This window comes from Mytilus californianus, unplaced genomic scaffold, assembly GCF_021869535.1.
Source record: "Mytilus californianus isolate M0D057914Y unplaced genomic scaffold, xbMytCali1.0.p SCAF_2, whole genome shotgun sequence".
NCBI classification, from domain to species: Eukaryota; Metazoa; Mollusca; class Bivalvia; order Mytilida; family Mytilidae; genus Mytilus; species Mytilus californianus.
Window position 1 is genome coordinate 7,984,200 of NW_026262668.1, and position 121,896 is coordinate 8,106,095.

Sequence of the window (121,896 nt, forward strand, 5' to 3'; positions counted from 1 at the left end):
AATCATACTGACCCAGGAACAAAGTGTGAGGTTCATACTGTAAATTCTGAAATTGAATGTCAAGGTCAGTATGATGTTTCTGCGTACAAAGTTTTGTCAATTAAAGGGCTACAGTTCAAAACGTATGCACCAAACACAAACCAGACACTGTTTAACTATCATAGGGGTCAAATGAGAAAGGTCAGTGGTATATGATACACCCCAAGCCCAAAATGCAATAGCATTTTAAGGTACAAAAGATATGACCAGACACGAATTGTACAAGGTTTTACTATCATAGGTATCCAAGAACAAAGTCAAGGTCAAATTGATCCGACTTTGGGATAAGACATGTCAAAAGACCATGATGCAAATGCCTAGTGATTTTGATAACCCAAAGTTTAAAGCACAAACTTTATGAAACGGGCGCAAATTGGATAAAGTCAACTATCATGACTATCATAATCATTTCAGATTCTATGACTTAACCTTTTCTTTGATTACTTATAATTAAATCAGAGAAAATTTAAGTATAGTGTTTTATTCATGCATCCATCTGTTTTATTAGTATGCAATGTCATAAGCAGAGATATACATGTATATAAAAAAATATTTGCTATACATATTTATAACGTAATAAGTAAAGAAACTAACAATAAACAAAATTGTGTATGGTTTTTAAGAAAGTAATTTTGCTGGATAACTTAACTCATTGTTTTAAACACTTTAAAATATATTAGGTAATAGTATAATAGTCCCAGGTAAAGCACTGTCTATATTACATGGACACATGTTATTTAATAATTTCTACAGCACTTGTCTTGGCACACTGGGTTATTCAAAGAAGTAGAAGCTGACTTGGCTGCTTTTAATACACTTGACTGTACTAAATTAAAGTTATCCCTATCCTTGTAACAATTTGTGTAGTTGTTAATCCTAACACTTATAATTAGGAGTCTGTGAACTGTCGTTTAGGCAATGTTTTTCTTCTGTAATTTGGATCCACTTAGTCCTTCTATCTGCATTGAAATGTTAAATAGCTAGTATTTCTTTGCTGAATTGAAAGTTTATAAATGTTTTTGGCATCAAAACCTTCTGATATATGTTTTGACAATTTTCTATCAAAACCGGTATTTACCTTTACTCATCCTTGGCGTGTGACTATAGACAGAAGCAATATGAATATCGAGTATTTAATTATCCTGTCACCTGTTTATTGTTCAATCAAACTATTATCACTTGTTAATTTATAGCCTTCGGCCTGGTCAAAATATAAACAGTAATGTCAATTACGTTGCTGGATAACTCTGACTAAATCAAAATCGGCCTATCACAAACTCGGACTAGAACCAACTCGGCCTACCATTAATTATATGCAGAATTATTATTGAAGAAACTCAGAGTACAATTTTTTTTTGGGAAAAATTCCCTTATAGATGGATGTCCCCAACCGGTTTATTCCTAATATTTCATTTTTTTTGTAGTCTTACCTACAAATCCTTGGTCTTAAATATTAAAGTTAATTCTCTGGCACTTCTTTTGGATCCGGAAAGGGGGGGGGGGGGGGGGTCTTCATTTCTGTATTCTTTATTTTTTATGCCATTTTTCTCCATTCTTTATATTTTAACACCTCATTTTTCTCAATTTTTTATTTTTTGGTCAATATTTCTCTTAACAAATATTCTTCATCTTTTTTGTCCATTATTCTCTATTCTATAAACGACCTCATAAACCCCTGTCAACACCCTCCTTCACTTTCCGTAATTTTGTTTGAAATATAAATAAAAATGCCTATATAGCTTTTTTCAACTCGAAACTTCTCCGGTTATTCGTGTAGGCATTTTCAACTTTTCAATGTTTTACCTGGGATAAGCCCCCTGTTATCATTTCAGCATCGAATAAAATCGAATCCTTGATTGTTTGTTTACATTGAGTGGTATTTATAGATTGTGTTTGTTGCAAGCACATGGTCGAGCCTCGTTCTCGATTTCGTTAGTAATTAGTTATATCGCGATGACGACTGGTTCCCTTTGATTAGAGAAGGGGAAAAACGTAAATAATAAAATAGGGATATCAGTAAACGGACGAAAACAAGGTCGGCGACAAATTTGTAAATTGTTCTCATAGATGCAATAAAATACCAGCTACAATTTCGCAAACGATTTCAGATGCTTCTGCACAAGTCCGATTAGGTTTAAACTAGACAGGGATTTCGGGCTACCGCTTAACGTCGAAGACTGTTTCCAATGAATTAAACGTAGAAACTGCTGTCTGGTGTAGATGTCTATTGATTTTATCTTCCGCGCAGGGCAGATCCGCAAGTAGTGTTTGTGATACCCATTTTCAAAATGAAGTTGAATTCATTTGAATTGTCGGTGAACATTCAGTCCATTTTTATTCAAGCTGTAAGCTTATCAAAATAGAAGTAACTCAAAATTTCAAAAGCATCTTCCTAGAATTAGTATTCAAACACTAGTACTACATTATCTAGGAGTCGAACACACATCCTTTAGTAAGATAGTCTGTCCAACTTCCGGTTTGAGGCCGATGCCATAAGAAAGTATATTGCTATAGCAAACTTTCCAAAAACTGCAATTTTTATACGCGTGTGCATGCAGAACAAATTTCTTGGTAGAGGGGTCTAAATACAGCACAAACAGCATTTTCCAAAAGACAAAAAAAGTGAAAAAATATATTTTAACAAAACGCATTTATAAATATATATTTATATATCCACAAACGAGTCCCTGTGGTCCCAACCTGTATAGTACGTACGCACTAATTTGGCTAAGTTGCTAATTAAACCACAATCACCAAGAAATAGGTAAAAAATATAAATGTAAATAGTAAAGGGTACTATATACGTTGTTATTATTTTTTTTAATCTATTTTCACAAAATAGTCATGTAGGATTATCTAGTTTATATTATTTTATCTATTTTCAATCATTTATTACTAGACATTCAGTTGACAAATAAGAAAAAAAAAACACTGTAGGTCTTCAACACTGAGCATATTTGATCTTTAATGCACTGATTTCTGGAATATTCACACAACAATTTATTGTCAATACAGACTTACCTCCCCTGTTCCTTCAACTGGTAGTAAAAATGGAATGTTACATCTGCTTGCAATGATTAGAGGATATTTAACAACTGTTTTTCCTTCACCAATAAATAAAGCTTTTCCGTTTGCAACATTGTCAATCAAATGATGGTTTGGTTGTCCTCTTTTTAATGTCCCATAAACAAATACACGGATCATGATTGTATCGGCAGGTTCAATATTTATTCTATGACAAAGATACGATACTACACGGTGTGTGTCAAAAGAGCTAGTGTTTATCTGTCAACGTATATTTGTTCATCCTTACAGAAGTTCACCTGGGAACTTTGTTATTATCTGTTCCTGTCTGTAGATCTTTATACAAATGTAGATAGCTTTCGATAGACACAATTTGAGCAAGAGTTACTCCTCCTTTGTCATCATGTTTTAAAGAGGTATTAATATGTGCATATAGTCCTTCATAATCAACCAACTTCAACTTGTTATACTGACCTCTACACTTAAGAAAAAAAATGTTTCAGAACAATTTTAATTTCTTTTAGCCTTCCACGATCTAGTAAGGATCTCTTGTCAGACTTGGTTATACCGCACAAGAATTCCAGTGGAAATAATATTTTGGAACTTATATTATAAAAGGAACTTCTATTCATTGGCACACCAAAATAATGTTTTCATTTCGAATAATCAATAAAATATTTCAATAAATCATATAATCGATACAGTTAATTTACATCATACAGTATTGACGTTATTATCTTTTAAATTAATTATTGACTATTTCGATACACCAGTAAGGGATGTAAATATCAAATGATGATCAATGATCGACACCTAAACTTTTTCGTCCTCAGAAAAATCTTTAACTTATTACAGATGCCGATAAAAAATCAATTAACTATGTTTACGCAGTGGCGTAAATTGACCCTTATTTCGAGTGAGACAAACGATTGGAAGCTTGTGACTTAAGGCCTTATTGCAGAATCAACTCGATGCGGCTTGGAGTTGATGGTTAAAACAAATGAAAATAACACTTTATGCATTTTGTGCTTTCGAAGCGCTCTTCTGGATTGGATTTACCGTCATCAAGAACGCTATAAAAAATTGAAGGCCAGGTGTGTTTAAATACTTGACGTGCTATATGACCAACAGACAACTAAAAAGAATAGCCGAAATCATCTAAGGTCAAATGGAAACATTCCAGGGATGGACTCGTATGTGTATACCACAGTCAACCCTTGGGATTTATTCATCAACAAAAAGTAGGTTAGACAAAATCAGTCCATGAATAAAGACAAAAACAGCGTATATTGGTTTGAGACAGAAATATTGCCCAGCACAAGGCTTCAGAATTGGTCCAATCAGATCGGAACCTCAGTTTTACTGCTATACACCAGTCCACAATTTTAGTCATATTTAAGCACGATAAAAATAGACCAACTAAACATTCATAATAATGAAAGATATCATTTTATCAGACATTTACATAAATTTCAAATATTTATTTTTGTTAACAGAATTTTCATTAAAAACACCCCCCATTCATATATTGAATTATTGTGAAATCCCTACCTATACATATATTTCACAGCGAAATCATAACTCATTCATATATTTATCAGCTCAAATGGTACCTATATGCATATGCAAATAGATCGATGTGTTACACAATAAGTGCCGAACCATCGAGCAGCAGCAGCAATACTAAAACCTCGAGTAGCAGCATCAGCATCATCAATACAGAACCCTCAAGCAGCAACAAAACCCTTCAAAAGAATTTTTGAATGCTCTCCCCATTGCACACGTATTCCTCATTATTAACTTAATAAAGTATCAGTAGTAGTCTTACTTTATTTGATAAAACAACCAACGTAAGTACAAATATCTTGTTTTAAAGGGACGAACAAACTTATACTTTGTAAAAAAGCATTGGTTCAAATAAAATGTTAGAACTGTCTTTGTATCGTAAATGTGACATAATGCTTGAATTTTTTCAATGACAACAAATTTGTAACGTTTAGTGGACGTGTTTTTTTTCAACAGAAAGTCGGTGTCCCTGTGAGAACCAACTGTGCTCCACTTCTCATTAACATGTCTCTTTATTCCTATGAGGCAGACTTCATAAATAATTCTTTCAGTTATAATATACCCATGCATCTTGCCAAAACCCTTAATCATATTAAGCTAAAAGACATAGCTGATCTTAAACTTTGATATCACCGAACATGTACAAACACATTTTTAGAGGTGATAATTATTCTGTCAGTTATTTTTTAATTAATTATGCCTTGTCTTAATTACATGACAGAATTTAAAATTTTAACCATCATATTTACATGCAGATGTTTGATTTAATGCATTGGAAAATATCAATATTTCATTATGAAATTTCCACAAATTCGGATTTTTCAGGCTATATTGAATACAGTCCCAAAAAAAAACCTGCAACTCACATGGCTTAAAAAAGAGAGAAAAACACAGCACTTGCAATTTAAAGATGAATCCCAGCTGCACAACTGTACCCAAAATCCCATGTTGAGGACCCCCCCCCCTCGTGGAATAGTGGGAAGTGGGGTTGGGAAGCGATAGGGAGTTGATAGTAAGGGTTGTGATGGTGTTTTAGGCAATATTCAACATGGAATTGACTAACAACGAAGTCGTATTCTTACGATTCTTACTTTCAAATGCTTTTTTTTTTGTAAAACAATTAATATGGTCTCAGTTGTCTGCATCTTCATCATCAGATACTGGCTTGAATCCTTTCAGCACTTCATTTAGTAAAAACATTCGTTTTTCAATGGCATATTTCCATGGTTCCATGGGCTCGTATTCTTCCTCGTCTCTTAGACGTCTTGCAGTAGCTTTGATCCTTTTGTGAACTGAATCTCTGGCCCTCTTCTTTGTTCCGAAATAATATTTAAATATCTGTTTCCAAGCTCTTGTCTGTAAGTTGTTTTTATTTTATAAGAAGCCAAATCCTTTGCGTTAAGTTTGTCATAACCGTCCAAAACTAGGTCGTCAACAATTTCTTCGTATTCCTTTTGATGAAGTTTGAATGTTTTCTGTATCAATAGTTCCCATGGGTCAGTAGTTTCTGATCTATTGTCAGTTTCTTCTGTTCCTGACTGCTATGCTGAATCTATCATGGACGCGTCTGATGCCAATTCACTAATAATTTCGGTCTCAATATATTACCTGCCATGCATCTTTACTTTATGTCGATGAAGATTGAATTGACCTTGAGTTTTATATCCACATATATCGCATGTGTACATTTTGTGTCCTATTCTATTGACATCTGAATTTACAGTGAACCAACATTTCAATGAAAGTCAAGTATATGTGAATACCGCTTAGTTTGTCTTGTTTCCATCTTTCCATTCTATTTTTTGACAAAAAACTCTTTCCTGAGCTGATTTGTATCCTCATGCTCTTACTTGATACGGTTTTTATTGTATCTCTACTACTTTATAAAGGTAGATGTTCCGACACGTTTTACACTGTCTCTCAGTTTTACAGAATTGATCTGGTATTTTTTACGATATGCCTTGCATTTTGAACAGGTTTTGCATATTGTTTTGTGATATGCCTTCTAACACTCATTTTTTTGTTCCTTGATAATGACGTCATTTCCGGTTGATGACGTCCCAATATAATGACGTCGCGAACCCCCCACAGAATCCCCACAAATACTAACTGAACTGTCCTCATTTACTAATTACGTATCTCTCTTTCTTTACCTTTCTATATTCTTTTTTTGGGGTAAACAATTTGTGAGGCAGTTTCCTTCTGCCTTAAAGGAAGCCAGCCACTGTCAGCTATAATAAGTTACCGTCTTTCTTTATTCTTTTGAAAATAAGATGTTAAACATAATATCTCCACGATTAGATAGCCTTAAAGAGATACGAAAGGGATATCCAAATTCATAAGTTGAAAACAAACTGACGATGCCATGTTAAAAAAACGAAAACGACAAAAAACAGTTCACAAAACACAACATAGAAAACTTAAGACTGAGTAACACGAAGTTAAGTAAATGTTTGAAATGTGCATATTTGAGTAAATGACTATTAATAACATAGCATACAGATTTTAGAATGTATGACACTACTTGAACTTGCAATGAAATTGAGCTCTTTGACAATAATAACGTATGTCAAAAATGAGCGTCATAAAATCTGAGAAGAAACTAAATATCTATGAACCCAATTTTACCTCTCGCAATGGCACAAAGAAAATAGTAAAAAGGCTGTACAACTGAAGTATAATTGAAATAAATGAATTTAAAAAGTTAATTATATGAGCTCAAATGTTTTGGTAAAAGCCTCCGAGGTAAACTTTACCTTGGTTTTTAATAATTCCCAATCTATATACCCTTCCGGAGCACTTGAGCACCTTTTCGTTGACAAACCCCTAATGTTATTCCACTGGTAAATTTTAAGGGGATATTCGTCGGATTGATGCACATTAAGGTTTAATGAATTCCAGCCCAATTAGTCAAAATGAAGTATGTGCAAACAATATATAGTTGAATATGAAATGGTATCGAAATTATGTTTAAACTGGACAATTTACTGAAAATTTTCATCCTAGACGACTGTTACCTATAGTGACGCTTTTTTAAAGTATATAAATGGAAACAAAAACTGAAAAAATCCTATGAACATGTATTATCATTTCTTTTCTTAGTAGGGTACTTGTCAATTTCGAATAAATCAAATTCAAAGCAAATAAATTGAAAAACTTTCTGGAAGATTTATGGCAATTTTAAATCTAAATAATGCAGTTATGTCATGTTTGGATTAAACTATTACATTTATTTACAATCCGAATAAATGCAAGCCGGCTTTTTACGCGTTTAACTTGTAAAAATTATCAATAACATGCATGGGTCTGTCGTATCCGTTGGATATTGGAAGGGTGAGTCACGCACAAATTCTTATCAGCTAGGGAGGTAATGGCTAACATAAATATATACATAAAGAAAGAAGTATAAAACATAAAGGGTAAGAAAGCCATATTTTTATGTTTAGTAGCATAAGTTCATTCCTGGTGGACGGTTGGTTCCCGAGAGTATCACTAGCCCAGTAGTTAAAACTTCGGCACTGACTTCAAGATATGGATATTGTTTTGTTGAAATTTTCTGTGTAATAATATTTTGGAAACCATTTTAAATTAGGAAATGTATATCCTTCATGCATTGCTCTGATTCCAATTCTGCTATAATTTTGACTTTTTTGGTTTTATCTGCTTTTCAACGTTTCAATTAGGGTTTACATTTTTAAGTATTTTGGCCTCCAGCATCACTGCAGAGACATACAATGTGGAAATGTGCATCTGGCGGAGTTAAATTATTACATTTAATGTTATAAACTGTAAATATTCAAATCATGTTTATTTCATTGAATAAAAAGATGTCGTTTTTCCATTAACCCTGCCTAAATATGGTAATAATTGACTGCTTGAAAACAAATATGAACATTTAGAGGTAATTTGTTTTAATATTATTCATACTTTAATTACCAAGTATTTAAATACATTCCATTACGTCACATTTTTATTTCTTCATTACTATACTGTAGTATATTGAGATGATTTTGCCTAAATTACACACAATCAATATGGAATGGAGGTGTGAGCTTCTTCAAGCAAAAGATAAACGACAATGAAACAGTCTTTCCTGTGCAATATTTTTTTCAAGTCGCTTCTTATACTGTTTCCTTTGTATACCATATTTTCATTCCTGCTGACTTGGGAAATGACATACACAACGGTAAGGAAAAGACGACTTATCAATAAAATGGTTATAATTAAACTAGTATATAGTTTTGTCAATAGAGTCATCACATACTTCAATATAATGTAGGAGATAACGCTATAGATTCAAACTTAAATTACCGGAAATTCACCTTTCGTTCCTTTGAAATATTCCCCAAATTTCAAATGAATTTGATGTCGGCTTCATCTACAAGTGCCTACAAGTGCAAACACACTACTTGGTGTATGAATAAATGGTGACATGAAAGCGGAATACTTTGCATCAGCTGTCTTTGTCGTTGATGAATGATGATGATATAAATCATGCATATATATAAATCATGCATGCATACGGTTAAATCAATATGTTTATATACGTCTTAATATTAGACAAAACACTCAACTGAAATTCCAGTCAGATAACATAGAATTAAACAGGGCTAGCATCACAAATTACATATACCACTTCAATTGTGGCTACTGAAAATTTACGTATAAAATGTTTGTCCTTTCATCATCGGTATTTGAGCTTATGTTTATGTGGCATGGTGGAATATATAGGTTACAATCAACCATTAGATTTTATGGGCGCAGACATTTTATGAGGAGAACATGGTATTCAGAATTAAGAGTATAGCTAATCCTGATTGGTTGATATGTGCGCCCGTTATATTTTGTTATTAGAGACTTCGTGCATTCTGCATTATACCAAAGGCCAAATAAATTCTTTTCCTTAGCCATAACGGAACTGAGATGTCTTTTAAAAGCTAGGATGAGACACGTATTTTAAGTGCAAAATTGATAGGCATGGGAGATAAGTACAAATTACGCTACGAAAAGCAACGCGAACCTATACTTTTTGGACCAAAAAATACTGTCCTAATAACTTTTCTTTAATTCTAGCAAGGTTTCGTTAAACAAATCAAATTTCTAAAGTCTGTATCTCGAAAAAGGCTATCATTGTCGCCTATGGGGAAATTAATTGTTTATTTCAATCTTTACATGAACTGTGTTTAGCGCACACGCCCACTCTGTGAACTTTGCTTTTAGATATAACTTTCGATAGCGGCGAATACGATACTTTTCCTCAACGGCTGCATCTATAGTCGTAACAAAGTTTATGTTTATATAAAGATCGAATACCTTGCATATCACTAGTTTTTTAATCGAGATGAAAAGATGATTTTAATTTTCATAATGTCAATATGATTTTATATAAGCCTGAATATTTAACAACTCTTCAACTTCCTATCAAATAAATTACGGTTAAATATAGCTAACACCAAGAATTACGTATATTTCTTCCGAAATTTGGTTCAACAATATAAAATCTATACATTGCGGCAGCTAATTTTTGTAATTCCCTTAGCGGGATTTGAACCTTTTTGTGATATTGTAAAAAAACTTCCATAGTCCACTTGGTCAGCAACGTTTTAGAATAAAGTTTTCATTCGTGGCTAATATCAAGGGTTGTAAAAGAAGTTGAAAGTTGGCACCAAAAATATTAATTGGGTTATGGAAACTATTTGAAAAAAAAAGTTTTTTGGGGGAAATTATTACGTGGAAGTATTTCGTTAGAAACGTTTAATAGATATGTTTTTAACATTGTTTTAGATGTCAAAGAATATAATCAACGGCCAATTTAAGGAAAAGTATCAGACATAAATATGGTTTTTATATTAGTAATATTAGTAAGTAAATATTAGTTTTCTTTTTATTTTATGTAGAATGTAAAAAATACAGATGTGTTGTCTTTAATTGTATTACATCTATAAATACTCAAAGTTTGCCATCTTTAAGTATCTATAATTTATGTACATGTTGAAAAATACGACATAGCATTGTGAGAACATCCCACATTTCACAAAGACTTTTTCAAGATGATCCTTGAAGGCAATAAAATCAAGATGTATAGTTTTGGTTCTAGCTTGAACGACAGCACAATATATATTTATTATCTTTTCCGTCCAAAAAAAAATTTGAAAGACTATTCCTAAAGTTTGATTTACGAATATTATTACACTTCAAAGATATTGCATGTCGCTATTGACATAAGCGTTGTCATAAAATCTGTTCAGAAGTACCTAACAGTTTAAGAACACGTTATCAGAAAAATAGAGATATTAATCGTTGAAAATTTACCGTACGAAAGTTAACCTTAAATGGATTTTGCTATTATTTTAACGTCTTTTTTGGTCATATAGCTTCGACTCTTTCGGTTCTTATACATCATTGGCTTTTAAATATCCGTCTTTGAGCGTTCCTGATTAAGGTAAATCCAGAAAAGTGCTTCGGAAGCATGAAATTTATAAAGTGTTGCTTTCATTTTTTAAAGTAAGATTTATTGTCTATTACGGTAAATTCAAATACTAGTTCGTACCTTGTACTGATCAAAACAGCACCCAGATCAGTCATTAATAAAAAGTGTTCATTTTAAGTTTTAAGTTTCAAATCAATGTTGAAACTTTGTTGAAATAAATTAACTCACTACTTATTACATAACAAAATAAAATTATTATTAGCTTTCTACAAATATAGTTGGTTAATATAAACAATGGCATCTGTTTGCTTGACCGATTTACACCATTTGGAACTAGTTACGGAGCCGAAATGATATACGGAAGATCAGAAATCGGTTGTATGAAAATAACAGTATGGGTATATTCGAGAACTGATAGATGAACATATTGCTATATGGCGTCGAATATACATTCTTAGTTTAAAGATCACAGTCAAAATGGATAAATCTATCATTGAGAATTTCATATGCTTTACCTTCATTATATAAACATTATTAAATCATCGTGTTTGTTTGTATTTTTGTACTGCACAAAGATAAATATCTATTGCAATATTTATGTAATTTCTCAAACTTTTTTTTATCGTTTATTATTAATACGGTATTCTATATATAACTAGGTCGTGCATTTATAACTTTCTGGATAAAAACTACACACACAGCATGTAACGTCAACAATTTAGGAATTTTCTTTCGCATGTCAGTTTAATAGATATGTTCTTGGTTTTATCTAGTTTAGATTATATCTTGCTTGTACAGATCAGTAGTTTGTGACCGAAACTAAGTATATTCTCACCTACCTTCTGAAACAAATGTTTAAGAATTGTACAACCATACAATTTCTTAAAAGAAATCCCATACAACAGATCAATAGTCGAAGCCTTATACGAACAAAAAGGTAATGATAAAAAGATTAGTTATTTCTTTAAAAAAACTGAAAAATGGTTGAATCGAAATGGGAAAAAGAAGGAATTTACTAAAGCATAGTGAAAGAAACTAATTAAAAAATATGTGTCATCGCATCTCGACTCACAAATTATTTCATCTGTTTCAAGTATTAAACCTTTTTGTCATTTCCTTCTTCACTAAAATTGAAAGGAAAAGAAAATATAGTACTCTTTTGACCAGTAACGATTAGTGAGTAATTAGTTCTTTCAATACGAAATTAAGAAATATAATTTTTCAATTTAAAGTCAAAAACTCTCTTACGCAATTTAAGAGACTTGAACATCGATAAATTCTGTCGCCTTAATTAAATACTTACTCTTTATGTTGATATTCCATGTCGATGAAATCTGTATATTCAGATTCATGTTTATGCGTGTTTGGCCTATCCATTGAAATGTCCAGAGCCAGCGCAGTGGTCGACAAGAGCAAGAGCCCTATGTCCAGATTCATCAAAATATTACTGTTTACAAAACGAAATTATCGACGGATTTACTGAAAGTTGTTTACGGATGAATGATGCTCAACCTGGTGAGTACAGTTTTTTAATTCTTATGTAAACTGGAACAGAAGGAGAAAAATTCTCAAATAAAACATGGATTTTTATTTTATTTGACCCATAATACTCCACTTGATTTTTTACTTAAATAGTAGGAACTATGAGATATGATATAATTAATAAACGAAAATGCAACTTGTAAATTTGACTTTTATATCTACGTATGATTTTACCATTTTGATTCTTTTTTCATTATTTGGAAAGGTGGTATTGTAAATATTTACAATATGAGTTACATTAGTTTAGTTATTGTATATGCAAATGAAGAATCACTCTGCTGTAATTAAAGAGGCCGAGTAGGACTTGTCATAATGATTTTGAAATTAAAGTTCTGAGTACTCGTTTTTATTTGTAAAAATCTAATGGAAATGGTTAAACCAGCATACCATTTTTAATTAATTGTTTATTATTATTCTATGATTTGTAATGGTAGTTTTATGTATATCTTAATCAATTGTATATTAGACAAACGAAAACTTTCACTATACACTTTTAAATGTATATACCATTCAAACTTCGTTGTCATAACATAACAACAATTTCATGAAAAAAAATTAAAAAATGAATATTCGCTCCCTATCATCATATTTTTCCTCAGAGATATCTTTTTTGTTAAAATTGATAAAAATCTCGTGTGTCTATAACTTTTACTTTTAACAACTGTCTCTAGAAAACAACATGTAAGTCCTCAACCATTTCATTTTTTTAATTTCTGGAAGGAATTTTTGAGAGAAAATACAGCATGGTAAAAATGTTGTCATGGATTTGTATAGTTTTAAATCTACATTCAAAATATACAATAAAATTTTATAACATAATGATGTATAAAATTAAAACAAAATTAGAAAGGCGGTTATTATGTGTGTTTAAAATGATCGATAAAAAACTTTTGCAGATTTGGAAAGGAGTATTTGTTTCTTTGGAAAAATAGATGTTATGAAGATAGTTGGAATTTTATCAAACTGAATAAAATAAAAGAATTAATCAGATTCTCAGTATTTGTATATATGGATAATGTCCATTAATTCAACTTTCGTCAATGAACCGGGCCTTTTCTTTTTTTGTTCAGCTTGTTTGTTTTAATTGCTTATGTTTGTGTCTGTTTTATTTATTTAAGAGACGGTACACTATGTATCTGATGTATGGGTCGATATATTGTAAGCTTGTATCTTAATGATGATGCCAACCCTTTTAAGTTTTGTAAAATGCCTCTGTCTAGCTAAATATATGTTTTAATTTTAGGTAGTAAAATTATTCTCCGTGGAGATATGGATGTTGGACCTTGCTCTGTCGATCGATATCAGCCATGGCCAATCATATACAAAACAAATGTGAGCAGTGGTTGTATATTTATGAAGACAAATTGTACAGATGAGGGCCAACTTGAATACCACTCCGGTGACACCAATACTGATACGACATGTCGCTGTGATTACACAAAGGGATATGATTTTCTTTTTAAACCCAAAAATCCCTGTTTTTGTGTTCCACGAATTGAGGATTGCTCGTGTTATCTCAAGACGTGTCCTCATTCGAAACCTGTTTATTCGCCAGGTATGCATATATATAATGAAATTGTTATACGTTTTAAAACAATTGCGTTTCGTCCAATTGACAAAAAATGTAAGGGAAAATAATTTGCGGGTTTTGTTCAGCCTTTTTGTTTACCTGTACAAGGGTTTTCTTTTGTTTAAGTTTTTTTTTTTGCATTTGCAGTTTTATTCCCTTTGAATAATAAATCTCAATTAAAACATTTACTCGACTTGGGATTTGTTATTTTGTCTTAAGAGTAAAAACCAATTCATTCCTTGTTCATAATCTAAAATTGTATTGTGTTATTTTCTTAACAGGAGCTCTAAATATCTTTTATTTTGTCTATATGAGTTGCAGTTTTACATGTCGAACACACATATCCGATCGATGCACTATGATGAATCTGAGTTTTTAATTCCAAACTTTTCTACTTTTTCAATAGATTATAAATGTTTAATGACAGAAAGTTTTGTATCGGGAAGCATCTGTTCCCTGATTAAAACTGGAAGGTAAGTCAATAAATGTTTGAAGCAGCTAGGGCTATATAAAACTGAGCATCACTTAATAATTAATACTATTCCATAATATTTTCACAGCATATACATACGTACATACATCTCATATCATTTCTTTCGTGTTTTTATTTTAACTCTCTGCATGATGTAATGAATATATCACCTTTATCAAATGTATGTTCCTTATTCTTTGCAAGTCATGAAATATTTTTTCTGAAACCATATAGCCCAAGTTTTTTGTGAAATTAATTTTGTAGTTTTTCTATATTTGATATGTTTCCTATCATTTCATCGAGATGTTATCTCATTTTCATCCATCACACATTCTTTTTTTTTCAAATTGTCACAAATACAAATTTATCATTTATCTAGCAAACTAATGGCAATATTGTATAACTGGTAAACCTTATATTTAATGACAGGCTATCAGGTACATGATATTTCATTTGCCGTATTACAACTAGGAGAAATCCGTAAAATTTCATATAAAATATTCAATTTCATTATTTGTGTCTTATCTTTATATAACATGTATAATAGATTCAAACATCATTTGTGACATTGAAACAATAATTGTAGACATATTTTTATCTCTTAATCATTATCAAGTGTTGGAAGATTAATCACGTGTAAATAAATGTTTATTCTTTTTATATTTGAGGACTTTATCAAGGATTTGGCGTTAACATTACTTTTTTTTCTTAACAAGTAACCAACACCAATCCTGCTGATTTGATAAACGTATTCATTTCAATGAATGTTTAATTTGTTATCTTGATATAGTAAAATTTTGTCATTTACATGAAATGTTTAATCATTTTGTTTTAAAAGCAATTTTGATAATCTTTTGTTAAAAATCTATCTTTCAGCAAGAACATTTCAAACCAACATAAAATGAACGGCGGATTTCAGCAAAAAGAGCCCAATGAATTACCAGGTATTTAAAACGTGGTAAACGTAGCGACATATTTAAACCTTATTGCATTTGATTGAAAAATTTAAAACAATGCCGAACTTCATACTAATATACACAATATATTCTAGTCTTCAACTTGTGCTTACACTGTATTTTAGTTTATGATTTATGGGATTGTATTAGATAAAAACTAACACTTTTGAATTATTAATTGAATAGGAAAGGCAATAATTTGCAAATGCCTATTATTATATTCAAACTGGACCAAACCGTATCATTTATAGAGCGATCTTGGTAGCTTGTTTAGTTGTATATATCATCACGGCGGCCTTATAGTAGATTAAAACTCAAACAACCATGAACATACCAATACTTTGACCGCACCTTTTTTTCTTAATGTGATTAAACTAGAAAACATAATCTGAAATCTGGACACTTTTTTAATATAAAGATCAGTTCCTCCTTCCTGATAAAATGTTAGAATGGTTCAGTATTTCACCGATACATGTTGAAAGATAAAGTATCGCAACACCATTGAGTGCTGCAATAATCTCCAGTACTCATATTCAACCATTCAGTCCTTGGGTAGAACATATAACCTTCCTTAGTACAAGATAAATCTTTTTATCTTACCTCCTATATATTCGCTCTCACCCCATATGTAATTTACTTACTCCATATATATATCGTATTAGGTCATTATCACACTATGTAACTAATAAAAGTAGGTACAGAAAAACAGCCTTAAGATCTACGTATATCAGCTCTAACAAAAGACATAGAGTTCACAACCAATTTTCTGTGTGTTTCAGTTTAATATTTTGCGCAGTAATTCTTTTTACAGTTATTTGTTTGTACTCTTTTCCTTTAAAGCCATGATCTTATTTTTCGATTTTCGATTTATCATTTTTGATTTCATGTCATCTTTGGCCGGGCCCTGGTAATAAATAAGATCTAAGATCTAAGAGATTGCAAAAAGTGTATAAATTAATATCTTTTACAATTTAAATGTTATTATGACAGTTATTCATTTTTTATTACAGTTTTAACATTTTCAAAGGATGCAGCAACATCAGTGACAGTACTAATGCTTCCTTTGCTTGGTGAGAAACTTATAAATACTATATCCTTTCAAGTCCCCATTGTACAGTGAGGAATGCAGGGAAAATTCTATCTTTTTACAACCACTAACGGAACAAGTTGAATAAGCCTCTTATAAAAGGCTTATCGTGTTTATAGATACATGTATACATTAGTAAATTGGCACACTAAAATAATCCAACAACTGTTCAGGTTATTACGATTCAATTCAATTCAATTCAATTCAATTCAAAGCTTTATTTATAGTCGGCATGTCACATAACAAATAAACATAAGCTCTTTGAGCTTTTATAATCGACAAATACATACATTTACACAACAATCATACACAATACTAATATTAAAACATAAAAGACATAGAACATACATTTCATGCACATTTAGGCTGAACTAATTTAAATACTATATATTTTATACATGCATGAGACCTAAGCTAAAAGCAACATAAAAACTAAAGACTACGATATTGAAAGGAAGTGCAAACAATGAATGACGTGGATATAATAACTTTATCAGCGTTTAGTCCTTACACAAGTGGTGTTCACTCAAAACATAGTAATACTGTAACACTAGATTTTATTTAAATACAAAAGATTGTACAAGGCAATAGCAACACAACAAAAACAGCACTTATTTTTCTTAGTAACTGGTTTTTTTTTATCTCCTAGATAAAATAATTAGTTTATAATTTACAAAATGAACTAATCTTTGTAAGAATATTTTGTTTGTATATTACAGGTTTATATATTGCATATTTTTTCTTCAATGACAGAATAATTATCCCTTGCCAAAAAGGTTAGTTATTGTTTTAACCAAATAGACGGCGACAATCACAATTTTTCTTAATATATCGGTGGATTGTGAATTCATTTTTCATAATAATGTGTTCTTTATATAAAACCCATTATGCACTTCTTACAATCAAGAACATAAGCGGGGGCATTTCTTTGTTATTTAATCTTCTAATTATATTTACTCCTTAACGTATCCAATGCTTTGTATATATCACACGTTTTTCTCTCTCCTTCTATACTTAATGCAGACATTTGAGTTAAAATAGTTTTATTTCTTCAAGTTTCAATTATGCTAGACAATGGGCTTAACATGAATATATGCCTTTTCCAAATGGACAAAGGAGGGAGTGTCATTAATGCAAATTTCAATACAACACCTTATTGGCCTTTGAAACGCAGACTATATATATCTTCAAAGAACAATATATTTGCTAAAGACCTTCCTTAACTTCAGGATAAATATGGTATTCTCCATGCACACATAGCCACAATCAAAATCTTTGTTTGTTTGTTTGATACCGACACATCACATGGTAACTTAACTTATACTCCAATGACACATTCGAAAGAGGTCATTCTAGTAAGTGTATGACTTTTTACATTCTTCGGAAATTTCAACTGTTAACTGCTTCTAATTTCTGCATTTTAAAGTTACTAAGTTTACTCTTTAGTTGACGTTCTTATGCATAGATACATGGCATTAGTTTCATCCTACCCATTATTATTTAGATATCTACGGTATGGAAAGACATGGAAACACCTAGAATATAGCATGAATAAAATAAGTTTGTCAGGGTTGAGTACTTGAACAGGCGGTTATATAATCGAAATGATTGTAATTTACTATAACAACGTATTATGTTTCATGTAATTACACTTTAAATAACATATAAATAATATAATAAAACATAACTCAATGCATCTTATTTCAATTGAAAACAGTTTTGACCTATCAACACATGATTATTTAATAAAAAAAAATATTCCATTGATAAGATTGTCATTTCCTATAAAAACCAATTCTTACAGTTACTTTACGTGAACAAATTTTTTTTTTTTTAATTTCAGGATTATTTTCTATATATTTTTACTGCAATGATAGAATAAGTCTTCCCTGTCAAAAAGGTAAGTCTACCACTCCTGAAACGTAAGACTCTTCGTTGAATAAACTCATCATAGATACCAGCATTAAAATTTTGTACGCCAGACGCGCTTTTCGTCTACAAAGGACTCATCAGTGACTCGAGAATCTAAAAAGTTAAAAAGGCCAAATAAATTACGAAGTTGAAGAGCATTGAGGTTTTGCCAAATAAAGTAAGGTAATCTATTCCTGGGTTAAAAAATCCTAAGTTTTGTAAACAGTTAATTTATATAATTATGACCGTATCAATGACAATTCATGTCAACACTGAAGTGCTGACTATTGGGCTGAACAAAAAATGAAAACAACACTTATAAATTTCATGGGTCAAAAGCACTTTACCGGATTTACCTTCATCAGGAACACTCAAAGCCGAATTCTAGAAAGCCAAGGATGTATGAGTATCGAAACAGTTGAAACGCTATATGACAAAAAGGACATAAAAATAGCCAAATCAATTAGTAGCTAGATATAAAACCAGATTTAACCCACCATTTCTTTCGGAAAATGCCTGTAACATGTCAGGAATATGGCAGTTGTTTTTCACTTGTTCCGTCGATCGATAGCGTTTGATTTTGTCAGTTTTTATGAATTTTGAATTTGCCTTGAAGTTCGGTATTTTTGTTATACTTTTTTTTCTTAGAAAGCATTTTATAAAGATTCACTAAGTTAAAACGCTTTAACCACCATCTACTCTATCACATAGATAATAAATCAAATTCATCAAAAAAATACTCTAATAAAAAAAAACAATTGTATAAAGTAAAATAACAAAAATACCGAACTCCAAGGAAAATTCAAAACGGAAAGTCTCTTATCAAATGGCAAAGTCAAAAGCTCAAACACCAACGAATGGAAAACAACTGTCATATTCCTGACTTGGTACAGGCATTTCCTTGTGTAGAAAATAGTGGATTAAACCTGGTTTTATAGCTAGCTTAACCTCTCACTTGTGTGACAGTCCCATAAAATTCCATTGTAATGACAACAATGTGTGAACAAAACAAACAGACATGATAGGTAAAAATGTCAAAAATAGGGGTACAGCAGTCAACATTGTGTTATAATTGGATAACTCCAAAATGTAGGTTACCAGTTTGTTAGTTGTCTCCAAAATAGCTTACCGTAGCCGTTGTAAATTATTATTTGCATAGGTTGGTGTTCGAAATGCCTCCCTGAAGTCATTACTGTGTGACTGTTCATGATCATGAACGCATCGACGAAACTTTTTGGGTATTAATTAAAATGTCAATGATAATAAATTAATATAAAACACCAAAATGTATACATATAGCTTACGCCTTTACACACATAAAAATTACTTTTAAGTTGGTAGGCGCATGGTTTGGACGAGTTGAAGTTACACTTGTAGAGATAGTTCGATGTTCGATTTCTATTTTAACTTTTTAAACTTTTTTAGGGGGGTGTATCAATTATATTTTGTCAATTGATTGCTTAAGAGACATTTGAAATGTAGAGATACAGCATAAGTAACTCTCCTTGTCTAGGCTACCGTATTGCACATGCAACCGCATTCAGACATTTGAATTAAATATTGTCTAATGTTTTCAGTCATAGGTATAAGATAAGACAGTAATGAAAGTAACAATTGGTTTGGGATATATTTGTTGAATAAAATGTTGCGTTTAGCTTTGTTTAGAGCTACTATATTTTAATGAACTAAATACATTCTTTTGTAGAATTTCACACATATTAAGTGACTTATGATGTATTTTAAAAAGGTAGTCAAATAGTAAAATAACATTTAAGCACCTGTGCCTTCACAAATTGTTTTAAGATGAAAGGAGATTGACAAATTAAAGGTGAATTTACAAAATTAGCACTCCTTGAGGTACAAGTCATGTTGTAAATATCAATTTGCAAATAAATACTCATGTCCATGAAGATTTTAAAAGACTGGTTAACTTCTTATCTTCGAAAATGTATGACAAATAATCATATGTATTGTCCATATAAGGTTTATCATTGAGGACATTGTTTTAAAGGTTTGTCACTTCATACACGATCATTTGAAAGATATTCACATGAATTGTTTATCAACCTGTTTTTGGTTTCATTTGGTTTTGAGAGTCTTGGTATTTTTTTATCAAAACTTTTAAAGACAGTGTTATTTCATTATTCTTTTAAAAAATTTAGCTCTTCCTATATTCGGTACTGACATGAATTTTAAGATACCTTACTTAAATTCTCAGTTGACAAATTTGGAAATGATTAAGAAAATAAGCTTACAACTCCGGATCCCTCTGGGAATGTTTAACTTAGATGGAGTTGGATATTCTTTCTATGTACATGGTAATAAAGCTTCTTGCATTATCAAGAAGTTACATATTCCCGAATTTCAATTGTTTTGGGTTTCAAGCGTTTACTTTGAGCGTATATCTACAAATGCGCTTCAGACGAACTAAATTTATATAGTGTTATTTTTGATTTTCTGCCACGTGATCGATATCGCTGCTCACGACATTCTTGTCCAGGAGGGTATTATCGACTCAGTAGACAGTGATTCGGTTCTGACATGACTTTTAAACAAACCTTTTGGAAAATGTCTGTATCAGGTCAGGAATATTACAGTTGATTTTCAGTCGTTCCGTTGGTTGATACAGTCGAGCATTTGTTTTGTCAGTTTTTATGAACTGCCCCTTTTTGAATTTAACTTGAAGTTCGGTAATTTTGCTATTACATTTTCCCCTAAATTCTCCGTTGACAAATTTAAAGATTATAAAGACACTTGGGTTCCAGCTCCTTCGGGCAAAGTGGACCTTATATGGATTTGGATATTATTTCTAGATCCCTTAGGTTTTATAGCAAAATCAATTTGATATATATACTCGGCTTTTAGTGTTTGCTTAAGTTTGAACGTTCCTAGTGAAATTAAAATCGGACGCACTTTTTTAGTGTTATTTTTATATTCTATATTTCAAAATTTGTTAATATTTTATTAGCAAATGATAATTAAAATGTATGTAATAAAATATTTGTATTACATCTAGGTTGTGAAACAAATTGGAATAAATCAAGTGAATCAGTAGTGTCTGAACCAGAAACCCTCCAAGCCAAAAATGATCGATATACTACATGGCAAGTTAAATTAACTAAAGTTGAAAAAATAGAGGAACAATCAATAAAAGAGGAAACTTTGGCATCTGAACTCGATGCCTATCAAGAAAGGGTAACTACGTTGCCTCCGAAACAAACTAGTTATTCAAAGGAGGAGAGACAATCTACTGAAGTTGGCAATATTGCGTCTGAACCAGAAACTCACCAAGACTTAAATAAACGGTATACTACCTTGCCTCAAAGAAAAACAAGTAACACAGAGAATGAAGCCACATCTGAAGTGGAATATGTGGCGCCTGAACCCCAAACTCACCAGGACAAACAGAAATTGTATACTTCTTTATCTACAAGAAAAGCTATAAATACAAGTAAAGAAGTAAAAATTTCTCAAGCGAGAAGTTTTGCGTCTAAACCAGAATATGACCAAGACATGTATGAACGGTATTCCGCATTGCCTAAACATAAAGCAAAGGCTGGAGAACTATCTGCTAAAGTGGGAAATGTTGCATCTAAACCCAAAACTCTCTCAGACAAATATGAACGATATGTTAACTTGCCTAACAGAAAAACTAGTGATACAACGAATGAAGACGCATATGAACGGTATACTACCTTGCCTAAAAATAGAACGTGTGACACAGAGAGTGAAGAAAAATGTACAGTGGAAATTGTGCCGCCTGAACCGGAAACTTACCAAGACAAACACAAACTGCATACTAAAAAAAAAGCTAGTGATACAAAAAGAGATGGAAAACCTTCTACAGTAGAAAATATGGCGCCAGGGGATACAAAGAACAAGCAGCAATCTTCTGGGGTACACGATGTAATTCATCATGACAAGACTAATGAATTAAATGTTCAAAATCCAGCAAAAGACGAATCATTAGTTTCATATAAAGGGGGTTCTCCCGAAATGCCATTGGTAAAGTCCTTTCAGGCCTCAAAACTGGGAGATAATGTTGAAATAAACAAAGGTTGTTTTATATCTGGAAATAAATTGCTTTTAATTCAAGAAGACGATTATTACCTTTTTGTTTGCGATTTAGATGGTTCCAACGCGGTTCCTATAAAGTTAAGTTACAAAGCCGAATGCGTTACGCCATATGATAGAAATCAAGCTTTGGTTTTAGACAGAAATGGTGTCATTCAGATCCTAAACTTGTCAGATCTAACTCTTGGTAAGCAAATACCAATTGGCAGAACAGAGTGTAGCAGTTTTACGAGTTTAGGTGAACACATTTGGATAAGCTATGAAAATGTGCTCGCAAAAATTGATATCAATGGTAAAGTTCTCCAAATGAAGAAAACAAATTTCCTTCCATGTGATATATGTTTAAGTAAAAGACGTTACGTTTATTGTTCTGATGATAACAGTGACAAAGTCTTTGTTTTAAAGTATAATAATGAAGTGTCTAGGGTTGTTGGGGGTTTTGATTTGCGAGGTACACGTGGTATAGCCGTAGATCATAAAAACCAAGTGTATATAGCCGGAAAAGATTCAGAAAATATTATCAGACTATCAAGTGACAGAAGCAATCACATAGTTGTCTTGAAGGTAGAACACGGAATTAGGAAACCAATTGGACTTTCGTATAATATTGATGCAAGATTATTAATGGTAGTGAACGGCAATGGAGATACTATTGCCCTTTATAAAACATAGATAAGATCTTGTCTGTATAATACTAAATTATTGAACAGTAAATAATTACGATACATGTAAACTTTCGTTTCCTTGACAAGTTCGCATAATCATGTTAATTGAGCTTTATTAGTATTTTTTCTTTTAAAATAGTTGTTATAATATCTGTCAATAGAAAATAAAGGCTAATACACAAAGCGGGATAAAATTTGCAATAATTTGAAAAGTTTGGTGTTTTTTTTTTTATTATTTTCTTATATAGATATGACGAGACAAATGAGTATTTAGACTGTACATTTATGATGTGGTGTGATTGCCAATGAGACAACTAACTAACTAACGGATTCCAATAAAGTAGATTTAAGCAATTTTGTGTCAGAGTGCGGCCTTCAAGTTTCATCAATGAGCAAAACTCATACCGTAAAGTCAGCTATAACATGAATAAATTCAAACGAAAAACTTAACGGCCTGATTTATGACAAAGCAAAAAAATGAAAAATAGATATAACAGTCAACAACCAACGACAACAATTGCATTACTGGCTCCTAACTCGAAACAGGCGCATAAAGAATGTAGCGGGGTTCAACATGATTATGAGCGCTTAACCCTCCCCTAACCTGTGACAATGGTGCAACAGCACAACAAACTGTAAAATTCAGTTGGAAATGGCTTGACTCGTCAAATTTTCACGAAGCACAAAAAAACTTATACAAAGAATAAAGACACAAGGTACCGATTTAAGTGTACTCGCAGTTACTGAAAGTTAATTCAAAGCCAATAACAACTTATAAATAAAACCATGTTCTCCCAGACTACGGTATAAATAAGTTCACATCCTACTAATTTAGTGCAAAGACGTCATTACATAAACATTCAGCAAAGAGCATTGTGTAATGGCGAAGTATAAGTACATGATATCAACATAAGATGGATTTGACTTTCCTTTTTTTTTAGCGTTTTTGCTATATAGCGTTCAAGTTTCAATTATTTAAACATCCTTGGTTTTAAAGAACTATTGATTGAGCGTTCTTGATGAAGATATTGGACGTGCCAAAACTTTCAAGTATTATTTTCATTGAGTAGCATTGAATATTATCCTGATCATAAATACAGGGAAAGTATGGTATACAAAATGAAAGCAAGAAAAAATGTATATGGAGTAGCACAAAACAGTAATTAATCATAAGCTTAGACATGAAAAAAAGGACGTGTTGGTTAATGAGGTCACAATCCGACGACACAAAAAAAAACCAAAGACTTGTATAGGTTACTATACGTCTTCAGCCATATGTAAGTATCAATATCTGTATTTCAAGAGATAAATAGCCATTAGGGTAGACGTTTTCGGAAAAAAATCTTTAACAGAAACTACATATACCAACAATACCAAACGAAGGAAAAAGTATCAAATAAATCACTATTTGAATACTATGATTTTTAGCAGGTTATGTAAGAAAAGAGTCCACGTTTTTGTTATTGTGTGATTGTCATGGTGTTTGTAATCATGTTTTGAACATATCATAACGTGGGTATACATAAATGAGATACAAAGGGATTTTTTTTCGCTTTTGATTGATATTATTTACCAATCAAAATCACTACATCGGATTATGTTTGAACAGTAGTCCTACCTCTCCTCTCGAAATTAAAAAAAAATTGTTCTGTTTTCTTTTTGTGTTTCTCTGCGTTGTGTTCATCTAAAGCCATAGATTTTGTTGAAAGTTAGATGATATTTTTTTTTTTACTTTTGTCAGCTTTACTGAGATGTAGTTTTGAACTTTCGGTATTGTTCTGTTCAGGTAACAATTAAGGAAAATTCTCCAAATAAATGGTTTCCGGACCACTTATCACCATTTTTCGAAAATGACAAGTTTTTAACCATTCAGTTGTAATGTCCTTTAAAGATTCAAAAAACAGTATTTGATGTTTGTTTCCAGAAAATAACGAATGAGCAAAACCTTGACCTTTTTAAATTGGTTTCCGATTGCTCTCTTTTTTCCGTGACAGTCAAGCGTATATGTATATATCAATGAACCTAAAAGTTTATTATGCTTTCTTTTGCTTTTACATGTATAAAGCAGTTCCTATTATCATGCCAGTTCCGGAGAACATGAGTTTGCCCCTAGTTATATTGGTTAATCTGATTTTTCATATTTGTAGACTCACTGATGTTTGTTTTTTCGTCGTTTTATTCTTTTTGGCCGTGGTGTTATCAATTTTCCATCGATGTGTGTTTTTTTTTTCATTTTCCCGTTGTTATCTTCTCTATTGTCAAAGCGATTTCCAGTGTAACCCGTGCACATAATGTATATATATATATAAATAAGAAGATGCAGTATGACTGCCAATGAGACAACTCTCCAAATGACACAGAAATTGTACGGCCTTCAATAATGAGTAAAACCCATACCGCATAGTCAGCAATAAAAGGCCCCAAAATGACACATGTAGTTTAACAATTCAAACAAGAAAACCAAAGGCCTGATTTAGGTACAAAATAATGAACCAAAAACAAATATGATAAACAGCAACAAACGACAACCACCGAATTACATGCTCCTGACTTGGGACAGGCACATACAGAATGTGGCGGGGTTACGTATGCATGAATACATTATGTATTTGCAACAGAACTCCGACACAGTTATAGTCATTCAGATGCGAATCTTCGCAGCTTGGAGAGCACATATAATTCAGAAGTTGTCATTTGTTGCTGTATATCATTTTTTTTCTGTTAATTGTTTCGTACATAAATCAGTCCGTTAGTTTTCTCGTTTGTATTGTTGTACATTTGTCATTTCGGGGCCTTTTATAGCTTGCTATGCGGGATATGGGTTTTGCTCATTGTTGAAGGTCGTACGGTGGCTTATAATTTCTTACTTCTACGTCATTTGGTTTCTGGTGGAGAGTTGTTTCATGGCCAATCATACATCTTTTTATTTTTATATAAACTTGTAGTTTACAATTTTTGATATTGATTCTATTCCTTTAATATATTTCTAAAAAAAAACCCAGTGAAAAGTTATGGTTTCTGGATAAAACATAATTTCAAAATGTCCAGAAAAAAACGCTTTGACATTCTTGGAAATTACTACTCCTTATGAAATTGTTAAAAAAAATGTTTTAAGTTTACCGTTAAGATAGTATGAACTTTAGGTCAAGGTACAGGAAATGGGCTATGCCACAGATTTTGGTAAAATTTTGAGTGGTAGCAATAATGCCCTTATGTGGCCCGTATATTAGTGTAAATTAAAAAGTTACCATACATATTCTTAAAACTTGTAAATATATATTGGATTAAAAAAGTACATGCGCACCCAAGAAACAACTTTATATTTGGTGAGATTATGTCAATAGTTATAATAAAGCTTCTCTTATTTATTTGTTTTTGTATTTGGCTGCGCACGATGTTTCCACAAAAGAAATAACGATGGGAAACTGCAAACATTCTTCAGTGTTCTTAGTTTTCATGAAAACGGGGCATATTATGACGCATGATGACGTCTAGCGTCATAACACAAAAAATGTTATGTAATTAATTTATATTTCTTGATTTTACGCATTTCAAAACATTATGTGCAAATTTTAATAGTTTTCATAAACTTTATTTTCTTGGACCAAAACTGGGCCTCTACTCCTTTTGGTAAAAAAAAGTTGGCTTATCGGACTTTAGCTGAAAATCGAAACAAATAATGCATTTGTCTCTTTTATTTTCTGAAACATTACTATTTGAATTGTTTTATTATAGATGAACATTTGTATACAAAGCACATAAAATCGTCGAAGACGGTCTTAATTGTATCTTTTAAAAATCACAAAATCTCCAATTACAAATGCATATTTTTTTCTTCAAAATCAATATGATATTTTATGCATAAATTTCCGTTTGGTTGATATTATATCTTCATAGGGAAACCGACTTTTTTTTTGGTGTATTTACAAATCTGTTCCTTAGTTAGTATATTAAAAAAACGTAAAAATCGACGTTTTACGGCTTACAACGCCATGCGCCATTTCGACGTTTTGCAGTATTTTTTTTCACTTACAACACCACTTTTATTGATGCGTTCTGGAAAAAACGATGTCAGTGAATCTATCATTAACATCATTAAAATAGAAATTTATGCATCAACAACATACCAATTTGAAAAATAATCTATGCATTACTAATTAGAGATTTCATGAATTTGAGACAGATTTTAGAGCGTTACATCGTCTTACATTTTTCAGATTTCAGTCCACCGTTTTTATTGCGATTTGATCCTGCTAACATAGATTTTGATCTAGTTGCAATCATAACTATATCATTGCTTTACAAAAAGCTCTAGAATTTTGAATGTTTATATTTTACATAAAATAAATATCACTTACTGATCCAGATGAGTAATGAACAGTAGTATCATCTGCATACAAATCAGACAAAGTAAAAATGTAAATCAGTTATACATAAAAGATATGTTTATGTATATAAGTCGTAAATCATATATTCCCTCCCTAACCTGAGACAGTGATGTAACACCACAACATAAGAACGAACTGTAAAAATCAGTCGCAAATGGCATAACTCAATAGATAGGTACGAAGCACAAAAAACAACTGACATACTAACAATAGACAAAAAGCCTGAAGCACCGCTATAAGAGTGATCACAGTTACTGAAAGCTAGTTCAAAGTCAATCACAACTAATACATAATTCATGTTCTCTAAAACTATAGTATCAAGTAGTACACATACAACGGATTTAGTGTAAAAACGTCATAAACAGTTTGAGAAACACATGAACTAGATAATTATAGAAAACAGATGAATATCTATTACTATTCATATCTGAGTCATTGTTTGATTTATAAACTAGAGTTTCGCGAGCCAATTTGATTTTTGATGGAACTTTCCACTGTAAAGACGATAATTAAAATATGTGCAGGTGATTCCCAGATAACAGTGGTTGATATTTTGAAGACATTTGGATTTATTGCGTCTAACCACTTTATTTATATATTATCTAGTTTTAAAAGTTCAGAAAGTATTCCCACTGCCAAAATACATGTAAAAAAAAATTGTTCTGGATTAACATTTGAATTAATGTCCTTTGTTTCAATAGTTCCCTCATATTTCTGCCCGACTTAATGGCTTCTGAAAGATAATTCTTACAGAAGCTGGCAACATATTTCTATCATACTTTCTAAACATGTGGATTCTTTAATTCCCTGAAAATAGTCTCTTTGCTGCCGTAAAATTTTACAAAGAGTTCATTGTGTATGGCATGTCAAACATTTCAATATTCACAAAAAATTAAATATGTGTTTATAAAAATAGATAATTGTTCATAAAAATTAAACATATGTTCATAAAAACAAAATATATCATACGCATAAAAATAAATATACACATGTATGTTCATAAAATGAATTATATATGCATAAGAAATTAATATATGTTCATAAAAAAATATTTGTTTATAAAATATAAATATATGTTCATATAACCAAATATATTTTCCATAAAATTAAATATGTATTCATAAAAACAAAATATGAATTTAACAAATCAAAATATGTGTTCATAAGATAAAATTTATGTTTATGAAAAATATATATATAATATAATGAAAACAAGTCTAAATTGAAAACAACGTTCAAACCTATATAATATAATGAATATATACATATAGATTAAGAAGATGCCAATAAGACAACTCTCTACCACAGACCAATTGACATAGAAGTTTAAGACTATAGGTCACCGTACGGCCTTCAGCAATGAACTCATACCGCATAGTCACCTATAAAAGGACCCGAAATGACAAATGTAAAACAATTCAAACGAGAAAACTAACGACTTATGTACAAAAGTTTAACATTTCCAAAATGGAATGGAGCAACAAGACAGGTTTTTATTATTGATAGTAAATATGTATTCAATGTCTATGTTTACGACTTTTCAAATGTTTTCTAACCATGTAAAAAAGAAAGCAAAGTTTCATGAATAACAACAAAAAAGTTGTTGATAACAAAAATGAAATAGTTGGAAAATTACGATCACGTGTCGATCCTCGAATTAGTTCTGTGTATCCAACTTTTAACACAGTCATCTCCTGCCAGACACTAAAGATGTGTAACCATTGATGACTATGACCAAGTATATCAAACCATCCTGGAAATATTACCTCTGGTAAGTGGCTACCAAGTGCAAATCCTTGCAGAGCTGACAATAAAAACATCAGACTGATATTGTTCAGTGACCAAATACTGCATTCACTGTCCATATAACAGTGATAGTATCTTGGTGCAATTAAAATAGCTATCAGCGTTAAATGTGTACCACATGTGGCAACTGTGAGATACTTTCGGATTTTTTTATTCATTCCTGGTGTTAATCTCAGAAAGCATAATATTGCAAATAGAACAAAGGACGATATCCATAATAAAGCAAAATAAAAACTGTTAACTGTTCTATAGGTAGGATCATCTGTGAACATACAAAGGACCAGAACTCCACTACCAAACCCCATAAATGAAATTCCGCAGTAGTCAAGCAAATACACGATGTCATGCACACTTAAAGACATCGAATGGAAGATATGTGCATTTGTGCTCAATGCGTTCAACACAAGAGCGGTAATTCCATAAATTAATATTGGACAGGAATGGCGTTCTTTCCAAAATTCAAATATCGTTCCATACTGTGCTAAAACATACGCTACTAGCACAAAACCAATCAGATGTGTCCAAATATTACCTGTCTCATTATGAACGTTGAAGATACTTTTTAAATAATACGAGATATTGTGATTTGTCAGTCTGTAGCCATGGAGAATTCCCGGTTCATAAAATCTAGCTGGTACCTCAGAATAACTGACTGTAGATTGTGATTGCAATGGATATACTAGGAAATTCATCAACAACTGTCTTGTTTTTTCCATTTCACACTGAAAGGTAAAACTTAAAGGTACAATCATAATTAAGGAACTGTTATTCATTAGTCATTAGTCTCATTATGGTAAATATTTCAACTGAATCACCGAAACAACAAATGTATTTAAATTGAACTATTGGACAACTGCCACCATTCTGGAAGTCTGGGCGGAAGAACTATTTACCAATTGGATATTGGGTGTACATATAAAACCCAACCAAAGCCAATAAAACATTTGAAACAAATTAGAATTGTTTATTTGTGTGAGGTGAGCTTTAAAAGATTATATTGACTAAGATACAGATCATAAATATTGTTTTCATGAAAGATTTCAAATATATTGAATTATTCAGTGAATCAAAATATCTGTTCATGCAATTTTGTTTATTTCCTTAGACACGATGGCCCAAATAGAGTAATAATGTAATAGATGTTGTTTCATTAATAACATAAATATTAAAATTTCTTTGTTATAAAAAGCGATGATTTTAACCCAAAGTCGTCAAGAAAACTTTTAGTTTATCAAATGTGATGACATCCTGGACGCAGATTTTTCAGCCTTTTTCAGCCCTTTTCTGCATAGACTTACTAGACGATAAGCCACCAGGCACTGATTTAAAATAAATGTGTTTTTTTAAGGAAAAATATGACAGAAAAATATTTAAAAAAAAAATTACTTGCTTATAGATTGAAGATTGCAGATTTTTCTATTTAATATTTTTTATAGATATTATGGATACTTTGGTCTCGATATACATGAGGGCCTCTTTATCTTTTCGAATGAAATGTTTATGTTCGAATAATGTCCATTTTAATTTGCGTGAAAGACTTAAATTAAGAAGTGTTATTATTTGATGCATATCATTCTGTTGTTGGTGACATTTATCTTGAACTTGATGCTTAACGTCCAGTTCCAAACATTAAATGCGTTATCAGGACGAGAATACGTTAACTTGATAACTATTTTATAAAACCTGGTTAAACACACTTTTCAACCAACCAACCAACCAATCAATCAATAAATCAGATATTTCGGTTTTTCGCTGTTCCATTTAGTGCTTTTGATATTTTCTGATTGATTGTTGATTGCTTAACGTACAGTGGCAAATATTTCATACATGTTCAGGACGATAGAGGAGAATTTGAACATTTGATAATATAATCTTTAGATCTTAAGTTTTTCCACCATGAGAACAAATTGGCCTGAAAAAACCTGACTCCGTTCGTTGAGAGGGCACGGGCTTTTCGTACTTATTCCGTCGCTTTCAATACTAGTATTCTTTGAGATCTGAAAGTAATTTGATTTGTATTGTTGTAAAAAGCTGATACTATGTGACCAGTTATGGATGTCAGGTATTGGGTTTGGATTTAAATTGAAGCCCATTTTCTGCTAACATATTTGAATGTATTTATATGGCAGACTAGGTATAACTTATTGAAAACTATCAAATCAGTTCAGGAAGGTTTTTTGAGATTCTGAGAGAATGTTGGTAAACTTTTTATTTTGAGGCTATATTATGGGGAAATTTTAACACTGAAATTTGTTCACAAATGAAGTAATATTTTCTTCCTGGGACGAATTTGACTGTTCTATTAAGGTTCTTTTGAGGTTTGTGCTCTCAAAGGTTTTATTTTTGGCTTTCAAAACTTTAATTCTTAACTGCAGCAGAAGCTCAAGTCAGTAACATGTGTTGCGCGAACGGAATTCATTTTTTGTATTATTTGTTACCATAAAATGCCAACTAAGACTCAATTAAGCCAAAATTCGCAAAATTGAGCATTACAGTACGGTATCTAAACCCGTTTAGGATCTTAATTAACATCAATGTTTTAGAATCACTTAAGAACTGCTCAAAAAGCTTGAAAGATTTTATAAAAGAAAATAACGTCATTTGTCGAGACCAGTGAACGGTCAATTTACAAGGTACGCAGTCCAAGAATCGCAAATACGAAAAGATGAATAGAATGACTGCGCATGGACAAGGGTTTGTTTAAAAAAAAAGTAGAATTTGACCTATTTCAAAAATAAATGTTACAAAAACGTAACACAACTCTTTTATCTAGAAATTGACAATTTCTCAATTTGATTGTTATATATTTTTTATGTCGGGGCCTTTTATAGCCGACTATACTGTATGGGTTTTTCTCATGGTTGAAGGCCGTACGGTTGCCTATAATTGTTTACATCCACTTTATTTGAACTTTGGTGGATAGTTGTCTCATTGGCAATCATACCTCATCTCTTTATTTTTATAATGAAGATAGAATTAAAACAGAAATTTACGACACAAGGGATGATTTCAGCTTTGCAATGCTGTCAAAGTCGGACCTCGGCGTAACTGCAAACAAACATGCGGCTCAAACCAAGACGAGTTGTACAAGCTGTTGAATAAAAATGCAATATAAAAAGTGATAGCGTAATACATCTTGCAGGATCAACAGCAGCAAATCATAATTTGGTAGATACATTGTGTCATATTATCCAATAGTAAACAGTTCTCTGCTAGCGGCTTTATTAGTTCGTCGATCGTCATCACCGCAGTGATATTTGATGGAAAATTGTAACATTACATTGGATCCCATGGAAACAGGAAAAATAGTGATGTTCTTATAAATGCCTGTGTAACCAAATGTAACTAAATGTTCCTTTAACATTCTTTAATTCCCCATCTAATAAATAGCATTGCGGTGATGCAGATCGACAAGCTGTACAACTGCTGGCCTTATGATCATATGACACTGTATTAATTTAACCAGATCAACTTCAATGCAATATCAAAATGCTCGACTAAAGCTACACAAGACTCGGGGTGAATAATAAATCCAAAAATATCAATATCAAACCTTACACTAGAAATTTGTAAAATAAAGAAACTAGTGTGCCATACATACCACGTGAAATTAGTCAGAAATCAATGAACGATAACAAACGGAAAGACAAAGTGAAATTGAAGTTTCCTGTTTATGTTATATTTACATGTAATTACAATGTCAAACATAAATCGTATATAAATACCGATACAAGTTCTCGGGTAAAACATAGACCTGCATGTACTAATGATTCTTTTTGGTTCATGTACTGAATATAAAAGTGTTTAAAGCAAAATAACATATAACTAAACCATCAAAATTATAACACTTTAAGCGAAGATAATGTGCATATATCATGAAATAAGGGGAAAAAGGCTTTCATTTGACCTTTTTAATATGTATGTTATGATTACTTTAAGCATAGTTCACGATCCATATCTAATGTTAAGATTCATCTCAAGAAATTGACAAACATGGCCGTGTTTATACCACAAGTTTTACTGTAGGTTCAGCTAAACATGTGGACTTAAAGTTTTAAGGTATGACTGGATATAGAAAGATCAATTCCAATGCATAAAAAGTATTCTAATTTTTGTGTGCTTCTTAAAACTATTAAAAATACACACGTTTGTCTGTACTCAGAGTAAATTTTGAACAGTACATTTTTACAAAGTAACTCATAATTGACGAGCTGCTTAAATTACTCCATTGATGCTCATCAAATGATATTCTGTTTGAAAAAAAGAACTGAATGCGACCATACCCCAATCGTAAAGAACCAACCAGAACACATTTATAAGTTTGCATAGTGGAGAATCCAACTAAAAATAAAAATAAACAAACAAAAATTACATTTGGGAAATCCATGTACCAAAGCTTATTTAATTTCAAGTAAATGTAACTGCAACCAATAACACTAAAAAAAACCTGTATTTCGACAAACTCGACCTTCCTAATTTTGCAACCTGTCCAGCGCAATCAAAATCAACATGTTGTCTTCTGTAGAAACAAACATTTTTTTGTTTTAATTCAATCGTTGGCCTACCTTCCGACCCAAAATGTTAAGCATGTGTGTGGAAAAGTAAAGACTTCCTCTTCCCTTGGTCTGAATGAGAAGTGTTTTTAAAATGATGTAGTCAGGTTTAGGGATTTTTGTCAGATGTTCGGACTTCTTGTGTTTTTTCCTACGATACAGGTAAATAGTTTGCCTCATATCAACCACTTTTCTGTTCATATAAGACTTCAATAGCTCATAAAAGGTCATTTGCCAAAATTTAAGCAGATACTAGATTTCTTTTCTTACGCTTTGAGACCCAAATAATGACAATGCTAAATATAAGGTAAAAGTCCGAGTCAGCCTTTTCCCGCCATTAAAAAATAAATAAATATATCTCGAAAAGGAGTTCCATAATCTATCAATACTCTTAGCTTATTTTGTTCCTTAAGTAATGCTCTTGTGATCTATAGTATCAATTTTAAATTCTAGATTTTTAAAGATACTTGAGTTATGATATATAATCAGAAACCTTATCATACATATATATATCATATTGCTTGAAAAGGTTAATACCTATTCTAGCGGCTTATCCCTACCACATTCTTCTATGACCCATAAAATAGGCGAGAATTAAATTCAACAAATGGATCTTATATGATTTGTGACAAAATAAACCAAACATAGTTTAAGGTTCATCATAACCTTTTAGCAAATATGGCCATATCCAGAAATCAACGCCACTTTGCTTATTTGAATATTATCATCGTGACTAAAGAAATCGGATACGGGTCACGGAAATTTTATTGAAATGATGAGGAATTTTGAAAAAAAATGTCTGTTTTAACTTTAATTTAAGTGATAGACAGGTTGCGGGGACAGAAAACAAATATACACAACAATATACACCATTTAAACGAAAGCAAGGATTTGTATACTGTAGTGAGAATTCAAATAGTCCACGAGATTCCAATCCTTAATTCTCACTTTACAAAATCCTTGACGAAACATAATGACTGTCGTTGCAAAAATCAAGGTTCCTGAGCTATTTTAAAAATCGAAGCGAGAGGCTTTTAACATTGCAGTATAAAATACAGGCTAAAATTGCTGAAACGTCAAATTTGCAAACTTCGTGTTGAAAATTGGCTAACGTGAGGGTACCTAAATTGCACCTATTTTGACAGTTTTTTCGCCTACGTTTATTTATGATCCAGACAAAAGTTTCCATTTTGTGTTTATTTTGTAGATGTATCCTTATTTACTATATAGTTCCGCCAATTTAGATTTAAATCCATAATGAATCATAGAAAAATGGGTTTGAACCGACCTCCAAACGATCCATGGTTCTGTAATGAGGAGTACCCAAATTGCATCTATGCTTAAATTCACGTCCTTAAAAAACGAATTTTTTTATTTATTTTTTCAAATATTTAGAACAATTTGACATTTGTCCATGCTTACTATTCATTTTTTAAGAAATGGATGCTCGTAACATATTTTATTTGCTCATTTTTAAAAGAAGACTGTTGACGTCGCATGCAGTCGGAAAGCAAGCCCTTAGAAACGACCGTTGTTGCTACTTTCTTAAGACAACAATATGGGACTGATATTAAAGCCCGCCATTCTGAAATTGCGTTAATTTCGCGGAAAAAATAATTTGGCGGTAATTTGGAAAATTTTCTATTTTCTGTTTCTTACTTGCCATTGGGGTCAGAAATTGATGTCTTTCTATCTTTTAAGCATGTGTCTTATTATTATAGAAAATAATACCTAAATTGGTCGTCTTTTAACAATTGCGTTAATAGATTATGCGAAATTGTTATTTTTTCTTCTTTATTTCACAGATAAACAAAGATTATACTATATAACAAATTAATAATACGTATCTCAAAGTTAACAAAAAAAAATCAAGTCTAACGTTCTGTCACCCCTTAGGAAACCCCGTTTGAACTAAATTCCAAAAGAAAGACATTTCTTGACATTGTATTTTTTTTGGTCTTACACATCGATGTCAACATGCATCTGAACATAATGTACACACATTTAGTGTGTTTGTTTGAAAAAGCAATGGCGAGTTCAGCTGTGAATTTGACTGGATTAATTGTTCTCTTTAAGTGAAATGTTTGACGTTAACTAAAACAATAAGGTAAGGAAACTCCCATAAGGTGGCTAAAAAAACTCATTCATTGCTAGTATCATTTTTTTTTGTTTTGAAGGAATCCTGCAAAAGTAAATGCAAAAGTCTTGTCCTTTGAACTTAAAACAATCTCTTTCAGACTTGCATTTTAATCACTCTTATTCAACGCATTTTCATACTTACATGAAGTGTGACTTAAATATGACTTGTGATCTAAAACATAATTGTTGACTTAGCACTCAGAAACTGCTCTGAAATACTTTTAATATGCAAATTTGTTTGATTCTTTAAATAGAAGAAGAAAAATATGAGACCGAGCTTATTTATTCGCAAGTTCATGATTAGGCTATAAACCCTTTAAATAATTATCCATTGGTTTAGGCTTTTTTTTATAATTTGAGTCCATTCATTAGAACTTGCATGGAATCAATGAGACAAAATGTATTATTATATTTAGTTTAATCATATAAGGATTGCAAACCAATTTCCTTTTATTTCAAATAATGAAGAATTTACATTGAGAATACTATGATTATTATTTCTTTTAAATGTAAATGAAAAAGGTAGGATCAGGTATCAATATTGAAACAGAATTCCTGTTTGTGATCATTTTAACCCTGTCTAGATCCAGTAATCAGTATTCATGCATATTTTGGCTACCCCTTGTCTTTATGTAGTAGAAATTTATTTCTGTGTTGATATAATTTGGTTACAGCAGTAAAACTATTTACCAAAATATAAATATTAAAGTTACCCTTGGAATAATATATTTTGGCATAGACTCAGAGTAATCAGTAATATCAAAGCCCTATTTCAGTTGTGAAATTGTTGTAAACGTGATAAAATGTGTTTACCTAATTGTTTTACATATGTCTTTAGTATCAAAATATATTTAGTCAAATTATTTTAATAATATCCACTTGTATATAACAGCCTATGGTGCTTAATATAATAATAATATATATGATAGTACCAATAAGTTTGTTCATGAAAAGTGTCAACAAAGGGACGTAACTCGTAAATTACTATCGGCACCGCTTCGTCAGAAATATCGACACATCGAAGTGGCACATTTGCGTATTAAAGCGTATTAAGTGGCACAAATTTGACACGGGCCAGTTTATAAAAAGCCTCATCACATATTTTAAATTCAGCATAGGTTCCCCAGAAGTTAAGAAAGAAATTTCAACTGATATGTTGAAAAAACTTGACGCGACGAGTGAAGACCTTTGGTTTGAAGGCTTTGCATTCTAATTCAGTACGTTTAATCAAAACAATTTTTATGTGAGAACTTCTAAAAAGTATACACAATTGGCATTTGTAACGTACAGCATGCTTTGATTTCATTTTATATGACTTTTTGGAGGAAACAGAGTTGTTTCAGTTGAGGAAAAAATGACCCAAAAAATGCCCAAATAGGGTAGTCACATGACTTCCATTGTTGCTTTAAGAAATGGGGTCAAACCGGGGTCAGCTTTCCGACTGCATGGCGACGTTTCCGTAGATATTTCTTTTTCCAGTGATTACTTTATCTGTTTAACTTTATAAATGTATATATACTGTGAATGTTTTGTGAATATTTAAATATATTTATCTATTTGAAAGACGTGCATAAATTACCATAATGTCAAATAATAATAAATACAAATTGTTTAGTCCCTAAGAAAATTTGTAAGATTTTCGCTGCTATTTTTGCTAAATAGGTGCAATTTGGGTACTCGGTGCAATTTGGGTACTGTGACGTTAACATTATAACAAGGTCATTACAAAAACAGGTTGCGGGGATGAAACTTGAAACTTGAATGTCCGAAGAATAAGCAAGTCCAAACCTTGTATGTGTAGTCGTTGAACTCTATGTTTCCACGTAAAGTTAAAATGCCCCTATTTCAAGAAGAATAAACTCACGAAAACACGAAAAATTCACTAAATTCGCGTTCATTGTTTTGATTTTGACCGCCTGACAACTTTACGGGAATATCAGAGTGATTATAAACAAGGACTCTGTGACGGGCAACTTATAATATCCGTGTTTTAAAGATTCTAATGATATCAAGCCAGTCCAGTTCAAACTATTACCACGTGGTACAATTCTCATTTACATATTATGAATATTAATTACCAAAAGTACTACTAATTTCTGGCTATGCCGTATTTACACCACAAATTTCACTCTTAGTACAGACAAGCCTATGCCGCGCCTGGAAAAGTTTTGGAGCATGGCTGGACCTTGCTACATAAAATTTAAATGCCTTTTAAGTTTCAGAATATTAAAAACTTAACTGGATTTTGCTATTCATTTTTTTTTCATTCCTGCAGCCGGAAGGTGCCAAAGTAAACTAAGTTGGGAAAGAGGTTTGAGAAGTTCCCCTCATATAATAAATGTTGTGAGTAATACTGATTTAAATGGACAATAGATGGACAATAGATATATGTAAACAATAGGTGATTTAAACTGTGTAACTGAGTGGACCGTATCAAATGAAATTTATATTGTTATCTTCTGCAGACTGGAAAAAATGCACATCAAAATCCAGGTAAGTTTTTAATTTTCTGAAACATAGGCTACATATAACTTTTATATAATTAGATCCAGCCATGCCTTAAAACTTTCCTGGATTGATCAGTTTGTCTGTACTAGCTCATAGTAGATTTTGTGGTGCCGTAAACACGGCCATATTTTTCAATTCCTTTTGATGAACCTTAACTGACAAACATAAAATTGAGAATGGAAATGGGAAATATGTCAAAGAGACAACAACCCGACCAAAGAGCAGATAACAGCCAAAGGCCACCAATGGGTCTTCAACGCAGCGAGAAAATCCCGCACCCGGAGGTGGGCCTCAGCTGGTCCCTAAATAAAAATGTGTACTAGTTCAGTGAAAATGGACGTCATACTAAACCCCAAAACATATAATTACACCCCAGTTCTATTGTTACACTTCATAGTTTCTATTTCTGAAACATATGTAAATTGAATAGATCTATTGTTACGAATAACAATGGATTTTGACCACAGGGTGTGACGAGCGGGGTTGCTGGAAACCCCTGCTTCTACATCCCGCAAACAAAGTCCATTGTTATTCGTAACAATAGAAATTGATTATTTTTTAAATAGCATGAACATAAGAAATTACTTAAAGTGTTCACTACAAATTGTTTCATGATATTAAAAAAACACATTTTAGGAAATTCCAATAAGCATCTATATGGAATACAAAAATAATCCTTTAAATACTCTTTTGCTTAAAGGTAATTTTTTTTATCACAGTCATATGTCTCTATTCTAAAGCATTGATCTGTAAAAAAAAAGTGCCAAATGGGGATTCTAACTCCCGGATCCCCCCCGGTTACCCAGTGGCCGATCCGGGTTTGGGGGTTCCGAGGGTTGGACCCGACTTTTATTTAAAAGATCAATGCATTTGAATGGTTGGACCCCCCTTTTTCTCTTGAGTTGGGAACCCCCGGGATCAGCCCCTGATTGTCCCCAAAAAGGGAGTTCCTCTATATTAAATATTGTATGTTGAGCGTGTCTGGTAGTCGGGTTTTTAATGCAGACACACCTATCCCTTAGTATGCCGTTCGAATATGAATGTTTGTTTATTCTCGAGAAGAGATGGGGGGGGGGGGGGGGGGGGGGCTTTTGTTTTTTGATAAAATCGTAAGATATAAAATACAGTTATGATTACCTTTATTAAACTGATACAGGTAAGTACTTTGGGTTATAATATTGCCTTTATCTTTAGTCTCTTCTACCAAATCCAACGCTTACCACAAAATGTCGTCCGTCTTATACCCGTCCATATTGACAACTGTTTACCAGGAGCATGATGTATTTTTTGTTTGTAATAAGAATACACGAAACAGTCAACCTTGACCTGCTGATCCATATTAGCACAGGATTTAACGGAAATATGCAAAAACAATTTGACATTTGTAAAATATACTCACTTGTCAAAGTTTGAACGAAGATAACCAAAGAAAGGTTACTAGTGGGGTTTCTTGTAATAAAAAAAAATATTTTCATAAATCATGGTTTGATATTGTCAATAAATATGTTTCGTATTCTTTTTTTCATTTAATAATCAATGTTAACAAATATAGGGTTTATAATGGGGTGTAATTTAGTTATGCACCTCGGGATACGGCGTGTCTGGATAAGAAACCCCTCCAGCCTCCGGACACATCTATCCCTCGGTGTATAACTGTTACATGAACTAAAATTAAAAAAACACACAAGACTAACAAAGGCCAGAGGCTCCTGACTTGGGACAGGCGCAAAAATGCGGCGGGGTTAAACATGTTTTGTGAGATCTCAACCCTCCCCCTATACCTCTAGCCAATGTAGAATAAACAAACACACAACAATACGCACAGTAAAATCCAGTTTAAAAGAAGTCCGAGTCCGATGTCAGAATAGGTAACAAAAGAAACTAAGCAAAATGACAATGATACATAAATTAACAAAGGACTACTAGCAGTTACTGACATGCCAGCTCCAGACCTCAATTAAACTGATTGAAAGATTATGTCAGCACTTCATCATATGAAAATCAAGCACTATCCCTCTCGTTAGGGGTTTAGTATCATACCATCATAAAATATATGAGAAGAACATAACTCGTATCATGCCAACAACTGGTTTTAGACTATTTAATGTGTTTATTTCCGATGCAAATTAAGACCCTATAATTAAGTGAATCAATATCAATACTAAAATATGCAATCCTTAATGACCTGACAACAGTATCGTAACTATACCCCTTCTGAATAAGTCTATTTAAAGGTTTGGTTAGCTTTTGAGGTGAATGCCGACATTTTTGTGGGCTTTGTAAAGAATATTACCATAAAAGATTGGAGGTGAAATACCTGAACGTATAAATGTATGACCCGAATATTGTATAATTAAACAAACTTAAAGTTTATAATTCAATGTAGAGGCCCTTATCCTTAGTACTGACGACTGTTTAAACTTTTATAAAAGAACCTATTACATTTTACATGCGTTTGCTGTGTTGAAATAAATATTTAGCAAAACGTACTGCAGCTAAAAATAGATAATTTGCACGATGTTTTGATCACGTGAGACATACTGTATAACCTGTGTGGGGAAGTGAAAATAGAAATATTGTAGGTATGGCTTTGTCTAAACCACTATCTGGTAATTTAGAAATATTTTCTTGTCCAATTTGCTCTGAAACATTCAAGTCGCCGAAAATACTACCATGCTTACATACGTTTTGTGAACCATGCATACACGAGTTTATTCTGTCGATTGGACGCAAAAAAGACAACAAAATATCAGAGTTTGCATGTCCAATATGTAGGACAGTGGTGATACCAAACAATTCAAACGAGGCCATTGAAAAATGGGCATGTTCATTGCCGCACAATACCACCATATCAACAATGATCGCGTTATCAAAAGGAGACAAAACACAGGAGTGTCATGCTTGTAAACGATGGAATGAAAAATCGAATGCCAAGTTTTGGTGTAAGATCTGCGAAGAGGCTCTATGTGAAAAGTGTAATCAAATGCACAGCCGAATGAAACTGTTATCCGCTCACGATGTAGTGGAAATTGAGGAATATGGCTCGAACTCAACTGGAATAGATTTAAATGGTATCTCTAAACACTGTCATTTTCATCCTTCAAAAGAAACTGAAATATTTTGTTCTCGTCATAGAGAATCGTGTTGTGTTTCGTGCTTAAGTACAAAACATAGAAGATGTACGGGACTGAAATCAATTGAAGACGTTTTGAGCGAGGACAATACTTATGAAGACCTTCCAGAGATTCTCGGAAAAGTAAAGGACTCCACAATCAAACTTCTAAAGGAAAAAGAACAACATAAGTCAGACTTTATTACAAATACCGAGAACATCGAGGAAGAAGCAGCCAAATTCACAGAAATGACCAAATGTAATATAGACAATTTGTTTGATCAGTTCAAGAAACAATTACATATATTTCGTGATGAACAGAACACTAACTTTAATGTTCGCCTACGTTTATTGGAACAATTTGACAAGAGTCTTGAACACTGGATGCGTGTTACGAAAATTGTGAATGAATTAGGGTCAAGCACTCAATTGTTTGGTCATGTAGAAACAATGAGAAGCCAAATTAAAGCGAGTATCGTAGAACTTAGTACAACATTTCAGAATGATAATCTAATCACGCTAACATTAAAAAAGAATGAAATAGTTGAACAGTTACAGATTACAGAGATATTAGGCACCTTAGAACAAACCAAAGAACTCTTAGTAGATCAGACTGGTGATCTCTACAAATTGTGTAAAGAACTGGGTGTATCGACCGGTTATACATTTGAAGGTGGGTAATAGTTGGAGATAAAGCTGGCGAGAATAAAATTCATTTGCTTGAGAGGCATACCGGAGCTATAATTAATTCGACGGTATTTGCTGGAAAACCAAAACGATTATGTTATGATTTTACATTTGATCAAGTTTTCATTTCTTGTCATAGGGAAAATTTGTATGTTACCACAATACGTGAAAATAAAGTTAAAAAACCGCAGGAAATTGCCTTTGATAAGGAATTAGTAGGCACATTATTTTCTCATAATCATTGTATTTTCTTGGTAGTGGAGAACGCAATTAAAAAGTTTGCTACAACATGTAATCCGAGCAACATACTAGGTAACATGGAAACTTGTTTTTCAACAAACACTAAAGGTGCATCAAATGGTATGAATATACATGACGGTGATATTATTTTCACAACAAAGGACAAAGAAATTAAACGTGCGACATTAGAAGGCAAAGAAATATTTTGCTATAAAAACGAAAAGATTGAGACTCCAGAATGTCTGGCTGTGTTATCAACTGGATTGGTCCTGTTTGTAGATCGACACAACAAAGGTTCATTACACGTTCTATCTGCTGATGGTACAAAACATAGAACATTGATTGAACAGTTTGAGAAGATAGAAAATCCAAAGGACATATGGCTGGATGTGGATGATGAAAGTATATACATAGCTGGTAGAGAGTATATCGAAGTATATTCTCTTTATTAGTTGTAACTAGAGTTTAGTATGGCGCGTATTGTTTACCGGCATATGTTTTCTAACTCATGTATTTGAAACATTCATAGATCATTGACTTATTTAATTAGATTATGTACTTGTATTTCATTTGTCAATGCGTTTTTAATGGTTTTGTTCACATGCCACTGAAAATGAATTTATGTGACAACCCGATATGAACAGGAAATCTAAGGTATCGGTCATTGAGGCAGCAACCCACCAATACATCAAAGCCACTAAATACTTGCAGAGATTAACATACGGTCTTCAATCATATAAAAGTGTACGTATTACTATGGATCAGGCTCTAACAAACACCCAGTCTAGGCAAGTTGTGAATAATTTAACAGAATACCAAAGTTCTGTCAACATTCAATTCTTAAAAAAAAAAGAAAATAATAAATAAAATCACTGAAAAGACTTTGAAAACACACACATTGAATTACGAAGGAGTTAAAATAGTCTTTTGAATAGTTTAATACCACCCCTTTTATCTCGATCAGTGGAATAACAAAAGGTACATGTGCAGTTTACGTATCATGCGTTGTTTGGGTGCTGATACATTGCTGTATTATATGTTAGACATTTTCTAAATCTAAAGCCATTTTGTGAAATGCAATAACCTTGACAAGCATTATCTGAAATGACTAAAATTCGAAGTTATTTTGTAAAATGACTGAAGTTTTTATACGACCGCAAACAAATTTTGGGGTCGTATAATGCTATCACGTCGGCGTCGTCGTCGTCGTCGTCGTCGTCGTCGTCGTCCGAAGACATTTGGTTTCCGGACAATAACTTTAGTTTGTGTATGGATCTCTATGAAATTTAACCAAAAGGTTCAATACCACAAAAGGAAGGTTGGGATTGTTTTTGGGGTGATGGTCCCAACTGTTTAGGAATTAGAGGCCCAAAAGGGGCCCAAAACAAGCATTTTTTTAGTTTCAGGACAATAACTTGTGTATAAGTATTGTGATTGCTCTGAAATTGTACCACAAGGTTCAATACCACAAGTAGAAGGTTGGGATTCATTTTGGGGGTAGTTGCCCAAACCGTTAAGGAATTAGGGGCCAAAAAGGGTCTAAAACAAGCATTTTTTAATTTTCAGGCAATAACTTGTGTTTAAGTGTATTGATTTTTCTTAAATTGTACCACATTTTACAAATTTCTTCAATGGTTATTTACTTTTTTCGAATAAGGGGAGGGTAAAAAAAAATGGGGGGGATTTTGTAAGGGGGGCAATTTTTTTCCCTCAAGATTTAAGAAATTAAAAAGAAGATTTCTTCAAATATTTTTTTTTTTGGGAAAAGGAGGGGGGGGGGGGGGGGGGTAAAAAAAAATTTTCCTCAAGATTTAAGAAATTTTCAATTTTCCAAAGAAAAATTGGGGTCACAATTTATTTTGCTAATTCTTTGTATATAGTCTGAAAACAGATTTACTAAGTATTGCGCAACAGCACAGTGTATTGCACAAAAGCAAGAAATCTTCAATTGAATATAAATTCAAATCATATAACCAATTTCAAGTTCTTTGACTACATTTATTCTGTGTCAGAAACCTATAATGTGTCAAATGTTTAATTACAATCCAAATTCAGACCTGTATCAAGCTTGAATATTGTCCATTTTTGCCCCAACTGTTCAGGGTTGGACCTCTGTGATCGTATCCAGCTGCGCTAGGCGAAGCAGTTTATTATATAAAAAAATGAAGAAATTGTCTTTTGAGTTTAAGGTATTTTATGGAAAAATATCATTGAGATACATTTGACCAACAACTAAATATCTTGCAATGAATGATCAGTAAAATTAAGTTCATTCTACAAATACCAGCAGGGAAAAGTTCGTATTGTCTAAAATTATGATATTCAAGTGAAACCACATTAAGCATGTACTCACTCTTATATTTCAGATTGTCATTTTATGATCTTCTTGTCATGATGGCAAATTGTTCTTACAATAGAGCAAAATTTATATCTTTTTTTTTAAAGAAAATCTAGATTCAAAACAAAAGTATGTCATACGAAGAAGAGACAGATAAGAATGTTTTTGATTGACTGATATTGTTTGTTTAGCATTCAGTAGCAAATAGTTCATGCTTATTTAGGACGAGAACAAATTGATAGTAAAAAAACAGGTAAAGTTCTGCAAAGGATTGACCGATATGAAGGTTGGAATTGCGACTGCCGCATGAATTGTGGTATCTTTGATTGAGACAGAAAGTTTGCCTTTAAAGAGTTCTTAATGTGCAAAGAGTGCGGCACTCTCCCTACATGAGGCATCAAATTTAATGTCCCCCTTCCGAAAAGTTACTTTTATTGTCAAAAAGCAACCATTTCACCTTTCAAATTCTGAGAAACAAGAGGCTCCCCAAGGCCTGAATTGATCACTTTTCAAGAATATATCTTGTATACTATGTACAGTTTCTGTTATAGTTTTCGAGATGATAGGCAATAACTCAAAAATCGTCATATATGGGCAATAACTCCAATAAGGAGTCATCCAATGGTTTTGGTCATAATGGTATTTTTGTAGCTCATGGTTAGTTGTTTACAATTTCTACCTATTATACTTTTGGTGATGATTGGCAAAAACTCGAAAAATAGTCAAAAATTATTCTTTAAGGCAATAGCTCCGATGGTAGTTCCAGTCATATTAGCTTTTTTGTATATCTTGAATTGCTGTTTAAAGTTTCTACCCATCTAATATAATTTTCAAGATAATAGCCAAACAAAAAAAAATCGTAATTTAAGGGCAATATCTCCTATAAGGAGTCCAAAAAGGTTTTAGTCATACAGCATTTTTATACATCTTGTGTTGCTGATCATTTCTCTGGTTTACAGTTTCAACCTATCTATTGTAGTTTTAGATGACAGACAAAAACTTTAAAATGAGTAAAGCATTGTCATTTAAGGACAATAACTCTTGTAAGGAGTCATCTGATAATTGTTAATGATATGGAAAGAAGATTCAACTTCCTGTGTACAAGGTGTCAATTTAAACTCATTAGAACATGTTGTGATTTGCCTAGTAAACAAATGATTTACGATTTGTTTTGATAGTTTCAAAACGGGCTTGCATTGTTTTTTTTTTCTATTATTGTCAGCAAATGTATGGATTCTAACACGTTCTAAATCACAGGTAGTAATCTCGTCATATCGAGGAGCGTTTAGTACAGTGATTTTGTCATAGTTTGGTTAAGTTGGTCATGGATTAGTTAGGTTACTTCCTAGAACGATTGCCTCAGTTCTTTTCAAATGAGCAAGTACAAAACAAATAACATGTTTGAATCTATATTGTAAGTCAAACGGTCTAAATTGAAATTGTTATTTTTAAGAAATTAACGCAGGATAACCAAAATATCGAGATTGGTATGGTTTGGTTAAGCGATTGACATGGTTCAGTTAAGTGTCTAGAAATTTTTCATGGTTTTGGTCAAATTTGTCATGGTTTAGATCCAAATTAATACATATTTGTTTCACCTTAATATTGATAGTTTGTTTAAGGCGCTTGTGAAAAAACGAAGTTACACAATTTACCAATTGACTAAGAAGAAAAAAAGCCTTTTAAACCAAATTAGGTGGGCGTAATCGGCAAACTTGGCCGTACATTTATTAATTTTTCTTTTGATGTGTTCCTAAGATAGAATTTATATAACCACTGCTCTTTTTCACTGGCATTCGATAATATAAATTACAAAAACAGAAACCGTTGCTTCTGTTTCACCTAGACTCTTTTCTTCATATGTCCATGATGAACTCTGCTGGGGATATCATGAGCGGCGTCACTAGTCAAATGATTAAAAACGTCTACTAAGAGTTTCAAAACGTAACAGCTAGTAAAAAAAAAATAACCTATGGTTAACATTTTTTCTAGCAACCTATACATCTGTTGTTTTTTATTTGAACCAGATTATGGCTATGAATAAAAGGAGATGTGAGGTTATATGCCCATGATACAGTAACCCAATTACGAAACTAACCTCAGTAAACGATATCGAGAGGGCACCATACAGTCTTCAACCCTCAACGGAATAAAATGTTACATGTGTTATAACATGGACAACAGTAAAAACTTATTTATTTAATAAACTATATGTGAAATTACTATGAAAATTACTTTCAAAGTTCCGAATTTACATATATGAAAGATCAAAATTTCGAATTAGAAATATGTCGATATCATGTTAATTTTATAAATTATTATTACGAATGAATAAAAAATAATTATGTTTTTGTCATATTGTATATGCAATAAAGTTTCGATAATATCAGAAAAAGCTCTGTGGGTCTAGTATTTAGTATGCGAATTAAAATGTACATTATTAAAGTTGATTGCAAAAAATTATTTAAATTCCAAGATACACGTGTTAGATGTTTAGTACAAGTACATTTAAACTGTGTACGGCCTAATTTTTGACACGACTAGACGAGAAATCGTCGTTCTTAATAGCAGAGAATAAGATGGATGAAGATGAGTATTGGCAACCCGGGCGAATTCCCTCTTCTGAAATTAAAAAAAAAAAAAAAAAGTAACGTGTCTTGGATTCATGATTTTTCTATTAGTTGTTATTGGCTTGGAACTTCCAGTTAATGCAAATACTCACAGATCGGTTCTTTGTGTCTTTGGTATTTATGTGACTTGATAATTTTGCTTTGTATCGATCCGATGAGTCAAGTCCTTTTCACAACTGATTTTTATAGTTTGTTCTTCTTTGTTGGGCTGTTACGCCATTGCCCAGGTTAAGGCGAGGAGAGGGTTGGGCCTCCACAAACATGTTAAACGCCGCCATATTCTGTCTGTGCCTGTCGTAAGTCAAAAGTGTGTAATGCAGTGACTTTCGTGTGTTACTGTATATCATATTTGTTTTTCGCTTATTGGTTTTAACATAAATCAGGCCGTTGGTTTTCTCATTTAAATTGCTTCACATTTAATTTTGTCGGATCCTTTTATTGCTTGCCAAGAGGTATGGGTTATGTTAATTGCTGAAGGCAGTATGGCGACCTAGCATGTACGTCATTTGGTCTCGGATGGATAGTTGTCTCATTGGAAATATTACCGCATCTACTTATTATATATTACTGTGTGCTTTCTTATGTCATTTTGTATTCCAGATAAAACTACTTTTAAAGAAACTTGCTATTGAAATGCATTAATATATTATCCTATATTATCAACGTTAATATGTGAAACTCAAGTCCACTTGTATAATGTCTGTTTATTTTGATCGTTATTCTTCCATCATACACGACATGAATTACAGAACTGAACCATGTCGAACATGAACTAAACCATGACACTACTGAACAAAACCATGACAAAATTTTCAGTTATCTTTAATTGTGTGCAAATGTAGCTATTTTTCAGAATAATTAACGGCAGGTTTATATCATATTGAAATATGTGAATTAACAGACAGTAAACAAATCACTTTAATTATGCATAAGAAACGAATCACAACTTTTAAGTTTGGACATACGCAAGTATTATCTGTGACAAATTATTAACTATATGATACACATTTTAATGTACTAACATATTAGCCATAAATAAAGATACTAACCAGCTTGAATTTATGTTCAGAAGTTCCTTTAGCAAAAAATCAGATTGTTTATATTGTATCATTGTTTGTTATTAAAAACACTTAACTCAATCATGTCCAACTTAACCAAACTATGACAAAATCACTGTACTAAATGCTCCTCGGTATGACGAGGTTACTACCCGTGTAAATGTGTATTTAAGATTTGTATTTAAAATACTAAATGGCAATAAGTTTCAAATTTGAATATGCACGTCTCAGAGACGTAATTTCATAAAAACACTTAACACAATCATGTCCAACTTAACCAAACTATGACAAAATCACTGTACTAAACGCTCCTCGATATGACGAGGTTACTACCCGTGTAAATGTGTATTTAAGATTAGTATTCAATATACTAAATGGCAATAAATTTCAAATTTGAATATACACGTCTCAGAGACGTAATTTCACAGTGTGACATGTATATTAGGTGTGAACATTATGAAGTTTTGCCCATGTCAAAATTTCTTTATCCATAATAGTTTAAAAGATATTAGCCAATTTCTTCAATTAACCTGTTTGTTCTATTTTTAGCTTTAGCAGCCATGTTTGTTAAATGACAGGAACAAAAAAAGAAACAAGCTTTATACTAGATACCTCGTTTTTTATATAGATTAGACCGTTGGTTTCCCTGTTTGAATGGTTTTACACTAGTCATATTTGGGGCCCTTTATAGCTTGTTGTTCGGTGTGAGCCAAGGCTCCGTGTTGAAGGCCGTACTTTGACCTATAATGGTTTACTTTTACAAATTGTGATTTGGATGGAGAGTTGTCTCATTGGCACTCATACCACATCTTCTTATATCTCTTTATACTAGATACCTAAGCATCATTCAGTTCGTTTGGTTGAAATAGGTCCAGTGGTTTCAGAGGAGATTTTAGGAAAAGTTCAAGCTCATATGGTTACTTCTGAATAAAATATGATTCTATTTTTTCAGAAACTGGCAGAATGTTTACAACACTTGTTTGCTGCATACAGAATAAATTATTAATTCTCTTCACCATATTTTTATAAAATAAGTCCTATAAATTTATTTATTACTTTATGATTTGAAATATTTTCATTCTTGTTAATAACATGAACTGCAGAAGTCTTCATCACAGAATTAATACAGACCACAATCACTGTACAATAATAAAATAAATAGGGAATGTGTCCATGGGACACAGATGATGCCCCGATTGCATATCATATAAAGTTATAAAGGGACATAACTGAAGAACGGTAAAAGTCACCCTACCCAAATTTGTAATTGATCTGAGTTTTATGGTAATAAACATTGTGTGTAAGTTTCATAAAATTTGGTTGAGGCTAACTTAAGTAAGAGAACGGTAACGAAAAATTCAGCAATTTTTCCAGTTATAAAGGGGCACAACTCTAGAACGGTTAAAGTGACGCCACCAAAATTCAAACTTGATCTGTGTTTTGTGGTAATAAGCATTGTGTGTAAGTTTCATAACATTTGGTTGAGGCTAACTTAAGTTAAAGAATTGAAACGAAAAATTCAGCAATTTTTCCATTTGTAAAGGGGCATAACTCTAGAACGGTTAAAGTGACACCACCGAAATTCAAACTTGATCTGTATTTTTGTGGTAATAAGCATTGTGTATAAGTCTGTGAACATTTGGGTGAGGCAAACTACAGTGAGAGAACGGAAACGAAAAATTCAGCAATTTTTCCATTTGTTAAGGGCATAACTCTAGAACGGTTAAAGTGACACCACCAAAATTCAAACTTGATCTGTGTTTTGTGGTAATAAGCATTGTGTATAAGTTTCATAACATTTGATTGAGGCAAACTAAAGTTAGAGAACGGAAACCAACTTTGGGACGTAGGTACGTATGTACGTTCGTTCGTACGTACAGACGGACAAGGGTAAAACTTAATGCCCCCTCCGTTACGGCGGGGGCATCAAAACCCCATATTAGGTTTTACATAAAAAGGTAGCCGTTTGTTTAAGAAATTATCTCCAAGATCTATCGTACTGCATTAGTCTCATCCCTTTTAGGCATTTGAAACTCTGGGTGAAAAACCACAGACATCTCCAAGCTCGTCTCTTTATGACTGGATGGCTGTTTTACTTCCAGTGTCAAATTAAATACACAATGTTAAAATGGGATTTGAATATGAACCCTCCTCTATACTAAACAGAAACGCTGAGCCAGATTTTCAATTTTCTAGTTCACTAGGTAACAGTCTAGGTTCAGGATTCTGTCCAACCTGAAAATCCTGAAAGATGACCAAGATCCAATGGCTAGCTCAAACATGAGGTGACTAAAGGATGACATGTTTAGGAGAAACTGATCTTTTTGGATAACCATAGCTACATTGTATTCTCCCATAGCGAGATGTTAGTTGGAGGCAAGACAAAATGAGATTTCAACATTCAATAATTTTATTTTATAGCTGTATAGCTGTCATATTTGATAACAGTAGTGAAAAATCTAGCATATATAAACCACTGTACATATTAAAGTAACTGAATCTGAAAAGATATATATATATGCAACATATTTCAATTAATGATTAGGTTATACAGACTATTTCAAGTAACGTTTTTCAACCATCTTTATCATTAAATATATCAAGTGTTGCCAATTACACATTTATAAAATGATGTGGAGGCTTAAAGCTTTTTACAAATACAATATACACTTATGAAAATCTATTATAAAAAAAATGTGTATGTACGTTTGTCAGGAACAACTGATTGCCATACCATTATTGATCATTGCATTGAAAAAATTTCTGTAACAAATGGCAGGATGGTAATACCTGTATAAATTCTGTCATTGTATTCGAATGCAACAGTTCAATAGCAGTGACATTATTTTTTCAAGCTCTGCAAATGAGGGGGTTGTGAAGCCAAGTATTTTTTAGCGGACAAATTTACAGAACAACTTGCATTATTTAGTTTCTTTAAAACAAAAATAATGATTTCAAATAATAAACAGTAGTGGTATTTTTGCAAATGCAACAATCCTTTTTCTGCATCAGCAAATCTAAACATACACAACTGAATGCAGCATCTAAAAGAAAATGAAAATATGAAAATATTAACAGGACAGGAAATGTTGGAAGGAAACAAGTATCTGATGCAGTTACATTATCTCCCTTGGGTAAATACAAATATAGTGAACATAAATAACAAAAAAGTATTTAGAAATCAGTACATTTAAAAAATGGAAAGGGGCCAATGACCTGTACAGTTTTAAAGGAAGACAAATGGCAAGTTTTTTGTTTGTTTATAAAGATCTGCAAAAACAAAATATACAGGTAGCCATTTCTCACATATTGAACCAAGACAATATTGTATTACTACGGCATGTGCATTACAAAAAAACCCAAATAAACCCTCAGATCTTTGGTAAGTTGGAAGCAGACTAGCTTCAAACCTTAAAATAAATCAGACAGTATAATTTTAATACATGAAGTATTTTTTTATGAATACTGTAATTTCAGAAATTATTGCTAGGTTTTTCTTATTGCGAATAATGCACCTGGATGCTTATTGCATTAATAAGAACTCACATTCTGATGTCTGATTCATACATATGCATGTAGATATTTCTGAAATCGCAATAATTAATCTCACAATTTTGTTCATTCTTTAAAAATCGCAATAATAAATCCTCACAATAATTTCTGAATTTACAGTATCAGAACTCTGATTTGTAGTTGATTAGAAATGTGGGACAGATATCTTGAATAGGTAAATTTCATCAACAGGATGAACAAGAATTTGGTAAACATCACATAATACAGCTGATACATGACAACAACTATCAAAATACTGATTTGTATTTACCAAGAAAAAAGCAACAGAAAAGTGTAACAGACAAACAGCATAAATCCAGTATTTCTCCACTTTCTGAAGGATGTTATGGTTAAAAGTGCTATCTGCATTCAACTCTAACACAACAAAATACCCTGGAGGATTTTTCAATATATAATGAGCAAATGAAAAAAGTGACAAACCTAATGACAATGATGATGATACTGTGAAGTGGTTTATTTTCAAGGTGTTTGAATATTGCCATTTCAAACGGCAATCCTATCAAAGGGGTGGACAGGGGGTCCTTGATTCCCATTTCCCTCCCCTCAACTCCAACTTCTTTCTCCCTACTTTTTTTAATTCCCTACCAGCCCTTACTCCAGATGAAACTCAGGTCAAAGAAACTTTTCCAGAATATCCATATTTTTTACTCCTCCTCTTCTCCTGGGTCTTTCCTCAATGACTCCCTCTTCAGACCCCATTTCCAGGTTCCCTTATCCCTGTTCAACCCCTCCTATCAGTGAGGTAGTATTTTCACATTTTTCATATTCCTTATCTTCCTCGAGGTCGAATTTACACGAAGGGATATTTTAGTGATTTTAATATGAAAATTTTCCACTTCACAGCGTATTATACACATAATGGTAATGAGAAAGTCTTCAAAATCTAATTCATTTTAAATCTGTAATATTTGGATTAGCATAAGCTTGCTTCCAATTTCTTAGACCCTTTAATCTGTTTAAAAATACCTAAAAAATATATTGACTGGTTATATTTCATACTTATTTTTTTAATTTACAATTGATGATGAAAGATAAATAGACATTCTCAAGCAACATGTGAAAAATCTATAATCTATACAGTTTTACCTAATTTCCATTATTACGTGTAAAAATTAAATTTGTGCATTATAGTCCTTTAAATTCAAATAATGCAAAAAATCTAGAAACATACTTTTCATATTATAGATTTAACCCGAGGTAACAAACAATGAACACAAATTGGTATATAAGGCCATTTTAATTGTCCATATAAAAAAAAGTGCAGCAAAATTTGATTATTTTTTACAATAGCTTTGAATATTCCTGATTCCTGAAATGTACGATGACAATGAATTTTAAATGAGCAAAAATTCAGGTGGATAAATTCTTATAGTGGAAAAAAAATCTTTTTTTCCTCTGGTCAAAAGATCATTGAAATGTTCCCCTTCTTCCTATCAGTGAATATATTTTTTCTAAGATTTGAAGTAAAAATCATTGTTTATTGAACTGGATAAATACTTTTGAAATGTCTGTACCACAGCTGATTCAAAATAATGAAAATTCTTCACATAACATTAAAACGGTCCAGAACCTCAATTTCTACACCTCTGTGAATATCATTGACATATGTTATACCTCAATTTCTACACCTATGTGAATATCATTGACATATGTAATACCTCAGTTTCGACACCTCTGTGAATATCAATGACATTTAATACAAGTATTAGAACTGATCAACTATTTTTATACAAAAGTGAATATATTCAGTTGTGATCATTTTAACAAAATTATAAATTACAAACATGACAAATCTAATGACTGGACTGTTAGAAGTCTGCAACAGGTGACAAATGCATAAGAAATATATTAAATATTATACATGAAATAAATAAATTAAAAATTTGTGAGTTCTAATGAACAAAACAATTGACAACCACATGCGAAAATATCTTATACACGAGACATTTGATAACTTATGTGAAATAAGGCCACTGTAATTAGCACCATATTTCATATCACAGCTTATTTCCTATATCACATTTTCATTTGTTTATTTATCAAAAGTAATTCATTAAAAAAAAAAAACCATTCCAAAATGATGATCTTTGTAACATCATGTTTAATAGCATTACATTTGCATCTGTTAAATAACAGATATACTGTTTCTAGCCTATAATTTAAACACAGATATTACCAATTTTCTTGCACATGAATGTTTATGACACTATGATACAACTTGCACTTCTTCAAAAACAGTGTTTGTATGAAGGCTGTATTTGTAAGGCCATGAAAAGATATAAATCTGTTAAGGGGTATACTTATTAAAAGTAACTAGGTAAATCAATTTTATTATTGAAAACATATTTTAGTAGACCTATATAAGGGAACAACCTTGACATCAGTAGCACCTTACTCAAAATGACAATAAAAGGGGTTTGGGTAGGCACAATTCAGACAGGTAGGGAAGCCCTAATCAGATATATATATTTTTTCTTGGCCTATATGTTCCAGAAACAAAAACATTAAAAGTTGTCAACATTCCAATTTACATTTTTTTACATATTCCGTGCACTTTACAGCTTACAGTACTTCCAATGTTGGCTTTAAATATTACAAGTCCATCAAATCCACCATGCTGACTAGGGCGGAATTCTATTGGGAATCTTATGAAGCTTTTAGGTCTGAAAATATATAAAATTTGCATGAACTGGAAATAGCAGAACATTCTCAGGTAAAAGCTAAAGGGGTGACTGTTTGGCTGAGCAGAAGGTATAAACAGGAAGTTACATCAAGTAATGAGGACGTTAAATCTCATCTCAGTCACAAAACTTTAATACATACCCTTTTTTTTGCATGAAGTATTACTTCTATAGGTAAAGCAACAACAATCAATCACAAAAATCATCATGAAAATTAATGAATGCTATCTTCAATTTCACAGAATATATCACATTACATACTGTTACTCAATTACATACAAAATAATAACTTTTGTCAAAGCTGTGTAAAACTTCTTCAAACATACTTATGTCAGGGCCCTTTATAAAAAACTATAAGGTGTAGGTTTTGCTCATTGTTGAAGGCTGTACAGATGCTTACATCCACGTAATTTCATCTCTGGTGGATAATTGTCTCATTGACAATCGTACCACATATCCTTATTTCAATATTGTACTTACTTTAATGTAAAACTTGAATGCTTCACTACAAATGGCAGCTGTGGAGTAATTACTTCAACCTAAAAATATAACAAATAACATTACTGTCCGTTGGGGTTGAGGTTATATAATTTAGTCCAAACAAATGACAATTAACAAAATTGTAATAGTTTTATGTGAAACAAACTTGACTGATATATATCAAAACACCCCTTTTTAAAAGGTCAGGTCATACAACTTTTCTGTTATCACAATAAAAAAGTCTGACCCCCAAGTGGAGAGTTGTCTAGGTAGCAATTATACCACATCTTCTTATTTTTACATTATTAGTAGATACATGTAGAGTATTTTGAGCTTGCATTAAGTAACTGCAAAGGTAAAGAATTGATTTTCTTTCCACTGCCCCTTAGCGGTTGTCATATATTTCAATATGACTGAAGAGTACTTTACCTAGACTGGTTTTCAATGCATGTTTCAAGTAATTTGTTCCATTGATCCAGATATGCTATGTTTTTTTTTTCTCTATTTTGATTGTGTAAGATCCTTGGTAGTCTTAGTAGAATTCAGTCACAATCTGCCTTGACTCTCATTTATTTAATCAATTTTCAGTTTGGAGGTTTGTCCATTGTTGAAAGCATGTGTTCCAGATATGATATGTTTTTCTCTCTATTTTGATTGTGTATGATCCTTGGTTGTCTTTGTAGAATTCAGTCACAACCTGCCTTGACTCTCGTTTATTTTCAGTTTTGAGGTTTGTCCATTTTTGAAAACATGTGTTAAGTGCTAAATAACTAACTTTGGTTGTTGGTTTGCTGTCTCATTGAAGCATAACTTTCATCTCAAATATTTCTTACAAAGCATATGCAGAGTTGTTAACAGTTTTCTATGAATGTATCTTTGTAAATGAAAAGAACTACTAACAAATAATGGCAAATTGATTTAAACAATGACTTACAGTTTGTGGAGCAGAAGATCTGTTCTTTAATTGGACTTTCAACATTTGTACATGTCCAATATCACATGGTGAAAACTTCTGTGTCTCTTCTTCATTCTCCAAAGTAAACAATGATGCTTCATTCCTAAAATATAACAAAAGCCATCAGTTTCTAACAAGTGCCAATGTTTCAACCTCACTAAAGTAAACTATTTTTATCATCAGGATGATTTTCTTAAACAACGCAGTCAGTAAGTTAGAGTTGGCCTTGTCTTTCCTAATCTCTGAGCCAAAAGCATAATCTCAAGTTAATATGCCTTAAAACTTATGTCTTGTTTCATTCTCTAAACTTATGCTTGTAGTCTAGATATGAATATATATGACACTTCTTTTTTCTGTTATGTCATAACATTTAACTGTTTAGTAATTTATTGTCAATTAAAACAGAAAGTGAGTGACAAGATAAATATGAGTGCTACACATTGTCACTTAGGGGACTTTCATAGTTTACTATGCTGTATAGATTTGGCTCATTGTTGAAGGCTATATGGTGACATATAGTTGTTAACGTCTATGTCATTTGGTATCTGGTGGAGAGTTGTCTTATTGGCAATCATACCACATCTTCTTATTTTTGTAATGACAGCTTAAGTTTGAAATTCCCCTATTGTTATTTAATTGATTGATCGATTGGTATTTAACACTACTTTCAACACTCTTGTGCTATTTCGTGGCGGTCAGTTTTTATTAGTGTAGGAAGCCAGAGTGCTCCGAGAGAACCACAACCTTCGGTAGGAAAACTGACAATCCTAGTCAATTAAGATTGAAGTCGAGTGCACCTACCCTGTGCAGGATTCAAACTCACAACCTCAGTGTTGACTGGCTAGTGATACAGTAGTTTGAATACTTAGACCGCTCAGCCACCAAGGCCCCTCTTGTTATTTAAAGCAGTAGAGCTTATTATTAAAGCATTAAATTATTTTGACATCCAGACTTGGGAAATTTCTTAACAAAAATAACCATACTATCATTAAAGTTTGCAATGTTATAATGTTTTACCTTTTCCTTGCATCCAGTTCTTTTGGTTTCTTTTCCTCCTCAATACCCTAGAATAATAAAAACATCAGTAAAAGAGAGTCAAAAGATACTAAAGGGACATTCAAACCGATAAGTCAAAAACAAACTGACAACGCCTTGGCAAAAAACCAAAAACAATCAAAAGACAATAAACAGTATACAAAACACAACATAGAAACCCCACCAATAACCAGGTGATCTCATTGTGTTGCTCATATAAGTACAAATAGTCTTACACTCAGTTATGTTTTTAGATATGGAGAAACCTGTTTAAATAGAACCCTGAGAAAACCAGAAACCGGTCTTTTCTGAACTCATGTATCAGGTCAATTTTTGATTACTCTTTAGTCATTTAACCTATCATAATGTAAATCTAAATACTTTTCATCAGAATAAAATCATCAGTTCCACAGGGATTTTATTTAGTCATGTTTTACCGTAATAAATATATAGGGGAGGACCTGTCTAAGCAGAACAAAATCTGCAGTCCCACATGAGTTTAGTTTAGTCAGGTTTTACTATCATTCATATAATGGTGAAGACCTATCTAATCATAAGAAAATAATCAGTATAATAGGGGTTTAATTTAGTCAGGTTTTACTGTTATTCAAATAACATGTATAATGGTGAAGACCTGTCTAATCAAAAGAAAATAATCAGTATAATAGGGGTTTAGTTTAGTCAGGTTTTACTGTTATTCAAATAACATGTATAATGGTGAAGACCTATCTAATCATAAGAAAATAATCAGTATAATAGGGGTTTAATTTAGTCAGGTTTTACTGTTATTCAAATAACATGTATAATGGTGAAGACCTGTCTAATCATAAGAAAATAATCAGTATAATAGGGGTTTAATTTAGTCAGGTTTTACTGTTATTCAAATAACATGTATAATGGTGAAGACCTGTCTAATCAAAAGAAAATAATCAGTATAATAGGGGTTTAGTTTAGTCAGGTTTTACTGTTATTCAAATAACATGTATAATGGTGAAGACCTATCTAATCATAAGAAAATAATCAGTATAATAGAGGTTTAATTTAGTCAGGTTTTACTGTTATTCAAATAACATGTATAATGGTGAAGACCTGTCTAATCATAAGAAAATAATCAGTATAATAGGGGTTTAGTTTAGTCAGGTTTTACTGTTATTCAAATAACATGTATAATGGTGAAGACCTGTCTAATCATAAGAAAATAATCAGTATCATAGAGGTTTAATTTAGTCAGGTTTTACTGTTATTCAAATAACATGTATAATGGTGAAAACCTGTAAAATAAGAATAACATTGTCAGAGATGTTTAAAATTCAGGTACCATATGCATTGAACATTTAAAAATTCTTCAACAGATAACAAAATCCATTGTAATGACTGAATGAAGTAGTTTTAAAATAATAAAAAAAAACATCAGTTTTAAATTTATAGTAGCTTAACAAATCTATTTTCGTGTCTTTCATTCATGCTTTTAATACAATACATAATTGTTAAATATTTACAACATTACCTCCCCTTTAAGCTCGATTCTAACACTGTTAGTTGTTGATCCTCTGGACTGTACTTCCCAGAATTGTGAAAATGTTCCTTTAGATCTGGGCATAAACTGTACACATATCTAAATAGATAAACAAAAGTGACTTTACTCAAAGTGTTCAAAAAATGGAGAGCAAAAAACAAGAAAATGACAAACAAAAATTAAATTAAAAAACCAATTAAGAAAAGTATAAATAAAAAATGAATTACAGACATATTTTTTAAAATTCACATAAATTGTGACTGTTAATAGGAATTTGCCATTAGGTCGTAGGATTTTTTACTTACTTGTATGGTATGTTTGCCGTCTAAATGTCCAAACTTTTCAGAGAATGAGAACACTTTGTATGTAGCTCTGAATACATCCTTAGAATTATCTGCTCCCTGTCAATGAAAGTAAAACTCTTAAATAATCTTGATCCAAGAATTAATGCTTTTACTTATTAAGATGTATGCCATTCCCAGTATACTTATGCTATAATCTATTAAAACTAAATATAGCATTTTGTAATCATTCAGCTTTGTTACTATATTTGGATGTCTGCCTAAAACTAAATGTGTGTTTGAACAGTACAACGAGTGCCTCAAAAATAACAAACAACTTAATGCTGATAATAAATCTTCTATATATATATATATATATATAAAACCTGTTAGTCAAATGCGTTTTGTTTCAATATACTTTTTCACTTTTTTGGTCTTTTGGAAAATGTTGTTTGTGCTGTATTTAGACCCCTCTACCAAGAAATTTGTTTTACATGCATACATATAAAAATTACGGTTTTATCCAACACAATCATAGGTTTGAACGTTCAGGGTTTTTTTTCTGGGTATTTTGGGAAAAAGGACCCAGGCCAGTTTTGAGAATTTTTTCACGCGCTTTTCAATGAAATTGGGAAAACAGCAATTATACCAGATTTGAGTTTTAGTGTGTTTAGTTTATTAAAAGTTATCTTTTATTGTGAAAATAAAGTAAGAAACTTCCAGATTTTTACTGGCCCTTCAAAATTGAGAAGAAATTACCTCTTGGAATTGTAGTAATATGTTTACACTGGCTATAAAAACATCTACATGTAATATCAACATTTATTAATGATAAAGAAAATTACTGTCACATTTTATTGGATTTTGACATGAAAATTTGTGAACTAAAAGTAATTTTGAGTTTCTGTATAAAATATTTCCTGCTTTTTCTTTCTTTTCCATATATCTTTTGGTTTTCAATTCTAGTGTTTATATTTCATCATCATAGATGTATTTTGTCACCTGCCTGGAATTATTATTTTTTTTATTGTATTTGATCGGCAAACCCAGAATTACCCTTATCTGCCCTGGAATCTGATCCGGTATTGTAATTGTCTTCATTTTCGGTTTATGGCATCCATTGTTTTTCAATGTTGTTTTTGTCAGTCAGATACGATTTTACTCAGATTTACACATAACTTGTTGGCAATTTTTGGCATAAAGCTAGCGGTTGAACAAAATGAACATCACTGTCATAAATAATGAAGATGAAAACAAATTTTGAGATCGTTTGGGAATTTTGCTCCCAAAATTGAGAAAAATGTAAGTTAATTGTCATTGGGAATGGGTCCGAATACCAGACCCTGTGGAATGCTAGAAAAATCCATGACGTTGTTTTCAATTTAGACTTATATATATTATAACAATCAATTTACCTTTTAAAGAAAAAAAATCAAAATATACATTTTTGGGGATCAGGTCTTTGTTTTTGAGAGCAAGCACTGAGCATGCCCAAATGTATCATCATGATGATAGCTCTTATCATAGTAATTAATGCAGTTTTGAAGGAGTTTACTGATGTGTAAAGCAATACATTTTAAGTAACAATGACCTTGACCTTTGAGGTATTGACCTAGTAGTCAAAGTAAGGTTGTGATCCCATATATAGTATTTGATTTAGCATCTGGAAACAACTTTTCTGCCTTGAACTTTGACCTGATGACCTCAAAATAAGTAGGGATCTCCCTCTTATTGTACATGACCATATTACCAAGAAGGTTCTAATCAGATATAAAGTATTTCAGTAATCTCCCATAACAAAAATGATTGGCAGACGAGTAAAAAACTATATACTGTATATCGGGTTTTTTTCGCGTGTGTTTAATTTTGGCTTCATTCACGTAACCTAAAGAAACGCAAAAATTTTACCCCGCGTAAATTTCCCTGCAAATTCCAAGATTTATGGTTTTTTGAACTTTTGTGTTGTTTGACAAATCACAAGAATATGCATACTTAATTAAGATCTCTGTTTTCATAATAATTAATTGGCTAATCATACATGTCACACCTTTTGACAACACAGCAATCATAGACATGTTAAAAATGTCAATTAGCGACGTACTACTGATTGGTGTCATAACCCAAACATTTTGCATGTAATGTAAAAATAATACAAATCACATTTACACGGATATTTGTATACCAGTAATGATCAAAAACTTCAACTTATAACATACTCCAATGTAAATATTTTACGTTCCTTGAAAGTGTATTTTCGTCTGTAATACTATATATATTTGATAACAATTAACAGTTAGTTAATTAAGTTTATGTTATTTACAACTTTAACAATATGATACAGTTATTTTTTCGCATGTATTTTCCCATTCAGCAAAAATTATACACAGTGATTAACCTGCCCATTTTGTCATCAAATCGCGAAAATAAGCCAATGCGAAAAAATATACGGTATCTCTTATTACTTATTACCTATTTGAGATGTCTTACCTTGACATATGGCGGAGCAAACACTGATATTGTCCATCGTAAAGTCTCAGTAGACACATTAGTAAGGTCAATGTAGGTTTCTAAAATGATACAAATCAGACACTTTTAGTCTCAATATATTTGTGTTTCTTTCAGTATAATGAATATGTAATGCGAAAATAAATTGTTATGACACTATTTTATTTCAGAGTACATATGTACACTGGGACCTACCTGATATATCCCTTATTTAAGTTGGGGAGAAGTTGGCTTGTATTGTCTGTACACTGGAATCTACCTGACATATCCCCTACTTTAGTTGGGGAGAAGTTGGCTTGTGCAGTCTGTACACTGGAACCTAACTGACATATCCCCTATTTTAGTTAAGAATCTGACTTGTGTAGTCTGTACACTGGAACCTGCCTGACATATCCCCTATTTTAGTCGGGGAGAAGTTGGCTTGTGTAGTCTATACACTGGAACCTACCCGACATATCCCCAATTTTAGTCCGGGAGAAGTTGACTTGTGTAGTATGTCAACTGGAACCTACCTGACATATCCCCTTTTTTAGTTGGGGAGAAGTTGACATGTGTAGTATGTAAACTGGGACCTACCCGAAATATCCCCTATTTTAGTCCGGGAGAAGTTGACTTGTGTAGTATGTACACTTGAACCTAACCGACATATCCCCTATTTTTGTTGGAGAGAAGTTGACTTGTGTAGTATGTACACTGGAACCTACCCATCATACCCCCAATTTTAGTTGGGGCAAAGTTGACTTGTGTAGTCTGTACACTTGGACCTACCTGACATATCCCCTATGTTAGTTGGGGAGAAATTGATTTGTGTAGTCTGTCAACTGGAACCTACCTGACATATCCCCTATTTTAGTCGGGGAGAAGTTGACTTATGGTGTCTGTAAACTGGAACCTACCTGACATATTCCCTATTTTAGTCGGGGAGAAGTTGACTTGTGTTGTATGTAAACTGGAACCTACCTGACATATCCCCTATTTTAGTTGGGGAGAAGTTGACTTGTGTAGTCTGAACATTTGGATTGTCTGTGTCAGCAGGTATACAGATAGATGGTGCAGCAGAAACCTGTTTAAACAGTGGCATCAAATTTTTGTTGGCATTCCCTTCAACCACATCTTTTCTTATCTGTACATTTAGAATCTAGAATAAAAAGATCATTCCACATTACTGTATTTTTTGATTACATTTGCAATACGTCTAAGAAGTAAACAAAAATTGAAGAACTTCAAATTTTCCTTGTTTGTAGTAAAAACTGTTGATACAGAGATATGTCTTGCCTGTATGTAATTTTGATAGTACATGTATAATGCAAATGTTTTTTTAATATGAATTTAACAGGATTTTTTTCAATATCGCAAAAATTAAATCGCATTTTAGTCTAAAATGACAAAATCACAATAATAAATGCACGCAATAATTTCTGAAATTACAGTATGCAAAAGTTGAAAAGTTAATAGACCATGACTAAGGGGACATCAGTGTATAATCTCCATGGAAATGAGATGTGCTATTGATAATGCAACTGAGCTTTCACAAACTTTAACATGTAAACTATGCAAAAGTGCATAGACCATGACAGCGGGAGTAAGGGTGAAAAAATCTCCATGGATGTGAAATGTGCTATTGCTAATACAACTGCAAACCAAATATCATAGACTTGCCATTAGTTGTTCTTCCTAAACTGACCTAATCACAAACTTTAACAAATTCTTGCACAAACAATGACAAGGGAAACAGCTCGCCTAAGTCTCACCTACACGACTTTGTCAAAGCAAGGCAAAAATCATTGATTCATTGGTAATTACAATTCAGATTTCACAAATTCAAAATTTGTAAGTAGCAATTAAAATTAAGGATTTATTTTGGTCTTTAAACTTCCTTAAAATCTGCCAAAAAAAATCCTTTTTGATCATAAGGAATTTTGACATTTCCAAATTAGCCCTTTCTGTTGAATTGACTGTACCATAACAATCAGTGATTTTGCTAGCGCTCGTCATTTTCATCATTTACGAAAAGGTTTTCATAATGACGAAGTTTTTCAAATCAATTTTGTCACTTAAATATGAATAGTGTAAAAATATTTTCGCATGAAAATACTATAAATCTACCTGTCATCATGTTTTTGACAAGTTTATGACCCTCATTTAATTAACATTTACAACAGGTGTTATAAGTTGTGATTACAGGTAATCCGCTTATCGCCATTGGATGGGTCACTAATCCGTTAATTAATAAACCTCATAAATTATTGACCATCATAATTATTTTTCCAAGTAAAATCGGCCAGTCAGCATTTCAACTTTATTATTTCTCAAACGACCACAATTTGCAGTTTGTTTATCATAGTTTCGTCATTTGAACAAAATGTTTTCCCCTGCGGACAGTTCGCATTTCAATTTCAATATTTCTCAAAAGATCACAATTTGCAGTTCGTTTGTCGTAGTTTCCTCATATGAACAAATTTTCGTCATATTTTATATAACTTTTCATCAAAACTGTCAACAATTTCGATTAAAGAGAAAGAACTTTATTCCAAACGTTCAGAAATATTTCCACAAGTCAAACAGGTGCTTCCTTGACTATGTACTGTGCATGCGTGAAAGTATTCTTTTAAATTAGACATTAAAACATAAAATATGAAATCATTTAGTATCAAAATAAACGAAGGAGACAAATATATTTCTTACTAAGCAACTTGATTTAGATATATGATAATTTCCTGTCTTTTGTGAAACACGAACCAATCCGTAGATGAATCCGGATTCATTCTGAATTTATTATCCTATTGTAACTTCCCGTTTTCATTTCATTTAAAAATCGAAAGTAAACGTAATCTATTCTTGATTAATTTACAATATACAGTCATTAGAATCGTTTCAACAAGGATTTGTACAAATCCTTGGTTCCAAGTTTATATATAGAAATGAATTCCAAATATCGATTTAACTGTTTTTACAAGGATAATGATGATGCAGTGAAATAGTCGCTACAGGTTCATTTATGCTGTGATTCCTGGTTTAAAAAAAAAACCCAACTTTTGTTGATCAGGAATGTCCCCTGAATAACTGAAGTGAAATTGTTAACTAGAAATCTGGATCCTTATTAGATCTTATTATAATCTTCATATTTAAGCACCACATCTATCAAATTATGCAATAACTGCCTGAGCATGCCTAAGTCCTTCAAAGATGTATAGCTAGTAATACATATCTTTGGTCCCTTGCTGTTACCCAAAATATGGTTGATTTTCATTTCGTGCAAAAGTGACTAAAGCCCTCAAAATCCTAGCTGAAACCCTGACAATGATGATATCAAGAAATATAACCAAAGCCGGGCCAAGAATAAGATCTTTGCATGTGGGAGATATATTCCATAACTAAAATTTTAATTTCCAAACTTTTATAACAGCAAATTCCAATAAACTCAATATCAGTATTTTCATCCAAACAACTAAGTACTGGCTTTTGATATTGCCATTTGATAAGGGACTTTCCGATTTGAATTTTCCTTGGAGTTCGTTTTTTTTGTCATTTTACTTTTTTTTCAGGGCTGGTGATAACCTGGAGGACTTACAGCCCACCAGCAGAGGTATCAACAACAATGACAGTACCAATCTTACTGCACCATCATACCTTGTACTGATGTTCACAGGATATATGGACTGTTCCCTGCCATGGTAAGGTTTCCATGTTCTGTAATACTCTGGCACTAGGGCTAATGCATATAGATGTTGTGCTCCTGTAAATAAAATCATTTTTATGTACAATTAAACCTTGAATAAACAGATCAATTGGTTTAACATAGGCTTAGGTATGTTTTAATTCAGTTTTTCAGATGGGTAGTTTCATAGTGCATACATCAAAAACATTATTTGTTGAATATCAATCGTTTTGCATTTGTTTATACAATCACAATGTTTTGGTATTGGCATTTCAAATAATTATCCATAATGTCTAATTGTTCCAGTTTACAAATGTTGACTTGAGTTTAAGTATTCATACTTGAACTTTTATTTTTACACAGGGATCCCTCAACAGATTTACTCAAAGAATAATTTCTTACTTTGGTGAAACAGTTACTGTTTCAGGTGTAATCTTCACCCACTGTCCAAGCCATGCCATTTTAAACCTGAAATAAGTGCAGTGTATTTGGTAAAAAAAAACAACACTAATAATAAAAAAAATTATGATTAAATAAAACATAAAGAACAGAGTTTGTCTCTAGTGCTGCTTTGACACTATTTGTTGTATTTCTTTGAATGTTGTAGTCTGCAATTTGTTGATGTGTTCTTCAATGCCATAATAGTGTTCATGACATTGACCATAGAATTCCCCCTAAAATCAGTGCTATTGGCCATCTTGAACTTGCAGTGAGATGTTAACTACTGCTCCATGTTGAATGCCTTACTGTTACTTTGAGATAATGAACATCAATAAAAGCACAGTTCCTTTGCTTGTGTCAAGTGTGTGTAGGAATTTCCTGTCATAAATCAATACTACATATCCCTTCTTTTTCATTATACAATGTTGACTTTAGAAAGTAAATAATAACACTAACGTTCTCAAATTCTGAAAATTTAGTAAGTTACATGATTGATTAATTGATTGTTGACTTCTTGCCACTTTAGAACATAATGGCTTTATCATGGTAAGATTATTAACATCAAAATCTCTATTTGTTTCTTTTTTTTCATTTAAAATAAAAGCAAGACACTTTCCTTTACACAAAGATATTTATGCAAATCCTTCTATTCACATTAAACAAATACGTCAGACTTACGCAAGTTCTCTATTTAGGAAGTTGATTATCTGGAACTTGGAAACATCAGGTCGATCGTCAACTGTAAAATATATTTTATCCTTTAGTAAGTTAAATATAGGGATAGTCTGCTGGTACCCTTATAACTTGAACTAGAATGTGTGTCTGGACCTTAGTAATGACCTACTCTCAAAACCAATATAAAATGGTCCTGATTCAGACATGGAGCCTGAGACGACAAAGAGAAATAATCTTGAAATAGTGCAACAAAATTATTTTTGACTATATAGGAGGACTGTAATGGGGAAAATTGTTATTGATAGCTTAAACCTTGCATCAGCGGAAGGCTATTTTTCATTGTGACAAGAAAATGGTTGAAATAACATATTTTGATTTATTTTGAAATCTATGATGGGATATTGTAGTCAAACAACATTTGGGAGGTTATTACCTACATTGCTAACTGATTCATTTTATTAATATTCATAGACATTTCTCAGAGACTTGCTGCAAACATAATCACAGTCATGTTAGCACTTGAGATCACCCCAGGTTTCGGCGGGGTTCATGTAGGTCAGTCTTTAGTTTCTAGTGTTTTGTAGACTGTTGTTTGTCTTTTCTCTGTTTTAAATTTTATTCTGGATCTACTGTGGATTCATTATTATTCATTGGATACCAATTTTCGTGGATTTCGTGGGTACAGGTAAACCACGAATTTAAATGTTCAACGAATAACACATTTTCAATATGTTTGTATGCAGACTTTGGCAAATCCACGAATTGAAATATCCACGAAAATGCAAGATTTTCTCAATCCAGGAAAATTGGTACACACGAAAGTTAATGAATCCACAGTATCCAACTTATGACTTTTGATTTTCCTTGTGATATCTTTTGTCTTTTTTTCCATTCCAGAATGAATTTCTGAATTGTGTTATATATAGATTTTTCCGCTGCATTGGATGTGGTAAGATATTTATCCACTCGAGACAGTTAAATTTTCAAATTTAAAATTTAACTGTTTGAGGGTGGATAAATATAGTATTACAGGAGATTTGGTGGTGGAACCTGTTTTTCTAATGATTTTTATACGATATGCAGGCAAACTTATTCCTTCTTTTCAAATGATCAGCAAAAAGTTGTGTTCTTTCTATGTGAGGTCATCAGACATGGTCGCCTTTTTTCACGAAGTCACAATAGAAAATTCAGAGGAAAACAAGAAAATTTGACATCATAATCGAATTTTGACCAATGAATAAGATCAAATGAACCACACGTTTATTAAGTAAAAATATTCAACAGGTCAGGAAAAAGTTAAATCAGGTAAGAATTAGAGAAACTTAATATAACACTGTATGTAACACTCAGAAATGTGCCCATCCCCCCAAATGTGTCCATATGACGTCGCTGAACTGCAAAACATGTCTAGTTGCTAAAGGGCGCCAAAACGTGTTCTGTTTATAAGCGCCCAATTATGTCCATTTAATTAAAAAAAAGGCCAAACGTGTCCGGTTTATATAAAACCGTAAAGTCTCCATTTTAAAGCACAGAAACCACTTTTGCATGAAGCAGGTCGTACAATACCCTCATACATTATATAGCCATTTAGGTATCATCGAAGAATATTAGTACAATAGAATCCACTTAGTAAACAATTATTAAAACTGTACTAAACTAATAAATTGCAATGTTTATGTTTTTTTTAAATACGCATGACATATTTGCCACTGGGCATTAAGCAATCAACATTCAATAGTTAATTATGTGTATATTTATACATGTATTATAGCTTATAATTATACTTAATAAAAAATAACCGGCGTTGAACAAATTAATGATAATAAATTACCACTTCATTAACTGTGAAGCACCGTGAAAATTTACAAGATAAAATATATTAAATTTTTAATTGTGAAATACTTCTATCTGAACTTTATATAAAACATTATTAAAACCGCTGCAAGTAAAAATAACTTTTTATTGTGGGATTCTTTTTTAACCTGGTGTCTATTTTTTTTTAAAGCAGAAGTCACTGTGCACAATGTAGCATGTCTTGAACATTTGTCTATACGGCTTACTAAACTTTCCTCCAGATTTCTTTGGGTAGCTACTTTGATTTTTTTAAGAATTCAACCGAACCAGACGTCTTTTATCGTATCCCACGCCATATAGTTGCCATTAACGATTTTGACTTCACAAAGTTATATTGGCGCTAAGAGTTTTGAGACGTTGTGGCGTTTTTATCTGGACACATTTTGGCGAATAACAATTATCGGACATGTTTGGGGATGTGAAATCGGACATGTTTGGGTGATTTATGATTTGAAGGACACGTTTGGGGGTATCGGACATGTTTTGGGGGATGGACACGTTTGGGAGTGTTACATATATAATGCATTATTATAAAATTAACTTTTTGTACATCATGTGTGTTATATAGTTTACAAGTCTATGTGTATAACCATCATTATAGAACGTGTGTTACCTTTAGTTGGAGCATGAAGTATAAGCTGTTCTGGTTTTATTACCCAATCTGATTTATCATCATGGTCTGTCAGTACAGATCTTGTGAACAGTGGGCCAATGAAGGGACTTGGCATAGTTTGGGACACGGACTCCTTCATACTGAAAGATAATCAAAATCTATCAATACAAGGACAAACAGATGGACTTGCAAATTAGGGACATTTAACCATTTTTTTAAAATTATAAAACTTTGTAAAGATAATTAGAAAACAAATTATGTATTGCTTAACATGTGAAGTTTCATTTTTACTTTTTCATTAAAGTTTGTGAATAAAACATAAATATCTTTACAGAATGTCTGATGAAACATTGAAACTATTTCAGTCCCATGGAGAAATGAAATTTATCCAGGATAGCTCAGGGAGACAACAAATTTTAACCCTGGTATCTATGATGAGTTTATTTGTATTAGCAGAATCATATTTTGTTGTACATGAAACATTTCTGTGTTCAAAATGTAAAACCAAATGAATTTAGAAAGTCTGTTGTCTTTTGTTAACAAAATGCTACTTGCCTGTTTGTTGATTTGACTGGTATCATCGAAACATCACTGACATGGGTACCAGTTGACATTGTTCCTGCTAAGTGACAAGATGTTTGGGAAGCGTTACTTGGTATACTTGCTGAGAAATTTTTGTCTAACACATGGCTTGCTGGCATTGAAGAAGCCATATCACTGTGAGAAAAGGAAGGCAGAGATCTTGCAGGCATATTCCTTGATGGTATTTTGTCACACAGGTAGTCAGACGGCATAGACGATGCAAGATTACCATGGTTTCGTAAATTCTGGGGTGTGGCAAAATCTCCATTTTGCATAGTGGATGCAAATTTCCCATGACTACTAGAATATACTCCTGTAGGTGCAGCTGAGGCTACCAAGGTCAGTGTAACCTTGGACATATTCTTATAGAACAGGTCAATGTCTTTAGATGGTCCTACACCCATTATGGCCGACGGTAGATCAGCCACAGCATCTTCATCTATATATTGTGTGTTAAAGTTAATGGAGTATAAAATATTGTCATCACAAAGGGATCTACTGATCCTTCTCCCACTTTGCTTCATATGTAGTACTCTGAAAATATAAACTTCTATCATGAATTCAATTCTGAGTTAGCAAATTAATGACTGAATCGTATACATGTTCACCAATTTTCTAGCAAATGGTGAATTTAAATTTTTACTTTTATTAAGAGCAGTTTTGAAAACTATCAGGTGTTAAACCATAATTTCTCAGTTGAAGCTGAGAAAAATCATCTGAAAATATTTGTTTCACTTGAGTAGTTTTGTTATCAATACAAAAAGAACTAGGAACAACTAATTTGAACAGATAAGTTGCAAAAAATTAATTAACTTTCAATGAGTTCAAATTTAAGATGAAATTAGTGCAGAATAGAAAAGAATCATGAGAGTATTTAAAACAGAAAAATAATCGTGAATCTATGTCAATAGGACACAATGCCTTACTTGCATTTTATTTCCATGTTCAGTGAACCATGAAATCAGGATCAAAACTCCAATTTAAAATAATTTAAAAAGTTAACATCAAAATGAATGCGTACGATGTTTCAAGTTGATGTGACTAAAATTTCTTAGTAAAATACCTTTAAAAAAACTTAACAAGATATGTATAAGCACATTTCCATGTTCAGTGCACCATGAAATCTGGTCAAAACCCTCATTTTGTATATATTTTTTAAAAGTTCACATCATAATAAACCGGTGTATCAAGTTTCTGGTTAATGTGACACCTACTTCATGGTTAACTACCTTGACCAAAAACTTTAACCTTAATCCAGCGGTATGTATAAACAAACACACAGACCAGATAACATATTGTCCCCCTTACTATTGTAGGGGCATAAAAAACTTAATGCTTACTACTATTCTACATATAAAAGACAAACTCATTTGCATTTTTTTATTTTAGCTGTTTTGGTCTTGTTTATAAAAACTAGGCACATCATTTCTATGATGCCATCTTAAGCTCTCCTAACAATGCAAGTTTATCTAAACTGTTGAAGACCATGTAGTTAAGGAATTTCTATCGACTTTCTATACAATAGAAACTGTCTCACTTTCAATTTCCCAACCTTTCTTAAATATTTTAACCTTTTTTCAATCTATCATTATAAAGACTTCTTTAAGTTACCTTCTCATTCTCTGTCTACTGACTTCGTCACCAAACAAGAAGGCCACAGCTGCTATTATCTCTCTCCCTTCACTACATAAGGCACATTCTCTTTCTGTTGGGTTAAAAACAACTGTAACACTCTGTAAAGGAGAAATGTTTTACAGTTAACTGTGGAACTCTCCAAGGATGGATAAGATGAATTTCATATCTTTTTGGTCTTCATAATTTAAAGTTTAGACAGAACACAAAATCTGTTAAGGTAAAGTATTGATCAATGTTGTTTAATAGTAAATTGCCCGATCCAGAATTTATCCCATGGGGGCATGGGAGGTACTTGTTTGAGAACTGGACCACACATAAAATAAAAATTTTCCTTTTACTTACTGGTATAACTCTTACAAAATTGAAGGAAAATGCAATCACCCATATTGAAATAATTTGAGTGCCTCCCATCCCCATCTGATCAAATTTGGAACAGCCCTAAACTGTCAACTTTTGAAATGAATCCTGTGTTGTATTTAAGCCATTCTTGCAAGCTGTATTTCTACTCATGTCAACTTTCTGTTGTACAATGTTCAAACTTAAACCTTTCTTGTGTGACTAAAAGGAGATGACGACATATACATATGCAACCTAAGAAAGAGTGCACACGCTGAAATGTCTCACATACTATACTGACCATTGATTTTATGTTGATAGTCCTAAACATAAAGTTTTACTACAAGTACCACATTAACATTTATGATCCAAGAAAATGATGTCAAGGTCAGATAAACCAAGCTGGAAATACATGTACACCTTTAATACAATCATTCCATATACCAAATATAGATGACCTATTGCTTATAGTATAAAATAAACAGACCAAACCATGGAAATTTAATATTGACCAATGAACCATGAAAATGAGGTCAAGGTCAGATGAACCCTGCCAGACAGACATGTACACCTTAAAATCATTCCATGCATCAAACATAGTTGACCTATTGCTTATAGTATTTAAGAGTCAAAGTTAACCAGGAAAACTGAACATTGACCAATAAACTATGAAAATGAGGTGAAGGACAGATGATACCTGCCAGACAGACATATACACCTTACAATCATTCCATACACCAAATATAGTTGACCCATTGCTTAAAGTTTAAGAAAAACAGACCAAAACACAAAAACTCATCATTGAGCAATGAACTATGAAAATGAGGTCAAGGTCAGATGACACCTGCCAGTTGGACATGAACACCATACAATCATTCCATATATCAAATATAGACCTATTGCTTACAGTATCTGAGATATGGACTTGACCACGAAAACTTAACCTTGTTCACTGATCCATGAAATGAGGTCGAGGTCAAGTGAAAACTTTTTTCAAGTAGTCACTGAACCATGAAAATGAGGTCAAGGACAATGGACATATGACAGACAGAAAATTCATAACATAAGGCATCTATATACAAAGTATGAAGGATCCAGGTCTTCTACCTTCTGAAATATTAAGCCGCAGGATCACTATCCCTATGTCAAGCTTTCTGCAACAGAAGTCACAGGCTTGACAAAAACAGAACAAAAACATTTACATGAATAAAATAAATATGTGATGTATATATCAATGTGATAGCAACCCACTTCATATATTGTTCTTTCGAATCATAACTAGTATTAGAAGTTACCTAATCAACAATAAATTAGCAATCTCTGTAGAGGGTCTGCCAGTTTGTAAAGTTGAAAATAGTTTGCCTTGAACCCTCATAATAGGCATTGGATTTAAACTATCCAATACAACTCATGCTTGTTGTGGCCATTATTTTTAATAAGATCAAACAAAAACAAAAAATTTCATGAAGTACCTTTATAACCTAATATTCTTTTAGACTGATTCTTTAAGATAGATATTTAATTTTCCATTAATCCAATGAAAATTTACAAAAATAAGAAAGACAGCAAGAGCTGACACAGGAGGATGGACAACATGTCAAGTGATGGTAACAGCCAGCAGTTTTTGTTATGGTCATGTTACATTATACCTTCAATACATACCCTGGTACTTTTTTCTTTCACAACAAACTCACAGGGTTCAATAAGAACTTTAGGAGGTCGTACTAAATGTTTGCAACTAGGATCTATAAAATTAAATAAGGTATCAAGAGTTAGTATATATGTACTGTTAAATAAAATTAAGTTGAATAGAGAAAAAATTGTAACAACATGTTTTATATGTTTCCTTAGTGAAATGAGAATAACGATTATCTGTAATCAACTCTGACTTTTCTTTGTAAAAGAAAATATATCTTTTGGGGATTTCAGGCATATTATTTTATACCCATACTTATGGAAATGGTTTGAGGAATCGACATGAGGTTTAACAATATTTACTTAAAAGCAAAATAAATAATTGTAGACTTATCTATTCAAGATTGATGAAAACTTGTACTTAAATGGACTCTACATTTCCTAGTTCTGACAAATTCTGCAATCAATCCTATATTTGTTATGTTTATTTTTTAACACTGAAATTTGTGGTTTAACTACCTATATCTATAAATCCAATAATAATGGAACTATAGTCCTGAATATATGCATCTTTATATGCATGTCTCAAGTCAGGAGCCTGTAGTTCAGTGGATGTCATTGGTTCCTGTCTGTCATATTTGTTTTTTTGTAAATTGATTTGTTATAAACTAGGCCATTGGTTTTCTCTTTTGAATAGGTTCACATTTTTCATGTCTGAGCCATTTATAGCTGACTATACAGTATGGGTTTTTTCTCATTGTTGAAGACCATACGGTTGCCTATAATTGCTAACATCCACTTCTTTGAACTCTGGTGAATAGTTGTTTCATTGGCAATTATGCCACATCTCCTTATTTTTATATAAAATATCAGCCTCTAGACATTAAACAAACAACAATCAATCAATCAATTGCAGTAGCTCTATTTCAACTCTTAGATAGACCAGTCCATATCTTTTTACCTGTGAAGCACAGAGATTTAACATAAGCAGCTCTGGGTCCAACATTTCTTATAACTATCTTCTGTATCTGACATTTACTGGGCTCTATTCCACTGAAGCTCAGTAAATATTTCTGATCTGACAGACTAGCACCTTCAATCACACTGGCTCCTTCTATCACTAGAAGACTTGACCCTCCATAACCTTCTAATGGAATCTATAATCAAATATCATATATGTCAATATTATCATAATGAATGGATGTTTCCATTATAAATTATATTATATGTGTTATAATATTTGGACGTAAAGCAAAAAACAATCAATTTATCAATGTTTATTCCTTGTAATTGATACTTGAGGTTGTAAGTTCTAATCCTGCACGTGGCAGGTGCGTTCGAATCCAATCTTAATTGACTAGGTTGTCAGTTTTCCTAATGAAAGGTCAGTGGTTCTCCCAGGGCACTCTGGCTTCTTCCATCAATAAAAACTGACGGCTACCAAATAGAGCAATAGTGCTGAAAGTGGCATTAAACACCAATCAATAATTGTAATTGATACTTTAATATGACAAAGAAGTTGTGCATCAAAATCAAAATTCCAAAAGAATGAATGGTTAAGATTATGCATTTCTTACTTGTCTTTGATTCCTACCAACAATACTTACAGAGTATTTGACAGTCATCCCTACTGGTTTAACAACTAGTTTGGCATGGTGCTGTCTGACAGCTGAAGGACGATATTCAACATTAACCAGAAACTTGTCACCCCCATTGACCATTAATTCTCTGGTATAAGATCTTCTATCATTCCATAGTAACTATAAAAAAACAACATTGTTTTTCATTATAATTATATTAAGCTATCTTTAGAAAACTATCTCAAGTTTTCATATAAAGCCACCTATATTAAGCGAAAACCAGCTTTGTCAGGTCACCCTCTTCTTGTCCCATTGTTTTAATACCTATGCGTTTTGAACCTAAATTCAAAGGGTACCTCTTTCATAAGGTCCTTTTCCTCTGGTACGAGATATTATCTTAATATGCAGGTTTGACTGTGTAATTTGAAAAAAAAAATCCCTTTATTTACTTTTTGTAGATTGTCAATAATAATACCAGTTAACAAATTAAAACATTCAACAGCAATTATTTTCCACAAAAAATATGGATGGATGTTTACTGTCCAGTTGGAAATTAAGATTCATAGTCAGGACGAGAACATGTTAATGTGATATAAATATGAACCCTGCTATGTACTAGAACGACATGCTGAGCAGGACTTTTATTTTGAGGAGGAAAGTGAATATAAAAAGTTATAATCATATGTTTTGTCATGGCGAGGCCTTTCATAGCTTACTAAAAGATATGGGTTTTGCTCATTGTTGAAGGCTGTACAGTGACATATAGTTGCTTATGTCCATGTCAGATTTGGTCTCTGGTGGATAGTTGTCTCATTGGCAATCATAAAACATCTTAATTCTCTAACTACAAGGTATATAATCAAAGCGCGAAAGCGCTGTAAAGGCAGTTAATTACAGGTTGTGTGTATTTTTAGTCCAGTTATATCATTATCTTGCATAGTACATTGTACTTATCAGAGGTGGCTTTCAGTATTTAAGATTTAGAGTTCTCTAATGATATTGAACAAGTTTTATGAATGTCATATTCTGAGCACTATATGAAGGCGATTGTTCTCACTTGTTTATGAACTAGTGCATTATGTCCAGTTAGTACTTTTTTTTATCTATGTTTATAGTCAAATACTGTTTAAAATAGTTTGGCATTTTCTTTTAAGTAATAAGTAAATGTTATCAACTGTATTTTATTCAACTTTGCAAATGTGGTTTGTTACTGGCTGCTTGAAGTACAATGTATGGATGATAGTTGTTTCATTGGCAATCATAACACATCTCCTTATTTATATAATGATCTATATTCAACGACCTCAGGTACAAAAAAAATGTATGTAACTAAACTATGATGGGAAACCTTTGACTTCTTTCTTTAATATAAACTTTTGATTTGGTACCATAGAACTATGTAGAATAAATGTACATTGCAACATGTCAACTCTTTCAATGAAAATACTTTTTTTAGAAACTATAACTCCAAGCAAAATTATATTTCCAAGTATAAAGTAATTTATGAATGAAACAAGAGTGCACACGCTGAAATGTCTCCCCTTCTTTACTAATCATTGATATTATGTTGATAGTTCTAAATATAAAGCTTTATTACAACTGTCACATAAACTTAACATTAACCAAGTAAACTAAACATTGACCAATGAACAAAGAAAATGAGGTCAAGGTCAGATGAACCATGCTAGGCAGACATGTACAGCTAACAATTCTTCCATACAACAAATATAGTTGACCTATTGCTTATAGTTTAAGAAAAACAGACCAAAACACAAAAACTTAAAACTGAGCAATGAACCTTGAAAATGAGGTCAAGGTAAAAAAAAACCTGCGTGACTGACATATAGATCATAAATTAAAATATTTCAAAACACCAAATATAGTTGAACTATTGCATATAGTATTAGAAAAAAAGACAAAACTCAAAAACTTAACTTTGACCACTGAACCGTGAAAATGAGGTCAAGGTCAGATGACACCTGCCAGCTAGACATGTACACCTTACAATCATTCCATACACCAAATATAGTAGACCTATTGCATACAGTATAAGAAAAACAGACCAAAACACAAAAACTTTACTATAACCACTGAACCATGAAAATGAGGTCAAGATCAGATGACACCTGCCAGTTGGACATGTACACCTTACAGTCCTTCCATACACCGAATATACTAGACCTAATGCTTATAGTATCTGAGATATGGACTTGACCACCAAAACTTAACCTTGTTCACTGATCCATGAAATGAGGTCGAGGTCAAGTGAAAACTGTCTGACGGGCATGAGGACCTTGCAAGGTATGCACATACCCAAATATATTATCCTATTACTTATAATAAGAGAGAATTCAACATTACAAAAAAATCTTAACTTTTTTTTCAAGTAGTCACTGAACCATGAAAATGAGGTCAAGGACATTGGAAATGTGACTGACGGAAACTTCGTAACATGAGGCATCCATATACAAAGTATGAAGCATCCAGACCTTCCACCTTCTAAAAAATAAAGCTTTTAAGAAGTTAGCTAACGCCGCCGCCGGATCACTATCCCTATGTCGAGCTTTCTGCGACAAATGTCGCAGGCTCGACAAAAAGGAGTTCTTAATTAAGTAATAAACTGATTCGCTGAGCGCAGCTGGATACACCCACAGAGGTCCAACCCTGAACAGTTGAGGCAAAAATGGACACAATATGTCTGAATTTGGATTGTAATTAAATATTTGACATATTATAGTTTCTGAATAAATGTAGTCAAAGAACTTGAAATCGGTTATATGAATTGAATTTATATTCAGTTAAAGATTTCTTGCTGTTGTGCAATACACTGTGCTGTTGCGCAATACTTAATAAATCTGTTGCCAGACTATAAACAAATAAAGTTCAATTTCTTCTCAATGTCATATTTGAAATTTATGAAAATCAATAGGGAGATTACATCAATAGCTATAAATAATTCACCAAAGTTTCATGCGAACTGCTTAAAGCATTTTTGAGTTGTTGTCCAAAAACTGGAAAATCCCCCCCTTTTTAATGAATAAAACCCCATAACTCAATAATGTAAAATCTAAAATTTATAAAATTCTAAAGGGAGCTTACAGATTGATAATTTAGTCTTAGATGCAAGATTTTTTTATCAGTTGTTTGTGGCTTTGAACTAGCTGTCAGTAAATGCGAGTACTCTCAGATCTGTACTTAGTGTCTTTTTGTTGTTTGGATGTACAACTACCCGGCCACGTCCACTTGTATTTGTATTTATCCATCTGATGAGTTAAGCCTCTTTCAACTGATTTTTATAGTTCGCTCTTACATTGTACTGTTACACCACTGTCCCAGGTTAGGGGGTGGGTTGGGATCCCGCGAACATGTTTAACCCCGCCACATTCTGTATGTACATGTATGTGCCTGTCCCAAGTCAGGAGCCTGTAATTCAGTGGTTGTCGTTTGTTTATGTGTTGCATATTTGTTATTCATTCATTTTTTGTACATAAATTAGGCCGTTAGTTTTCTTGTTTGTATTGTTTTACATTGTCATTTCGGGGCCTTTTATAGCTCACTGTGCGGTATGTGCTTTGCTCATTGTTGAAGGCCGTACTGTGACCTATAGCTGTTAATTTCTGTGTCATTTGGTCTCTTGTGGAGAGTTGTCTCATTGGCAATCATACCACATCTTCTTTTTTATATTTACATCAACAGATATAAACAATTCACCAAAGTCAAGGTGAGACAACAAAACTTAGTGGTAAGATCTCTGAAATGTTTTACACGGTACAAGTTTTTCTAATTGTTGGAGATTGTATGGTGACAGTAACACCTGTAACTGCTTAACCCATTTCTTATGCACTTTGGTTCGATAAACTCACTGAATATCATACCACATCTCCTTATTTTTATATGCATTACAATTTACATGTGCATGTAAATGTAAATAATATTTATATATATATATCAGAACAAACTTCATTGCGTCACTTTTATTTATGCATCCTTTGGCACAATACAAGTTCTAAAATTACACAACATAAAACAACTAAATGTTATTTCAGATGAAAGTTTTGTTTCAGTTCCATTCATAGGATTTATTAGAATTTTGTATGTTTTGCCAAGTCCAATAATTAGCTCTATGTGCACGTGTTAATTGGAGACTTTTCTATCCCGTATAAGAGTTTTGGAACTAATTCTGTTTCTTTTTTTGAAAAAAGTGAGCAAACAAATCTTGCACATTTAAACCTTTGTCTGCCATCACACTGTCACCTGGATCACATAATTGAACTATTCTACATCTTTCAACTATTTCACAGTCACTGGTACAACCAACATATGCATTAGAGACATAGTTGACTAAACCACCAGGTGTCGAACATACAAGTATTTTCAGTGTTTCTGTTTTTATATGATGAAAAGGTTGCCTGAGCTCTAGGAGCTTTAGGTTTTATCACGGGATATTCTGTGCTGTCAATAATAATCCAAGTTGTAGGAAACTTTAATTCTAAGTTGGATGGCGAAAAATACCTGACTAAACCACTAAATGGCCAAGTGTTAGCCTCACGCCACTGTTTAGACATAAAAACAATCCATGTTTACACAATATTCTTAACACTAGTTTCAATCTAGAATCTAGACAGTTCAAAGTTGGTTGTATAATGCATCAATTTCATCAAAGTCATAAAAAAACTGATTTTCAAATGACACCCTATCAATTTGAAAATATATGTATCTCAAACAATGTGCTGTTGGACCAAGTGTGGTCAAAACAAATAAAAATTTAGTATACAACTCTAAACCGGTATAAAAATGCATGGCTGTGTCACGTGTCTTCATTTCAAAATTCTCTGCTGAAAATATAGGCATTGATGGTGTTTGCGTAATTCCATCTGTGAAGCTCAACATTAGCTCGGCAGTTGGTGGTGGACAGTCATAAATCCTGTCTGCAGTATGAATTACTTCTTCAGGAAAACCAACTTTACAATCAAAACTTTCCTCTAGATTTCTACTACAATATTCATCAAGTTTAGTTCTTTTGTTTTCACAGGAAACTGCCCTGATGGACGATTCAGTCTCTTGCTTGGTCCAGGAAAATAGGCTGGGATTGGCAGTAGACTTAAGTCTCTGTATGGTGGGTTTGTGCCCTGAAAAAGGTTATAAAACATTAGTTTTTTGATAATTAAATGAACTTCCATTAGCAATGCATACTTTGTACAGAAGCAAGTTAACTCGTACCATTGTAAACTCGTACCACGTAAACTCGTACCAATGTAAACTCGTACCACTGGGAAGTCGTACCAATCAGAACTCGTACCACTGCAAACTCGTACCATTAAAAATATATTCAAAAATACGAAAGTTTTATGATTTTTTTTTTTGGTAAACTAAATAAAAAAAGTTGAATTACTTGAATTTTATACTAGATTTTAATGAAAACTTAGACAAAAATACGAATGTTTTATGATTATTTTTTTTTTAAGCTTTATACAAAAAATTAAAATATCTTTGAAATTTATACCAGATTTTAATGAAAACTTAGACAAAAATACAAATGTAATTTCTTAATTACCATGCTAATAAATATATTAAATTCCTTTGATTGTGTGATTATTGGTTGATTATTAACTAATGAACTTGGTTTTTTTTATCTTTAACTAATCAACTTGTATAATCATATAAGCATGGTCATATTCTGAAATGTGCTGAACATTGTATAAAAATAAATTTCATACTTTCTAACTGTTGGTCATAAACAATTTTAAACCTTTAAAACACAATCAATAAATTCTTTCATTAAATAAAATTCCTTTTAGAAACAATAGAAAAATACCCAAATCTATTCAATGTTACTGATTTGGAATGATTAAAAATTAAATCAAATAGTTGTCAGTAAAAGTTTAAAAAAGAGTCTATTCAAGGGAGACAACAAAGCCAATCTGCCACGGTTTTCTCTATCCAATTAGACAAGGAAAATTAGCTACAAATTGGTTATTGTAATTTCAAATTATATACATTTTACAGACTTAAGAGGTATTGAGTGAAATTAAAGTATATATTCATCATTAAACACCATTTGAATGCATTTAAATAAGTGGGTACGAGTTTACAATGGTATGAATTCACCGTGGTACGAGTTAGCAGTGGTACGAGTTTGCATTGGAACGAGTTTTTGTTTAGTGGTACGAGTTGACATTGGTACGAGTTACAATGGTACGAGATAACTATAATTCCTTTGTACTCGTAACCTGGCAAAATATTAACTAGATTTATTCATTACAATCTGGATAAAACTATGTTAGCCTGATTCAATGTACATCAAAATGTATGTTATGTAAATCCAAAGGACAAACAATGAGAGACGTATGCAACAAACATACATTGTTTGTACCTAAATAACTATAATACAGATGAGAGCATGTCATTGTTTTGTTCCTGTTAACATTGTCATTGATATTTTTCAAGAAAGTCTATGAGGCATAGCTTATGCATTCCTGTCATTACTACATAAGCATAATTACTGCTAAAATAATTCTCAGTATGATATACCTCTTGTAAGAAATCATTATAATTGTAGCAAGCACCAAAAAATCTCAAACAGATCACATTGAATCGTAATCCAAAAAATTATGACGTCTTGAATTAAGGTTCATCATAACAAATGGACAAATATGGCCGTATTTTCACCTCAAAAACTACTCTGTGTACAGACTTACCTGTGCAGTTAGGAAAGTTTTAAGGCCTGGCATCCACTAGATATATAAAAGTTAAATCTATTTTGCATATCAGAAAGATAAAATCTTTTTTTGAATATGATGGGCATTTTTTTTCCTTCCTGCAGAAGATGTAAAAATAAACAAACACCTGAATTGCATTTGATACTGTCCACTCAGTTACTACCTTTAACTCACCTATAGATGTGTAGATATCTATTGTCCATGCCAATCAAGGACAATCAATACAATACAAATCAGTTGTTACCTGAGATGGAGCATCTCAAAGTTATATCCCAACTTAGTTTATTTTTACACCTTCAGTAAGAACGGAAAAAAATGCCCATCATAATCCAAAAAAGATTTTATATTTCTGATATGCAAAATAAATTTAACTTTTATACATCTAGTGGATGCCAGGCCTTAAAACTTTCCAAACTGCACAGGTAAGCCTGTACACAGAGTAGTTTTTGAGGTGAAAATACGGCCATATTTGTCCATTTGTTATGATGAACCTTAACCACCCCCTTTTATTCTAAAACGATAATTGCGGTTGTAAACTGACTTTGGTTTATTCGCATGGCGATTACATATATAACTATATATTTTAAAAAGAAAATAGAGTTTTACCATGAATAGTTTCCTGCACGTAGTCTTTTTCAGTAAAATGTGCCTTGCAAACAACAGCTGATTGAGATGGACTCCACGATTTCATCGTGTTCTCGTCCAATCTGCGTATGGGCCATGGCGTTGATCCAACTTTTCCTTCTTTTTAAGTCATTTGGAAATGCATGTCCTCCTCTTAAATGACATCCAGGTACACAACAACAAGTACTTGGCATCGTTAATTAAAAATGCAACTGTAAAAGATGCACAGTGCAGAAACCGGAAGTTGAACTACAGGATCGGCTACCACGGCGCCACCTATTCAGGAACGATAATTTGCTACTTTATATAACTGCGAAATAACAATAACGTTAGACGGGTTCGCGTGCATAAACAGAAATGCGCTTTAAATTGTATAATATAATTCATGTTCAGTCGACCTTTAATTATTATATCAACGACTGAAATGATTTATAAACATCTAGATTGCAGAAAACACTCGAAATTAACCCGAGCTCTTTCCACACGGAATTCAAATAATTCTAGTTTGTCAATCGGTTGACTGCTTATAATGTAAAATACAAATATATCAAAAGTTTTTAAAACTAACAAAACACAATAATCGTTTCTCTATTTCCCAATGTAAATGAAATGAGACAAAAAACATTTTATACCACAATAAGAAGAGGAAAGAATCAACATTTTCCGGATCTACTTGGAGCTAAATGACCCCCCACGTAGATAAGTTGGATATCGCGGAAAGACATATTAACACGGCAACTAGAAAGGCATTAAAGCACTGCCTTTAAAAAATCAATGTCTTGAAAAAATTTTTCCATTTTGTCAAATCATTAAAGGATGAAGGAACCACTAGCCTTTTTAATTTTTTTTTCTGGCAATAAATGAAAGCATTGTAAAAAACATTATAACAAACTTCAATCTCTAGGCTAACAATGCAGGTACACTTACCTGGAAGCTATCTGTGTCAGATCTGATTTCCAGAGATAATTTTAACTGTGATCGAATTACATTCTTTAAGGTGTATCTCTTTATCCTGAAAAACAATTAATAATAACGAGGCACTGAAATATCAATAAAGAAATAAAAATAAGATTATTTTCCAATAATCATTTCTTAAAATAATTACTTTTATTCATAATAGGTTTGTCATTCTTTACAAATGTTCAAGATATCACTACCAGATAAACTCCAGATCAAACTTAAAACAAGAATGTGTCCATAGTACACCGATGCACCACTCGAACTATCATTTTCTATGTTCAGTGGACCGTGAAATAGGGGTAAAAACTCTAATTTGGCATTAAAATTAGAAAGATCATATCATAGGGAACATGTCTACTAAGTTTCAAGTTGAATGGACTTCATTTTCATCAAAAACTACCCTGACCAAAAACTTTAACCTGAAGCATGAGAGACGGACAAACAAATGAACGAATTGACGAACAAATGGACGAACAGACCGAAAAACATAATGCCCCTAGGTGGGTCATAAAAAATGTAAAGTAACTTACAAAAGCTGGTAGACAAGTTAAAAATATAAAAAAATCACATTTACAAAAATTCTGATACATAAATGCTATTTCTATTTCAGTTTTATTGCAGTTTTGAAAAATTCTGCTGACTTTGAATTTTATTTAACACTTATATTTGTGGTTCACCTTTGTCCATAAATCCAATAATAATGGAACTATAGAATACAAATTCTAGTCTTGAATATATGCATGAAATATCTGCCACTTGGTATTTAGCATAAAACAATCAAGAATGACTCAAGGCTACATGTTGAAGGCCGTACTTTGACCTATAATTGTTAATTTTTTATACATTGTGACTTGGATAGAGTTGTCTCTTTGGCACTCATACCACATCTTTTTATCTATATTGTCTTCACTGAAACTATTGCATATATCATTTAATTCATATCCACTCTATTTAAGAATCAACTTGTTCTTTCTTCACAACCCAATTTCCTTTTAACTGAGACAAACTGGCATATTTGAATAAATAAATATTATGAAAATAATATAATATACATCAAACTGCTATTTGACAAATAATATCAAAATACTTACATAGACTGACCGACTTGTACACCACCAAAATCTATGAACTGTCTGTCTCCAAGTAGAACAGGACCTTGAATCCTTTGAACCTCTTTCTGAACTTCTACTTGAATTGGGAGGTCATAGTCTGGACCTTGTGGCAAGATTCTCATCAGCAGGATTCTAAATACAAACAAAACAGATGAAAGAAAGTCTTTCAATGATGAATGTGTTAAATGGATTGTCATTGTAGCATGCATTTTTTTATTTGAACTACCCTGAAAACTACTGTTTGACAAAGTGTGTAATCTGCATGATTTGTGTTGTTAAGTTAGAGTCTTGATCCATTTTTTCCATGATTTCTAACAGTTTTTAGCATAATTTACTTTGGCTGCCATCCATAAACCAGATTGTTTGTGTTTAGGTATTCAATATTCACCTTTTGATTACAGAACATTTTGGATCGTATTTTGCAGCCAAGGTTTTACTAAAGATTTTAGGTAAGACAAATGCACAATATCATCTTATCTTGAAAAGATGTTCACACTTTGCAGACTTTGAAGCCTATAATGTACTATTAAGAAGAGATTTTAGTTAGGATTAAGGCTTTTGAAATAGATCTATTTTAGAAACAAATTATGGCCTTTTTAATATTTCTATGACCAGGTTGAAATTCAAGATCATATTTTGAAATAAAAAGTGAACTTTGTCCGTTATAATTATATTTAATATTTAACCAGCATATTTAAAGCTAGTCATACAAATTAGGAACAGTGCTTGTGTATCAATTTTAACTATTTACATACAATTTTTCACATACTTTATGACCTGTTAAATCAATTGAAATCTACACTTACGTTTCAAATGATATTCCAGTACTTGGTAAAATTGTAACTGTAACAGGCCTTTCTTGTCCTGGTGGAATGGTAAACTGTGATGGATTTACTGTAAAAAACTCAGGGTATTCTGTCACTCCTAGCAACAATTCCATATGAATATTACCAGCATTTCTCAAATTAAATGTCTGATTTGCTCTTTGATTGACAGAGGTTTTGAATTGTAGCATCTGAAAAAAAAATAATGCATTGTGGTCATTGAAAATTGTTTCTCCAGTAGCTGATGATCTACATATATAGTATCTAGAAATACAGATCATTGCAGCTTACCAAGAAACATACAGGAAAATATTTCTTTCACCTTCCCACAGATCAAAATGTCTCAAAATGCCTCTTCAAGGAAACATCAATTGTCAAAGTGAATATATTTAATGAGTAGCAGTATGGGCAGGAAGGGTCAAATTCAATTAAATCAAAATAATTTTTCATCATAATTAAAAACCAATCAAACATATACATCTACTCCATAATATTTTATATTTACAGTATCCAAAAGATGATTCAGTTAATAATCACGCTAGGTGGTGATTTTCCAGCTAATGCTGGTGATTGAGAGTGATTCATTTTGAAAAATCTCTGAATATTCAATAGATTGCTTGTATGACAGTGTTGTCTCTTTCAATCACCATATTTCACAGTGAATAACCTTGTCTACACTGGATCATAATTTCAAAACATTGTTGGTTTTATAAAATAACTGTTTCAGTTATACATGAATGGTTGAGTACTCAGGGAAGGCTCTTTCAAAATGGGAGTTACCACCTATAGAGGCCAATCTAAAATTTCTCCTAGATTTTTACTGAGCTTGACACCCATCAATTGTTGAGAATTCAAAATGTCTTCCCTAAAAGCCTTAACATGACTTTTAACAATTACAAATTGCGAAGATATTATATCAAAGTTTTAGCATAGGCATTCTACTTGAATATTTAATCCCTTCATCAAAATTGGAAGTGATTTTTGAAGCTCATCTACTGAAATATCTTTTTTTATATCAAATTGTGTTTACATAACAGAAATTGGATATCAGTTTATAAACAGAATGAAAATAAAATATGTGTGACCAAATTTTGAATATCTCTGGTCAGAATATGTCTGTATTATGTTGATATGAATAAGAAGATCTATGGAATATAATTAAACTTTTAGCAGTCAATTTAATTTCCATTTGTTGTGTAGGCTTTTATACCTCCAGCTGTCTAGATAAATGGAGTTTGGCAACTCCAACAACAGACTTCAGATCTATTGAGCTGATTAAAGGTAGATGTGATGGTGTGTCTACTTCCACTTCGATTCTGGCATACATTTCAGTGGGTGGGTACTGTGACATTGCTGAAATATATTGAACATGTTCTTTATAAAATGTAATGGAATATGCGTCTTACAAAAAACTGAATAATAATTTTAAAAAATCTTGAATAATCATACAAGAATATGTACCCATAGGACACCATGCCAAGCTTACATTTTCAAATTTTCATGTATAGTGAACTACAAAATCTTGGTCAAAACCCTGATGTTATATATCTTAAAAAGTTCACACCATAATGAAGTTGAGACCTAAGTTTCAGATTAATGTGACCACAACTTCATGGAATACTACCTTAACCTAAACCTAATAAATTTCTGTGTTAAGTGGGTCAAAACCCTAATTTGGCACAAATACTTAAATGATTGCATCATAATTAACATGTGTACTAAGTTGAGTTGGTGTGTCCACAACCTCATGGTAAACTTGGAACTACCATGAACCAAATTTTACCTTAAACAGGACAGACAAACACAATTCACATACCGGTGAACATAACCCACTTTCTACTTTTGTACTAAAATAATCAAATGAATATAACAAACAAAGTTTTAAGACAATTAATGTAAAAATGGAGATCAATTCTTAATTTAAAATTAAAGTAGGCTAAAAGCTTAGATTTTACAGACACTGGTATCAATATGCACATTGACAATAAAGGTTATACCTCTACTATACTGTTTTTCTGGTGGTCTGCAGTAGATTTTGATGTCATAAACCGTAGGATCTGAATCAACAGTCCTGCCTTCAACACTGAGGGGCATGACTGTCCGCCCAATTGCTGCTGACTGGGGCCGATTACTACGGGATATAACAGAAACATCAGCCATCTTTGTGTCGAAGGAAAATGCATGCCAGGATCCTTGGCTCTATGGAGAAGATAAATCTGTATTTAACTAATAATATTAAATAGTCAATCCTGGTTATAAAGAGTTCCTAAAGATTTTATGTATTATTAAAGAAATGTGTGGTCTGAATTAAATAACTTTTCAGATATTGTGTACTTTTTCAAATCATTTACTGTTAAGTGATATGTTTCTAATAACAAATGGGATCGTGAGGTTTTAATTTTTGGTTTACCTTGACACTGATTGTGATATTCCCTAAAGATCAAATTCTTAGCGATTTGATGCTAATTGCTTCATTAGCAAAAATAAACACTTTGTGAATATTTCTCATTTTACAGTAATTCTTTTTTTTGTTAATAGGGTTTTCAGTCTGTGAGATTCATATCTGTTAATTTTAGCAGTGACAAATTCAGGATGACATGGAGCTCTATCCTAGGTATTTGTGTTTGCATACATTAATAATTTTCAGACAGTAAGTATGGTTTTTTTCCTCCAGTAATGATCTCTAAAGACATTGGTTAGAAAACTCCAAAACTATCCAAAAGCTATATTTGTTTGACCTCAAATTATGTTAACTTGTAGGGATATTTAAAAGTTTCCAATCTAATTCTTATCTAATTTTTATGCATGGGTGACCATTAGATGTCAGCATCAATTTTATCAACAACAGGAATAAGTAGAAAATGCAGCTGATCCATAGTGGCGTATTGTTACGAAAGGATTCTCTAGAGGTCCACAAAATGTTTGTATGATAATTCATGACAAGATCCCAGAGCTTCACTTACCAACAATACAGAAAGTCTTAAAGGAATAGTGGCTCTCCCTCTGTTGATGATCTGTAGTGATAATTCATGACACGATCCCCAGGCCACCTCTCCAAAGTTCATACACTTGTTATTACTCTCAGTCCGTACCTACAAATAAACATCATTTGATGTGAATATGTCTCTTGGGGTTGGATGACTGCTCTACTTTAAATTTAAATTTAAAAAAAAAATATAGTAAATAAGTTTACAAATACATAATAAATGTTCAATAAATTGTAGTATATAATTCATTTACATTTTTTAATTGATTGTTCTCAGTTCATCCCATTGTTATCTTCTTCAGATTTGGTGACTCCTAAAAGTTACATTAAATTGATTTCTCTTCCCCTTCCTTAATTTATGTTTCTTTTTTGTCATCTAATCTGATATTTTTAAACAAAAAAGTAATAACTACTTTTAAGCCCTGACCCAAAACCAAAACAATCCTTAAATGAATACTAAATATAATGTTGTTTCTAAAAAGGTATATGTGCATGAATTATGCATATATTTTTTACATACTATTAACATAATTAATATATAAGTAACTGTTTTAATATTTAGAATTTATTAATAAGAGAAATTTTGGATAATAGAAAACGGTCACTATAATTATATACACCATAAGTATGAAGAACATTACCTATATCACCATATTTCTGTTTGTAATATTGTTCATGCAAGCTTAATCACTTTCTCAATCAGAATTTGTAGAAATTTTATGTTAATGTTAATCAGGGACAAATTTAACACTAAATAAAAACCACATCAATTTCTAAAAAGAAAAATGGTAAGGGTACTCATATAACTTACTATTTCATTGAATCGAACAAAAGATTAATTCTTGTGTAAAATTGATACTGACCTAAGTGCGTACTTTTTGATTTCTATATAAAATGTCATTTTATTTGAATTCAAAGATTTATTTCTGAGTAGAGGTGTTATTGATATCCGAGCAAGTGGTTTAAGTAACAGGAAGTAGAATCATTTTACTCAAAAACTTTGTGATCTCTGTGTTCAATATATCACAGGTGATAAAGAAAAACTCTGAAAAAAATTGTGAAATCATTTCTTAGATATAAGATGAACATATCTTTAAGGCTTTGGCATGATAAGTTATTTCTAACAAATAATTTGTTCTACTATATAACTTTCAGTCATTTAATATTAACTTTTTACCAGTTTAATTCAATACAATGCTCTTGTAAGATCAGGTGTTGAACTACCAAACCCTTTTATTTAGAAATAATAATTTTACAGTGGATTCATTTATTTTTGTGGGTACCAATTTTTCGTGGATTGAGGGAAAAAAAACGCTTTCATGGACTACTAAAGTCTGCATACAAGCCTATAGAAAATGTGCACATCATTGAACATTTAAATTATAGTTTCGCCTATACAGATGAAATTCATGAAAATTGGTATCCCACCTATACTTGTATAATGAATCCGCACTACCAGAATTAGGCTATTTCACTCTAAGTTATATTTAGTACTTCAGTAACTAGATCCAGAAAATTAACTTTATATGGCCTAGTGTGATTTTACAAGCACAAAAACACTTTAAAAACGTACAAATCAGTTCTAATTATAATTAACAAGTCAAGTATTTATTGTAATTTCAAAATATCCATAAGCCTTAAAGATATAGGGTAGAGAAAAAGTGATCAGTAAAACACTCTGTGATACACATATAATACAAAGCTATATTACAAAAATGTCATCTATAGTTCATAATTCAGGGAAAGTTCATTCTTACCTTATTAACAAAGAACTAAATAAATTGTAGACAAATTTTACTTTAATAGAATTTCAATCAATTTTTATCAATGTAAACAATCAATAATAATATGTCTACATAATTATATAACTTTTTCAATATCACACCTGGGGCCTCAGTGGCCGAGAGGTCTAAGTAGTTCAACTTCTGTATCACTAGCCTGTCAACAATGAAGTTATGAGTTTGAGCCCAGCATGTGGCAGGTACAATTGACTACAATCTCAATTGACTAAGATTGCCAGTTTTCCTGCCAAAAGTCTGCGGTTCTCCCCAGCACTCCAGTTTTCTTCAACAATAAAATCTGGCAGCCACAAAATAGCCAATAGTGCTAAAAGTGGCATTAAACACCAAAAGTCAATATCAACTTAACCCATCTGCTGGATTGATTATATTGGTTCAGGGCTGATTTGGTGTGAAACATTGACAAAGCCATATCATATATACTTTTATTCTTTAAATATATTTTTCTGTTGGGATTTGATAAAACCTGTGCAACAGTGACTGATATCAATATCATCACAGATGGCTTATACAGAACGATTACAATTGATTGCATTTCACATAAAATTTACTTGAATTTTCTACTAAGTAAATAATAAAGTGTATGGATACTTTCTGTGTTGGTGCTATATATTTCCCACAGACAAATGCTAATGAACCTGTGATGACACTAAAATTTACAGTTTTCCATCTAAAAATACTAGTAAAATTAGCCTGAAATTTCTACTTATAAAAAAACAGAAATTAAAAGTTCATACTATCATAGTTACTTCATCTATTCCACATGTTCAAATGTTTCATCTCACATCTTAGTCACATTTACACAAAAAAAAAAAAAAAAAAAATTAAAACACATTACCCATTGTCAAAGGTAGCTAATTATCAAGGTGTGTAATAATTCATTAAATTCAATGCAGTATTTTTGTTGCAAATGTAGAAAAATCTAGATATACTTTGTAAAAAAGACATCATTTTAAAATGCTTGCATTTCAAAAAAAACAACCTAGATCTATATTTTTCAATAATTCTGATCGATTAAAAATGACTTCATTTACATGATTTATCAAAATGCTGTTATTTGAATTTCAACAGCAAAAAATTCTCAAGGCAAATTTTAAATTGACCAACTGAAAATAAAACTATGCTTTATTTTTATTCAATTAAATTTTTGTCTTTTATCAAATATATGTATTCAGCATAGTTCTCATGAGGTACTCAAAATGATTGACTAATTGGTGCTTCCTTATTGTCCAGTGGCAAATTACTGAGGATTCTTTATTATTCGTGGGATACCAATTTCATGGAAATCATGAGCACAGGTGAACCACAAATTTAAATGTCCAATGAATTACAAATTTTCAATAACGTTGTATGCAGACTTTGACAAAACCATGAAATAAAATATCCACGAAAATGCAAGTTTTCCTCACTTCACGAAAATTTGAACCCACGAAAATAATTCAATCCGTAGTTACCAACAATAAAATTCCTATGTTCCAAAGTTAAACACAGTATTAACCCTCTACCAGTCAGTCGTATCATTACACACCTATTACTGTTAATTCAATAAATTTTGCCCGGTTTTATTATTGCGAAAATTGTGAAGGAATGCTTTTGGTAAATATAAAAAGACTTACATTTCAAATTCTTATAAAATTATTTGTATGCTGAATTTTATGAGATCACAATAATTAATCTAACAATTTTGTCCACATTTAAAGAATCGCAATATTAAAATGCACACAAAAATTTCTGAATATTTAAAGTAATGAAAAGATTCCTATGGAAGATGAAAATATATATGTAACTAACCTGTATCTGTGGATCTTCAGCAATGGCCTGCAATGTGACAACCGTTGGTATCTTCTGTATATGTACACTGTTGTCTTGTAGAAATAAACTGGACGTAACATTCAACGAGGCTACATATGCACCAGCTAGTTTGGGTATAAAAATGACCTACAATTTAAAAGTAAATAACATACAAATGATTAATTTATTTGTAAATGATTGATAAATATTTCTCTTCTTCTTAGCAAACCAATTTTTGATTAGTGTAAAAATATTTTATTAATAAAATTCAAGTTACAGAATATACACAATTTAGCATGAACATATTAATACAAATAAATAACTAATAGGATCCAGAAACAAGCTCTTAAACATTTTAGTACCATACATGTATAAGGAAGCACATTACAGTTTTTTTTTTTATCGAGAAGACGATATGGCCATGCAGGAACCAGAAAAGGACAATGTGGGATGAGAACTGTTTAAATTGGTTAAATCTTTTCAAAAAGGTTTTATCTTACTACCATGACTACTTTAATATATTCAAAATTATAAAAAAAAATTGTAGAAAAAGGATGATATTTTCCTGTATGGGCATTTATTTGTTTTTGTTTACTTTCATGTTTATTGATCATGCTGATGGGAAATCATGAGAAAATGAAGAACAAAAAAATAAAAGATACGTTGTAAATTGACAGCAAAAAAAAAAAAAAAAAAAAAACCAAAAGAACTTACTGTAACATTTTCTGTTGTATGTGGTTCTATAATAACCTTCCTTTTCATTTCAAATGGTAGGTAATTCATTATATTGACTTCCCGACCATCTATCGTCCATTCCTGTACCTGCAGGTAACATTCTAACCAGCTATTGGTTGGGTTGGTCAACTCTAATTTCCTCTCTATGGATATGCCTACACAGCATACATCATCAAAATGTAACATTCTTGATGCAGTAACAGCCGACAATCTTGGTGGAGTTCTAAGTTGGTGGCCGTCTGATCTTGGTGATGTTCTTGTATGGGAACATTCTGTACAAAAGATAGCATTACCAAATATATCCTGAATATGGATTACAAGCTTTAACCTGAAAAACCTTTCAGATGTCTTTTTTTAATTTTTACAAATAAATTCACAAGCTAACAATTTAAATTTAAAACAGGGGATATACTCAATACAAAACATTCATGAACTTGTTAGACAGAAATGTTTGGTCATCCTGAAACTCTCTATATTCTTCCAATAATGTAACTGACATCTGTGGAACCATAAAAGTGTGTGTATATAAGATCAAGGCATTTAACATCCACATGGCAAGAAGAATATACAAAATCTTATATTGGTGTTTTTCTCTTAAGTTTAAATTATCTTCCATGTTTTTCCTGTGTGAACTTTCTTCTGACTTCCAATTTCCAATTCATTTTTGGTGCTGTTAGTGTGGAAACAAAGACTGTTATTATGCACAAACAGAATAAACAAACAACAGAACCAGCACTTTGACCAGTGGAAATCTTTTGTCTTTTTTTGTTTTCAATTGTTTGCTTGTTCTCTCATTGACTAATACCCACCATCTCCTTTCATACAAACAGATAAACTTACCATCTTCCATTACTGTAAGATTTTCTGCCTGCAGTTCATGCATCATACCAGTTGACATCATCGTGTGCATGCTACTTGGGGTGATAATAGTTGTGTCATTCCTGTTGTTATATGGCGTACTCTGATATACTGGCAAACGACTTGATATATTCATATTATCTGCCATGAAATCATAATGTGTTGGCAATGGAATATCTGAATCCCTGTGTGGCAACATATCATGAGAGTCTATCGGATGTTCCACTGGTTTAGGATGAACGTTACGATTAAGAAGTCTTCCTGGATTTTCACGGAACAAATATTCCTTTGCAAAATCTCTGGATAACATGGAATCAGAGGTTAGTAATGTTGGTTGATCTTGTGGTGGTTGTCTTGGTAAGAGATCATGTCGGAAGCTTGGTATTTGTGGTGGTGGCATTAAACATTTGTCATCTAGTGCCCTCTGACATGTATGTTCTACAGGCATTGTAGAGTGTTCATGACTAGATGATGTTGACGTTAATGCTCTATTTTGAGCAACAAGATCTCCAGTGTTTTGTGAATAAGTTTGACCACTGGTGGTCTGTGTAGTATAGAAGGATTTGACATCACTACTGGTTTTTGGCTGAGCATACAAAGTTTCGGGGAAAGTATGTGAAAATTGTTGATCTCCTGCCTGAGAGTTATGATAAATGAGTTCTAACAAGTGAGAATTGGGAGAAGTTTTACCTAGTGCATCTAAAGATTTGAATTCACTAAGGAGATCATACTTTTTTACCGGAGTTGATGTTAAATTTCCATTATGTCTATTAAGAGGAAGACTCTCTGCAGAATGGCTGTGTTTATGTTTATTTCCTTGGGTTTTTAACATGGCATGATGTTTCTTTGGATCAAAATCAGAATGTCTTTTCTGAATAGGTATTTGCTGAGGCACTGAATGTTTATCTGAAATAGCATCAAATCCCCTCGAATCCACTAACTGTATATCTTCTGTCCCTACAAGCTCCTGACGTGACATCACATGATGGAGTTCTGACGATTTACTGTACTCTGTACCATCAGGAATATGATGACCTGCCCAACCAGATGTGTTTCCCCTCGGACTCCTCCCATCTTTTACTATATCATTATTACCAGATGTAACATTCATACTATTTCTTGCAGACAAAGATGCTGATGTACCCAAACTAAAGGATGCTCCTTCAGTCTGACGAGCACTTGTCACTTGGGGTACTTCATTATCCCTTTGCGGGTTAATAAATCTATCTGACGATTGATTCAATCTATCAGATCTGACAGGAGATTTTGTCCTAGAAATGCTAAGTCTTGGAGAATATCCATCTACAACAAAATTTTCTGACGAAAGTTTAGGTGGTGTTATTACACAATGTCTTGGTTTGTTATTCTCTTCCTTATCTGATTCTTCCCCGTCAGGATTTGTTTTATTCTCATAGGAAAATGTATTTAATGTTTTCTCCTGTGAAACACTCACAGATTTATCATTACTTCTTCTAATATCTTTGGTCTTTTCACCATCAACAGAATTCTGCAGTTCAGGGATTTCAGATAAACTCATATCTTCAGAGGACAATTTTTTGTCCCGCAATTTCAAACTGGTTCCCTTTCTGACTGGTAACTTTGATGTTTTATGGGTACTCTGTTTCTGTGACCATGCCATGACCATATTGGCTATCTCTTTAGGATCTTTAGACATGGACACGGACGACATGAATCTAGATATATCACTCATGTGTAGTGTTCCATCACTCATATGAAGTGTACCTACAAAAAATTCTCAACAGAATGACTGTAAGTACATTAAATCAATAAATATTGAAACCTGGATATGAAAATGAAAAAGACATTCTGTTTATTTAGAACAAATGATGGAATAAAAATTGTACAAATTTGACATTCAACTTGTTATTTCAGTACAGCATTTAGTTATATTGAGAATATATACAAAAACATATAAACTAGTTTTGCATCATTGATGTTGATTACATAAAACAAGAAATCCCTACCATCATCTTCAATGCTGGATGTCTGATCTTGTTCAGTCACAGTTGTTTCAATCAATGGGTAAGGTTTTCTATCACTGGGTGGGGTTTTAATTATCATCCCAAAATCAGGCTGAAAGTGTAAAATAACATAAATTGAAAATCCTTTTCCTTACAATTGGAACAAATATCTATGGGTATTGTCCTCAAATTGAAATTTTCATCATCTAACAGGAGCTGTGCAGAATGCTACTAATGCTTTGATAATGGTTTAAAAATAACTTATGGTGTGATACCATCATTGTTTTCCCCTATTAACCTTTGTTAAATTTGCACTTTTCAAAAATTTTTGCAGCATTTATCTTTGTTTCAAATAAAGAAATACTTGGCATAAGTAAAGTTTTATCCTGTGCAGTACTACAGACAAAATTTTACATAACATTTCATTGCACTGGAAATTAAACAATCAAATTTTCACCTCTTTTTTCCTGTGTACAAGCTTTAATAAGTAGCCATGTAACCTCAAGTTTCCAAAATAATCTATAGAAACACCAAATAAAAAAAAACAAGAACGTGTCCATAGTACACGGATGCCCCACTCGCACTATCATTTTCTATGTTCAGTGGACCATGAAATTGGGGTCAAAACTCTAATTTTGGCATTAAAACTAGAAAGATCATATCATAGGGAACATGTGTACTAAGTTTCAAGTCAAGACGTACGTACGAACGAACAGACGGACGAACGAAAGAACGCACAGACCAATAAAAACATAATGCCCATAAATGGGGCATAAAAATGGTGCTTTGAAATACTAAAGATATATGTTTATGACTCAGAAAGTTTTTACTGCAATAAAATGTTGGATTAACTTCCTACAACTGTCAAATTCAAGGGAATATTTTTTTCGACCCTTTTTCATATGCAACCGGATGTGATGTACTATGATTTGGTGGTATAACACCTTATCTCATTGGCTGATAAATGTCAGAATCAATACTTTCTACAACTTATCAAGTTGTGGCAAATTAAACAAGATGAAGTTGTCAGACAGATCACAAAAGTGGCAAATCAAACAAGATGAAGTTGACAGATCACAAAAGTGGCAAATCAAACAAGATGAAGTTGTCAGATCACAAAAGTGGCAAATCAAACAAGATGAAATTGTCAGACAGATCACAAATGTGCTAACACAAAACAAGCCATCACTATCAAGACTAGGTACCATGTCATTCTGTTCAGTAGTACTGGCTAAATGTGTGACAATCACTATCAAGACTAGGTACCATGTCATTCTGCTCAGTAGTACTGGCTAAATGTGTGACAATCACTATCAAGACTAGGTACCATGTCATTCTGTTCAGTAGTACTGGCTAAATCACTATCAAGACTAGGTACCATGTCATTCTGTTCAGTAGTACTGGCTAAATGTGTGACAATCACTATCAAGACTAGGTACCATGTCATTCTGTTCAGTAGTACTGGCTAAATGTGTGACAAAATTATTAACTTCATTTAACATCTTTAACATTTATAATGACAGACGGTCGACTCATGAGAATTGTTCATATTACAAAATCCATTATCTTCATAATTTATGATGTGACAGAAATACAACATTTTAGTCCTATCTTACCCTTGGACCATCTCCATCAAGTGACCCCAGTTGACCTGAACGACTCTTCATAAACTGACCAACAGATATCCTACACAAGTCATCATCACCACCATCTGCTATCTTACTCTTGTATGACCAGGAGTCACATTCGGGGAAAACATCACTGTCCATCTTTTCATCCTATATCATATATAAAAGGTTTTTTAAATTGTGTGTATAAAACACCTCATTATGTTGACAATTTTAGAAATGTTTAATCCTTTTTTAATATATAATTTCTTAAATTCAGTTTAAAATGATAAATACAGCATATCATCATATTCATACTTTTGGAGATTTTACGTAAACAAAATTTCACACAAAAAGAAAATAAACTGTTGAAACAAATGTCTGGCCTGTATGAAATTTTGATGGTATAATGGAAATGTTGAAATGAAAATGGTTATACTTTAAAACATGCAGACAAAGAAAACTTTCCAAAGTCATTAAACCATGACTGAAGGTGCAGGGCCAAATAATCTTGTTGAAAATGAGAAATGCCTATACTAATACAACTGTATACCAAAAACAATTAACTTATCATAAGTGATTCCCATTAGACTGACATAAACGCAAACTATGCAAAAATGTCAAAGTCCCAAATACAAATAATTTCCATGGAAATTAGATGTGCAAATGCTAATACAACTGCATACCAAATGTCATTGACTTAGTATTAAACCGACCTAATCACAAACTAATACATTGTTGATACCTATGAAAGTTTTGCTTTCATGAGCTCGTTGAGCAAAGACAAAAATTAAGGGCTTTTTCTGGTTTCGTAAAAATTTGAAATATTTTGAGACCTCTACCATATAAACATACAATACAGTGCACACAATAAAATCAACCAAGTATATATCATCCTTTGCTTGGAAAAGTTGGAGCAATGATAAAGTCATGTGTTGCTTACAAATAATACATGCAAATATAATGAATACAAGCATGACAAGTGGTGATTGTTTCAATTACATTAGAAGGAAAAAGAATATATTTATGAAAAATAAACATTAATTTTTTGTTGCTAAGTTTAAAATTTTTCAAAACAACAACTTGTATTCCTGAAATTATATCCTTTGTTTCAAAAAGGATAATATACCCCAAAAAATTTAGTGGAAAAAAAGAAGAATCATGTTTGAAACAATTTTGTCTGTTACCAAAAAAAAATGGTTACAACTTGATGAAATTTTAAGGTACAGCATATTTTCTTACTGCTGTTGTTTGGTCATATAAATTGTATAACTAAGAACGTCTTTTCCATAGATCCTGAGAGATAGGGTAACAGAAAAATATGTGAAACAATGCCCTAATATGGCATATAGATTAAACACTTCTCTTCATAATAAACTTGTGAATTGAGTTTCATGTTGATATGACCACAAACTACATTAAACCACATACAGAACAGACAGATTGGAAAACTTAATGCTCAATAGTTTCAAAGGTGGGCATAATACCATATTTAGTTCATGGATCTGTTTTCTTTGAAAATATCAAATTTAGTTGAATAATTTAAAATTAAATCATACCTCTCTGAAAATATTTTCTTTTTCAAATTCTTTTTCATCCGTGTCTAAAAAGTCTTTTGCCCTATCTGAAATAAATAGTACAGTAAGTTCTTTGTGATAAATTTCCTATGAATTTTTTTTCTTTCTTCATGAAATCATTATTATTATTCAATTTATTCTTAGTCCAATTTACACTATTGTGCTGCATTCTTTTGACTCTAATGACACTTAATTTATAGCATTAATTTTAAGGAACATTATTATTCGGTCAACTGTCAAATAGATAAGTGAACAGGTCATTCTTTGAAATTGTGTCACAAGATGATTGTCTTTCAAATGCATGAATGATCAGATCATGTTTATTTAAAAAAAACAGAAACCCATTATTGTCTCAACCATGAAAATGAGGTCAAGGTCAGATGAATCCTGCCAGACAGAAAAGAACACATTACAATCTTTCCATACATGTAATAAAAATATGGCAAAGAATTGTAGGTGTGAAATACATCTGCTTAGATGAACTCCTGTCCACACTTGTCCAAATACTAACAGTTGGTTCCATAGATATTTCTCCAGGTGGAGTCATACAAGACCAGACTGAAGGATAGATATTTCTCCAGGTGGAGTCGTACAAGACCAGACTGAAGGATACCAAGTATTTCTATGTCCCCAGCGCCACATTTCTGCGGGGGGAAATTACAGCACCTTTTAATTCAATCAAATTAATTTTTATCCATATTATTTTCATTCAGAAAAACTGACCTGCTGACATAAAATCTTCATGAACAGTAAAATTAACACCAAGGTTTCCCTGTGCTACCATTTCATCTACTAGAGCTTTCTGTTCAGCTGCTTCAGTAGACAGAGAACTGACATAAGCCAAATCTGCTCCAGTTTTCTCTGAAAAAATTAAAACAATTAGATTAGGCAAAGTTTATCTTAGATGAATTTGGCAATTATAGTTACTGTGAATTCAGAAATTATTGCAAGGTTTTTATTAATGCAAATAATGAGACTTGGTGATCACCCCAATAATAAGTACTCTTATTTGAATATACAAAATGCAGATTTTCCTAAAATCACAATAAATAATCTCACATTTTAGTCCATTCTTTAAGAATCACAATAATAAATGCATGCAATAAAAATTTTAATTTATGTATTTACAGTAGGTTGTTGCTTTTGGTCATTTCTTAAATTTTTTACATATTTATAAATCCATGGTGTGTTTAGGTTTGAACATTTCTGGTCAAGGTAAATCCAGAAAAGTGCTTTTGAATAACCATATATAATTCAAGATGTATAACTCTTTAATGATTGACATATAATTTAGTCATGCATGAGTAGGCATGGTGGCAAGCAATTATTTCAAGTTTGGTTTAACTCAGCAGTAAACTGTTTAAAGCTTGGCAGTTCTCATAATATACAATATGGGCATCAGTAATTAGTTACAAAGAACCATAACTGTGTAAAAAATAACTGATCTGCGAGAAACTGTTTCTCAGAAATTTACTTGTCTAAGACAGATTTTATGTTTGTGCCACAAAAAATAAATTAAATTTTTTACCTGCTTGTTTAGCCTCCTGTAATGATTTCTGACTATTTCTCAAGGACTGTCTTGTCTGAGGGGAAGCTGTAGAGAACTTTGGTTGGTCAAATTTAGGAGGACTACTACTGCTACGATACAATTTACTGTCTACACTTGTCCGAGGACTAACAGGTGGTTCCAGAGTCATTTCTCCAGGTGGTGTCATATCATGACTCTGTCTAGGAGGAGGACTGGCTCCAAATGATCCAAAAGAGTTATTCACTTCTCCAAAAGGGTTATCATCCAGCTGAGTCTGTCAAACATACAAATAACAATCATCAAATTTATATTGATACTTTTAATAACTTTTGGTAATAGACGTACAGCAGGCCAATTTTCTTCAAAAGTAATTAATTACATGCCAATAATAACGCAAAAAGCTTCAATTAAATAACAATTACATTTACAATATGTTAGAAATGTAACTTATTACATTATAATCACTTCAGAAAAGTAATCAATTTCATTAAATAAAATTGAGAATGGAAATGGGGAATGTGTCAAAGAGACTACAACCCGACCATAGAACAGACAACAGCAGAAGGTCACCAACAGGTCTTCAATGCAGCGAGAAATTCCCGCACCCGGAGGCGTCCTTCAGCTGGCCCCTAAACTACATTTCAAATTTTAAATGAAAATTACAAACAAAGATGAAATAGGATACCTTGATGCGCACTAATCAGAAGTTTGGTTGACAAATGCTTTATGCTTTGTAATGTAGGTGACGTTTAAAAGAAGATAAGAATTAACAGGCATCATAAAGAAACAAATTTTTTATATTTTTTTTTTAAGGGAAAAAAACCATGGTCATCTTTTTTATTAAGTTGGACAAAAATAAGCAAAAGACATTTTTATACTAAAAGTATCACATACAGAAAACACATCTTCAGCATTAAAACCTGAGGCTTCCAGTCTATTGCCAGGGTCTGTCTGATAATCTGCTGTGTTATCTACACTCCATCTTAATTGGGAGGTACTCTCACTAGCATTAAACATTGGGGTCGGTGCTAAGTACCTGGACTGTAATAGTGACTCTTCCTCCATGGTGTGTGCCTGTTACATACAGATAATTGTTTGATGTGTGCCTGTTACATACAGATAATTGTTTGATGTGTGCCTGTTACATACAGATAATTGTTTGATGTGTACCTGTTACATACAGATAATTGTTTGATGTGTGCCTGTTACATACAGATAATTGTTTGATGTGTGCCTGTTACATACAGATAATTGTTTGATGTGTACCTGTTACATACAGATAATTGTTTGATGTGTGCCTGTTACATACAGATAATTGTTTGATGTGTACCTGTTACATACAGATAATTGTTTGATGTGTGCCTGTTACATACAGATAATTGTTTGGTGTGTGCCTGTTACATACAGATAATTGTTTGGTGTGTGCCTGTTACATACAGATAATTGTTTGATGTGTGCCTGTTACATACAGATAATTGTTTGAATATTCTATTTTGTTATGGGCTGTTCCATAAAAACACATGGGCCCTAGAAAAGGCAATTCAAAATCTCAGCTATGAGTGGGTGATTTTGTTCAGTATAAGTGTAAGAGAAATTATAAAATTACCTTTAGAGATGGTTTTCAAAGTGCCTTCCTTGGGTACCATGCATGTTTTAATGGAACAGCCCTTACACAATACATACTATATTTATCTTTAGAAAATGCCTGAGGGTGTTGCACATTTTAAAGACAGAGTTAATTGATCCTTACTTTCTATAATAGTTAAGTCTTAAACCTGTGATTAATTTTGAATGTAGGACAGAAAGTCACAGGACAAAAAGTCACAGACAAAAAGTCACTGACAAAAAAAACCAGGACAAAAAGTCACAATTCAGTTTTGAGATTATTTTTCTTTAAACAAGAAAACACTAATTTTAAAAATTAAATTTTTGTTTTTTCTTGAACTATTATATATGAAGCAACTTTGTAATTAAAATCTATTCAATAAATATCAATAATGATGAAATAATTGTTATGAAAACAAAATGTCAAAGTGGCTTGGTACTTAAATGGTTTCATTGTGCCAAGAAATATATCCTTTGCATGATTAAAATTTAATAAATTTTCATTTATCAAGGCTCATGAACAATTTCCTAAACTTAAAAATGAATATATGTAATAAAAAGAAAATATTTCAAGATCTTTCTCTTATATATTCAAACAATTGTCAACACATTATTTGTGACTTTTTGTCCTATCAAATTTGTGACTTTATGTCCGTTTACCTTAATTTTTAGGCATACTTAAATCTTAAATTTGTACAATTCAGCAGGGAAATTATTTTAAAGTCTTAAAAAAAGAAAAGCAGATAATAATTTTTAGGATATATCCAAATATTTGACATAAAAAGTATGAACTTATGTTTATTCCTGAAGATAACTGACAAGGGCCAATGTAAAATTTTTGATTGTTTATTTGCTTTGAGTGAGGTCAAATGCATTTCAAATTTATCTTTTATAATAAAATATTTCTTCATAAGCACTGAATCATTTTCTGTCAAAGGACAAGACAGTTTTTATATATTATATATGAATACCTGATAATTAGAATATCTGTCCATGCCCTTTTCTGTCAAAAGATCGTCTCCCATTGGTTTCACTCTTTGTTCCTGTAAAAAATCAATTTATATAAAATATTGTTATTACCATAAAAATACTTAAGACACTTCATTTTCCTAATTGAATCATCAGATTCTCCAAGAAAACCAGAACAATCATCTAACACCAATTTTAATTGAGAGAATACTGTTTAGGCATACCACTTTTGCCTAGACATCTAGCTACATGTAGCATTAACTGTACTTTATTTACAAGATTTCTTAGCCAAATCTACTACTCCTTGCAGATGAGCTATAATCAGCGATCATATTATTCATTCCATATAAACTCATATTTCAAATAATCAATTTGAAGTCAATCCTAGTCAGAATTCCAATATACACATTATATTGTTATCAGGGTGTCAAAAACTGTCACATTTTTAATGCATAATTGCAACAAAGGAAACTTCTTGTAGGCTCAATTTTTCCATTTGAAACCCTAATTGATATATATATCTATCAATTTAGAAAAGGAAACTGAAATATCAGGTTATTAATATTGAAACAGAAATAAGAGATGAAAAACATGTGCCAAACACCAATTAAAGATGAAATATAAAGCTTGCATGAAGAGAGCTATAGTGAAATTAATTTGTATTGTAAATAGGTCCTTTACCTTCTATAGTAACTAACACATTACTGAATACTGATACAAGATGCATGTACTCTAGATCTTATTAAAATAATTTCTGCTGATCATAACACTGATAACAGGACTGATTTAATGTTGATCGGAAAATATTTTCCTAACGTTCAAAGCAACTTAAAATCAATAACAAATTTCTGTTTGTTTATACTGAATACAAAATTTTAGGATTTTGACATTTGCAAAACATAAAATATAAAATGGGTTGATGAATTGTTTCTAATAACTTTAAATTTATAATACTGTAATGGCTAATAGGCAACTACATACATGTATCCAATTCAGTGATATGGAAATCACTTTACCTTGCATTGTAAATTTATTTACATCATCATAATTAACAATATATTGTACAACATAATATAAGAGAGAAAAACTGTAGTATATCCTACACCCATTAATAACAGTTAATTATCTAGCCTTCAGATAGAATAATATCTAATCCTAGTGCAGTCACACATAATTTACTTACTGATACTACAAATTGCTGATCAAAATAAATGTAAGGATCATTAACATAAATCAAAGTCAGATAATGATCCTAAATAAAACCTTTACTCAAGACAATTTGAATTCTATATTTAACATGTTGATTCATTGTCAAGTTTTACACAGAAGATTAATCTACAGCACATTCAAATAAATAATATTTTTAATATTTGTCAAGCTTGACTCGACACCAAAAACAGAAAATGAAATAGTTTCAAATTCTAAAGAACAATCAAACCCAATTGTAAATAAAAAATCTATGAAGCTACCTCAATATCCAGACTTCCTGATGGTGGTGGCATCACAGGTTTGAAGTTTGATCGGAAAGTATCAAGAAAATTTTTGGCATCTGTTGATCGTCTAGTGTCTTCACTGTAAATTAATAGATGTTAGTCATAATAAGCTAACAAGATAGAAATATATATGGTGACTGTGAGCTATTTTGGCTATCTATAGATACCTGTTCTGCTGGTACTAAAGAAACTACAGTCAGAGGTCAAAAGTGTTTCACACTTTGAAAATTATGCTATATATTTCATATAAAAACACACTGAAAAAAAAAATGGTCAAAAACTTATTTCAGCTTCAATTTCAAAGAAATTTTCACTGTTTGCAATTTTTTTATGGTTATTATGAAATGTTTTGATGATGTGTTTGAATTCTTTTCAGACCACTTTTGTTTGTAGTCAATAAAAACAGGTAAGACAACCACTTATTACGGTTTTCATTGCTAAGGGAGATAACTCACTTGTCTGATCCACTGCTGCCATCACCACCTCCACCACCATCACCAGGTACAGGGGAGGTAACTACATCACCTTCAGCTGATTGTCTCATGGCTATTGACATCTGTGTCCCAGATGATTCCTGCTGACTGGTTCCTTCCACACCTTATTTAAAGATAATAAAAATTAACTTTGTCTGCAACAGATCCATATATTTTGTAATTCTAAACAAGAATGTGTCCATAGTACATGGATGCCCCACTCACACTATCATTTTCTATGTTCAGTGGACCGTAAAATTGGGGTCAAAACTGTAATTTGGCATTAAAATTAGAAAGATCATATCATAGGGGACATGTGTACTAAGTTTCAAGTTGATTGGACTTCAGCTTCATCAAAAACTACCTTGATCAAAAACTTGAACCTGAAGCTGACACTTATTTTCTATGTTCAGTGGACCGTGAAATTGGGGTCAAAACTCTTAATTTGGCATTAAAATTAGAAAGATCATATCATAGGGAACATGTGTTCTAAGTTTCAAGTTGATTGGACTTCAGCTTCATCAAAAACTACCTTGACCAAAAACTTTTACCTGAAGTGGGACAGACTGACGAACAGACGGATTGACGAATGAAAGGACGCACAGACCAAAAAACATAATGCCCCTAGGTGGGGCATAAAAATATTACTTTGAACCTCTGAAATCTTGTAGTTACTAAAGATAAATACTGAGGACTGATAGAAAATATATCAATCATGCATTTCTTCTGTCTGTATAGCAATGTATGTAAACAAACCTGGCCTGGGTATAGAGGCACGGTTATCTGAACACTGACCAGCTCCTACTTCTCTTTCTAAACCCATAGACTGAAAATAAACATTCTGTCATTTAATATGTTGTTCAATAAGAATCAATTTATTTTGAAATTAAAATAGACCAAATTTAAATGTGTGGCTACATAATGTTTTATGTATTTACATATTACCAAGTGCAAAAGTATTTCCACAAAAGCCTTGGATATGCTTACCCTTCAAGAGAACATAATACTTACCAATAACTGATTTCTTCCTTAAATGACAAGGCCACACTTAAAAATATTTTGGTTTGCCCAAACCAGCCCCAAAGGTAGAGACAGTGGGTAGTTAGGTAGGCATTTTCTTTTTTTTGGGGCAAAGAGAAATTGAAGTGTCAGATGTCTTCATGCCTATCTGATTAAAAAATAACTTTTTCACATCAGGACATTTTGAGTAGGTAGCTATTTCCTGGGTAGGTAGGGTTAGGGCAAACAAACCTGTTCTTTTTTATGGCCGAAATGTTTTGGTTGGTCAGCTGAATCATTGCATTTTGTCTGACAAATGTCTGACAGTCCTTTGATCAATTTCATAATGTCTGGTGGAGTGATGTAAATGTATAATGTGCTATTTTTCTAAAGTAAAACTGAACAATGTTTTACCCATCTTAAGTCCAGTAAATGACAATGTTGGAGTCTAGTAAATTGACAATGTTTTAGTGTACCTGTCTGGAGTCAAGTAAATTGACAATGTTTTAGTGTACCTGTCTAAAGTCAGGTAAATTGACAATGTATTATCTGTCTGAAGTCAAGTAAAAGGAAAATGTTTTACCTGTGTGAAGTCAAGTAAATTGGCAATGTTTTGCCTGTCTGAGGTCAGGTAAATTGACAATGTTTTACCTGTCTGAAGTCAAGTAAATTGACAATGTTTTACCTGTCTGAAGTCAAGTAAATTGACAATGTTTTACCTGTCTGAAGTCAAGTAAATTGACAATGTTTTACCCATCTGAATTCAAGTAAATTGACAATGTTTTACCTGTCTAGCCATTTCCAGTTCATCCTCTGTATCTATCTCACTACTTTGTCCAGTCTGTTTTCCCTCCACATCCCTTAAATCATCATTACTGCCTATATCTACAAAACAAATAATCAAATAAATGTTATGCATTTTCTTCTTTACTACTTTTTCTGTTATGCATTTTCTTCTTATTTACTTTTTCTGTTATGCGTTTTCTCCTTTACTACTTTTTCTGTTATACGCTTTATGTTGGTCACTATCGCTGGTCAAGAAAACAAACATGACATGCTTGTAAAGTCTGTATAATTGTCATTAAAGTATGTGGATGAGTTGAAAGTTACTGTGTCTCTAAGAGTCAATGTCCATAGTCATGTTAACACTGTCATGATACCAAATGCCCACTTGTGTTAATTTGTACAACTGAACTCAAGTTTAGAATCTCATGATGCCTACCAGGAGATGATAACTACCAAAGTTGACAGTATATTCTCCCTTCCTTCATCACTCTCTGTTTTTATACATATACATTTACCTGTATACCTTTGGTATGTGCCATCATAAAACATGACATTATTCTTAATAAAAACACATCATATACTCTTTTTTTAACATTTATGGAATAGTACTAGAATTTATGATATAATTGAACTAGAGGCTCTCAAGAGCCTGTGTCGCTCACCTGTATTTACTGATGCTTTTGAAATCATGTAAAATAAGGTTAAAATCATAATTAATAGTATTAGATATTAGATATTATAATGATATCTAAGATAATAACAAAAAACAGCAAAAATTTTGTAAAATTACTAACTTAGGGGCAGCAACCCAACAACGGGTTGTCGGATTCGTCTGAAAATTTCAGGGCAGATAAATCTAAATCTGATGAACATTTTTGCCACCTGTCAGATTTGCTCTAAATGCTTTAGTTTCAGAGATATAAACCAAAAACTGCATTTTACCCCTATGTTCTATTTTTAACAAAGTCGGCCATGATGGTTGGAAGGCGGGGTCATCGGACAAATTTTTTAAACTAGATACCCTAATAATGATTATGGCCAAGTATGGTTAAATTTGTCTCAGTAGTTTCAGAGAAGAAGATTTTTGTAAAAGATTACAAAAATTTACAAAAAATTGTTAAAAATTGACTATTAAGGGCATTAACTCCTAAAGGGGTCGACTGACAATTTTGGTCATGACAACTTATTTGTAGATCTTACTTTGCTGAACATTATTGCTGTTTACAGTTTATCTCCATCTATAATAATATTCAAGATAATAACCAAAAACTGAAAAATTTCCTTAAAATTACCAATTCAGGGGCAGCAACCCAACAACAGGTTGTCAGATTTGTCTGAAAATTTCAGGGCAAATATTGACCTGATAATCAGTTTTACCTTTGTCAGATTTACTCTAAATGCTTTGGTTTCAAAGATATAAGCCAAAATCTACATTTTACCCCTATGTTCTATGTTTAGCCATGGCCGCCATCTTGGTTGGTTGGCGGGGTCATCGGACATATTTTTTAAACAAGATACCCTAATGATGATTGTGGCCAAGTTTGGTTAAATTTGGCCCAGTGGTTTCAGAGGAGAAGATTTTTGTAAAAGTTAACGGACGACGACGATGGACGACGGACGCCAAAGTGATGAGAAAAGCTCACTTGGCCCTTTGGGCCAGGTGAGCTAAAAAAGGGAAACAAGCATTTACAGGACAATAACTATTTGATCTATTTCTCAATAACTAGTGTTAGGTATTACAAAGCATCATAGATCATAAGCCCGATGACGAATAACAAATCTGTGAGCCACTAAAGTGCTCTCTAACCTCAGATGACTTGAACACCTTCAATCCAGTAGGAATGCTCAGAAAACTGCTATTTTTTTAGTCTAATTATATTTGTTATAAATGATATCCAGTTCTCTAACAAGACCAATACCAGGTCTGGACCTGCATCACTGCATGCAATTGATTAAGGTTGCATGTATACTTAAGAATAACTGATCATTCACTTCCATCGCAGCCAAAAAAATTTTGATGTAAATTTTCCTTGTATTATGAGCGTTGTAAAATTTCAAACTATCAGCAAACAGGAAAAGGCTGCACAGCAGATATAAAAATTGCTTACATATTAATCATTATCAAGCTGCAGACCCAAAAAAATAGCCCCTTTTATAGAAGCCTTTGGAATGGACGAACAGATGGAGTCAAGCAGTTACTAGACCAGCTTTCACGGTTGGCAATGCAGGTAAAATGGACTAGATATTGCATCATTAATTTCACACACTGCAATCAATATATATATAAACAGACTCATATGATGAATAAACAAGAATGCTCTTGTTGTTGTGGTAAGCATGCACCACTCGTAATTCAAAGTATGGAACAGCAGGAAGTAGATGTCTGACAGATCCGAAAAAATGCTCATATGTTACTAATCATCACTTTCAAGCTGCTGATTAAATATGAAGTCATTCTGTTCAGTAGTTTTTAAGAAAAGTGTTACCACATTTTTTAAGTACATTCACCTAGTTCTTAAGAAAAGTGTTACCACAATTTTTAAGTACATTCACCATATTGAAAAATTCAAAGAATCAGTTCTAACAAGAAGTAGGTGTCAGACAGTTCTGAAAAGCGTTTATACTTTACAACTCAATCACTTTCAAGCTGCTAATTAAATATAAAGTAATGCTGTTCAGAAGTACCTGGGATATAAAGTGTGACAGCAAAATTTGTTAAGACAAATGGACGGACAAGGTGTAGCACTATAGCCCTCATTTTTAAGGTGGATTGTAATAAAATATTAATTTTACATTGTGCTTTATTATACATATCATAAACGTATAAATCATAGTTAATAAGCAAATTAAGCAGTATATTTCATTACATCAATGTACAGCACATAAAAACTGGTTTCCAATGAAAATCTACACTAATTCATTCAATGCATTAAATGGTTGGTTAACTTCAAAAACATCCAAAATTCTACTTTTAATGTTAGAAAAGAAATATTTCATCTACTATTCAACCTGAAACTTACCTTTCACAGGCAAATGGCGTCCTTTAAATAGGTGAAGAATGGCTTTTCATTGTATAAGTTATGTAGTAATTATAGGAGGTATACTGGGATATATATGGGTCCATGAAAAATAAATGTATTGGGCTACGCTCCTGATGGGACAAATAATTTGTTTTACAGGGACTTCATGTATTCAGTGGTTCTTTTCATACATAAATCAGGAAAATGTTTGGAAATTCAAAAATTCAAGTGTCCTTAATCATTGAACCTTTTCTGTCTATTATTAGAAATTGATCAGGTTTCTTAATCATTTTTTGACATTGCCATATTATTAGGAGACTTCTTGTTCTGAATCGGACACCTAGCAAAAGTATGACAATTTGAAATTTACTTGTACCTTTTTCACAATCAAATTTTTATTTTTAAATCAAATTATTTATTTTCAAAAATCCAACCTTGTTAGTCCATTCAAGTTAAATTAAGGGGCAACGTTATATTTTCTTCGGTACAAGGATCACATTAGATATTTACATAAAAATTGGGATTTTTAACAAGCACCCAATCCCTCTCCTCCTTAATTCAAATAGCTCTTCACTAAGTAATCAACGAAATATTAAAGACCAATGAAATGATTTGTAGATCACAAAATGCTTCTTTACAAAATTTACTGCTAACACAATTTCTCTGTCCAATAATGTTTTCAAGAAAATTTTCTAAAACAACATACCATCAAAAAGAGTGACTTTACTAAGACTGGGAAATAACTTAGTATTCTGTGTTAGTTCCGCTCCATCTCCCCCGCTGGACATCATTTTAAGATATATAGAATCTAAAACAGCATTATCTTGTGTCACATCTGTAATAGTCAAATATATTAAGCACTATTACATGTACCTTGTGTTATATTTGTAACAGTAATGATAAATAAATCATTTAAAAGGATACAAAACATTTCAAAAACTATCTCTTGTAAGTCATTAATAGATTTTTCAAAACACTGTTAAGTTACTGCATTGAATGACACAGACAAAAAAATTCAAAATACACATCAACTGTTTTGGCTACTGGATATTTTTCAAATTAAATATAATTTAACAAAAACAAAGTCTGATTAAAAGTCTATAAAATGAGGATTTTAGCAATGAGATGAATACAACTTTTTTTTGATATACATGTTATAATCATTTTAAGCAGCTTTTTTTTTTATCAATAAATTTGTTTTTACTTTTGATCTAACAAAAATACAGCTGTATATCATCAAATGCATTCATTGTAAAGAAATATTGGAAAATCATTGATAAGAGAAATCAAATAAATTCACAGAAAAAACAGGTTCAACCATAATAATCATAACCATAGACACTGAAATGGTTCACCATCCTCACGGTTTATCACTATATAATATGATGAAAGATTTTGAGATCAAGGTCTCACTACCTATAATAAGAAAACTTAAAAATTGACAAATGAACCATGAATATCATTCTTATCAAAGTGACTAGCTCTCATTGTATGATGAACTACCTTTCTTATCATCAGACTCTACATCCTCTATACCAGTCTCATCAAAGTCACTGAAATCATCATCCAACTGCATCAGCTCCTCGTCAATGTTGACCTCTGGTATGGTCACATCCCCATCGTGCTGATTGCTGAACATTTCCTGAAACACCAGTGACTGTCTGACAGGTCCTTCAGGGACAGGTGCTGGTTTATCTGATGGCTTCTTCTTTACTGTATCTATATCATGTCTGAAAACAATAACTGGTATTAGAAATGATGTAGATGTACAATATCTAAAGAACTAGATGTGTGGGGTGTTGAATGCCTCACCTGCACAATAATGGATGGATTCCCTAACTCCATAGTTAGTTAGTTATCAGGAATAAAACCTAACCTTGATCTTCAATTTAACAACATATACTAATAAACATTTCTGGTGGGATTTTAGCATTTTGTGTGATGATTATTTTAAACATATTAAAGAAGATGTTCTATATTTATTTTATTTTTTATGCATGTATACACATATATAAATGTAATTTTTTTTTATTCTTAATCAGGTTCCATCACCTGGAATCTCTTTAAAATAACATATAATGTATCATTGTTATACATCAGATGCCTATTAATTAAATCCTTAAACTTGAAAGTAATTAAAGAACCTTTGTGAGCACGCTCACATACCCCACTCCCCCACATTGTCACTGGACAAACAAAATCTCACCAGATTCCTAAGTTCAAAGACTCATAACTCTAGGTGTAATACCACCATTGATTTTCCCCTTTTAGTCTTTGTTAAATTTGCACTTTTCAAAAAAATGTGCAGAATTTATCTTTGTTTCAAATAAAGAAATACTTGGCAGGAGTAAAGTTTTATCCTGTCCAGTACTATAGAAAAAATTTCACATAACATTTCATTGCATATAGGGGCCTCGGTGGCCGAGTGGTCTAAGTAGTTACTACTGTAATCACTAGCCAGTCAACACTGAGGTTGTGAGTTCGAACCCCGCTCGTGCGGGTGCACTCGACTCCAATCTTAATTGACTAGGATTGTCAGTTTTCCTATCGAAGGTCGGTGGTTTTTTCTGGGCACTCCGGCTTTCTCCACCAATAAAAACTGGCTGCCACGAAATAGCCCAAAAGCGGTGCTTAAAAGAGGCGTTAAAAACACAAAAAATCAAATCATTGCATATAAGAAAATAACCATCACTGGAAGTTAACCAATCAAATTTTCCCCTTTTATAAACCTGTGTACAAGCTTAAGTAACCATGTAACCTCAAGTTTCCAAAATATTCTATAGAAACCCCCAAATAAAAAAATAATGGTGCTTTTAAATACCCAAGATATATGTTTATGACCCAGAAATGTTTTACTGCAATGAAATGTAGGAATAATTACCTACAACTGTCAAATTCAAGGAAATATTTTTTTTCGACCTATTTTCGTATGCAACCGGATGTGACGTACTATGATTTGTTTCCACCTCTACAAAAGTCAACTGATAAAAATTTTCTTGTGGATATGCACATTTACATATTATGTCCTCATTAACTACAAAGTTTCATGAAATTCTGTTGTGTGGTTTCAGAGGAGTTGCGATGACAAACTGTTGCAGTAGTATATTGAGGCCAATAAGTTCAAAGGGGCATAACTCCTAGAAAAAACATGAATCATAATTTCCTGTCGATATGCACATCTACATAGTATGTCCTTATTATCTACAAAGTTTCATGAAATTCTGTTGCGTGGTTTCAGAGGTGTTCTGATGACAAACTGTTGTAGTAGTATATTGAGGCCAATAAGTTCAAAGGGGCATAACTCCTAGAAAAATAAAATGCTTCGCTGGGCGCAGCTTGATACGACCGCAGAGGTCGAACCCTGAACAGTTGGGGCAAGTATGGACACAACATTCAAGCTTGATACAGCTCTGAATTTGGATTGTGATTAAATATTTGACACAGCATAGGTTTCTGACACAGAAAGAATGTGGTCTAAGAACTTCAATTTTTTTAATTTACCTATTATGGTCCAATGTCCAAAATCAAAATACATGGTTAGATTCAGCATATCAAAGAACCCCATATATTCAATTTTTGTTGAAATCAAACAAAGTTTAATTTTGGACCCAAACTTGGACAAACTTGAAAACTGGTCCCATAATCAAAAATCTAAACACATGTTTAGATTCAGCATATCAAAGTACCCCAATGATTCAATTTTTGTTAAAATCAAACAAAGTTTAATTTTGGACCCTTTGGACCTTAATGTAGACCAATTTAAAAAACGGGACCCAAAATTAAAAATCTAAAAACACGGTTAGATTTGGCATATCAAAGAACCCCAATAATTCAATTTTTGATGAAATCAAACAAAGTTTAATTTTGGACCCTTTTGACCTCAATATGAACCAATTTGATAGCGGGCCCACAAAATAAAAAATCTAAATACATGGTAAGATTCAGCATATCAAAGAACCCCATATATTCAATTTTTGTTGAAATCAAACAAAGTTTAATTTTGGACCCCAATTTGGACCAACTTGAAAACTGGGCCAAAAATCTAAAATCTAAATACATTTTTAGATTCAGCATATCAAAGAACACCATATATTCAATTTTTGTTGAAATCAAACAAAGTTTAATTTTGGACCCCAACTTGGACCAACTTGAAAACTGGTCCCATAATCAAAAATCTAAACACATGTTTAGATTCAGCATATCAAAGAACCCCAAAAATTCAATTTTTGTTAAAATCAAACTAAGTTTAATTTTGGACCCTTTGGACCTTAATGTAGACCAATTTAAAAAACGGGACCCAAAATTAAAAATCTAAATACACGGTTAGATTTGGCATATCAAAGAACCCCAATAATTAAATTTTTGATGAAATCAAACAAAGTTTAATTTTGGACCCTTTTGACCTCAATATGAACCAATTTGATAGCGGGGCCCACAAATAAAAAATCTAAATACATGGTAAGATTCAGCATATCAAAGAACCCCATATATTCAATTTTTGTTGAAATCAAACAAAGTTTAATTTTGGACCCCAATTTGGACCAACTTGAAAACTGGGCCAAAAATCTAAAATCTAAATACATGTTTAGATTCAGCATATCAAAGAACCCCATATATTCAATTTTTTTTGAATTCAAACAAAGTTTAATTTTGGACCCCAACTTGGACCAACTTGAAAACTGGTCCCATAATCAAAAATCTAAACACATGTTTAGATTCAGCATATCAAAGAACCCCAAGAATTCAATTTTTGTTAAAATCAAACTAAGTTTAATTTTGGACCCTTTGGACCTTAATGTAGACCAATTTAAAAACGGGACCCAAAATTAAAAATCTAAATACACGGTTAGATTTGGCATATCAAAGAACCCCAATAATTCAATTTTTGATGAAATCAAACAAAGTTTAATTTTGGACCCTTTTGACCTCAATATGAACCAATTTGATAGCGGATCCACAAATAAAAAATCTAAATACATGGTTAGATTCAGCATATGAAAGAACCCCAAGAATTCAATTTTTGATGAAATCAAACAAAGTTTAATTTTGGACCCTTTTGACCTCAATGTGGACAAAGTTGATAACGGGGCCCAAAAATCAAAAATCTAAATACATGGTTAGATTCAGCATATCAAAGAACCCCATATATTCAATTTTTGTTGAAATCAAACAAAGTTTAATTTTGGACCCCGATTTGGACCAACTTGAAAACTGGGCCCATAATCAAAAATCTAAATACATGTTTAGATTCAGCATATCAAAGAACCCTAAAAATTCAATTTTTGTTAAAATCAAACTAAGTTTAATTTTGGACCCTTTTGACCTTAATGTAGACCAATTTGAAAACGGAACCAAAAATTAAGAATCTAAATACACGGTTAGATTCGGCATATCAAAGAACCCCAATAATTCAATTTTTGATGAAATCAAACAAAGTTAAATTTTGGACCCTTTGGACCTCAATGTGGACCAATTTAAAAACGGGGCCCAAAATCCAAAAACTTAATACACGGTTAGATTCAGCATATTAAAGAACCCCAAGAATTCAAGAATAAAACCCCATTGAAATTGATCAAGAAATAAGCAATTTATACGAAGTATCTTCTTTTGCACAATACTGTGCAATTGAATATTTCTTGCTATTGTGCAATACTGTACAATTGACAATTTCTTGCTATTGCGCAATATTGTGCTATTGGATATTTCTTGCTATTGCGCAATACTGTGCAAATGAAGATTTCTTGCTATTGCGCAATACTGTGCAATTGAAGATTTCATGCAATTGTGCAATACTGTGCAATTGAAAATTTCTTGCTATTGCACAATACTTATTATATAATAATTTACACATCCTGTTTGGTGTGTATCTCCTACCATATCATTATTATTTGCTTTTAAATATTAACTTAAAATGGAAAATTTTAAAAGAAAAAAAAAAGGAAAAAAAGAAAAAAAAAGAAAAAAAAAAATCCCCTCCCCAAATTTTTTGAACCCCCTTATGATTCATCACCCCCAAACTCAATCCCAGCCTTCCCTTTGTGGTATGGTACCTTGCAGTACAATTTCAGAGAGATCCATACACTTGAACACAAGTTATTGTCTGGAAACTAGAAAAATGCTTATTTTTGGCCCCTTTTTGGCCCCCTATTCCTAAACGTTTCGGGCAATTACCAACAAACTCAATTCCAGCTTTCCCTTTGTGATATGGAACCTTGTAGTACAATTTCAGAAATATCCAAACACTTACACACAAGTTATTGTCATGAAACTAGAAAAATGCTTGTTTTTTGCCCCTTTTTTGGCCCCTAATTCCTAAAATTTTGAGGCAATTACCCCCAAAATCAATTACAGCCTTCCCTTTGTGATATGGAACTTTGTGGTACAATGTCAGAGAGATCCATACACTTACACACAAGTTATTGTCTGGAAGTTACAAAAATGCTTATTTTTGGCCCCTTTTTGGCCCCTAATTCCTTAACTGTTGGTACCATAACCCCCAAAATCAATCCCAACCTTCCTTTAGTGGTATTGAACCTTATGGTAAAATTTCATGGAGATCCATTCACTTAAACTAAAGTTAGAGTGCGAAAACCAATGTGTCTTCGGACGACGCCGGACGACGACGACGACAACGACGACGACGACGACGACGCCAACGTCATACCAATATACGACCAAAAAATTTTCAATTTTTGCGGTCGTATAAAAATTGAATCATAATTTCCTGTCGATATGCACATCTACATAGTATGTCCTTATTATCTACAAAGTTTCATGAAATTATGTTGTGTGGTTTCAGAGGAGTTGTGATGACAAGAACAGGACTGACGGACTGACAAACAGACGGGTCAAAAACATTATACCCTCTGCAAACTACCAAATAACTGGCATTTTGTATGATCAATATATAATTGAGATAGCTGTAGAGTTTTATCAAAATCCAAGTTGATTTTAAAAAGTTATAGAAATTTTCAAAGGTGACTATCTGAATTTAGACCGAACTGAAAATTATAGCTTTTTTTACCTATTAATTAAATCCTTAAACTTGACAGAAATAAACCAAACTTCCAATTAACCTGGTATTTTGTAAGATCAATAAATAAACCGTTGATATAAGTTTCATAAATATCTGATAAGGATTGTACATGTGAGAGCGCTTACAATGCAATTTTACATATAATTAGAAATTCCAAGGGGCATAACTCTTTTAAAAGTAGTAGATTGGCATTCATTTTCCAACTTGTCTGAGACATTGCTGACATAAATCTCTGATATAGGTTTGATAAAATTAGGCAAGAATAATACATGTGAGAGCGTTTACAATTCAATTTTTCATATAATTAATATTTCCTAGGGGCATTACTCTTTTAAAAATAATCAATTGGCATTGATTTTCAAACTTGTCTGAGAAATTGCTGATATAAACCCTTGATATAAGTTTTATAAATATCTGGCAGGAATTGTACATGAGATAGTGTTTAAAATGCAATTATTCATTGTATTAAAAAGCAAGGAAGTTTGAGACCTCAGTAACAAAGTTATGTAACTTAATATCATCTCTGTTCAACACTGCTGCACCACATAAAGCAGTCAAGGTGAAGAATATCAATTTCATTACTTTTTTCAGTTTCCCTTCGATGTGACCAAAAAACCCTGTAAAATTGAAAACACAGCATGTTATCAAACCTGAAAAAGGCTGGCTGATTATCACTGATGTGCTGACTGTTCCCTTGACTGGAACTTTGCAAAGTGGTACCAGTCTTACTTTCTGTGCTACTTGATCCTTGCACTGATCTATTTCCCGTCTTTGTGTGATCCATACCAGGCATGTATAAATTAAATTCACTACCTGTTAAATCTGGGAAAAAATAAATTTATTTGGTACATAAACTGTAAGTTAATGTTAGGTTTATAGATGCAGCAAGTATTACATGTATAAATTCAAACACAAAGTCAAATGATATAGCATCGATGCTCATTTTATTTAACTGATTAAACATTTGAGATATCTAGTTTAAAGTTAAACATGCCACAAGGTTCATGATTTGGTCCCAACTCAGAACGATTTAGAGACATATTGTATAGACACATAAAGATTGTGTGCTGACCTCCAGATGTCTTTTTAACTGTTTGTGTTGTTGGTTTGCTGCCTCAATGTATCAAAGCAAGTTTGTAGATCCTGATAATTAGTGCCATTGTGTGTAAGAATATATATAAGTATTAAGTAACAGGAAGTTGATGCACATTGGATGTGGAAAAGTATCAAAGGGAGCATACTCACATGAAGCTTAATACAAAATTTCAGGAAGCTCTACTTTGTAGTTCCTGAGAAAAATGGGACAAAAATTTTGAAATGGTCATTATGTGTAAGTATATATAAAAATTCTTTAATCAAGAAGTTGAGTAAAAGATGTGAAATGCATCACATGGCATTCCAACTAGAAGCTTGATACCAAATTTCATGGGTGGGTAAGGTGGGGTGACAGATTGACAGACTCAAGGATGAAAATCAGCACACCTACCCTCCTTAAGAGACAGTTAAAAAAATATTTCCTTACCACTCATTGCATCCACTTGAATTAAACCTAATGAAGAATTTCTACTGGCTTCATATCCTCCTGACCTGTAATTAAATACCAAAACAAGCAAATTATGACATTTAAGGACCAAAGCTAAAAAGGCCTGTATTTAAATCTTGGCAAAAAATGTTGTTAGAGTTACATGTAACAAACATTTCTCTTACAAATTCTATACACATGTATACAAGTGAATCTTTTTTCCACATGTATCTATGAAACATCTCAAACAGTCTGTTGTGTATGTAGCATAAAGACCCGGTTTTCCAAATTATGTGTTTTTTTTATTTCCTTGCTCAAGTTAATGCCCATCCTATTTATAGCTGCACTGTGTACATTTTTTATTCTGTATTTTAGTTTTACATCATATGGTCTAGAAAGGAAACGTGGGGAGGTTTGTGTACACATAAAATTGCTTCAACCCCACCACATTTTGTGCCTGTACCAAGTCAGGCTATCTGGACCATACATTTGTATATTGTGTATTGTTTGTGCATCTACTTATTCAGGTGTCAGGTGTTTGTGATTGATGTGATCTGTTTAACTGTTCATGAACTATTCATTTTCAAGTAAATTTACCCAATTCCATATGGAGGCTGACCCCAGGAATTCTGAGACAATAAACTGTCATCCTGTCTTGAAAGGAGCTGTTCTGATTTGCTCCCAGTCACTTCTCTTGGCTTTAATAACTGGTTTGACTGATCAAATGCACTGAAGGATAATCTCAACTGATGTATGGATGAATTACTTTCTCCACCAGTGGGAGTAGAAATTGAATTGTTATTAATAAATGAACCACTTTTTATATCATCTCCAATTCGTGCTTTATTTCTAAAATTGATAAGATATACAAGATAAGATTGAAAAAATTAACCAGTGTTAATAGGTTCCCTCTAACCTAGGCAAGTGGTAAAACAGCACATAATAACAATTTCTTTATTTTCTTGTCAAATATTTGTAAATGTCTTGTAGATGGTTTGCTGGCTCATTGACAACTACATCACATACATGTGTATTTACATCTTTATTTATGTTTTCTTATTTTTTAATCTAAATTATATGGAGCAGAACAACTTTCAACATACTTTTATAACCAAGTTTGTGTCCTTTTAAATGAGTATGAAATGCTCCTTACCCGTTTCCCCTAGCCACAGTTGACATAGCCAGAGGTTTGTTCCGGCTGAAGGAGTATTCATTGTCTATATTGGTTGACTGCCCTTCTTCAGCAACAGCTGACAAATCCTCTATACTAATACTGTCTTTTAGATCCATCACTTTCTATGACATCTTTAATATAGGTTAACACTGGTGGATTCTTCTAAATAACATGGTGAGGACCACTGTAAATAAATATAACATTTACTAAAATCAAAATACTGGTTATATTATTGATTATAAAGTATATAATTTTGAGATATACCGTATATATTAACATACACATCACTTTTACTTTCATTTCATCTTCAGAAATTTGATTTCCATGTCTTGTAATGTATACAAATTCCTTGTATAACAATTTGGACGAAATAATTATTCAACAAGGCATCAGACAATTATATATATTTAGATTCAATTACAGTAGTGTCCGGTAATTTTGCCTGACTGGTAAACCTGCCAACTCCCATTTACTTCCGTATGTGTCACTTCTGTCAATATTTCGTCTGCTATTTTATTCATAGGAACTGTACTTATCATCACTGCATGTCAAATTTTAAAGAAAAATCCTTTATTACGAAAATATCTAGTGATATATATAATACAGTTCCTAAAGCTAACGATAATCATATCATATTATTGCTTACAAAACTCATTTCTGACTTTAAATTTTTTTTTTTTGGATTAACTGGAATTCCTTTATAAGTTTTTTATTAATAGATCACCTTTTCGTTTCATAAATATGTGATAAACTGGCCCTCTATACAAATTTACTGTGCATGGGCGGATTTACCAGACAAACACATTTCTTATAAAAACACAGATGACTCACTTGTTTTGTAGATTTTAAAATTTATTTCAGATATTTTTGGGGAAATGAGATAAACTGCTCCAAAATGATTTCGTCAGTGAATCGATTTATATTAAATTTGATACAATTCGTATATAATTAAGCAGAAATACATACTATCAAAGCCTTATGTGGGCGGATTTACCAGACTGCATCATAGCCAATTTCTATTGCATAATTGATTATAGGCGCCCATTATGTTAAAATTACATATATTTCAAATTATAGTCTTTTTGATTAATATTATCAGTAGTTGACCATAAAAAAAATAGTACTTTCTAGAAATATCAAGGGATTTTTGGGTATTCAATGATCATATACTATAGATATAAGATGTGATATGAGTGCCAATGAGACAACTCTCCATCCAAGTCAAAATTTATAAAAGTAAACCATTATAGGTCAAAGTACGGTCTTCAACGCGGAGCCTTGGCTCACATCGAACAGCAAGCTATAAAGGGCCCCAAAAATTACTAGTGTAAAACCATTCAAACAGGAAAACCAACGGTCTAATCTATATAAAAAACGAGAAACGAGAAACACTTATGAACCACATCAACAAACGACAACTACTGAACATCAGATTCCTGACTTAGGACAGGTGCAAACAATTGCAGCGGGTTTAAACGTTTTAATGGTACCAAACCTTCACCCTTTTTCTGAAACAATAGTGTAACATCACAACATAGAAACACACACTATAAAATATCAACTGAAATGGCTCAACCCAATCAAAGGACATATTAACACCAGTGAACATACACTGAACAAATAAATTAGTATATGTCAACTTCATACCTGCCAACATTTCAAAATGCCAATGGGGGTTTTATGTGTGAGATTGCTCTCATAATTCTACAAAACCCTTAAAGGGGCCTTCAAATTTATTGTAATGGTTTGCTTAATACTATTGCAAACCTATAACCATGTTATATTGAGTGTTTTGTTTTAATTTTGAGCAAAATTCCTCTTTCAAAATTTCCATTTTTGAGCTTTCATGGGGGAAATCCCCACAAATAGTGACAGTTGGCAGGTATGCAACTTAGTCTTAGATGAATTTGTTTCAAACATTTTAAATGCTCATCCGTTACAATTAGGCTCCACTAGTAATGATCGATAATCCCAATACTGACAAGGGAGGAGCAAACTCAGGTTATGCTATTGTATATAAATTATATTTTATGACTACATAAACTGTTGTTTATATACATATGATGATGTGTTTATCACTGAACAGCTGAACGTTTATGCTTAAATTGTATGAAGATTTCATTTGTTTAAATTTGTAGACTTATGGCTTAACAGATATTCTTAATTTGACATGCACAGTTGTATCTTTATCATCTATTTTCTGCTACATCTTTTGTAAACTAGTGACTTGTCAGAATTTTTTTCTTGTAAAAACACATCATAATTCTGCATGCACTGTTCCCTTATCTTTACGTTTTGTATGCACCTAGTTATACTACGTGTGGTACAAGTCAATTTTCTGATAAAATGATAACGCTACCTTAGTATTAAGTGTTTCTATTTGATTGCATTCTTTCTGTGTTTTCTAAACAGTATTTTGAAATATTTTTTGTACCGCCAAAGCATAACCGGAAGTGATAGTTGCCACAGATGTCGCTGTGGAAAATAAAATAAATATCGCATCCCGACTTTTATATTTATTATAGGATTAAACGACTTTCTAAAGGAATTTATTGGTGTATAAACTGGACCAATTAACTCACAAAAAACAAGTTCGAAGGGTTTTTATGATATGTTTGTCGGTGACATGGAGTCAAGTTTTTCACCAATACCCTTTAAAAGGCGTTCTTTAAAATTGGAGATAAGTAATTTAATTTCTTTATCACCTCTATCACGAGGACGTAAATTGTATATTTGTGTCATTGAATTGGCATGGCGCATGAATATATTTTTGGTTAACGCAAAAAAAATATACTCAATGAAATTTGCTTTCTGCTAAAAATAAAATACAAAAATATCTTATTATCATTGAAATGAATGTTTGTATTAGGCCTACTTAATTTAACGA

General features: G+C 32.2%; 4 protein-coding genes across 4 annotated transcripts in view; 1 reads left to right on the forward strand and 3 right to left on the reverse strand.

Moving 5' to 3' along the window:
• LOC127729212 (putative gamma-glutamylcyclotransferase CG2811) overlaps positions 1 to 3,446 on the reverse strand; it is a 7,501-nt gene extending 4,055 nt beyond the window's left edge. The window contains exon 1 of the mRNA XM_052236922.1: positions 3,061 to 3,446. Coding sequence (XP_052092882.1) covers positions 3,061 to 3,243 — 183 coding nt within the window. The 5' untranslated portion in view covers positions 3,244 to 3,446. The remainder of the gene's footprint in view (positions 1 to 3,060) is intronic.
• Positions 3,447 to 29,020: 25,574 nt separating this feature from the next.
• LOC127729210 (membrane progestin receptor gamma-like) lies at positions 29,021 to 30,246 on the reverse strand. The gene has a single exon (XM_052236919.1). The coding sequence runs from the start codon at positions 30,244 to 30,246 to the stop codon at positions 29,242 to 29,244; it is 1,005 nt and encodes a 334-aa protein (XP_052092879.1). The 3' UTR covers positions 29,021 to 29,241.
• An 11,031-nt stretch (positions 30,247 to 41,277) lies between these two features.
• Positions 41,278 to 43,333, forward strand: LOC127729209 (tripartite motif-containing protein 45-like). Its single transcript, XM_052236917.1, has one exon. The coding sequence runs from the start codon at positions 41,315 to 41,317 to the stop codon at positions 42,521 to 42,523; it is 1,209 nt and encodes a 402-aa protein (XP_052092877.1). The 5' UTR covers positions 41,278 to 41,314; the 3' UTR covers positions 42,524 to 43,333.
• A 7,854-nt stretch (positions 43,334 to 51,187) lies between these two features.
• Positions 51,188 to 121,468, reverse strand: LOC127728871 (uncharacterized). Its single transcript, XM_052236461.1, has 45 exons — positions 121,369 to 121,468; positions 118,989 to 119,193; positions 118,433 to 118,684; positions 117,836 to 117,900; positions 116,964 to 117,135; positions 110,781 to 111,007; positions 109,984 to 110,112; positions 106,259 to 106,356; positions 105,229 to 105,298; positions 104,455 to 104,596; positions 103,976 to 104,078; positions 102,509 to 102,580; positions 100,827 to 101,006; positions 99,933 to 100,206; positions 99,128 to 99,265; positions 98,387 to 98,451; positions 96,837 to 96,998; positions 95,224 to 95,332; positions 93,221 to 94,981; positions 92,360 to 92,652; positions 91,646 to 91,792; positions 89,813 to 89,827; positions 88,033 to 88,161; positions 87,067 to 87,268; positions 86,280 to 86,422; positions 85,052 to 85,260; positions 84,225 to 84,377; positions 83,101 to 83,185; positions 74,858 to 75,010; positions 74,212 to 74,407; positions 73,278 to 73,360; positions 71,256 to 71,377; positions 69,618 to 70,178; positions 69,063 to 69,202; positions 66,599 to 66,659; positions 65,882 to 65,947; positions 65,452 to 65,557; positions 62,782 to 62,959; positions 61,804 to 61,883; positions 59,341 to 59,436; positions 59,027 to 59,134; positions 57,502 to 57,548; positions 56,464 to 56,587; positions 55,530 to 55,588; positions 51,188 to 55,031 (listed from the first exon to the last, which is right to left on the reverse strand). The coding sequence occupies exons 2-45, from the start codon at positions 119,123 to 119,125 to the stop codon at positions 54,896 to 54,898; spliced, it is 7,848 nt and encodes a 2,615-aa protein (XP_052092421.1). The 5' UTR covers positions 119,126 to 119,193; positions 121,369 to 121,468; the 3' UTR covers positions 51,188 to 54,895.
• Positions 121,469 to 121,896: the final 428 nt, after the last annotated feature.

What these genes read in the sequence shown, in the direction of transcription:
- LOC127729210 (XM_052236919.1), bottom strand. Translation starts at nt 30,246, where the DNA reads ATGGAAAAAACAAGACAGTTGTTGATGAATTTCCTAGTATATCCATTG.
- LOC127729209 (XM_052236917.1), top strand. Translation starts at nt 41,315, where the DNA reads ATGGCTTTGTCTAAACCACTATCTGGTAATTTAGAAATATTTTCTTGT.
- LOC127728871 (XM_052236461.1), bottom strand. Translation starts at nt 119,125, where the DNA reads ATGGATCTAAAAGACAGTATTAGTATAGAGGATTTGTCAGCTGTTGCT. An exon ending in TCAAGTGGATGCAATGAGTG is followed by an intron (nt 117,136 to 117,835) that starts GTAAGGAAATAT and finishes ATTTTTTCCCAG; the next exon opens with ATTTAACAGGTAGTGAATTT. An exon ending in ACTTCATGCTCCAACTAAAG is followed by an intron (nt 66,660 to 69,062) that starts GTAACACACGTT and finishes TATATTTTACAG; the next exon opens with TTGACGATCGACCTGATGTT.